Source organism: Podarcis tiliguerta (genome assembly GCF_965153285.1).
Source record: "Podarcis tiliguerta genome assembly, chromosome: 3".
Lineage (NCBI taxonomy): Eukaryota > Metazoa > Chordata > Lepidosauria > Squamata > Lacertidae > Podarcis > Podarcis tiliguerta.
In genome coordinates, this window is record NC_139536.1 from 100,515,190 (window position 1) to 100,659,368 (window position 144,179).

Here is a 144,179-nt window from a genome sequence, read left to right on the forward strand (position 1 = left end):
AAGCATCATTGAAAACAGTAGTATCTTACTCCTTAGTAGACATGCATGAGATTGTGTTGTTAGTCACTGCCGGGATGAGGGTGGTGCTGCGATCTAAACCACTGAGCCTCTTGGGCTTGCTGATTGGAAGGTCGGCAGTTCCAATCCCCACAATGGGGTGAGCTCCTGTTGCTCTGTCCCAGCTCCTGCCAACCTTGCAGTTCGAAAGCACACCAGTGCAAGTAGATAAATAGGTATTACTGTGGAGCTCTGGCACTTGTCATAGTCCTCCATGTGCCAGTAGTGGTTTAGTCATGCTGGCCACATGACCCAGAAAGCTGTCTGTGGACAAACGCCGGCTCCCTTAGCTTGAAGCAAAACGAGCGCCGCACCCTATAGTCTCCTTTGACTGCACTTAACCGTCTAGGGGTCCTTTACCTTTAGCCATTTCTTTAGTATTAGTTCAAGATGATGCACACAGCTTTTCCTATTTAATGAAACAGGATAAAATTGTTTCATAAGGACTAATAAACCATGATATATTGGAGGTGGAAAATAGTTGCTGCAGCAGTCATAAGTGAGCAAGATGTTTTCTTTGGTAGGGGGGAGGAGGGGGAATTGAAGAAAGGTCTTTACTGGCTTGTCAAAGGCACCTAAAGATCATGCAAGACAGGCATTTTTGGAGAGGCTATTCTGCAGAATGTGAACCACCAAAAAGAAGGCACCGCCCATGGATTAACTGATCCTAGATTTTAGATGACATTTGAAGCATGGGGACAATATGGGAGATTCTCTTTCAAAGGTCACAGAGCAGAAGAAAACAGATGGAATGCTCCAAGCCAGATGGTTAGATCTCTTGCTAATTTATGTGACTTATGAACACAGTCTCCTAGGGGCCTTCCATGGTTTTGCTTGATCTTTATTTTGATCGGTTTGCGCACTGAGTAATCTCCCTCACCCCACCCTTTTCATGCTGTTCCATGGCTGTGCCATAGGTTTCTTGTGACAATCCAGTCTGGCCAGATGTGTGGAAAATCCAAAGAGAGAACTGGCCCTCTTGATAAACCAGTTTTGGAAGGGATCGTGAACAGCTCTCTTTGAAGTTTCCAGAGATCTGCAGGGAAGAGTGGTCTCCTCCCACCTCGCTTTCTTTCCATAACCCTACTCCCCAGGGTCAGTTTTTCATTGGAGTTCCTGATTGCCAAACAGCACACTTCCAATTATTGCCTGGCTGGAATCCGGAACTCCCCTCTCATTTTCCAAATGACACTCTCAAAGAAAACCCAACAACCCCTCTTATGCCTGTCTTCTGATTGTGTCACATCTCTCTGCATAATCACAAAACCTGTTGTCTAAAAAATGAAAGGACCCAACATCTCCAGTAAATGGAGGAGGATAAGGAAGGACCAACAAGTCCAGAAGCCCAGAGTGCCCTTAGCAACCCCTTTTAAGAACAGGGAGGGAAGAGGGGGCAGCAAGTCCTGGAAGGCAGAAACTCACAGAAAAAACTGGACTAAGCGCAACCCAACCTGTGGGCAAACACAGGTTTTCTAGAGACAGTTCCTGGGCAAAGTAGAACGTTCACAGGCATGGACAATGTTAAGTCAGGATTTTGCTGACAGGTGTGGCTTGACCCATAAACAGTGAGTGAATACAGTGGTACCTCGGGTTACATACGCTTCAGGTTACAGACTCCGCTAACCCAGAAATAGTACCTCGGGTTAAGAACTTTGCTTCAGGATAAGAACAGAAATCGTGCTCCAGTGGCACGGCAGCCGTGGGAGGCCCCATTAGCTAAAGTGGTCTTCAGATTAGGAACGGTTTCAGGTTAAGAACAGACCTCTGGAACAAATTAAGTACTTAACCCGAGGTACCACTGTAGATGCAAAGTCCTGTTTCTTTTTCAATAATTCCACCACATGGCAACATGCATGACTATTATATTATTTCTTGCTTTGTTTCACTTGAAGGAAGAATAGTTAAAACATTGAACTGAATGCAATTTAAATTACTGTATTTTTTGCTGTATAAGACTCACTTTTTCCCTCCTAAAAAGTAAGGGGAAATGTGTGTGCATCTTATGGGGCAAATGCAGGCTGCACAGCTATCCCAGAAGCCAGAACAGCAAGAGGGATTGCTGCTTTCACTGCACAGCGATCCCTCTTGCTGTTCTGGCTTCTGAGATTCAGAATATTTATTTTTTTGTTTTCCTCTTCTGAAAACTAGGTGCGTCTTGTGGTCTGGTGTGTCTTATAGAGTGAAAAATACGGTACTTGTAAATCTTCTGATGTATATACTAAATGCAGGTCACAAATCATCATTAACACATAGTGAAAAATAAATTGCTATTCTTGAAAAGAGAGGTTATTTTTTTTTTTAGGTTGTTGATTCATAAGCAGGGTGCATGGATTTTTAGGGCAACTTTTATAGGAATATGTGTGATTTAAAATACAAATGTAGGTTTAATGAATTTCGTCAACAATACCAAGCTACTCTGCTCGCCCTCCCAGTTTGTGTGTGTGTGTTGAATTCACATAAACCGCTATTATTCTTGGAGTGCCAATCTAATAAAAGCCAGCCTGTCCGAATCTTGCAGCTTTCATATTTTTATTACAGAAATTATCCAAAAATATTTGGCTCGTCCAAGTACAACTTGACAATTTGCTATAAGTTGCCGAAAAATGTGTCATCGCATTATTCTCGTAAAAATAAACCTTCGTGGCTTCCCCCACCCCTTCGGATCTGCTGACATTTTGTTGGGTCAGAGAGCTGGGGAGGGAATAGGTTGGAACTCAACTCATAAAGAATCCAATGTGAGTTATGGATTCTGTTTGGTATGATTTAGCATTTATGTGTAGGCCTCAGCTTGGTCATATAGAAGATCCATCAGATAGCATTTGCTTTTAGAAGACATCTGAAGGCAGCCCTGTATATCAGGAAGTTTTTAATATTTGATGTTTTATTATGTTTTTATATGGGTTGCGGGCTGCACAGAGTGCCTTGGGCAGTCCAGCTGGATAGGCGGGGTATTATTATCATTATCATTATCATTATCATTATCATTATCATTATCATTATCATTATCATTATCATCATCAAGGAATCTTTTTGGCCCAGTTTGTGGCTTGAACCCACAACCATGAGATTAAGAATCTCATGCTGTACCAACTGAACTATCCAGCCACAGCCTCACCCCCCCATTTTTGCCCCCCAGAGAGGCCCCATCATCTGGACTAATACTCTAGCATGAAAGATAGGAGGGCTTTAACTCTTGGCTCAACACTATGGTTCTCACTTGTATTGAGCCTCATTAGTTTTGCAATTTGCAAAGGAATAAACCTCTTGTTCACTTCAGTGGTAGCTTTCTTACAATGCAATTTGTGAGCAGAGGGTCCCTGATGTAGACTGAGGCTGTATCAGGGCTCCCCCTCCTACACTAGCATCTTAATTCAGATTATGCCTCTTAGACTGGCTTTTTGTGCTGAGAAAAGAGTTTGCGCTCAATATGAAAGCTATGAAGTGGATGCAACAGCAGTTTGGCCCTCAGCTCCATCCTTCTGGGATGTAGTTAGATGGGTGGGTAAGGTAAAGGGACCCCTGACCATTAGGTCCAGTTGTGACCAACTCTGGGGTTGCGACGTTCATCTCACTTTATTGGCTGAGGGAGCTGGCATACAGCTTCTAGGTCATGTGGTCAGCATGACTAAGCCGCTTCTGGCAAACCAGAGCAGCGCACGGAAACGTTGTTTACCTTCCCCCCAGAGCGGTACCTATTTATCTACTTGCACTTTGAGGTGCTTTCGAACTGCTAGGTGGGCAGGAGCAGGGACTGAGCAACGGGAGCTCATCCCGTTGCGGGGATTCAAACCACCGACCTTCTGATCGGCAAGTCCTAGGCTCTGTGGTTTAACCCACAGTGCCACCCGCGTAGCATTAGGTAGTTGGAATTTTTAGACACTAACGCTTTCAATTTGGAAAATTGGCACCAACACACAGCCCACCTCAATGATGTCAATTTAGCTTTCCTCAGCACCAGCTCACCTTAGCCTTCCCTGCCTTCAGTTTGCCTCTTCCCCACACCCATACTAGGAAAAGGAAAACGGAGGATAATGGATGTCAGGGAATTTGACATCTTCAAATTCCCCATGTTTCCCACAACAGATCAAAGAGTCCTAGCATGTCAATGACACGCCATCCTCAGTGAGAACAGTTGGATCTTAATTCAGTCAATGCAGCTAGGCAGAATGAAAAATGGCAGGTCTTCTGCTGCCTTCATCCTGGTTACTGGTTTACTTTCCCGTTACGCAATGAAAATTTGTGAAAGTGTGAAGGAAAAAGTGACAAAGTTAGGAGTCTTTGTCTCTGACCAGTCTCCTTTCAAACTGACATGGTTCTGTGCCCACCCCCCCATTTATCTCCACTTAGATGCTTTATCTACAGACACTTGGCCACCATCTCCATCTTCTCTGTGTTAGCAAATATGTTGAGGGAAAGCCACTGACTTCTAACTCATATGGGGAAGACTTATTGTTGTTAAGCAGCAGCAGCAGCAGCAGCAACCACCCAGATACACACAGAGTCATGGGCAGAGGAACTGAAGAAGATGGAGAATGGGAAACTATACGCAGTGCAACTGTATCAAATGATGCAGCAAGTGTAGGGCCAGTATAGCCAATGTGCTACCCTCCAGTTATCGTTGGATTATAACCAGGATCCCTGAATTCTTCAGCAATGCTGACACAAAGCTGATGGCTGCCGAGGCACCAGCTAAGGAGCTGGAAAAAGCTCAGCACTCTGAGTTGGCTGCTGGAGATCAGAAGATGCCTGTGGCGGAAGGTGTCAGGCAGGAGCCCTCAGAAGAGATCCTTGTACTACCAGGGCCTATAGGGCCAGATCCAGGACCTTCACAGACCCCCAGGGTACCCCACTGGTCCAGCAGTGCAGGGTGTGCAGGAGGCTATGGAATGGAGTATGAGTGTCCATCTTCCAGCTAGAGGGTTGTCCCATTAAGATTTGAAGTTCTCCGTAAGGGTGTGGCAGCTAGAAGAGGTAGTCTGGAGGCTTAAAAGGCCTCAGTCTGCTCTCAACTTCTGGTGGAGCAAAGCCACACCACACATTGAAAGCATATGGCTTCACCCGAGAATCCTGGGAACTGTCATTTGTTAAGGGTGCTAGGAACTCTAGTTCTGTGAAAGGGAAGCTACGGTTCCCATGCTGGCTTGGGTGGGGAAATCCATGTGCTTTGAATGTCATCTAAATGCATGGCGTGGCTCTGCCCCAGTTGCTAACTGGGAGCTATCCATGGTCCTGCAATGCCTGACCTGCCTTCCCTTTGGGCTCTGGCACCAGAACACAATACAACATCCACCATCCCTGGCCAGTGGCCATGTTGGGTCTGACGGAGCCCACAACATCTGGAGTGTACCATGTGGACTACCTCTAGTATAGGGGGATATCTGGGTTCAAAATCTCGGTTAGCAATGAATCCCACTAGGTGGCTTTGGTCCAGGAGGGTTGTGGAGTTGGAAGGGACCATGAGGAGCTCCTACTCCAACCGCATTGCACTGCAGGAATATGCAGATGTGCCATATGAGGATTGAACCTGCAACACTGGCATTATCTGCACCATACTCTAACCAGCTGAGCTATCCAGTTGGGTTGCAGTCTTCCATATAGTTACAGATGGGTAAGTCTTTTTCTATAACATTTAAGAGCTGATTTCCCCAACCTTGTTCCCTTAAGATGTTATTGGACTCCACCTCCCATCAGCCCCAGCCAGCATGGCCAATTCTTCAGGGATGTTGCAGTCCAGCAATATTTGGTGCACACCAGATTGGGAAAAGCCATCTTAAAGCATGCTGTAATTTGGGATGGGAGTGACTACTTTATACAAGGACACTTGTTTCATATCCTTGAAACTTTACATGCAATTCTAACTCTAGCTCTCCCTGTACATATGTCTACCTTTTCAAGTACGTGTGAGGCCTTTTTGGGGGGTGGGGATGGCTTGTACTTCTTAACCAGAAGTATTATTTCCTTTCTAATAAGACCACAGCCCTCTCCCAATAATCAGAAAAGGAAGCATACAACGCTGGCAGGTTGGAAACCAGCTTGTTAGAACGTTGCTACAATTTCCTCTCACCTTGACTCATATATATTTCCATCCTAAGTGAAAACTCTGGTGGTGAGTGACCAAGTGTGTAATTTCCAGGGAGCGAGAAATTGGATTTTCGTGGCTAATAAATCCTTACCCCGTTCACTGAAGGTGCTACAAGAGTCAGTACATATCTGTGAACGTTAGGTGGAACCCTTTGACCATATGAGGAAATGGCCTCAGTGGCCGATCTCTGCAGCTTTTTCCATGACTTGAACACGACTAAAAACAGTTGAAAAAACATGTGATGTTACAGATAAGAGACTGAGAGCGCTTGTCCAGCAAGAAAATGTAAAGCTGTCCTCAGTGTCATAAAGAAAAAGTTGGACTTGTGAGGTAAACAGCAATAAATAATAGGTAAAATGTCCTCACTGGATCATCAGATGGAAACAGAGTAGTCCAGTTGATACTTAAGGACCAATTGCTTCTTCCCTCTGGAATTTGAACATCATTATATGTTGATTTGAAATTAGTTTGAAGAAAGATAACAGACAATAATTTTGGGACACATGTTTGCACACTCTGTGTCCCTAAGGAAATTTGTAGCTGTTCAGCCACAGTTGAATTCAGCCTCCAGTATGACACCCCTCCAATTTTAATTATCATTTCTTGCTTTAAGTCCCACGTCTTTCTATTAATGAGCTTTTTTGTTCCATGATGCAATAGCACTGCATCATTCTTTCCCGCCATCATTCAAAGACTGGGTCTTTATCAATAAATTATTAAATTCCTTCTATAGTTACAAACACACATTCCATTTAATAATCATGCCTAATACACACATTCACATATCTATTTCTATCTATAAGGTAAAGGTACCCCTGCCCGTACAGGCCAGTCTTGACAGACTCTAGGGTTGTGCGCCCATCTCACTTAAGAGGCCGGGGGCCAGCGCTGTCCGGAGACACTTCCGGGTCACGTGGCCAGCGTGACATCGCTGCTCTGGCGAGCCAGAGCCGCACACGGAAACGCCGTTTACCTTCCTGCTAGTAAGCGGTCCCTATTTATCTACTTGCACCCGGGAGTGCTTTCGAACTGCTAGGTTGGCAGGCGCTGGGACCGAACAACAGGAGCGCACCCCGCTGCGGGGATTCGAACCGCCGACCTTTTGATCGGCAAGCCCTAGGCGCTGAGGCTTTTACCCACAGCGCCACCCGCGTCCCTATTTCTATCTATATTGAACAATAAATACACATCACATTATGGAATAGTCACTAATTTCATGTTAATAAATACCAACCCCCTATATGGCAAAATGGAGCAGGCCAGCAGACTCTGCCTGCTTCCTCCTGTGTGCAGTACGGGGGGGGGGGGTTGTCTTATCCGCACTGCAGCTGAAAATCCACATTTTCCAAATCCATGTTATGCACCGTAGCCCTCCATGCTTCCTTACTTACCCGATTTGTTCACTGCTCTTGCATATCAAAAGGACCACACATTTGTTTACATTTGTTGTACATTTTGTGTAATGTTGCCTGCTTTGAATATTTCACCCACGGCTTTGCAAAAGCAACCCGTAACTCCTTCCCCTCGGAACCTCCCGCTGCATACTCCTTTTGGGGAAAAGAAGGGAAATTCATGCATTGTGCAGGGTGCTTTTTCTGTTTGATATTTCTGGGGTTTCATCCTATTGTTTCTTTGTTTTTTGCTTGACTGCATCACATAATGCTGCTTTAAATGGCTTAGAATGAGCACATACACATTAACAGGAGGCAACAAAGTCCAGTGGTACCTCGGGTTACAGATGCTTCAGGTTACAGACTCCGCTAACCCAGAAATAGTACCTAAGGTTAAGAACTTTGCTTGAGGATGAGAACAGAAATCGTGTGGCGGCGGCACAGCAGCGGCGGGAGGCCCCATTAGCTAAATTGGTACCTCAGGTTAAGAACAGTTTCAGGTTAAGAACTGACCTCCAGAATGAATTAAGTCCTTAACCCAAGGTACCACTGTGAAAGAAGTAAGAAAATTTGATTTCTGAAACAAATAGTGTTATATTTCACTTTAGCACTGCTGTCCTAAACAAAATTACTCTGAAGTGAGTCCTATTGATTTTGGTAGTGTTGTCTTTCTAGTATCCATGCTTAGGAGTGTAGCCTCAGGTTATTTTCCGGTTTATGATGACTATTTGTACGTGAAAAAGTGTCTTTCTATCAAGTAACTACAGGGATCTATTTATTGCAACCAGTGTATCTAAATGGGGCTCTGCCCCCCCTTTTGATTGCCACCCATGCTAGCACATTTCCTTACTGATTTTCCTACAATGACCCTTCACTAGTCCATCACTTATAATTTCTTAATATTCTTTCCATCTGGATGTCTGATGCACTCAGAGATTATGTATTTATGTCTCTTGATTTCTGACAGCAGACCCTGCTTCTCTCCAATAACATTTCTAACACAAGCATCTGTTGTCCTTTCTATCCAGGAGATGTGTACGAGTCATCACCAACACCACATCTTAAAGGCTTCAATTTCCTTTCTGTCAGCAAATTAATTTGCTGTGGCTTGCCTTCCAAAGTTTAGGGGAGGGCAGAGAGAGATGAAGTCTCTCGCTGACAATCACCCATTTTCCTTGATGCTATGTGGAGTTCCTTTTTCCAAATTTTCTTAAGGAAGGTTGTGCTTGATTTAAGCTGTTGCTGGATTTTTCATAATAGCTTCTTCCAAATGTCTCTACATCAGAATCAATACACAGGGGGCCCATTTCAGACATAGTCAAGATTACATATCAGAAGACAGTCGGGTATTTTTAAAGATGATTTGCTGTGACTACTTTTCACACATAATAACAATGGCAACGTTAGACAGGTCAAGCAGTTATCTACTTTTAAGCAATGGGATTTGCACCTTTCTGTTTGTACCTGTCAAGCCTGAGCAGGGCTCTGCTCTTGGCTGTCAGGTGTTGAGACAAAAAGCATCATTCAAACTGTCATGGTCAATGCCAAATTCCAGAGTAGACACCAAGAATGTACTATCCACAGCAACAAATTGTTCATACTCTGACATGCACTCCAATCTCCAAACCGTGTGAGAGACTTCAGGGGTGCCAGCACATGCCTTGGGTTTGGCTTCTTTGGAATCGAGGTCATGGGAGCCAGTGATGTCTTTGTAATATATGGTTTTGGACTCCACACAGAGAAAATCAGACCTCTGTGTCTTCCCAATTTCCAGTTCTAGATGAGAGCAGACCAGACTGGCCCCTGACCTATTGTTTCCCTACACCTAGGATGACATGGCTTTCAGCCAGGTGAGGGAAAAGGCTCCTCCCGCATTCTGGAAGCTTCTTTGGCCAGCTCTCTAGCCGTGTAAGAAGATATTGGCTAGGATCATTAACTTCACAAAGAGTCTGGTTCAACCAGCTCTACAGTTCCTCCTACTACAGAATCCAATCTTACAGATGTAAATCTCCAGGCTTTAGAGTGGACCAAAAAATGGCATTCAAACCAACCCCTCAGTCAGAAAATGCTATCCCTTCCTTGGATTGAGGCCTGTTCCAGATCCAGACCTGCAAGCAAACAACAGAAGGATGCAGCAACCATGAGTCCTTCGATCCCAGCCCCTTGGTGGCTGTGGCATCCTTCTCATGCTGCCCTCCCTGAGCTAGCCCTGCACCACTTTGTGATCAGATCCCAGCCTCGCAAAGTGGCACAGGGCTGGCTCGGGGATGGCAGTGTGAGCAGCTCACCCCCCCCCCCCTGAAAAATGCACCCAGGGCAATCACCCCAGCACCCCCCATGCTACGCTCCTGCTGAACCATGCCTAAATGTAAGGTAAAGGTAAAGGGACCCCTGTCCATTAGGTCCAGTCGTGGCCAACTCTGAGGTTGCGGCGCTCATCTCGCTTTATTGGCCGAGGAAGCCGGCGTACAGCTTCCAGGTCATGTGGTCAGCATGACTAAGCCGCTTCTGGCAAACCAGAGAGGTGCACGGAAACACCGTTTACCTTCCCGCCGGAGCGGTACCTATTTATCTACTTGCACTTTGAAGTGCTTTCGAACTGCTAGGTGAGCAGGAGCAGGAACCGAGCAACAGGAGCTCACCCCGTCGCGGGGATTCGAACTGCCAACCTTCTGATCAGAAGTCCTAGGCTCTGTGGTTTAACCCACAGTGCCACCCGCATCCCTTATGCCTAAATGTACCCCTGAGCTAAAGGTTCAACATAGCTGCTCCAAAGACTGCACCACACTGTCTGTACATGCCATCATCAAATGCATAAGTGATTGGGTTTTGTCCAATCTGAAGTGCTTTGGCTCTGCTGCCAAGCCTGGGCTAAGAGTCAATTTCCTATAAATATTTGGACAGCAGCCATTTGATTGGAAGGAGAACACACCAGCACCAAGGGTTGGAGATCTTCTCTCAGCTGTCTTTTGTGGGAATAGCTGGAGTGGATATGGGAATCGAAATGCAGAAATGGCCGGGGTCTGAGTATATTTTTCTAAGTCCGGGGTAGTCTCGTGTTCTGTTCTGTTTGACTTCTGAGAACGCTTGCCTCTGCTCCGTCAGATGAGGAGCGATCCGTTGCTCCCAAGCGAAGGTTGCATGGATGTCCAACTAAAACAGGCGCATGTTGCCCCCAATTAATACAGAAAATTGTTTCCATCAACAGTTCCACCAGACTCCACTCAGCAGAGCCTGGAATCCGCTGGAACTGGAATGTGCTCGGCAAGCACCTATGTTCAAATCACTTGTTTTTAGATTGTCTGTACAAAGAAATCCCAGGCAAAATTAACGTTTCTGTGAATGATGGCTGTTTGCTATTTCATTTCAGTTTTAGATGAAATATTTGGGTTGGCTTGAGAGGGGCCGCCAGGTGCCTAAACATGCCGAGCAAATGCAGTCAGCACTTACAAGTGGCACAGAAGGCATCCAGGACATTACTTTTGACTTTTATGCTGTCTGCCAATCACTGTAGCCTGTTTTTGCATCACACCTTCCACTGGCGTGGGGCGGGAGAGGGACAGATAGGGAACAAACTCCCTTAAGTCATCCAATCCGTGCCTGATTTGAAACAACAACAATGATAGGGGCTGCCAGCATTTCTCTGGGAGTTTGGTCTGCAGCTCAGTGGACTGTATGGAGGTCCCTGATGAACTGTGTGCATTTTTCCTTGCTTAGCTTCAAATTCTACTGCTTGAAAGCCCGAGATCAGTGCGATGGAAGACAACTCGGTGCCCTCAATGCCACCTTCTCAGAAGGGAGATTCTGGGGCAGCAATTACTGCAGTTACCACATGCTATATGGAAGTGATGTATGGAAGTGAGAGCTGGACCATAAAGAAGGCTGATCGCCGAAGAATTGATGCTTTTGAATTATGGTGCTGGAGGAGACTCTTGAGAGTCCCATGGACTGCAAGAAGATCAAACCTATCCATTCTGAAGGAAATCAGCCCTGAGTGCTCACTGGAAGGACAGATCCTGAAGTTGAGGCTCCAATACTTTGGCCACCTCATGAGAAGAGAAGACTCCCTGGAAAAGACCATGATGCTGGGAAAGATTGAGGGCACAAGGAGAAGGGGACGACAGAGGATGAGATGGTTGGACAGTGTTCTCGAAGCTACCAGCATGAGTTTGACCAAACTGCGGGAGGCAGTGGAAAACAGGAGGGCCTGGCGTGCTCTGGTCCATGGGGTCACAAAGAGTCGGACACGACTAAACGACTAAACAACAACAACCAAATGCTAGTGTGCTATTGTACAGTACTGTAGAGTAGATTGCATGAGCAAGTTGTGTATTTGTACACCAAAGCTTCTTCCACACACATCTATTTGAATACAGTGGTGCCCTGCAAGATGAATGCCTCGCAAGACGGAAAACCCGCTAGACGAAAGGGTTTTCCGTTTTGGAGGTGCTTCGCAAAACGAATTTGCTATGGGCTTGCTTCGCAAGACGAAAATGTATTGTGAGTTGCTGCGATTTTTTTCCACTCCCCACCCCCTTTTTCTAAGGCACTAAGCTGCTAATAGCCTTTTAGCAGCTAATCCGCTAATCCCTTAAGCCTTTAATAGCCACTAATAGCCGCTAAGCCGCTAATAGCGCTAATCCGCTAATCCGCTAATGGGCTTGCTTCGCAAGACGAAAAAACCGCTAGACGAAGAGACTCACGGAACGGATTCTTTTCATCTTGCGAGGCACCACTGTACATTGTTAGGAAGCTGGTTAATATTTTCTGTGGCTAGTGTCAAGAACCAGCACTAAGCATAATGCAAAATGCCCCTTATTTGTCTGTCTGTGTGTATGTGAACTTGTTTTGTTTCTGGTCTTTTCTGGGAGGAGCTCTGCTGAAATGATCTAGACCCCTCTCCAGGTGTCTTGTAGAGAGGCATGAGAAAAGCTTTATTCCAGTGACATTAAAAGAATGTCATTAAACATTACACATTTTTGCTTGGACTTGTCTATGTCTGTAATATGGGAAAGCAGGCAGGTCAGATACCTTCAGTGATATATCTATTTGTAATCATGAGAACTAATGTCTCTCCTGCAACCTAATATCTTCAAATGAGGATTCCCCATTTGTTGTTACTGGTATTTTTGTGTGAAACATTGTAAGATGTGCATAACTATGGAATTGTCCCTCCCATTCCCTACTTTTTGCAGCCCTCCATGGTTCCAGCATGGGTTTGCAGAATCCATCAAGACAGACGTCTAATACTCTTAATAAGAGGCTGCCTTTCCCACAACATTCCATAAATTTCTGGCTTCTTGTAGTATATAACTGAACCAGGAGCACCAGAAAGTCTCCGTGTAGACAAGCCCTCAGGGTTATACTTTGGGGAAGGATTGCAGTTGTGGAGCACACATGCCAAAGATGTTAGGTTCATTCCCTGACAATCTCCAGGTAGAACTCTGCTGAAACCCGGGGAAGCCAGAAGTAGCCAGTGCAGACCCAGGGGTTAGCCAACATGGCACCTTCCAGATGTTGGGGGACTACAATTCCTGTCAGCCCTGGCCCTTTGCCATGTTAGCTGGGGCTGATGGGAATTGTAGTCCAGCAACATCTGGAAGGTGCTATTACTGATGTAGGCAATATTGACCTAGATCAGTGTTTCGCAACCGTGGGCCTCCAGCTGTTTTTGGACTACAACTCCCATCATTCCCAACCACTGGTCTTGCCAGCTATGGATGATGGCAGTTGTAGTCCAAAAATACCTGGACTCCCAAGTTTGGGAAACACTGATCTAGATGAGCCAGTGATCTGATAGTTTGCTATCTTCTTATATTTTGGTCTACTGCTTTATGCTGAAGGATGGTGCTATAGAACATGCCTTTTCTTGTCTTTCTTGGATTTCCCCCCACCCTGCCCTAAGCCTCTTCAAACAGTACTTGCTTGTTGGCAGTTAATATTTCATTTGCTTAGCTTTTTGGGAACATTGTGCTGGACAAAGGGATTTTTCTCCCCCGTCATATTCATGGAGGCCAATGCATTCTTTCAAGGAAACAATATAGCAGTCCAAATCTGGTCCTGAGAACCATTTTGATCCATATGTTTTATAATCGAGCTTTGCTGCTGGCCTCCGTCTTAGCAGCTTGGTTCCAAACACCTTTAATCTCTGATAAACGATAAGTCTAGACTTAATGGCTTGACCCTGGATCTGGCGCAGTCCAGAGGTGTACTTTATCAAAAGAACTGAGCAAATGCTTATGCCTTTTCCCTTTGACGGCCTGAGATTAGATCTCTTAAGTTGGAGGTATTTGCGAAAGAACTTGCTTGGTTCAGATGTAACTCGCCGTGATTTCTATTCAGTTGTGATTTAAGCAAACATACCCGCTGGGAAGTCAATTCTACAAAACACTCAGGGTATTAGGATCAGGCATTTGGGCAGCCTGAGCTGGAAAAGAAGTAGAACATTAACTCATCTTAGCCATTCCCTTTTAAGCATGTTCCCAACAGCGTATTTTCCAGGGATTTGTCCAGAGTGCTGCTCCATTTTAGTGACTCACTGAACAGCTTTTGTCTTGTTCCGCTGCTGAATGGTGGCTTCTAAAAAGAAAAGAAAAGGAGGGGGGAGAGAAAAGGATTGAAAACGCCCCCTATCCCTTGTACCGACCCAGAATTTTTAGAGCAAACCGAGTTTGAATTTGAAGTAATAGGACATTGGCAGGAAATCCAGTGTCTTTAAAAGATTACATTCTGTGTTGGGCAAACCCTCTTAAATGTAAAATTAACGTGAGACATCTTGAGATGGGGTTCAATAAATGTGACTTAGCGTTTTGATAGTTAGAGTTATGTTCAGCTTTACAATGCAGCTGAGATTCTTGCCCTGGTTGAATTTACATTGTTTAGCGTACTTTTACATGTGTGTTGGGGTATGCATAAGTTGAACAAAATAGCAATTACTCAATCCACTAAGCAGTATCAAATGAGCTATGTTGTTTCAGTAAGGGATTGTGAGCTGTACCTCGAAATGTATCCAGTTGTTTATGGCTAAATGGTAAGTGACTGCTATTTCTAGCTATTCATTATATTCAAAAGCATTCCTCTTTGTCGAAAAACATGGCCACAGTTCATATTTCTGCTAATTTATTATGTATGAGCATGAATTTCTGTCTATAGAATAATAAGGGTGAAGAAAGACATATCATAGGAAAAAAGCTCAAGGCATCTCCCTGAGTTGCCGTGCTACTGAAATGACAGACATGCATACCAACAAATTGGATGTTGGCTCAGCCATCAGTCTTGCTCTATCCCTGCCCCATGTTTTATGTGGGTTGTTAGTCTTTATAGTTTTTTAAAAAGTTTGTTGTGAACACTGTTGTGCTTATCCATTCATTTAGTGCATCATCATCATTTTATTTTAAACTACAAAACTGCTCTGTGATTGGAGAGGATGATTTCTTGGTGACATTGTGGCAAATCAACCACCTAGAAACTTTGTATGGCTGAAAATTGGTGCCTCCCCTGTCTGTTCCAGTGCTTTATCCTGGGGAAGGATAGATAGATTTTTGGCTTGAACATATTGAGAACATCACTAGATTGACATCATGGCTGTTTGCTCCCGAATATGGAAAGTATTGCTTAGGCTTATGAAGTCTTCAGTGTTTCATGTCCATTCTCAGAGTTTTCCATCCATTTCCCCCATACTCCGTAAACCGATTTTCTTGCTATGTGATTTAGGAAAGCTCTGTGTACTTTAAACCTTCTCATACTACAAATATGCAATCCCCAGTATCTCCAAGAAGAGCTAGGAATGTCCCCTGGAGAATTCAGGCCAGTGTAGACAAGACTGAGTTAGACGGACCAATGGTCTCACTAAGGTAGCTTCCTATGTTATTACTGCTGCTAAACTTTGAGCTGCTTTCCTTCTAATAGATCATTCTCACCAATGATCACTTTAGATGCCACAGAAATAATTAAACTTTGACCCATTGCTAAAAGAAATTGACAGAAGCTCACATGCAACCTCACTATTGAAAGAAAGCTGCATGAATTGCTGGGACCCTTCTAAGTGAAGTGTTTATGATCAAAGCATCATGTTTGTAGTCTCTTTCAAGGTATGGTTCGAAGAGATGTCTGGATGAGTAAGACTGGGGAAAGTTTGTTGTTGTTTAGTCGTTTAGTCGTGTTCGACTCTTCGTGACCCCATGGACCAGAGCACACCAGGCACTTCTGTCCTGCACTGCCTCCCGCAGTTTGGGCAAACTCATGCTGGTAGCTTCGAGAACACTGTCCAACCATCTCGTCCTCTGTCGTCCCCGTCTCCTTGTGCCCTCCATCTTTCCCAACATCAGGGTCTTTTCCAGGGAGTCTTTTCTTCCCATGAGGTGGCCAAAGTATTGGAGCCTCAGCTTCAGGATCTGTCCTTCCAGTGAGCACTCAGGGCTGATTTCCTTAAGAATGGAGAGGTTTGATCTTCTTGCAGTCCATGGGACTCTCAAGTGTCTCCTCCAGCACCATAATTCAAAAGCATCAATTCTTTGGTGATCAGCCTTCTTTATGGTCCAGCTTTCATTTCCATACATCACTACTGGGAAAACCATAGCTTTTACTATATGGACCTTTATGGACCAGAGGTGATGTCTCTGGGGAAAGTTTAGCTCAAAATAAATCCAGCAACTGCGAAGGGGGATGGTCTTCAGAGATAACCTTTGTGTCGACCCCTTCAAATTCAGCTTCAGGATCACAGCTTCCACACTGTGCAGAACAGGTTGGATACAGGTTCTGCATGTGGGCAGAAATGGGAAACTGCCTATAATAGGCTTATTTTGGATGGTGGGCTTCACACATCATACAAGATAAATGGGATTCAAATTTGATTAAGAGCGTTTAGCTTTCATGGGTATTTTCTTTTAATTACACAAGCGGCATGTGCAAGTTGCTTTCACTGTCGGCCAAGTGCAACACAAACCTGTCTTTATCAGATGAGATCTGAGAGCACTTCCTCTTAACCGTATGCTTTCTTCCAAGTGTCACTGCATATGGTTCTCATTCATTTTCACACAGGCCAGCTGGGGGACTTGACTCATATATCTGCAGTTATTTATCTCTATATGGCCCCGATTATGGTAGTATCTGAGCATCTCATGATGCTTAATAGGCATTCATCAACAGTTCGCTTTGTTTGGATGTGATTTAAGTTTGAAAATATTTCATGGGCCTTTTAATCAGACGTCAACAAGAACAAATTGACCAGCAGCTTGCTTTCCAGCAATAGCCTCATTGTAAACTCAATTTCTCACATCTGTTTTTGACTACATTTTGTATGTAGAAATGGATGAGAACCACTTCCACAAATACAAAGGTGAAAAAGTGAACTTGCCTTTCTCTCTTTTCTTACTTAATTCTGCTTCTGCCCTTTGCACGTCATTAAGTTATCATGTCTGAAGAGGACCTTGCATGGAGAAGATTCTTTCTTGAAAGCTGTGGCTTGAACCCTGCGCACAGACATTTCTCAGCATTTTTGTTTATGTACAGGTTAAAAACTGTGTTGTAGCAGCAACTTCTTCTTGGGGGAGCCTGTTCCACAGCTGTGCTTCCACAAGTGTGTGACTTCACCCCCAGAGGCGAATTCCATTGTCTCTTGAGAGAGATGGATGCCAATGACTGGGGAAGAAAAGTTGGAGAGACCTCCTGCCTTCAAGTCCCTTTACTTTTGAATAGCCATTGTGGGAAATGGGAGGCCTTCAGCATTATCTTTCAAGACTGTTCTTAAGCTCTGCATATATATTAGTTAAGTTGTTGCTACATAAAGGTCTGGGACACTGAACTTCTTGGGCTTGCTGACTGGAAGGTCAGCGGTCCGAATCTGTGTGACGGTGGCGAGCTCCCATTGCTCTGTCCCAGCTCCTGCCAACCTAGCAGTTCGAAAGCATGCCAGCGCAAGTAGATAAATAGGTACCTCTGCGGCGGGAAGATAAATAGCGTTTCTGTGCTCTCTGGTTTCCGTCACGGTGTCCTGTTGCATCAGTCATGCTGGCCACATGACCCGGAAAGCTGTCTGTGGACAAACACCGGCTCCCTCGGCCTGAAAGCAAGATGAGCGCCACAACCCCATAGTCGCCTTTGACTGGACTTAACCATCCAGGGGTCCTTTACCTTTTAGCTTACAGGAAGGTCTAGAGCAGAGGTTCCCAAAATTATTTGGCCTACCCCCCTTTTCAGAAAAAAAACCCACTACTCAGTGCCCCCTAGAAATCTACCTTTTTAAGACCTGTCAGCTAACTTGACCACTGATCGGTTATAACTTGCATTTTGTGTTTATTTGGAAAATAATCTCTACGACTTTATGTTACATCAGTCAACGTAATTACACAACAAAAAATTGTCAACATTTTCATAATCTTATCTTCTTTCTTTATACTTCCACTGCTCCCTTACTTTTATTCAGTGCCCCACCAATTGCACCTGAAGCTACTACCTCCCCCTCTGGATTGGTTCCAGCACCCCAGGGGGTGGTATCATCCACTTTGGAAAACACCAGTCTAGAGCCCTTTTGTCTTGGCTCCAGGCCTGCTACCAACATTCTGAACAATTTCAATGTATGGGGGGGAAGTCCGAGAGTGGCTTTTATAAAGATTAGCAGAGTAATTTTAATTATGAATGCTGCTGTCTAGAAACATCACACATATTCACACAGAATAAAAGTTTTATTCATGATTATGGAGAACTGATTCCCCAATAATGAAGGCTCTTTGTCATATTAAAAAAAACAAACACCCTTAATTTAGCACAAGCTGTTAAATTAGCAACAGAAGGGTGAATACTGGTGTAAGAAAATACTTGATAACATTCTGAAGAGTAAGGCATCTTTATGCATTAGACTGGGTGCAGATCATGCATGACATTAAAAGCTGTAACCTACATTCAACTCAATGGCAGAACTCGCATCAACTTAACAGGGACACAATCAAGTTGTTTAATAAAGGGCAATTTTCTTGTCATTTCCAGTAGCTGCATACTTGACATGCTGGAAGGGAGACCTTTAAGCCTGGGAGTAACATGACTTCAGTGGGAGCTGCAATGACGAGGGCGTCCTGAACTTTCAATTCCAAAAAGGAGGGGTGCTAAAAAGTTGCAATATGGCTTGGGGAATTCAAATAACATTCTGCTTAAATTAACATAATTTAGCTTTGCTTGGTAAATAACTACATAAAAATATTGAAATTTTGCATCTTTGTGGAATTTCCAATCATTTTAAACTTGTCTTATTTAAAAATGTCTGTGAAAAAATGTGTGTAAAATTGCATAAAAATCATTAGAAATGATTGTCAGGTACTTGCAGTTATATATTGCATATCAATATCTTTATTTATTTATTTATTATTTATATACGGTATTATACAGATTTTATATTAAATTGTATATTACAATTACACACACAAAATTCACTAATGTTGGACTGAAGCACTTCTTTCACAGGTCGAAGAATTAGAAATGATTGTCAGGTACTTGCAGTTATATATTGCATATCAATATCTTTATTTATTGTTTATATAGTATACATATTTTATATTAAATTGTATATTACAAAATTCACTAATGTAGCTGTATTTCCTTTCACAGGTTGAAGAATCTTCATCAGCATGCTAAAACTTTATTGTCTGTTAGTGTTAATAGTACTACCATCCTAACCAATGGGAATTCACCTACAATGGCTTCTAAACAGGGAACAAGACTGGGGAACATTCACACAAATGAGCAACGTAATCGGAACTGGCAGAGAGTTGTTGTTCTATGGATTCCCAACTCTGCAAGATGCTTTGAGGTATGGACTATGGCTAAGTGAACAAAGTAGTGAGGATGTCAGAAACTATCCAGCAGCCGGTCTTGCAAAGGACATTTACCCCAAAGTGCGTGAAAATTGGGAACGAGCAAAAGGTTCATTTCTTGTCCCCACCGTAGATTCACAATCTTGAAGAAGATCCAAGAAAGCTGGGAGCCGACCAAAAACATATCTCTTGGTAGAGGCAAGCTAGATGTCAAATAGGCTTCCGCTTCAAAACTTGAGGAGCTTTTTGACGTCCTCAACTGCAAGTGTGAAATTTGCTCTGAATTTTGCTGTCCTGCAGATGCTGGTTGCAAAAAGAAGGTATGCATGCTCTAAACAGATGTGTAGGAAGTAGCCGCTGTGAAGGAACTTGTCAGAGAGAGAAGACTGGTTCTATTGGACCACATCAGATTGGCTTGCCAGATCTGCTTGAGCACAACAGACAAGCCAAAAAGTGGAGGTGGCAAGAAGATGAAAGAAGCAAAGAAGTAAATGGGATGCTTCAATACTATAAAGTGAAATAATTTTCTCTGCTGATGGAAATGAAGAACAAGTAGCTGATACACAAGTTGGAAATGTTGGAAGTTATGGATTAACATTAAAAAAACCAAGTGTGTCTTCCTCTTTTAATGAAAAGACAAAGTATAGCACATTAGAAATATAATGTTGCTATGAAGAACATCAGGTATGACATTGGCCTGTGGGTCATAGCTGCCATCACTGATGCCTTTATGAATTCTGGCTTGATCACTGAAGAAGGCAAGAAACTTGTAGTTGATCACCATAAAGTCAAGAGAGTTACAAAAAGTTAAGAAATCCCTGGATCAGGAATTTGATGATCTTTCTCAGAAGGGTGAAATGGACCGTGTCTTCTTTGATGGCCATGAAGATGCTGAAAGCAGACAATTCAGATCAGCAGTCCTACAGCACTACCACAGAAAAGCATTATTCTGTGTGCAGTGAGCCAGGTGGAAGATACCTCTTCACTCTGGAGAAAGGTTCAAAGAAAGAAAGAAACAGCTGTTGCTAATAATCGTGTAGATTCCATGAAGAAGAAAAGCATTGATAGAAGCCTGCAGACCATTGGAGGTGATTCTACAAATGTTAACACTGGCTGGGAGGGTGATTTCATGCATTGGGCAAAGGTCAAGCTTAGTCAGCTCCCAACAAAAAAATTGTATAAACACAATACAGCAGCAAACACTAAAAACTTCCCTGAACAGGACTGCCTTCAGATGTATTTTAAAAATCAGATAGTTGTTTATTTCCTTGACATCTGATGGGAGGGTGTTCCACAGAGTGGGTGCCACTACTGAGAAGGCCCTCTGCCTGGTTCCCTGTAGCTTCACTTTTTGCAGTGAGGGAACTGCCAGAAGGCCATCAGTGCTGGTTTTCAGTGTCTGGGCTGAACAACGGGGGTGGAGACTGTTGGGATGCTGCCAGGGAGACGGGGGCATTTGGCAGGCCCCCAGCTGGCTCCAGCCACCGGCCGGCAGCCGGACGAAGACCGGTTCCTGGTACAGCATCAGTGACACGAGCCTCAGATACGTTTAGAAGCTGTGCACGCTCTTATCAGCAGAGTGAGTAAATCCTCACAACGGAAGTAGCAGACAGAGACATGTGTAAACGTTATTTACAGCATTTTATTCAGCATAGTTCAGGAACAAAGGAAACCATGTCTGCTTCCCTTCGTCTCCAAGCAAACAGCAACGCAAAAGCAATATACAAATGGAAGTTCCCAGCAAGCCTGTGCTGGAAATGTAAACAGGCATGCGACACACAACAGTCATGCCTGTCCCTTTTAAAGTGGAACAGAACTATATCCTAACAGAGACTTGTCTTCATACACGGCCGAGGCCATTATTACAGTAGTCATGTTATATTATGCATTATTTCATGGCGTACTTTGGTTTGCAATCAATATTATAAGGGTCAATGCTAATACAAGAAGCTTATTACCACATGCTAAAAAGAACAAAACTATCTCAAGGTGGCTTTAGAGATGCCTATCCTTCCACTCTCCCTTTCTACATGCCTGTATGCTTATGCACCATGTTAGAAGTCCCCATGGCAACTGCCAGTAGCAACTGTTTCCAATGAAGTGATGTCCGGCTGAACTTACAACTCTACTGACTAAAACAGGAGAAAAATGGGAGTGAAAGCAGTTTGGAAGTGCAGCACACTGTGATTTAATTCAGGTCAGCACTGTTTGGTTACCAGCAGCCATGGCTTCCATTATCTCGGTTTCCATCGCGAAGGAGGGCAAAGGTTATTGCAAACCCCAGTGCTCCGTAATCACATTGATGGTGTTGGAGGAATGTCAACGTTGTCACCATACAAAACACTGCAGTCAATAAAGGTCCCCTCGTGGCAGAACAAGCTTTGTTCTGACAAATGTAAATAAAAGCTTTGTTTCCACTCTAGCAGTGAGTAGGGATGCTTACCTTGGAGCTCAGTTGAACATGTAATAGGCATTGTCTTAAAAATAAGGTGAATAGCCAACTGGACAGGCTCCATGCGAATGTGTCAGGGAGAATGGGAACATTCCATTATTTCATTTGTGCGGCGATGTCGTTTTTAATGACCGCTTGATTAAGCTGAACAAAAGGATATTTGCAACATATTATTTTCTCTCTTGGAAAAATCACATTGGGGTACTATTATCGTGGGGGCAGTGAGGGGGAGGAATCACTGATGTAATGGTAATTGATAACAGCTAGGAGCATGGATGGCTTTTAAGCAAATGGAGAACCAGCCCATACCCAAAGCAGACTTGGCACAAACACCCTATTATGGCATTAGCTATAGTGCAATTTTGTACAGAGCTTACAACTACGGCTTTTCAGCTCAAATAGTTCCACCCAGAGTAGTCCAATACATTTAAAGTGAGGGAAGTGGTTTGGAGAAACTAGTGACCTTTGGCTACAATCCTAGAACTGGTTATTATGGGGAATGGCTATATTTTTAAGACCATGCACATGAAGTGAATTAAATTCCCAAATGCAAAGAACAGCAACGTTCCTAAACAGTTTTTTTTTTTTAATTTTTAAAAGTCTTCAGGTTGTATCTATTTTATTTTGGATTTCTTAGGTTGTGTGGATTTTATCCGGCATGTCGCTTTGAGTGTACAGTGGTGCCCCACAAGACGAATGCCTCGGAAGACGAAAAACTCGCAAGACGAAAGAGTTTTCCGTTTTCTGAGGTGCTTCGCAAGACGGATTTCCCTATGGGCTTGCTTCGCAAGACGAAACGTCTTGCGCTTTTTTAAAAAAAACCGCCAATGCATTCCTACGGGAAACCGTCAATACGCATTGGTGCTTCGCAAGACGAAAAAACTCGTAGAACGAAAAAACTCGCAGAATGAATTAATTTCGTCTTGCGGGGCACCACTGTAATGTTTACAGGAAACAACAGCTAAGAAATTAGGGTAGCTAGAGGAAAACAATGCATACGTGCAGCCTTGTGAAAGGTTGTTTGCTACCATCGCCACCCCAAGCATCACATTCCCCTGTGATGGGTCTCCTTGCACTTCAATCCTGGCATCATTCAACTGTGTGACCCCTCTCCACACCATGCTGCAGCCAGCAAGGCTATGCTGGTTCCCTTGTGTGTGCTGCTGGGCCCAGGTTTGCCCACCAGAGTGGACTCCCTTGCAGCAGAACAGTCTGCACTGCAAAGTGCTGAGCTCTCCTTTGGTTGAAGAGGCTTGGCAGTCATCCGTCAGGGATGTTGTTGTTGCATCCTGCATTGCGGATCCTGCACTCAGCACAGAGCAGGACTAAAATGACTGTCCGGGTACTTTCCAACACGATAGTTCTATTAGTACAATGAAGATGTACAACACTTTGGATAAGGAGCATATAATAATAATAATAATAATAATAATAATAATAATAATAATAATAATTTATTTGTACCCCGCCCATCTGGCTGGGTTTCCCCAGCCACTCTGGGCGGCTTCCACAGAGACCAAAAATACACTAAAATGTCACACATTAAAAACTTCCCTGAACAGGGCTGCCTTAAGATGTCTTCTGAATGTCAGGTAGTTGTTTATCGCTTTGACATCTGATGGGAGGCCGCTCCACAGGGCGGGCACCACTACCGAGAAGGCCCTCTGCCTGGTTCCCTGTAGCTTTGCTTCTCGCAATGTGGGAACCACCAGAAGGCCCTCGGTGCTGGACCTCAGCGTCCGGGCAGAACGAGGGGGGTGGAGACGCTCCTTCAGGTATACTGGGCCAAGGCCGTTTAGGGCTTTAAAGGTCAACACCAGCACTTTGAATTGTGCTCGGAAACGTACTGGGAACCAATGTAGGTCTTTTAAGACTGGTGTTATGTGGTCTTGGCAGCCACTCCCAGTCACTAGTCTAGCTGCCGCATTCTGGATTAGTTGTAGTTTCCGGGTCACCTTCAAAGGTAGCCCCATGTAGAGCGCATTGCAGTAGTCCAAGCGGGAGATAGCTAGAGCATGCACCACTCTGGCAAGACAGTCTGCGGGCAGGTAGGGTCTCAGCCTTCGTACCAGGTGGAGTTCATAGACAGCTGCATTTAAGCTTCCCAAGCTTTTTCTGACCAATATTTTAAATTATTGTCCACTGATCATCTTTTGTTGTTGTACTGTTGTTTTAACTTTATTATTCTCAGTGTATATTATATACTTTAGTTTAGTTTTTTGCACCATGCTTCGATATTTCATAATGCCAGTGGATTATACATCTTTTAAAATAATAAATGGACATTTGTTTGGGTTCAATACATTTTTAAAACTTCTCTAGAATATTGGAAAGAGGTGTCAAGTTGCAGATTCCTCTCAGTGTGGGTCAGTTACCTTCTTTTTACTGCCTTCCCTATAGCTTCCCACATCCTTGTACAATGAAAACAGCTGGACAGCCATGCGGATCTTTAAATATTGAAATACATTGTGTACTAAAGAGCAGGGGGGAAAAAGATGCAAAGCCTAAGTTCTCAGGCACAGCTCAGCTCTTGAAAACACACTTTCTTTGTGTGAGTGCACCAGCCAGTTTTGAGGCATGAAATTTATCGCTTGACTATGAAGAATATGTTATGAGGGCTTTTTGCCAGTTGTGAGTAAGGCATGAGACAGCCATCTCTTGGGCAATGATTTCTACACTGGGAAATAATTGGAAGACTGTGTGATCAGTTTTATGGGTATCCTCTCCGCTGTGTACTGATGTTCTTGACAAGACGGCTGGTTCTTGGTTCAGGATATGTTAGTAATTTTACTTTACTTTATTGTTCTTGCATATGTATCCAGCCTTTCAGCCCACCAGATTTTACATTGTTCTTGCAAAATGGAAATGTGTCCAAAACAACTCCAAAGCCCTATTTGACTCCAGGAACATCTCTCTTTCTTTGTTACAATAAATTTAGGGATTTGGGAGGAATTGAGGTGATTTCAGTGGTGGATCATCCTGAGCACCAGAACACGATTCGTAGCTGGATAATGCCCTTCCTTGGATTTTGTGCTGCAGTTTCAGTGGGCATAAAAGTCGCTTACAAAATGCTGGGGTTTTTTTTTTTGGATGAATGCATTGAAATGTGGGCATTTTTGTTTGACATGAGGCTCCTTATGAGGCCGGAGGAACATCGCCTGGCTGTGAGTGTGAAGACAGCTCCCTGCTAGGCCCTTTCCATCTGGTTTAGGGGGTGAGGCCCACACTCACCAGCCCTACTGAAGAGGCTCCTCATGAGGCAGGAGGAACATCACCCGGCTATTGTTTTATTGATTTAATATGTTGCAAGCCACTTTGCAGATGCGGGTGGCGCTGTGGGTTAAACCACAGAGCCTAGGGCTTGCCGATCAGAAGGTTGGAGGTTCGAATCCCCACGACGGAGTGAGCTCCCGTTGCTCGGTCCCTGCTCTTGCCAACCTAGCATTTCAGAAGCACATCAAAGTGCAAGCAGATAAATAGGTACCACTCTGGCAGGAAGGTAAATGGTGTTTCCGTGTACTGCTCTGGTTCACCAGAAGCAGCTTAGTCATGCTGGCCACATGACCGCGGCCAATAAAGCAGATGAGCGCCGCAACCCCAGAGTCATCCACGACTGGACCTAATGTTCAGGGGTCCCTTTACCCTTTATCTTAAACTGCTGTGAGATTTTTATTAAAAATATAAAGCGATACAGAAATTTAAAAACTAAAAAATAAAATAAAAATATGTTCACAAGTCCTTACAGTTTAAATGCATTCTTTTTGTCTGCACAAAACAGATTGGAATGGTTCTGTGATTGAACACCAGTGAGACGGAAACAGGATGAGATTAGTTGCTCAGTCCATTCCCACACAAGCCCCGCCTTGCCACTTCCTTGTGACCAGGGGTACCATGGCGTTGTGGTCTAAACTTCTGAGCCATTCTTGGGCTTGCCAATCAGAAGGTTGGTGGTTCGAGAGGGTGAGCTCCCATTGCTCTGTCCCAGCTCCTGCCAACCTAGCAGTTCGAAAGCACATCAAAGTGCAAGTAGATAAATAGGTACCGCAGCAGTGGCAAGGTAAACGGCATTTCCATGTGCTCTGATTTCCATCACAGTGTCCTGTTGCACCAGAAGCGGTTTAGTCATGCTGGCCACATAACCCGGAATGCTGTCTGTGGACAAATGCCAGCTCCCTCAGCCTGAAAGCAAAATGAGCACCACAACCCCATAGTTGCCTTTGACTGGATTTAACCATCCAGGGGTGCTTTACCTTACCATTTCAGATGTAACCTGGGCCCTTCTACAGGAAAAAAATTGGAGTGTGAAACTCCACCCTATGTTGTGTCTGAGAGAGTCTTTTAAAGATGAGAGTTGAACGGATGGATTCCATCTGATAAAAGTGTTTCTTATTAAATTTTGTCTATTTGGAAGAAGCATCAAAAGTTTGCAAATAAGTTCTCATCTGCAGCCATTGGAGTTTCATCAGAAATGAAAAATCTCTTTCTTTTCTTCGCAGCTTCTATCCCCGTCAGACTCTAGCAAACACTGTTCCGTTCTGTTAGGTTCAAGCCCTGTCTTCTTTTCCATGTTCTGTTTCTAATACTCTGCTTGCTAAAAGCTGACAAATAGTTTTCTCTAAGTAAGACCGTTTTTGCTGTTGTTTTTAATTTCTAGAGCTTTTTATTTTATGAAGGGCAAAATCTCCAAAGCCTCCAAAGGATTTATTGACATACTTCTAGCAGGTTTTTGTGTTTAACTTCTGTCATGTTATCAGCATCAACTTTTGTAGTTAAATTGGCTCATGGAAAGCAATGATTAATGGGCCTTTGTTATAGCATTAATTCTCATCTACATCCCCTTTGGTATTATGTTAATTTCTGGAAGAGATTCATGAATTCACATGTTGCATAGAGTTACAGTATTGTATAGAAATAACTTTAGATTTTGGATACGTCCACTTGGAAGAATAAGTACTATTGAATAAACAAAGTCCAGATCCTGATTTATTTTGATTTAGGGCATGCTATCCATAAGTGTATTCTCAAGCCATGGGACTGTCTAGCCTAGTATTGTCTACCTCAGCCTTCCCCAACCTTGTGCTTTCCAGTTCTTTGGACTACACCTCCCATCAACCCCAAACAGTATGACCAATGATCAGGGATGATGGAAGTTATAGTCTATAACATCTGGAGTGCACCAGCCGGGGGAAGGCTGATCTATTCATATTGGCTGTGGCTTTGTCTGTTGTCCCCAGCCATGCTAATTGATATAGGGCTACCCTGCCTATTAGATCTCTTCTCTTTCCAGAAACTCTGTCTGAAGCCAGTTCTTAACCATCAGTAGTGAGTGCAACAGCACCTCTGTCAATGACCTAGATTATATCCCCCTTCAAAACAATTTCCATTGGTACGCAAACAACAATACTTATAGCACTGTTAATAAGACGTAGAAGCTTTCCCCATAACATCTAGATCAGGCATCCCCAAACTCAGCCCTCCAGATGTTTTGGGACTACAACTCCCATCATCCCTAGCTAACAGGACCAGTGGTCAGGGATGATGGGAGTCGTAGTCTCAAAACATCTGGAGGGCTGAATTTGCGGGTGCCTGGTCTAGATGTTGAAGAATTCCCTCCAGCTATAGAAGTCTTCTTTATTACATCTACACCTTCAACTCTACTTCCTATTGAGTACATATGTTTTAACTTCCATGGAATAGCAACTTATCAGGCATTTCGGTTTTACCAGTATAGTCGTACCTTGGAAGTCGAACATCTCAGTTCCTGAATGTTCTGGTTCCTGAATGTTGTAAATCTGGAAGTGACTGTTCTGGTTTGTGAACTGTTTTTGGAAGCCAAATGTTCGACAGGGCTCCTGAAGCTTCAGATTGGCTGCAGGAGCAGCCAATTAGAAACCGTGCTTTGGTTTTCAAACGTTTTGAAAGTTGAACGGACTTCTGGAACGGATTCCGCCCAACTTCCAAGGTATGACTGTAAATGGGGATGTCTGGCACATTGTGATATCTCAACACCAAACTCCCAAAGATAGTTTCCAACATAGTGCCCAGGTGTTTATCCTATCTCTCTCTCCCCCCCCCCCACCATATGGTTCCCATGCTTCTCTGAAGTAACTTCTAACAATAAAAAATACATTTGAAGATCTTAGCTGTTAAGCTTTTGGAACGACCAAGAAATAATTTTGCAAGATTAATAGACTTCCATGAGATGGTACACTGCTGTAAAAAATAATACATAACTTGGGCGGCGGGGGGGACGGACCCCAAACATTTGGATGCTTTCATTTTGTAGCAATTAGTCCATTAGGTGAACTTCTTTAATGATTGTACTTTTCTAACTGGAGACAAGTTGTGGTGTTCCCCACAAGACTAGAACCCTCAGATGGTTCTCAATCTGCTCTTAATTCCAGAAGACAAGACTTTAGTGCTGCTCTTGGATCCCAAACCGCCAACTCATGATTGACACACCTATTTCTCCTTACTATCACCTACAAAAGTACAAAATCAGAATCTTATAGCCTCTTTAAAATTAGTTTAGATAAACCATTTGCTCCAGCTTTCTGTGGAGGTCTCTGCAAGATCAAATTTGCTCCTCTTCTTAGATCTAATATTTGGGTTTTTGTTCTGCCAACCGATTCAACATTCCTGCTCATCAAAAATATTCTTAGGAGTGAATGTATATCTTATCTGATCACTACATACCACAATAGTCTTAATAGTTTTATTGCCCTTAGTCAGAATTCTGATTAACCTTCTGATGCCCCTGTTTTTTCCAGATCTAACTTTTAATAACAATAATTAAGTACATATGTCCCACTATGTGAATCTATTCTATTTGTGCTGAAAGCAGTTGTGGCAAAGCTGTGTCTGAAGAAGCCATGATTGGATGCCAACTGTCACCCAAATTGCAATGTACCACTTTGGGAGAAGTATTCAGAGATTTCTGAATGGCACCAATAATACAGATCTTTTTCAGCCTGGCTTTTTGATTCTGGTAATCACTATCTACTCCAGAGCTTTCCAAACTTTTCATGTTGGTGACACATCGACACACTGAAGCCAACACACTAACGTGTCATGACACACAGTTTGGAAAGCTCTGGTCTACTCCTACAAATCACATCTCCTTCACTGCATTCAAGGTCAGGCAATCACAATAGCCACTCTAGTTCTATTATTTTAGCAAATTTACGAAACCCAGGAGGAAGGAACAGCTTGCAGATAAATCAAAAAGCACCAGAAGCCTCGAACAAGAATGAGAGTGTTAAACCCTTAAAAGAGATATTTTTTCTTGGTTTTGGGTCTCTCTTGCCTCCTTGCTAGGAGAACAGAAGACGGAAAAATAAAGATCTGCCTGAATAAATATCACTGGAGAGCCAGTGTGGTGTAGTGGTTAAGAGCGGTAGTCTTGTAATCTGGGGAACCGGGTTTGCGTCTCCGCTCCTCCACATGCAGCTGCTGGATGACCTTGGGCCAATCACACTTCTCTGAAGTCTCTCAGCCCCACTCACCTCACAGAGTGTTTGTTGTGGGGGAGGAAGGGAAAGGAAGGGAAAGGAGAATGTTAGCCGCTTTGAGACTCCTTAAAGGGAGTGAAAGGCGGGATATCAAATCCGAACTCCTCCTCCTCCTCCTCCTCCTCCTCTTCTTCTTCTTCTTCTTCTTCTTCTTCTTCTTCTTCTTCTTCTTCTTCCACTGCATCCTGCCTCCATCCATTCATCTCTGACCCATCATGGGCTTAGGGGACTCAGTCCCTTGGGGAGTTGGGCAGCAAAAGCAACCCACCCTATTTTTCTATATCAAGAACAAGCTCTGTCTCTTCCTTTGTGGCCCCAGCAACTTTCTTTGGTGCCGCTCCCCACTGCCACCCCTCTGCTAAGATGCTGGGTACCATTGCTGCTCTCCCACATCTTTCCCTCATTCCAATCACACTTGAGAGGGTAATTCTCCAGAACCTACTTACTGTCTAGCAAAACTGGTGATAGGTGGCAGACTTTCCAGCAGAAATGGGTTTCCTCCCTTGCCAATAATTTCGTCTTTTTACTTGGTTTTTACTCAGTTCTTTGGCTGGAAACCGGGGTGTGTGTGGCGGAATCTACATAGCCACATGAAAGGGGGAATGTGCAAAGCCACAAGTCTGGTTCAGAGGCTGGTCATCCACTCCGGTGAGTATATTCTGCGTGCCCAGATCTTTTTACCCAAGAACATAAGGCACAGTCAGACTTCTGTAAAGAGTAATTGTACATGACAGTCAGTTCACATTAACATTCAGTAGTGAAAAGAGAGGAAAATAAATATGGAGAACCAAGAACCAGCCTAATGCAGAACAGTTTTATTGATGGTTGGTAGGGAAACACACTTCTGTATTTTTATATTCTCACCATTACACGCGGGCTCAGGTTGCGGGATTTGAGCATCTCCTTCACTGCAGTGAGAATAACCCAGCTGTAAAACCAAGTGATTTTTTAAACAGCTGAGTTCATGCTTTTGTGAAAGGATCTGCTTGTCGAAGAAGTGGTTTGTTTTCTTTAAGCCACCTGCTGGGGCACAGATACCTTTGCTTTATAGAGCTTATTGCCCTTTGAAAAAGGACCTGTCATTCTAACGAAAACTTCACAGGAGTTCGTGTGCTTATGATAGGCAAATAATAGTTCTGCACATGAATATGCATTAGAGGAGTGGTGGAGAACCCATAGCCCTCCAAACTGTCTTGGACTCCAATCCCATTAGGCCCAGCCAGCATGGCCAGCGGTCCATGATGATGGGAGCTGAGGTCCAACAAAATTTGGAGAACAGCAGTCCTAGGTATTCGCCAGCAGGAGGCCCCATTAGCTAAAGTGGTGCTTCAGGTTAAGAGCAGTTTCAGGTTAAGAATGGACGTCCAGAACGAATTAAGTACTTAACCTGAGGTACCACTGTATTCCTTTCCTTATCTCACTTCAGGCCAAAGGAGCCGGCGTTTGTCCACAGACAGCTTTCTGGGTCATGTGGCCAGGATGACTAAACCGCTTCTGGTGCAACGGGACACCATGATGGAAACCAGAGTGCACAGAAACTCCACTTACCTTTCCACCACCGCAGTACCTATTTATCTACTTGCACTGGTGTGCTTTCGAACTGCTAGGTTGGCAGAAGCCGGGACAGAGCAATGGGAGCTGACCCCATCCCTGGGATTCAAACTGCCGACCTTCTGATCGGCAAGCCCAAGAGACTCAGTGGTTTAGACCACAGCGCCACCCGCTCCCTGGTAGAAAATGGTACTGTCCAGGAGTAGCACTTAGATTCATTTTTGAATTTACAAGACACTTGAGGGTGTGTAGTTGGGGGAATCTTCTGTCATACAGTGAAACCAACAACGCCATTCAGGGGTTACCATGCTTCCATCCAATACCCAGAATATGATCTTGCCATTCATTTCATTAGTATATACCACCCACCTATGGTGACAAAAAAAGATCTTTCATCTTCATAGTACAGTGGTACCTCTGATTGTGAACGGGATCCGTTCCGAAGGCCCATTCGCAACATGAAAAGAACGCAACCGGCAGCAGCGCATCTGCACACGTGCAGGTTGCAATTCGCCACTTCAGCGCATGCGTGTGACGTCATTTTGTGCTTCTCCGCATGCGTGAGTGGCAAAACCTGGAAATAACCCTTTCCGGTACTTCCGGGTCACTGCGGGACGTAACCTGAAAGAATGTAACATGAAGCGGGTGTAACATGAGGTATGACTGTATTGGCCCGAATATAAGCCACACCTTTAAAATTGGAGGGGGGGGGGAGAGAGAGAAAAATACCTGAATATAAGCCGCTCCATTCCTTGCTGCTCCTGGCTGCATACTGGGCGAGGGAGGGGGGAGCCGCACTGTGTTGCTGTCAGTGGCATAGCGTGGGTTGTCAGCACCCGGGGCAAGGCAAGTAATTTGCGCCCCCCCCCCGCTGCACTGTCCCTCCCCCAGATAGTCCCTCTCTCTCTCTCTGCAGCACACGCCTGGCACCCTCCCCTCCACAGTGGGCGGCGACCCGGCGGCTCGGATCGGATTCGCACAGCCAGCACTGCAGTGAGAGAGAGTGAGTGAGCCAGGTAGGGGCAGAGAGCTGCGAGTGCGAGCGCACCCCCCCGATGTTGCGGCCGGTGCGGCCGGCCCCCCCTGCACCCCCCACGCTACGCCACTGGTTGCTGTGACCTTTCTCCTTCCTTGCTCTCTCTCTTCCTGGCCTTGGGGGAGAGGACGGGAAACTATGCACACGGCGGGCACTGTTTTGCCGTGCTCCTGGCTGCATACCATAAGGTCGCGAATTTAAGCCACACTTTAACTTTTCACAGTCAGAATTTGGGGCGAAAGTGAGGCTTCTATTCAGGCCAGTATGGTATTTGTTTCCATATTTATCAATACGAATCCCACAATGACCCCACAGCTGTTGCAGTGCCCTCTTCATCACCTATCCTGCCATATTTCTGGAGGCCCAGAGGCCTCGGGACATGACGATTAAACCAGGTTTAAAGTGTAGAGAATATGCAATTGCAACCTCAGTTCTTAACATTTGTTGTTGTTGTTGTTTAGTCATTTAGTCATGTCCGACTCTTCGTGATCCCATGGACCAGAGCACACCAGGCACTCCTGTCTTCCACTGCCTCCCACAGTTTGGTCAAACTCATGCTGGTAGCTTCGAGAACACTGTCCAACCATCTCGTCCTCTGTCGTCCCCTTCTCCTTGTGCCCTCCATCTTTCCCAACATCAGGGTCTTTTCCAGGGAGTCTTGTCTTCTCATGAGGTGGCCAAAGTACTGGAGCCTCAGCTTCAGGATCTGTCCTTCCAGTGAGCACTCAGGGCTGATTTCCTTCAGAATGGATAGGTTTGATGTTCTTGCAGTCCATGGGACTCTCAAGAGTCTCCTCCAGTACCATAATTCAAAAGCATCAATTCTTCGGTGATCAGCCTTCTTTATGGTCCAGCTCTCACTTCCATACATCACCACTGGGAAAACCATAGCTTTTACTATACGGACCTTTATTGGCAAGGTGATGTCTTAAATATGCAATTGCAACCTCAGTTCTTAACAATAAGGATAGGTTATTGCTGATAAATTATTTGATAGGAACTGTCTGATTCCAGGCCATCCCTCAGAGGCAGAGCATATGTTTTGCATGTGCAAAGTCTGCAGTTCAATCCCTAGTATCTCAACTTAAAAGGAGAAGATAGCTAGCAATCAGAAGGACCTTTCAGAACCCCTGGGGAGCTGCAGCCAGTCACGATAGATAACACTGGGCTATATCAATGAAGATTGACTCGGTGTGAGTCATCTTCCTATGTTCCTGAGGCTTTGCAAGCATTGGCTGTCCTTTGTGTAAGTCTAGCTGCTGCTGGGAGAAAATTAATGGTGAACTGGACAGACCTTGCTCAGATCTAGCAAGGCAAGACATTGCATTGTTAGGAGCAGAGTGCCATGTGATTGGTCTGCAAATAGAGTGGCTCTCCTGTTCTGAATGCCAGGGCAAAAATATGATTCATATGCCTAGTATGTCAAGTGCATGAACACCATTACGAAGTGATGATGTGTTTACATACCCCTTGTAAGAAGATTAAAGTTTTCCTAATTGTCCCTTTCTTGAACCCAACCTAATGTTTTTGGTGTGTCCCATAGAATAATATTGAAAGAATGAACAAATCAGTGGCGGAACCATCTGAGATTTGCCTAATTACAACTCAAATTGTTCCCATATTGGAAATTACATGCGTATAATGCCTTTTGGGGCAAAGAATAGAAGAAGTATCTAAAGGTCAGCCAACAGTGCATTGCAATGAGTTCTGTTTCCATGTTTCCTTTTTTCCCTTTTTCTTTTAAATATCTTTTCATGCAGTGAGACACATTTGATTTTACTAGAAACAGATTTCAAAATGGCCTTATCCAATTTGGAAAGGATTAATTCTTCTATCCGTCATAAATCCACATTAACAGAGGGAACTTGTGATTACAGTGAATCTAGTTATCTTTGCCCAGTCAAAATGCTGTTAGTTCTGGAGTCAGATCTGACTTTGTAGCAGTATTATGGTCTTTCGAATACAAGGCTTTGATTTAGCAAATTCAAGTGGGGAACTAAAGATGTTCCAGGTCACATCCTGTTAATTTGGCACGCCCTGTGTGCATGCAGGTAATATTGCATAATGAAAGTCCAGAATTGGGCCAGGCTTAGCAGACCTATTGCAGATGCTTTTTAACACCCTGACCACCTGTGGAGCAGCACCCCCTTTTCTTTACATTTTTCCATCGCTGTCTTCTTGTTGGTGCAAGGAAATAAATAAATATGTGGAAAGGAGAATTCCTAGTTGCCAAGAACCAGATTAGGGGCAAATACTCACTGGTAAAAGAACTCCGGCAGAGATTTAAAACCACAAAATACCCATCAAAGTAAAACATGAAAATATAGGCTATTAGACCTTTAAAATATGCCCTTGCTAGTTCCAAAAATTTCCCCAGGACAGGAAAAGACCGCATGTATGGTAGGTTAAAAAAATGGGTTTACTCACAAACACTTCAAAGGTTAGGTTCATGTGCTTTTCCATAAATCAATAAAAAAGGTTGCATAGGCAGTAAAACTTGGCTTAGTTATAGTGGAGAAAGTTCCTAAATTACTGGTTTAGGAACTATGGATAGCTGAGTCGGTAGAGCATGAGACTCCTAATCTCAGAGTCATGGCTTTGAGCCCCACGTTGGGCAAAAGATTCCTACATTGCAAAGTTTGGACTAGATGAACCTCGTGGGTCCATCCAGCACTATGATTCTATGACAAGAATGGCTTATAAAAGCCATGTGGCTAACCTGGAGCAAACGGCTTAGCTTCTTCACATGCTGAGCTTCTCAGGTAGAGGGGAACAAAGGCTTGATGACACAACATACACATGACATACACACAAGAAGCAGCAGGTAGGGAATAAGCAGAGGAGGAAGGCTGGGTAGCCAGGTAAAAGGTAAAGGTAAAGGGACCCCTGACCATTAGATCCAGTCGTGGCCGACTCTGGGGTTGCGGTGCTCATCTCACTTTATTGGCCTAGGAAGCCAGTGTACAGCTTCCGGGTCATGTGGCCAGCATGACTAAGCCACTTCTGGTGAACCAGAGCAGCACATGGAAATGCCGTTTACCTTCCCGCTGGAGTGGTACCTATTTATCTACTTGCACTTTGACGTGCTTTCGAACTGCTAGGTTGGCAGGAGCAGGGACTGAGCAACGGGAGGTATAAGACAGTGTGCCGTTCTGAAGGAAATAATTGCTCAGTATAGCACACCTAGCACACCACTGTTTCTCTTTGGCCTCGGTGTTGCAGACAAGGCCACAGTGAATTACAGCTGGTGGGAACTCAGTAGAAGATTGGATTAGGGAAAGACTAAAATCCTTCTCTACAACCAAGTCACACTAACGCTCAGAGGCAGGAAGATGTAACAGATGCAGAGGTGAAAAGACCTCCAGAAGATATGATCCGGAATGAAAGGAATCTAGGGTAAACTGTCCTCTTTTAATCCAGTTGGCCTGCCTGAACGTAAATGGACGAGGCAGACACTGAGTGATCACAGAAGTCCAAAGACTTAAATGGCTTTGCATTTTCTGGACAAAGTGCATTGTGGGATAAAATAGGGGGTAACATGTATGGATATATGAGTTTCTGCAGGACTGACAGGGCTGCCAAAAATTCACATTCACAGAACCCCCCGCTGTTGAGAATATCATAAAGTCTTAGCAAAAAAATATATATTAATAAGCTTGGGAGCATAGTTACTTCTGGAAACCATATAAGAACCAATAAGTGGCATTTTTCTCCTGCTAATGATGGCAGTTTGGCAGTATTATCTGCTGAGATAATCAGCTTTGGTAGCAAAAGCATTCCTCATCACTCCTTTTTTGGCCTCGTTCGCTGCAAGGGGACGTAGGCAATGTAAGTGGAGCCCCCGCAAGTTGGTTGTAAAGAGCCACCACATCTATATGCATGTTTCTGTGCACAACTGTAATTATGAAAATTACTCCCTGGTTTGTGAAATGGTGGAGACTTCCGTGCTTTTTAAATTAAGAGGCTGTCAAAAATCTAGGTAGTTCCCCTATACCTCCCTCCCCAGCTCCATCCTTGCCAAGTGAGCTTCTAAAACAACAAGTATTATGAATGCCAGAGTCTAATGACTGCTTCTTGTGTCTAACTATCTTGCTTGATGTGTACAGTTCTGTTTCCACTGCTTTCAGAGCCCAGTCATCATTGTGCCTGAAAGAACAACGATGTGCATTAAAAAGATAGGCTGGAAAGCACAAATGAGGAGAGTTTATAGATGCTAGGCACCCCCAAATTCCAAGCCTCAAGCATTTTGGTTTCCAAATAATAAGAAAAAGTCAGCTGTTCATGCTCAGGATTCCCATCTGCCCAGTATTTTAATGCCTAGGCTAGTTGCAACTCAAGGAATATAGCAAAGCGACTTGCAGTATGTCCTGCGTCACAGAGGTGAGGGAAGAAGGGACAGCCTGTATGGTACCCGGGAGCCTCTTCCCCTACTAATAATCAGAAATTTGGCACAGCGAGGGCAGCAGTATTTGTTGGTGGCATTGTGGTCTAAACCACTGAGCCTCCTGGGCTTGCTGATTAGATGGTCAGCAGTTCGAATTTCCGTGACAGGGTGAGCTCCCATTGCTCTGTCCCAGCTCCTGACAACCTAGCAGTTTGAAAGAAAACATGCCAGTGCAAGTAGATAAATAGGTACCTCTGCAGCGGGAAGGTAAACAGCATTTTAGCACTCATGACGGTGTCCCATTGTGCCAGAAGCGGTTTAGTCAGCCAGAAGGCGGAGAGCCAGTGTGGTGTAGTGGTTAAGAGCAGTAGACTCGTAATCTGGTGAACCAGGTTCGCATCCCCGCTCCTCCATATGCAGCTGCTGGGTGACCTTGGGCTAGTCACACTTCTCTGAAGTCTCTCAGTCCCACTCACCTCACAGAGTGTTTGTTGTGGGGGAGGAAGGGAAAGGAGAATGTTAGCCGCTTTGAGACTCCTTCGGGTAGTGATAAAGCGGGATATCAAATCCAAACTTCTCCTCCTCCTCCTTCTTGTCATTCTTCTAGTCTTCTAGTCATGACCTGGAAAGCTGTGTGGACAAACAATGTCTCCCTTGGCCTGAAAGCGAGATGAGTGCCATGCCCCATAGTCGCCTTTGACTGGACTTAACTGTCCAGGGGTCCTTTACCTTTACCTTTCTTATTTGTTGTGTTTGTGAAAGATCCCTGTGAACTGTAAATAGTATTTGTTTGGCCAAAGTTCTTATTTGTTAACACAAGCAAATACCTCCTGTGTTTGTTGCAGCAGAATCAAAACAGGAAGGGATTGCTTACTCTTTCCCCGAAAGCTAGTACTCATTATTGTGGCAACAGAAGCCCTGCTTATGCATTCTTTGAATGGGCGTGAACATAACACAGGTCATTCAACTACTTCTTACTCTGAGCAGGCCCATTAAAATGAATGAACATGGCTAAGCTAGGTGTGTTAATTTTGGTGCACCTTCTCTGAGCAAAAAGGGACGTGGGTGGCACTGTGGGTTATCTTGCCGATCAGAAGGTCAGTGGTTTGAATCCCCGCGACGGGGTGAGCTCCCATTGCTCGGTCCCTGCTCCTGCCAACCTAGCAGTTCGAAAGCACGTCAAAGTGCAAGTAGATAAATAGGTACCACTCCGGCGGGAAAGTAAACGGTGCTTCTATGTGCTGCTCTGGTTCACCAGAAGCGGCTTAGTCATGCTGGCCACATGACCCAGAAGCAACCCCAGAGTCATTTCAATAGCAATATAAGTGTTACTCTAACGGGAAAAAATGTGGGAGAATGCTTTTTCAGCTGCTTTTGTTCTAATAAACAAGATATAGGTCTTGAGATCCCACCCCCTTTTTAAAAGGAAATATTTGTATTGGATAATTGCTGAAACTATATCAGATTGTCAATTATGCTAGAAAGACGCAGAATTCATGACAATTCAGGCTTGCCAATTCCAAATACAGTGGTACCTCGCAAGACGAAAAACTCGCAAGACGAAAGAGTTTTTTGAGTTGCTTCCCAAGACGAATTTCCCTATGGGCTTGCTTCGCAAGACGAAAACGTCTTGCGCCTTTTTCTTAAAACCGTCAATGCATTCCTATGGGAAACCGTCAATGCATTTCCTATGGGAAACCGTGCTTTGCAAGACGAAAAAACTCGCAGAACAAATTAATTTCGTCTTGCGAGGCACCACTGTATGCAGAAACCAAATTTATCCTCTGCCATGCCAGTTGGTTTTTAAAATCTTCCTAAGTACCGTATTTTTCACCGTATAAGACGCACCAGGTCATAAGACGCACCTAGTTTTTGGAGGAGGAAAACAAGAAAAAAAATATATTCTGAATCCCAGAAGCCAGAACAGCAAGAGGGATCGCTGCGCAGTGAAAGCAGCAATCCCTCTTGCTGTTCTGGCTTCTGTGATAGCTGTGCAGCCTGCATTCGCTCCATAAGACGCACACACATTTCCCCTTACTTTTTAGGAGGGAAAAAGTGAGTCTTATAGAGCAAAACATACGGTATGTAAGATTTTGGATCAGACCAAGGTTCATGCAGGCCTGCGTTCTGTTTCCAGCTGTGATGAAATGCCTCTGAAAACTCACAAGCAGAGAATAAAGTCAACGCTGATCTGTGTTTTTTGTCTCCATCATCTTGTATGGCAAAGAATATACATCATACAGTTAAAGCACATTACTTCCCCCAAATAATCATGAAAACTGTAGTTTACCTCTCGATGAACTACAATTTCCAGCAACAAATATATAGTGTGTATGTAGCCATCCCCTTTGCATGCAAGTTCCATTATCCTGGCTAATAATCACAAGCACTATTACTAAACTGTGAACTTGTCTAATCCTTTTTTTCCAAAAAGCTCTAGCTTTGGGCCATTGCCATATTTTATGACAGGGGTTGCCAGTAGGAATGCCCCCCATATTGTGCTGGTCCCGTGGGCTAACCAAGAGGCAAGGTCTGAGTCCAGTCTGAGGTCAAAGGTGCAGTACGGAGGCAGTCCGAAGAAGCTGAAGCTAGATGCAGGGCAGGTAGTCAGGTGAGGTCAGGAGCTCCGGCAGGATAGCAGGACAGGGTTCAGGCAGGAACTGACAATCAACGAAGTTACTCCCACAACTTGGGACTGAGGCTGGCTGGCTTTTATCTGCCCCGAGGCACAGGGTGGCCCTGATCCTCAGGTGACTCGCCTCTCCTGGCCTGGAGGCGCACACTCCTCCTGCGGGAACTTAGTTCCCACCTCCTTTCCAGGTCACAGGAGACCATCCCATGCCTGCAATCACATTCACTGTCTTCCATATAGAGGAAAAGCAAAACCATGAGAAATGAGGGTTAGACTGGAGACATGCATATGGTCAGGACCTGCAGAAGTGAAGAAGTCTGAAGGTCACATATTTATTTGAAACAACCAGCCACATTTTTGGCGGCGGGCCTCTGGCTAGGATAAAATCAGTTTGTGTACAGTGTATGGCAGCTTAAATTAATTGTGTCTTATAGCTTTTGCTTTGTTCAATTTTGGGGTCTTTCCTCTTTCAAATCTACGGATAATGCCTAACAGGTTCTGGCTTATAGACCTCCTTACCATTGTACAAATAACACCAAATGCACAAGCCAGCCGCCATGTAATAAAAATGTTCCTTTTCATTTGAGTCTTGCATGTTTGGTGGGTTTGCTTTCAATTTTCTTTTGTTTCTCATTTCTTGAATCAGAAGTGGAAAGTAGCCAAGTATTTCCTTTTCTGCCCCATCTGTATCGCATACTGTGCAGACGAGTGAAAAGATTAAAGATGCTACAACGGTCCACCCCCCCCCACCCCCGCAAAATAACAAAAGCTCGGGGAGCAAAGAAAATTCTTTCCAGTTGAAATTTTGTAGTTTTGAAAGTGATTATCTTTTGTTGATTTCAATTGTCCGGGGAATGAGAGACAAATGATGACACAAATTGCTGATAGGATGTGTCAGAATTAATTCCTGCTTTCCGCAATCTTTTTTTTATTTAAAACTCATTCCAATTGAACTTCGGGCCATTTTCTCTTGGATGGATCTGATTTTATAAACTGGCTGAGATAAAGTTGGAAAATTGGGGGGGGGGGGGAGTAGCAGAGATGAACGGTACTAAAAATATGTGTAATAAAGCAATAAATGTAGAAAGGCCAGAAAAATAGTTCAGCCTTTCTCTTTTGTCCAAAAACAATATTCAGCTGTGCTCTGAACTTCATGGGTATAATAAACTGGAAAGGGGATGTCATATAAAACATGCATGTGTCTTCCTGTTGGTTTTTTTCTGGGTTTCCTACTGAGGGTTAAAGAAGATTTCTTTAGTGTGAATATAACCTTCAGAACAGAGAAATGTCATCTATTAGTACTGGGGGCTATTCTGTACTTTCGAGAGGTGTTGGGGGATGTTGTGATATGGAATGGAAATAGACTGATACATCCATTCCCAGCTGGAGGTAGACAGGTCCACTGGAGGCTGTTCCAACGGGAAACCCTTTTGTAGTTCCTTGAACTTGCAGAGGCAATTATGCCAATCTCCTGTTTGATGGCCAATCAGCTTTCTGCACCACTCACCCAATTCTAAATCCAAATAATCCCTCAGATGTGTGTTTAAGTGGGAAAGACCTCGGGAACCTTTCTGCCAAATTTGGAACCAATATGTCGAGAGTTGGCCAAATCTATGCCCCCAAATGGGAGAAGCCATGCCAAAGTGATGCTTTTGTCGACCATCTTGATTCAAGATGGTGCCCGGTATCCAAATGGTCTGCTGCCCTGTCTTGGGATCCCTTGTGCTGAATTCAGCAACAATATATTTATTGAGAGGCAGAATTGGAATCAGAAGAATCTTTATTTGCACCAGCCACTAGCCACAGCAATAAAATAAAATACAATGTACTGAAGATAGAGGTAAAAAACTTAACTACACAAAATACATTCTGGAGAGTTACATCAATAATCAAATAATAGTTCTTATTCTAATTGCCCCTGCTAAAAACTGTGTGCAGCTGGAAGCAAATCTCCCTCACATTTTAAATGTTTTTGTGTGTGTGTGTAGTTTTGGCAACAGATGTGCATGGATTCAGAAACTTGTGTCACGTAGTATAGCTTAATTTCTGTGTAAAGAGGTATGGAGTCAATCTTGTCTGAAAATTGGGCCCTCTGACACGAAATTGCTTTCAGTGTCCATATAAGTGCCCAGAAAATTATTGCTTTTCTTTAGAGAGGAGACAATGGCACTCTGCACATACGTAAAGTCACATCTTCCTAAATAAGTACTGTATGATTGTGATGAAAACAGCAAACATAAAAATTTCGGCCCTAGCAAGTGAAAATGTTACCAGATGCCATAAGGCAGGACCACAGTCTCAGCTGTTCAAAAGCCAGCAGTAAGTCTCTTTGAAGAAAGCAAGAATCATAAACTTAAATTAAAGGGTGAGGCTGCTCAATGGGAGGTAAATTGGTTGTTGCCTTAGAGATGTTGCGCTAGACTGACAGAAACCTTTTCAGTACATATTGAGCAATTCTGTTTAAAAACAAACTCACAGATAAAACAGAGACTTCTTTCTCAACTTCTCTCTGTCACCAGAGTCCACGGGGCTGTTTTGAACAATACCAATCTGGGCAACATATGGTGGGAGGTGTGAATGGGTTTCCATTTCTGCCTCTGCTGTTCATGTGAGGTTCAGCGCAACCAATTGATGACCAAAGGCTCATAAAATTCACTATGCACAAGCCAAAATTGTTCTGTCACCTCCCAGCTAAAATTCAGGAATTTACCACGCAGTTTTCAGTGCGTCTGATTTTATGCGCACAAGGCATCATTTGGACATGCTGTTCCGTGTGTGTACACATGCCCATAGGGATGACGTAGGGATATTGATTAAATAATGACAGCTGGGGCTATTGCCTGCTTTGACGTAGGACCACTTCCTTGTTTAGGAAAACAAAAAGGTTCAGAGAACTTGCTTTAACTAGGTCAGACAGCGTTCCATCAACTATTTAGAGGAGGATTCACAGCATCAAACGTCTGCTCTTGTGTTTTACTCCTTTATATAAGTTCATAGAACTTCAATAAATAAATGCTTTTGTGGTGTAGTGGTTAAGAGTGGTAGTCTTGTAATCTGGGGAACCGGGTTCGCGTCTCCGCTCCTCCACATGCAGCTGCTGGGTGACCTTGGGCCAGTCACACTTCTTTGAAGTCTCTCAGCCCCACTCACCTCACAGAGTGTTTGTTGTGGGGGAGGAAGGGAAAGGAGAATGTTAGCCGCTTTGAGGCTCCTTAAAGGGAGTGAAAGGCGGGATATCAAATCCAAACTCTTCTTCTTCTACTACTTTACTTATTTTTACTTTACTTACTTTTACTTACTTTACTTTACTTATATTTCTGTTTAATTAACTCTGTCAAAATCCTCAAGCTGAAACCATAAGTGGTATGGGGGCTGTAGCATACCCTACAAGATTTCTCTGATGAAAATAGGGATGTCCTATTTAATAATAATAATAATAATAATAATAATAATAATAATAATAATAATATCCCACCTGACTGGATTGCCCTAGTCACTCTGAGCAGCTTACAATATATATAAAAACATAATGAAACATTAAACATTTTAAAAAACTTCCCTATACAGGGCTGCCTTCAGATGTCTTCTAAATTTACTTATCTCATTGGCTTGGGAGTCACATAACTCCATACCCTCCAACATTTCTCCAGTGAAAATAGGTATGTTCTAAGGCAGGTATGGCCAAACTTGGTCCTTTTCGCTAGGGATGATGGGAGTTGTAGTCCCAAAACATCTGGAGGGCTGAGTTTGGCCATGCCTGTTCTAAGGAAAAACAGGACATTCCAAGATCAAATCAGAAACCGGGACATTTTATGTAAATCCAAGACTGTCCCTGGAAAACAGAGATACTTGGAGGGTGTGATGATGTTGGACCCTACAAGTCAGAATGTTTGCCCTCCAGTCCATTCAGGTTTGGGGGTGTCACTGTAGAGACAAGTCTCCTTCCCCTATTCTGTTCTCCCCATCTAAGCAAAGGGGGCTTTACATATAGGTGATGGCTAGTCCCACACTCCTTCATAAAGATGTCTTTCTGCTGAACAATTAACAGTGAGCTGCAAACAATTGTATCCTGCTCACAAATGTAACTGCATATTTTAGCAATATGTGTTTGAGGTATGACTGGGAGTGGACGCCGAGACCACATAACACTGGTCTTGAAAGACCTACATTGGCTCCCAGTACGTTTCCGAGCACAATTCAAAGTGTTGGTGCTGACCTTTAAAGCCCTAAACTGCCTCGGTCCAGTATATCTGAAGGAGCGTCTCCACCCCCACCGTTCTGCCCGGACACTTAGGTCCAGTGCCAAGGGGCTTCTGGCGGTTCCCTCACTGCGAGAAGCCAAGCTACAGGGAACCAGGCAGAGGGCCTTCTCCGTAGTGGCACCTGCCCCATGGAACACCCACCACCACCACCACCACCACCACCAGATGTCAAAGAGAAAGACAACTACCAGACTTTCAGAAGACATCTGAAGGCAGTCCTGTTTAGGGAAGCTTTTAATGTTTAATAGACTATTGTATTTTAATATTCTGTTGGAAGCCACCCATAGTGGCTGGGGAAATCCAGCCAGATGGGCGGGGTATAAATTATTATTATTATTATTATTATTATTATTATTATTATTATTCACAGTATGCCTGTTCAATACTTTACCTAAACACATGAAATGGCTCTTGCCTGCCAAAGCCCTAGTCATTTCCATTGGAGCTTTCACATTTGAGAGCTGTCAGATATGCAGATGACCCTGTGATTACAGAGGGTCAGTGGGGATTCCAGGCTCACTTGCAACACTGCAGAGCATTCTGGGTTGCACCTCTGCCATCACCATTATGTGAACCAAAACTAATGCTGCAGAATGCTCAATAACATTGCAAAGCAACTTGAATTGCGTGTCGAGGTCCCCAAGCACCCCCCAAATAACTCACAACGCACACTTAATTTTTGTTTAAGGTTTTTGGCATAATTTTGGCCACAACTTTATTCAAATACAAACCGTGAGTGGTTGCTTAGGCATTGGTTAAGACTATCTGTCCCCCCACCTGGGGACAGAACTGACTTCCGGGCACCACCGAAAGTGCGGGGGAAAGCAAGTCGGGGAGAAATGGAGCTGAGTCACAGACCCTCAATTCTCATCCGCATGCTCCCCGAAGGCTTGCCGGCCCTAGTCCCATTCCAGGGATTGGACGAAAAAATGGCAAGCCCCAGGATTCCTTTAACGGAATTCCCTTTCCGCAGCAACCATGGAGGGGCAGGCACAGCCTATCCTAACCCCTCCTCCACCAATTTATAACCAATGCCTAACCGCAACCTTACAAGTTGTGACAATTTGCTACGCAGTAGGCAAACACCAAATGGCCCAGGCAATCAGCCAGATGGACAAAATTCCTACCAGGCCCCTGCCCCAATGGCAGACGACCCCATGACAGGCATAGCAAGGTCAATGCAACAACCCCTTACTCAAGGGCGGTTGGGCGGGTGATCTGTTGCACACAGCAAAGAGAAAGCTCCAGGCTGTGTGCAGAGTATTTAAACATTTTACCCCTCCCACCAAAATTGCAACATAACTTTTACCCCAGCAACCCAGTGAACCAATCACTGCCCCAGGCCATCTTTAGAGACCCTGCCTGGTAACAGAGGGGTGGCTCAGCAGACCCCACCGCAACACGTGCTCTCCATGAAGGAGAACATGCTTTACGAGTTAGTTTCTTGGTGTGTCAAATTTCTGTGGTTTAGTCCTGGTCATACCTACGCCGGAATAAAGTATTCATACTAAGTAGTTACTGAGACATGCAGCAGAGTTGCTAGATGCAAATTTGAGCATAAGCAATATATGAGGAAATGATATTCTACTTTGCTTTTCCAGACCCTATCTGTTTAAGGTCTATTTGTACTTCCAAAGCAGATTTTCTTGCACGAGAAAGAACATAATTGTGGAGCTCTGAGTTTATTTGATCTCAGGTAGCCCCTTTTCTAGTGTTTATTGTAATAGCGCTAATCATGATGAACTCACTTGGCATTAATGAGACTGTCATCTCTGCTTGTATAAGAACATTCTCTGTAGTTAATCATTAATTAACTGGGCTATTATATTAAAGTGTTGCCAGACATGGTATGTAGAAATGGTTTACGTTATAATCTCCTAGCGTTGAAACCATGTAAGATCTTTTCAGCATGATTTCAGCACCAGAATATATATATATATATATATATATATATATATATATATATATATATATATATATATATCGCAACCTAGAAAGCAAAGGGCCCAGGACCAATTCACAACTGCGGCAAAACATCTCAGCCACTTAGCCCTTTCTAAGATACACAAATACTGTGTCATGTCGTTGGGAGTAGGTGGGATTGTATGTTCCGCTGGAATGTGAAAGAATATAAATAGGAAATTATGGAATAATTAATCTGAGAGGAAATTGCTTAACACTTGTCACCCCGACCTCAAACTAATAAACTCCTGGGAATTCAAGGTTGATTGAAAGCTCCCTTTAATCTATCCCAGCTTGGGTGAGAACTAGGACAATATCTCTTCTCCCTGCAAATACACATCTGATCTTGATATCCTTCAGAATTTAGCCAAAGCCACTTTGGGCTCTTAGTATTCTGCCTGTCCTCTTCCTGGTTCGACACGGAAAGAAAACAAAGTTTTCCGTCTGTGGTCTTGCATGATTTCCTAGGCTGAAAACCTAAGGCTGCAACTAGATAAGATAGCAAGAGATCTACATAAGTTTAAAAGTGAATACAGGGGCCCTCAAATCAGATCCGAGCCACAGCCCTGGGAGAGTCGGATATTAATCTCTTTTTCCTGCTCCATTTCCCAGATCAAAATTTCTCCTGCCCAAGGGAAAAAGCAACAAGTACCCATAGGAGACAGTATTTCTGATAACTTTTTTCCTGGTTTGCCAGAGCAAATGAGCATTAAAAATAAAATGAAATAAAATAGAGGTAGTTAGAGAAGATTGCTTCAAGATTCAATCTCTTTTGAAAATTTACAAACAGCCAGTCCACCAGGGTTGTTTGTTGAAAAGATGCACCTTTGGGGAAGTTGCGTGTGTTTTCAGAAGACGTCATTGGTTTGGGCTATTGCTCCATATAAAATCAATTGTGTCTCCTAGCACAGTGCAGACATGAAATGGGTAAAATCAGAAATGTAAAATAAAAAAGAAAATGCTAATGTGTTTGTCATTAAATCTTCTCGGAGCTATTATTCATCCTTGACTCTATCCTTTGTTATATTTTCGTTTTATGGATGTGAGCCAGAGAAAATAGTCTTGCTGGAAATATGGGAGGGAGAACCAACAGAGCCCAAATGCTCTTGGTCTGTGATGGATGAGCTATAGCTAGATGGAAGCCTTCTCTTCTCTTATTGAACACAATGTTGTTAATGATAATTTTATCAGAATTAGGCCCACAGTATGAAAGGCCCAAGTTCCTCTTGCAGATAATACTCCTGGGCTGTGGTGCTGACTTGGGCCCTGTATTGTGAGTGCCCAGCGGTGTGGTGAGTGACATGACATCACAACATCAATTGTGCCATTACTTGTATGTGACATGTCATGACGCCATATTGTCACCTTTTACCTTGCCTCTGCTGGCTCTCTGGCACCGTGGCAGTGGCAACTGGGCAGGGACTCCTGCCTCTTCTGCAGGGCATCTGTTGGGGCCTACTGTGGCTGCAGATGTGCTTGGGCCCTCAGGGCCCCCCAGAGTTGGTACCTATGCTCCTGGGCATCCCAAGTGACTCCTTTGTACACGGCGAGGTTGAGGTTGTCTTCCTCTCCCGCAATACAACCTCCCTCAGCCATCCTCTGGATCAAGGTGTGATTCGCTGCTTCAAGGTTGCACACCTGAAACTCACCTTCTCCCGGCTTATCAACACGATGGATGCCGATCCAGTTCTTGGCCTCACGGCACACTGGAAGTCTTTCAGCAATGCCCATTGCATCACCAACATCAAACAGGCACTGAGTGCAACCAATCATGGGTGAAACAGTGAACGTATGCTGGCAGAACGTTTGTAAGAAGGAATGTGTGCTTGATTTCATGGGATTTCTAAGCATTGTGCTGAGGTGGAGGACATTGTGCATTAATTTATTTATTTTACAATTTTCTGAGGGTTTTTTCTTTTCTTTTAGGAAGTCAGATTAGCCTCAACCAGAGCCAGAGCCAGGGCCTTCTCAGTGATGGCTCTGTCCTGGTGGAACGCTCTGCCTCATGAGACCAGGGCCCTGCAGATCTGATTTCTTTCCGCAGGGCCTGTAAGACAGAGTTGTTCCGCCTGACCTTTGGCTTGGAATCAACTTGATCCCCTCCCCCTCTTTCCTTTTTCTTTCTGTGATGGAATTCCTATTTGGGGACTTCCCTGGCTTTTTTCTGGCCCATGTAGGACCAGTCTGGATAGTTGGCCTTAGTGAAGACTTGATGTTTTCATCCCCCAAAAAGTTTTTGATTTGAGTTCCTACTGAAATGAGGCTGCATTTCAATGTTTTAATGTTGTATTTTAATCTTGTTTTTAAGTTGTAATTTAATCAATTATTTTACAGTTTTCTTGGTGAGTGTGTTCCGGCTTTTTGCAATTTTGCTTATATGTGTGATGGCCAGGAACATCACCCCTACAGAAGTTGCAAGTTACCTGTGTACAGAGATCAACTGCAATGAAAGAGGCCTGCTTTCCCCCCCTCCCTTAAGCCACGAATAACAGAATGTCGGCACATGGCTGCAGCACGAATTACTAAAACAGATACTAATCAGCCTCCAGAGTTTAGGTTTTGCTGGTAGACATTTCCTTTGACAAATGGAAAGGTCCAGAAGGAGTATTTCATCTTCACCTTGAACTCTTTATGTTTTACTTTCAACTCCTTCCCAATTAGTAATCAGTTAGAGTTGCAGAGTTCCAGATCAAGATAATTCACCTTGCATAAAATACATCAAGATTTCTTGCTTGCTTGCTTGCTCTCTCTCTTTTAAAAACATCACTATGTTATAGATTCCCCTGGCCTCTGTGTACAATTTCTAATATTTCTCGTATGGGAAGGGGGCCTGTTTCACAGTCTGGAGTGAGGAAAACGAAGAGGTACTTCATTGCTTTTATGAAAGAGCGTGGAGCACTTGTGAGGTTCAGTTTCATGAATGTAGCTGAAACTTACCAGTAGTAATTGGGAGTGCAGTACATGATCAGGAATAATGAATAGCGAGGGTTGTTTTCTGCACCATGCTTAGTGCAGAAAAACATATTATTTTGTCAAACAAGTATTTCCAAAATTATTCTGGTGTATGTAACAAATTAAAGAGCCTGGTGTTTTTTGCAGGTGTATTCTGCAACATGCTGTTGATACATGTTGCATTTATACTGGGCTGTCCACACATAATTCCACTTTGCTAGTTGTTCTGCAATGCTTCTTCAACATTACCACGTTATTGCACTCTGGAGGGGCACTCTTGCCCTGCAGGTGCTGACATTTAAAGCCCCAAACAGCCTTGGTCTGTATACCTGAAGGAGCATCTCCACCCCCATCGCTTAGCCCGGATACTGAGGTCATCCTCTGAGGGTCTTCTGCTGGTTGCTTCACTGCTAGAAGCAAAGTTACAGGGAACCAGGCAGAAAGACTTCTCAGTAGTGGCATCCACCCTGTGGATGTCAAGGAGATAAAGAACCATACAACTTTTAGAAGACATCTAAAGGCAGCCCTGTATCGGGAAGTTTTTAATGTTTGATGCTTTTTTATGTTTTAGATATTTTGTAAGCCTCCCAGAGAGGCAAGGGAAACCCAGCCAGATGGACGGGGTATAAATAATAAAATTATTGTTATTATTGTTATTATTTGTTGTTGTTGTTTAGTCGTTTAGTCGTGTCCGACTCTTGGTGACCCCATGGACCAGAGCATGCCAGGCACTCCAGTGTGGTGTAGTGGTTAAGAGCGGTAGTCACGTAATCTGGGTAACCGGGTTCGCGTCTCCGCTCCTCCACATGCAGCTGCTGGGTGACCTTGGGCCAGTCACAGTCTCTCAGCCCCACTCACCTCACAGAGTGTTTGTTGTGGGGGAGGAAGGGAAAGGAGAATGTTAGCCGCTTTGAGACTCCTTAAAGGGAGTGAAAGGCGGGATATCAAATCCAAACTCTTCTCTTCTTCTTCTTCTTCCTGTCTTCCACTGCCTTCCGTAGTTCGGTCAAACTCATGTTCGTAGCTTCGAGAACACTGTCCAACCATCTCGTCCTCTGCCATCCCCTTTCCCTTGTGCCCTCCATCTTTCCCAACATCAAGGTCTTTTCCAGGGAGTCTTCTCTTCTTATGCGGTGGCCAAAGTATTGGAGCCTCAGCTTCAGGATCTGTCCTTCCAGTGAGCACTCAGGGCTGATTTCCTTCAGAATGGATAGGTTTGATCTTCTTGCAGTCCATGGGGCTCTCAACAGTCTCCTCCAGCACCATAATTCAAAAGCATCAATTCTTCTGCGATCAGCCTTCTTTATGGTCCAGCTCTCACTTCCATACATCACTACTGGGAAAACCATAGCTTTAACTATACGGACCTTTGTTGGCAAGGTGATGTCTCTGCTTTTTAAGATGCTGTCTAGGTTTGTCATTGCTTTTCTCCCAAGAAGCAGGTGCCACCAGCACAACAAAAAAGGGATAAAAAGTTGCTTGATTTTAGCTGGAAGTTCACAGGCATTCACTGATGGGAAGCAAAGAGGAACATCTACCTCAAAGTTTTGGAGGCACAAACAGTGTTTAAAGTGTGGTTGTGTATAACTGCCCATCATGAGCAGAAATCACCAGGAAGGGTTGATAAAGAGAATGCTCGGAGGGGGCCCTGGGAAGGCATTTAACAATGAGTAGGCCTGCCAAATTTAACAAGTATCATGCTCAACGGCCAATTGCCGGCACAGGCGCTTAAATGGCCACAGAGGGTGAAGGGAGGGCCACAAGAATGACACAGGAGGCTGGTATTCGGTCAAATTAGGTCATAATGTAGGTCATCAGTGGGAGATCACATGCACATCTTCATTTTTAGAAATCCTGGGCAAGTGAGAAGCAGATGGGGTGGTACCTGCTAAGGATGGGCTATTGTAGGAGTGGGATTGTGGCATCTTTCCTTTATTCTTCTCCAGGGAAACCTGAAGAGGGTGATGGTCCACCCCTCTTGCCGCACTCCCTGTTTAGGATGAATTTATTATTTCAGTCACAGACCAGTTCCAGCTCACATACAAAATCAGGGAAGTCATGAAACACAATAGGGATACATTTAAATTAGCAGTTCGGTATAACAGGGACAGTACAGATATAGCAGCAGTTGAAATACAGTGGTGCCCCGCAAGACGAAATTAATTCGTTCTGTGAGTTTTTTCGTTCTACGAGTTTTTTCGTCTTGTGAAGCACCAATGTGTATTGACGGTTTCCCATAGGAATGCATTGGCGGTTTTAAAAAAAAGGCGCAAGACGTTTTCGTCTTGCGAAGCAAGCCCATAGGGAAATTCGTCTTGCGAAGCAACTCAAAAAATGAAAAACCCTTTCGTCTAGCGAGTTTTTCGTTTTGCGAGGCATTCGTCTTGCGAGGCATTCGTCTTGCGGGGTACCACTGTATATGAATTACATATACTACATATATGAATTACATAGATCTTTACTCACTAAAATATAACCTGAAGTGTCATTTAAAGCCTTAATCATGATGATATCACAGCTTGTTCCCTAGGTTTTATGGCAATCGCACAGAATTTGGCCACCTTTAGCGTGATCTCTGGATCTACCAGAGATTTTAAACATTGGAGTTCGGACTCATTTGAAGATTTTTGCATAGCAGGGGTGATAAATGCCGAGCGTCTGTCCCCGTTGAAATGACATCGTAACAAGGCATGAGAGACAGTTTCTACCTCCATTTCTACCTCCATCAAGCTGCAGGGACAGACTCGTTCCTTGTGTGGTTTCCCTTGAATCTGCCCTGAAATAAGGCAGATGGCAGCACGTTGAATCTAGCGAGGGTGAATGACCGTCTGTATTTGGGTATCTATAATTTTGACAAATATATTGCTGGGGTAAATCCTTTCCCATTGTCTTTTATTGCTGGGTGATTATTCATCTCGCTCATCTTCCCTTTATTCTCCTCCATGGAAGCCTGAAGAGGGTGATGGTCTTGCCTCACCCCCTGTTTAGGATGCTTGTGGATAGGAACTCTTAGAGCAGTGTTATGTACTGATCCAAACTGCAGCAGTCTGATTGGTCCTAGAACAATAGGCTCCAAAATGCAGCAGTCTGATTGGTCCTAGAACAATAGGATTCAGAATGCAGCAGTCTGATTGGTCCTAGAACAATGCAGCAGTATGATTGGTTGGCAGGAACCACCCAATCATGCTCCAGATAGAAGTGAATCCACAACCTGATTGGCTTACGGTAGAATTCCGGAATTAGCCAATCATGTGCAGCCCATTGTGTAAATAATGTATATAAAGCAGATACTTTGAGGGAACTTTCATTCACTCCTCCTCACCACTAGGAGCTGAATAAAGAGCATGAAATCACTTTGCGACTCTGAGTATATTTCAAGCAGGGGTCAGCAAACTTTTTCAGCAGGGGGCCGGTCCACCATTCCTCAGACCTTGTGGGGGACCGGACTATATTTTGAAAAAATAAATAAATGAATGAATTCCTATGCCCGACAACCCAGAGATGCATTTTAAATAAAAGGACACATTCTACTCATGTAAAAACACGCTGATTCCTGGACCGTCCACAGGCTGGTTTGAGACGGCGATTGGGCCGGATCCGGCCCCTGGGCCTTAGTTTGGCTGTCTTACAATATACTTTCTCACCCTGTGGGTCCCCAGATGTTGTTGAACTACAACTCCCATCACCCCTAGCTAGCAAGGCCAGAGCTCAGGGATGATGGGAGTTGTAGTCCAACAACATCTGGGGACCCACAGGTTGAGAACTGCTGTCTTAGAGGTTGATACAGTCAGAGGAGAACTCCTAAGCCTCTGGTTGAAGTAATGCATGAAGTGGGCACTTCCACTTCGTTTAAAGTATTGCTGGGCAAGGAAACCAAACCCTGAGTGGCAGCCGGAATGCCTGGAGTCTCTTTGCATTGTGGTGTGTACAACAGTATTGTGTAGGGTTGCCACACGTCTGGAATACTGCAGTCATAAGCAGGTTCTGCGAGGTAATCACAGAAATGTCTGGATTTAGTTAAAAATAGCTTGAAAAAAGGGGGGGAAAGCTCAACAACTTTTGTGTCCTGATTTTCACTTCTTGAAATACGGCAACCCTAGTATTGTGGCCAAGCTGCTGTGAAATTTCTCACCTGCCATATTTGATCTGCGATGGCACTCTTGTGCGTTCAAGTCATAATCATATTTCATCAGCGCTTTTTCAAGAACAGAGCCATAGAATAACAATAGAGTATAAGAATAGAAAGGATTCCCATATCTGTTTGAGCTTCCTTTCCTGAAGCAGGACAGCTCATATGAAATATATTCTTGCCTATCAAGGCTTTTAAAAAGGCAACAGCAGCACAACGCTCTTCCAAGAAAGGATTATACAATAAGTACTGCTTCTATTTTGGGGTTTGCTGTAGGAAGGACATGTCATCTTTCTGTGGATAAATCTCCACGTCATCCATTTGAAAAGTCAGGCAATTGGCTCCTTCTTTCTTCGAGATAATAAATATTCAAAAACTGCCAGACTATCTTTCTTCCCTAAACATTTTGCTCGCAATCGCTCCAGTATTCTGAAATTTGAAAGCTGATTGCTTCCAAAAACATATGACATTTTGGATATTATATTGGATGCAATTTTTTGAAAAAAGAAGTTCAAATGCGAGATGCATGCCACAGCACATAATTGTCTAAGGAAATTTACAACAATGTTCAGTTGAACACTTCCAACTTCAGGTTATCCTGTTCATTGGACTAACATGTGTGTCTTGTGTGTCTTGTGAATCCTCATTTTGTCTCTTGTACACGGGTCATAGAATTGTAGGGTTGGAAGGGACACCAAGGTTCATCTAGTCTAACCTCTGCAATGCAAAAATCACAGCTAATACAACAACAACAACATATTTATACCCTGCCCATCTGGCTGGGTTTCCCCAGCCACTCTAGGCGGCTCCCAACAGAATATTAAAAACACAATGAAACATCAAACACTAAAAACTTCCCTAAACAGGGCTGCCTTCAGATGTCAGATAGTTGTTTATCAGTGGCGTAGCGTGGGGGGTGCAGGGGGGGCCGGCCGCACCGGGTGCAACATCTGGGGGTTAGGGTTAGGGGGCGCAAATCCACGGGTTAGGGGGCGCAAATCCACGGGTTAGGGGGCGCAAATTACTTGCCTTGCCCCGGGTGCTGACAACCCACGCTACGCCACTGTTGTTTATTTCCTTGACATTTGATGGGAGGGTGTTCTACAGGGTGGGCGCCACTACTACTACTACTACTACTACTACTACTACTACTACTATATTATTTATACCTTTCCCATCTGGCTGGGATTCCCCAGCCACTCTGGGCGGCTTCCAACAAACGATTAAAAATACATTAAAACATCAGCCATTAAAACTTCCCTAAATAGAGGGAAGGCCTTCTGCCTGGTTATGGTTCTATGCAGATTGTAATCCAGACCTCCTTTGTGATCCTCATTTTAAGGCTGAGCTCAATGACTGACAGGCGGGCATGTATCTGAAAAGTTTAAGCACCTTCTTCTTACCCCTGCCTCTCCACCGCAAAATGCAGCCAGCGCTGCTGTTTACCAGTGTTCCCATGTTCCAATCTGCCACTGAAATCTCATTTGGCCCTTCCTAGTTGTAACTTTCGGGCAGTAGTGGCAGGGTGAGTACATTCTGTCGATGTGTTTGGTTATCTTTCAGTGATTGGTTGCCTGGATTGTGGGAGAAGTAGATTCAGAATCCTGTTTTTATTTTTTTAAGTTTCAAGCATCAAAGTATCATTTATGCTGATATTGTGGATTCTTATGTGGCCAAAACAGCACCATCTGTGGACAAGAGAGAGGTTATCAGCAGGGCCAGAGAAACTCCAAAATATAATATAAAGGTAAAGGTAAAGGTAAAGGGACCCCTGACCATTAGGTCCAGTCATGGCCGACTCTGGGGTTGTGGCGCTCATCTCGCTTTATTGGCCGAGGGAGCCTGCGTACAGCTTCCAGGTCATGTGGCTAGCATGACAAAGCCACTTCTGGCGAACCAGAGCAGTGCACGGAAACGCCATTTACCTTCCTGCTGGAGCAGTACCTATTTATCTACTTGCATTTTGACGTGCTTTCGAACTGCTAGGTGGGCAGGAGCTGGGACCGAGCAACGGGAGCTCACCCTATCATGGGGATTCGAACCACCAACATTCTGATCAGCAAGTCCTAGGCTCTGTGGTTTAACCCACAGCGCCACCCGCGTCCCTAATATAAAGGGAGCGGACCCCAAAATCCAATGTGAGGTCTGTGGATTAGGCATGCACAGTGGTCAGGGAATGTTTGCAGGGTTTCTTTTGGGTAGGAGGACGACTGGAAAGCTAGAGGGGATGGATGGACTAGAGTATCTTTCAAGGCATGGCTAGCTGATTAAGACTCTGAACAAGAGAAGAATGTCACATGGCAGTGTTATGTTGCAGGTCCAGCTTCACCTCTCTCAATGGCAAAACAAGGAGCTTCTGGCTGAGACACAGCATTACAGAGCATAACACAAACATGAACAACAAACAGTGGCATCTAGTGTCAAAAGTCAGCATTGCTCCACTAAGGCTCTGTTTTCTGCTTTCTCTTCAAACCAGACTTATTACCGAAGCACCACGGACAGGGTCTTTTCTGCAGTGGCACCATGGCTATGGAATCCCACCACCGGAGAAGTTTGGCGTGGCCTCTCTCTCCCATTGTGCTTTCAAGGGCATTTTGAAAGCCCCCGTCTCAGGAAAGCCTTTCATGATTAGTTTTCTAATCTGTATATGCCAATTGACTTTTTATAAATAACTATTCATGTGAACAAGCTGGAACGTATATTTGTTTGTGTGTGAACCGTATTTTTTAAAAAATAAAAATAAAAGACCACAGAATTTTTTATCCATTTGAACATTCAGAGTTTCTCATGGAATACAGACAAAAGAAAGAAGCTTGCTTGGTCTTCAGTATTTAAACAAAGCATAGCACAAATTCAAAAACAATTGAGTTCCTTGACTACAATTATCCAACAGAATGAACTTCTCATTCTAAAGACCTGCAGGGCTTGTCCTGTTATGTTCCAAACACATTCTTTGTTAGAAATGCTGGAATTGTATGAGAAACTTTTGAAAATGGGTTTCTTCCTTTCCCTCAAAGAATTCTGGGCACTTTAGCTTACCCCTCACAGAGTTACAATTCACAGCAACTTAGCAAACTACAGTGCCCAGAATTCTTTGAGGGAAAGAATGCGCTTTAAAGGTCTAGTGCAGGGGTAGGCAGCCTAAGGCCCACGGGCCGGATGCGGCCCAATTGCCTTCTCAATCTGGCCCATGGATGGTCCAGGAATCAGCATGTTTTTACATGAGTAGAATGTGTCCTTTTATTTAAAATGCATCTCTGGGTTATTTGTGGGGCCTGCCTGGTGTTTTTACATGAGTAGAATGTGTGCTTTTATTTAAAATGCATCTCTGGGTTATTTGTGGGATATAGGAATTCATTCATTTTTTCCTTCAAAATATAGTCCAGCCCACCACATGTTCTGAGGGACGGTGGACTGGCCCACGGCTGAAAAAGGTTGCTGACCCCTGGTCTAGTGTTTACACAGTCTAGGACTGCTGTCCTTTGGACTCAAACTCATGGGGAATTTCTAGCAAGAAAGAAGGCAAAGATTTGATTCATGATCAAAACAAAACCCCGAGCCTCCCACTTCACAGTATCTTCATTTGCTTTGAGCAAAGTAGACTTTGGCTGAGCAAACGTTCTCACCTGAAAATTACCAAGATGGAAGAACTCTAAGCTAATTTCCCCTTGTTAGTTTTTTCTGGCTACATTTCTCATAACCAAAATAAGTTCATCAACTAAAGTAGACTTTTCCTTTTCCTTTCTTTTTTTGTGTGTGCTGGCTGTATCCAGTTAATTTACATTCAGGATTTTGAGGTTACATATTTGGATTTGAAAAGTGAACATAAAAAAAAAAACATTCTTAAAAGTAGAACTTAAAAAACCCCCACTTATTAATGCAATGTTTTGCAGAGAATGAATTCTAGGAAACCTCGTTTTTGTGAGGTTACATTACAGCTATAAAAGATATTCAGACATGATGCCTAGACCATCCAGTCAGCTTTTTGGATAAAAGAAGAAAACAATTTTACGGACAATTTCCATTTACATTGGAAAGGCTGAAGACAATAGCTGTACAGCTTTTTTCATTATTATTTCAATATCCTCGTGTTCTCCTTCCAATGATGGGAAGAATTTGGGCTGAGAAGAAGCACTGCTGATTGTGATTGAAGGAGACAAGTGACCAATATATTGCATTTGACCTTTGACCATTCTTGCCCAACTTCTTATTATGGCTGATCACACTTCCCCTCTCATTTTCAGTGGTAGTTAAGGGGGGGGAAACACACCAATGAATTAAACAGAATGAAAATATCGAGGTCTTGAAGTGTTTTGGAGCTGGTTGGACAATGGCACCTGTACATTCCACCAGTTTCACTCTTGTGTTATACCAAAGTGGGGGGAAAGGTTTGCATAAGATTGACATCGTATTTCCTTTGTTCTGCTGTATCCTGGTACCAGTTGCTTAAGTACTATATACTGTGCTTAAACACTGGAGCTTTTCCAGCCTCGTGCCTTCTCATCTGCTGTCTCCATCGATAGGGAACCCTTGCCATAGCATTCCTTCCAAATTGATAGGGACAGAACATCAAATGCATTTTAGATCCGTGCTGCTAAATGCACTGTGACTTCTAGCAGAGCTTGATTTTGCTGCGAAAGTCCACAATCCTCTTTCTTGAGCAGCAGAGTGTTTTTCTGAGAGTGCCTTGGTATTTTCTTAGGTCATAGAATGGGAAAACATTCAAAAGCAACAGAACTGTTAATCTGCTAATTGCTGGCTTGTTAAGCGATATTCCATTTCTGAGATGTTTTAGCCATAGCCCTGATTAATGACTGTTTTAAGCAATCTTTTTAAATGTCCGTTAAAAATAATAATTGTGTGAAGCACCTTTAAAAACTTCTTAAAAGGTTTCTCATACAACCGCAATTCCAGAACGTAACAGGACAAGGCGTGCAGGTTGAAAAGGTTGGTTTTACAAAGGGAATTTTAATCTGCTGGATATTGTAGTGGGGGAAATCAGTTGTTTGAGAATTTGTGCTATCAGGAACTTTGTAATTGAGTCTCTATTTATAGAATGCTTGTGTCGTCCTTGCCTCCCCTTCACAAGTGGGCAACCTGTGGACTCATTTCTTAACTACAGCAGCTAAGAAATGATTTTATTTTTTTTTAGTGTTGAGGGTATTTTATTATGATGCTGTGGACACTTTTTCACACTGCATTTAATTATTTTATCAGTTGTTGATTTTGTGTTCTAAATATCTGGAAAAAAATTGTTGCATTTTAATGTTAACGCTGTTCTTTGTCACCAAGCAAATACTGCAGATATGATCACTGCAGATGGTGACGGCAGCCACGAAATTAAGAGACGCCTGCTTCTTGGGAGAAAAGCGATGACAAACCTAGACAGCATCTTAAAAAGCAGAGACATCACCTTGCCAACAAAGGTCCTTATAGTTAAAGCTATGGTTTTCTCAGTAGTGATGTATGGAAGTGAGAGCTGGACCATAAAGAAGGCTGATCGCCGAAGAATGGATGCTTTTGAATTATGGTGCTGGAGGAGACTCTCAAGAGTCCCATGGACTGCAAGAAGTTCAAACCTATCCATTCTTAAGGAAATCAGCCCTGAGTGCTCACTGGAAGGACAGATCCTGAAGCTGAGGCTCCAATACTTTGGCCACCTCATGAGAAGAGAAGACTCCCTGGAAAAGACCCTCATGTTGGGAAAGATGGAGGGCACAAGGAGAAGGGGACAACAGCGGAACTGTTGACACCAAATGCGCTTTTGTGTTGGGGGTGGGTTTATTGGGATGTTTTTGTTTTTATTATGTATTATGTATTTTTATAATGTGATCTTATCCTGTGAACTGCCCTGAAACCTGTGGGTATAGGGCGGTATACATATTTAATTAACAACAACAACAATTTTAGATGGCTGTAACTTGCCCTGGGACCAGCTAGTGATGGAGAGGAATAAAATGAATAAACATGCAAGGGGTGATTTCTGGTTTTCCACTGTTCAACAATATAGGACCAAAGAGGCAGAGAGGTAGATTAGATAGCTAATGCTCAGTAGCTGCAGGAACAACGGAAGCTTGACTATAAAGGAATAAATTTCATTTTACATACTTGTAAAAAGCTGAACATGGATTAAAAGCCATATAAGCAAATTTAGTAGTGTCAGTTGAGAGAAGTGTCAGTTGAGTGCTGGTGGTTGCTAGGTTGCGGAAGTCCTTGTGACACGCCCTTCATTGTGACACCTCCCTCTGCTGGCTCCTTGGTCCCCAGGGCTCTAGAGGCATAGCCATCTCCTTTGGTTTGATCATTCAGCGAGTGAGAGAGAAGTGGATGGAGATGTAAATAGACTTTCTCACCAGCATCTGCATTTTGTGCTGATAATGCTCTCTGACAGTCTTACGGAACATTTAAAATAGGGAGGTCCTCATGAGAAGAGAAGACTCCCTGGAAAAGACCCTGATGTTGGGAAAGATGGAGGGCACAAGGAGAAGGGGACGACAGAGGACGAGATGGTTGGCCAGTGTTCTCAAAGCTACCAGCATGAGTTTGACCAAACTGCGGGAAGCAGCGGAAGACAGGAGTGCCTGGCATGCTCTGGTCCATGGGGTCACGAAGTGTCGGACATGACTAAACGACTAAACAACAAAATGCCTGTATAGATTCTTTCCCAGCTCTTTTTTCTGGAGAGGCCAGTAAACTCTCTCCTCACTAACAGGATTCGTTCCTGAATCCTGACCTGGATAGAGTCACGATTCCGCTTCAGAATTCACCGTCCTGCACATCCCTTTATGAACCAGTCTGAGGGCTGCAGAACTGCCTCTGTACCCCTAATATAGATATTTAAACTTTTAAACATACAGTGGTACCTCGGGTTACAGACGCTTCAGGTTACATACGCTTCAGGTTACAGACTCCGCTAACCCAGAAATATTACCTCGGGTTAAGAACTTTGCTTCAGGATGAGAACAGAAATCGTGCTCCATCGGCGCAGCGGCAGCAGGAGGCCCCATTAGCTAAAGTGGTGCTTCAGGTTAAGAACAGTTTCAGGTTAAGAACAGACCTCCAGAACAAATTAAGTACTTAACCCGAGGTACCAGTGTAGGTTATTCGGCCACCCACATCTCGTGCATAGGGCTCCTTCCCTGCGTGTGCTTTGGGTGCAAATATAACTGCTCCCCCTGGGAGTGATGGGAATGTGATGGACATGTGTCACTCTTGGGGGGGATGATAAGGAAAATACTGGGGCAGAGCTGAGGAAGAAAAGGACGTCAAAGGAAATGAAATGGCACCTCAGAAGCTGCTTCCCAGAGAGCAAAGGATGACCCTCTGTTGCTTCTCACAAACACTCCTCTGTCCCTTAAAAAAGGAATACTTGGCAGGGAAGGAGGTGTGTTCATAGAACCATAGAGGTAGAAGGGACCCTGGAGGTCATCCAGTCCAACCCCCTGCAATGCAGGGATATGCAGCTGGGATTGAACCTGCAATCTTATCAGCACCATGCTCTAACCAATGGAGCTACCCAGCTGATGTGTTGGGATGTGCGCAAAGAGATAGAAATGGGAAGAGTTGGGAAAGATTTAGAGTAGAATACCCTCCCTTCCTTTCTCTCTCTCTCTCCCCCCTCCCCCTCTCTCTTTCTATGTTCTACTCTCTGCCCTGCTCTTAGGATCTCTTTCTTTCTCTTTCAGGATCACCACTCACACCCTAAACCACTGAGCCTCTTAGGCTTGCTGATCAAGAGGTCGGCGGTTCGAATCCCCGCAATGCGGTGAGCTCCCGTTGCTCTGTCGCAGCTCCTGCCAACCTAGCAGTTCAAAAGCACACCAGTGCAAGTAGATCAATAGGTATCACTGTGGCAGGAAGGTAAATGGTGTTTCTGTGCGCTCTAGTTTCCATCACAGTGTCCCGTTGCACCAGAAGCGGTTTAGTCATGGTGGACAGATGATCTGGAAAGTTGTCTGTGGACAAACGCCAGCTCCCTCGGCCTGAAAGCGAGATGTGTGCTGCAACCCCATAGTCTCCTTTGACTCGACTTAACCATCCAGCAGTCCTTTACCTTTCTACAGTGCTGCAGACTCCACCCACCTTGGGTTATGGCTCCACCCACCACTAGCTCCACCCACCACCAGCTCCCAAGTGACTTTGCGATTCTCCACACAGGTCTTTACTGCGTGTTTGCAGCTGTTTGCATTTCCATTAAATCTGCATAGTCCATATGACGTGACCTGCGAACTACACCAGCCTTGATGCTATGCCCCTGTAACTTCGAATTTACACAATATGGGGATAATCTAATAAACTGGATAAATTGGACTCGCAGGACTCCTGTAATTGTGCAGGTCAAGGTAGCAAGCCCTGCTATGGTTGATGGCTGTTGATGACATCTCAGCAGTCTCAATGGAAGTTTTATATATTCAATGCACATTTTATGAATTTTGCACGTAATTTCCCTTAAGACTCTAAGGTGGAACTGAAATCAAACACATAAAAACATTGGTACAATATCCATTTAGAATCATGAAATGCCACCATCTAAAGGTAACTAAACCCTAAAGTGTTTTCTCTCTCATCTTCTCATCATTCAGGGAAAGTCGAAAGAGTGTGACAACATAATAATTATTTTTTGCTTATCATCATTTTGGTGGTTGCCTTCATTTTTTTTTTTAAGTAAGGAAACATCCTTACTGCTCTGAAAATAGCTATTTATAAGGGAACAATCAAATGGGCCAGATCCTTATATTGGAGCGGGATAGATCACGAATATCTCCCTTGGTATTTGCGATAACTAGATTTGAGCTATTTTCCCAACTCCATCATTCTAATATACGTTCATTTTAAGTAGCTGGTTTTCTCTATATATCCCTGTCGCCATTCTATGGTCAGCTGACGTTTAATGTTCATTACTTCCCTTTGCCCCTCTAATTACTCATTTTAACTAGCTACTGCCTATTTTTTTAAAAAAAATTGCAATTCCCAGTCCTAGTTATATTTTAAAAGCTCTTTTTTCGGCTTATTGCATACACTATATATGAGGCTTTTACGTCCCTGTGTGACCACACCAGCCTCTGTTGCCGCCCCCAACCACCCCCCCCCCGGCTTGTTTATATTTAACCAGAATGAATTTCAGTTATGATCTCTCCATCTGGCTTTTAAGTAGCTCCCACTCCGCCCCCCCCCAACCCCGCAAAGTAGATTTCTTTTACGTTGTAGAATTCTAGTCCAAATTCCTCGGGGGCATTCGGCATTCCTTTCTCAGTCAGCTTTCCTAAGGCAAAGCCTTTGTGTGTGTTCACTTCCACAACTTCTACCCCTTTTATGAACCTTCCAAAAAAAAAAAAAAATCGAATGTTATAATTAAAATGTTGTGAGCTCAGCAGTTTCATTTCTCAGGAGTTCCTGCAAACATTTGCTTTGGTTTCAGGCCACGGTGGGGGTCATATCCCTAGCATTTTATTTTCGTTTGTTAAAGCTTTGATTTTTCTGATTTGAAGTTATTTAAAAAAAAGAAGTCGTCCCTGGAGTGAAATCCTGTAGAAAGAGCAGATTTTCAACACGTTCCGTTCTCAGCGTGGCCGAATGGACTGTGCAAAGCGACTCAATAGGTCACTTAGGATACCCACATGTTTATAGAGCGAGGATGAGACACCACAAATGTACCTGCAAGGATGCTGAGAGACACAACTGCTGCCTTGCGTGGTGCAGCTGAACGAGGCTGCAAAACATTTAATATACGTATTGATTGGTATGTTGCATTTCCCCCCCGCCCTTCCCCAAGGAGCCCAGGGCGACACGCATAGAATTCCAGCATAATAACAGAATAAAACGTTTATAACACTCGTATTAAATCTGCAATAAAACAACAAAACCGGTACATTCCAGTAAGCAGAAGTAATATAACAGTGGCCCCGGCCACCTCTTTCTAAAGGCTCAGATAAACAGGTAGGTTTTTAGCTGTACGTGGGAAAAAAGCTGAGAGCACGGGGGTCAAAAGGTTAGTGATAAAATAGGAAGTAACGCCTTTTTTGCAGGCTTACATCTCAACCCGTTCCGACTTCCTTTTGGGATGCAAATGTTCCTACTTTGGTCATTTTAATTGCTATATAATAAAATAAAGGTACCTAACAAATTCAGAATACAATTCAAGCTCACCTCAAGATAAGTAGACTAAAGTAGATCCTTGTGCTTCATGCCTGCTGAGAGAGATTTTGTATTAGGCACCAGTTTAGCCAGCTTCAGTCTCAAGTCTCCTCGTTTAGTGATATCCAGTTGATTTATTTTCTTCAGTAGCAAATCATTTACAGCACTAAAGCCACATTCAGCTAAATATGAAGATGGGACAGCAGCCAGTCATTGTGAGGTGGTGCCTTCACCCCCCCCATTAATATTTCTCCAGTGCTCTGCTGCTTCGCTGGCTGCTTGCACTTCATGGTCTGGAAATGCCATCACCTTTCCCCCCAGGGCTTTAACGGAAGCGCAAGAAGCTGGTGGCACCAGGGCACTGCATCCTTTTTTACTGCCCAGGGTTTGTGTGCATACTGGGCAGGGGGAAACAGAACTCACTATGTCCGCCTTTGCCATCAATGTTGCCAGCTGCACATAGTGTTGAGGGTTCATGGAGCTCAACACTGGCGCCAAGCTGTTGGAGGGCAAATCTCCCCGACGCTGCAGGCAGCCATTCAGTGAGGGGGCTGGGGACACAGGGGCAAAGCCAGGCCAGGCTCTGGGGTTCGGAGACCCCTGGCAGCAAGCAAGGCAGGATGGGGATCCCTGCATGGGGGCACCTGGCTCCCCCCCCATTTTTTGTGCCCAGGGCTCTGGCCCCCATGCTGCCCCACGCTATGGCCCTGGGTGATCCTGGCTCCCATACACCTGAGACTGGTGCGCTAGCTGATTTTGTTTTTAAGGGAAATTCCTCCTTTTCCTTAATAAACAAACACCTCATGGGGACAAACAATAAACTTCTGTCAGGAGAACTTCTCTAGGGGCGTGGATGGTGCTGTGGTCTAAACCACTGAGCCTCTTGGGCTTGCCAATTAGAAGGTCGGCGATTCGATTCCCCGTGACAGAGTGAGCTCCCATTGCTCTGTCCCAGTTCCTGCCCACCTAGCAGTTTGAAAGCATGCCAGTGCAAGTAGATAAAAAGGTATCACTGTGGCAGGAAGGTAAACGGCATTTCTGTGGGCCCTGGTTTCCATCACGGTGTTCTGTTGTGCCAGAAGCGGTTTAGTCATGCTGGCCACATGACCCGGAAAGCTGTCTGTGGACAAACGCCAGCTCCCTTGGCCTGAAAGCGAGATGAGCGCCGCAACCCCATAGTCACCTTTGACTGAACTTAACCGTCCAGGGGTCCTTTACCTTTTTTAAAAAAACTTAGATAACCTGCCCACTTCCCCTCACTCAGAGGAAAGCCCCGCTGGAGATGTCACGAGGCTTTCACGCATCTGAGAAGGCTGCAGAATGCAGACCACTGGAGAAACGATTTGTATAATAAAAGACAGGGCACTGGCACGATCCCTCAGTCACCTTGAAAGTAATGTACACACAGAAAAGAAACACACCCCATCATAAGAATTTCCCCAAAATGTTCTCTCTCTGGTTGTTAATTGATGAGAAAATGGGGAGGAGGGTTGATGCAGAGGAAATGCTCAGCCTGGTATTATCATGTGTACACATATGTGTGTGTAACACGAAGCAGCCTTCAGAGAATAATGCCTTTGTAGGAGACAGGCAGCCATCATTACAAATAGCCAATGATGCATCTAGCCCCCACAAAGTCTTTAAATGCCATCTAAGCCCGCCATTGCCTCATCTTGTGGCAGCGAACTCAATCCATTATTTGTGTGTTTTTGTAAAGACTGCAATGAGCCCAATAGCCACTTAAACCCCTTTGCCCTTTTTATTTCCTCTGACAGTGGCAAAACACTTGTAAAGACGAAACGAAAGAAGGATGGTGGCAGCTTAGAATTCTACTGTGTGTGTGTGTGTGTGTGTGTGGAGAGAGAGTATGTGTAACCTAGCTAAAGCTCCATGTTTGTGATGCCTACAGTTTACTCAGAGACACGGGACTGGCCTTGGGAGAGTGGCTTGTGTGTATAGTTACAGTCTATGACTCCGGACTGCAGGTCACTCAGTTCTAGTGCTTTGGTCGCCAAGCCATACCCCCTTGTTAGCACAAAGTTATATTTTTAATTGTTTACACATGAGTTACATTTTCCATATTTTAAACCTACACTGCTAGTTCTGAAGGATCAAGCGTTTCCCTTAGACAGCTGCACATTCTACAAGAATCAAATGAAGAAAGCTGGTGCATTAACCACTCAATAACATATTTCAACCTATTTTTGAGATTTCAGAAATTATGCAGTGGAACCGCCAACATTTGGAGACTTCGGTTCCAGACACATGGTGTTGTTGCCTGTTAGAGGTTCCAAATTGTGAAACGAATAGTCCTGAACCTAATAATTCCAGACAGTTTGGATTTCCATATTCCTTGACATTTCCCCCTCTTCCAGAATCTGGAGGTTAGACATGTTTAAATGCGAAAAGGAAAGGAATTTGCACTGAAAAAACCAGCATCAAAACAAGACTCTGAGTTCAAGGAATGCACACTGACCCAAAGGTGCTTTTAAAAATAGTTTTTAAAAGTTGTCCGTGTCTTTGCAATAGCAATAATGTGGCCACTATCTGTTGGAAGACTATAACAATGAAATAACTGAATAATATTATACTTTAAAAACTCTTCCAAAAGTCACCTCTTTAAATATTTTGCTGATTTGCACAGAGAACACCAATCTAATATTAAAAGAGAGGTGCTACTTAATTGATCTGACGTCTTTAGCATATTGCCATTGTGAACAATTCTCTCTACCCCCCTCTCTCTACAGCTGTCGGAGTAGTTTAGCTTCACAACTGTTTTGCATTGATCACTAGTTATATAGACAGTCATTGCCCACTGGAGGGCAATGTAGCACTGCTCATATGACCTCCACCTGCTCTTATGAATGACCTTTCTTTGGATTCTCCATCTGAACTCTTTTAAGAGTTTACATTTCCATGTTCCTGTTAGATCTCTCATGGGCAGCTTTAAGGAGAAGCCAGTTCTGCAGCGCTTTCTCGACTATTACATCGTCTATTTATATTATGTGTGCTTTTGTAGCCCATGATGTCATAGTACAAGATTTCAGCCATGTGCATCACATGTGCAAGACCGAGTGCAGCTGGGCTTTGCGGGTTTGGCTGATGTAATGTCAAGAAATTTCATATTCTATTTAAAATGGCACCTGTAAAAATAATCTACAATTTTGTAACTTAAATACTGTAATACTTAATTAGGCAAACTGACAGGAAGTATCCCAGTGGCTTTGGAAAATAACTCCCTCCCCCCCACCCAGGCCATTGACCTTTCTTTGGTACATTTCTATCAGTCACAACAGAGCAAAAGGCTTCAGTCTGAGTGGACAAAACTACATGATTGCACACTTTCCATACATAATGTTTGTATACCTTTACACTTCTGTAGACCCTCCAAATGCCCCTATTTCCAAATGCTTCTAGGTGTCCCTATTTCTCAGGGACAGTCCCAGATTTACAGAAGCTGTCCCAGTTTCGGATTTGATCCTGGAATGTCCTGCTTTTCATTAGGACCTCCCTATTTTAAATGTTCCCTAAGACTCTCATGGAGCATTACCAGCCCAGAATGCAGATGCTGATGAGAAAGTCTTCTTATACCTCCATCCACTTTCTCTCACTAGCTGAATGGTCAAACCAAAGGAGATCGCTATGCCTCTAGAGGTCCAATGAGCCAGCAGAGGGAGGTGTCACAATGAAGGGCGTGTCACAAGGACGTCCGCAACCTAGCAACCACCAGCACTCAACTGACACTACTTAACTGACACTACTAAGTTTCCTTATATGGCTTTTAATCCATGTTCAGCTTCTTACAAGTATGTAAAATGAAATTTATTCCTTTATATTCAAGCTTCTGTTGTTCCTGCAGCTACTGAGCATTAGCTATCTAATCTACCTCTCTGCCTCTTTGGTCCTATATTGCTGAACAGTGGAAAACCAGAAATCACCCCTGGCGTGTTTATTCATTTTATTACTCACCTTCACCAGCAAGTCCCAGGGCAGGTTACAACCACATAAAATTATTGTTGTTGTTATTAATTAAATTTGTATACCCACTGGTTTCAGGGCAGTTCACAGGATAAGATCAAAATATCAAAATACATAATAAAAACAAAAACATCCCAATAACCCCCCCCCCAACAAAAAAAAGGGCATTGGGTGTCAACAGGGCGAGTCTTGAAAATACAACTCTCTGGTATCAAAGGCCAGGTAACAGGTCCCCCAAGTGCCCCTATCTCCCAGGGACAGACCCAAATTACAGAAGCTGTCCCAGATTCTGATATGTCCTGCTTTTTAAATGTTCCCCAAGACTGATAATCATGGAGCATTACCAACACAGAATGCAGATGCTGATGAGAAAGTCTACTTAAATCTCCATCTACTTTCTCTCTTGCTGAATGATCAAACCAAAGGAGATGGCTATGCCTCTAGAGCCCTAGCGACCAAAGAGCCAGCAGAGGGAGGTGTCACAATGAAGGGCGTGTCACAAGGACCTCCGCAACCTAGCAACCACCAGCACTCAACTGACACTCCTCTCAACTGACACTATGAAGTTTGCCTAAGCATCCCGAGATGAACAAGACAGGCCTCAGGATGAAGTGTTATACGACACACTGCTGGCTTTCAACATAAAGAGGTAGAAGAAATGGTGGGGTGTTGTTTTGAGGGGGATAGGGGGCAGGTGAGCCCCGAGAAAGAGAGATCGATTTCAGGGGGCATTTTGGCTCTGGACCCCACAAGAGGAGCCATTGGCTATGGGCCCAAACAGATTTTAAAAGGGAGGATCTCCCTGGCCAGAGTTTACTAGGACTAAGCATCAGAGCAGACCCTCCAAGCGTCCCTGTTTTCCAGGGACAGCCCTGGATTTACAGAAGCTGTCCCAGTTTTTGATTTGATCCCGGAATGTCCTGCTTTTCCTTAGGACTTCCTTATTTCCATCAGAGAAATATCGGAGGGTATGGAGTTATGTGACCTCCGAGCCAAGGAGATAAGTCACTGTACAACCTTTAGAAGACATCTGAAGGCAGCCCTCTATAGGGAAGTTTTTAAATGTTTAACGTTTCATATGCAAGCACATATAAGACTCCCTGTGAGCCAAGCTAACCTTTAAGCAGCAAATGCTTTGCATATGTTATGGAGCAATAGACACAAGGAGTATGAAGTAATTATAAACTAATTATGGGGTGGCCCGTAGTGTTTCACTGAAGCTTAGGTGATGACCTTGTATATATCCAGAGATAATGGAAAACCTGCCAATTCAACCTCAGTTAATTGAGCGCTTTGCCTAGGAGCTGCAGCAAACCCACGTCTTTTTGGAACTGCAAGTGGGGAAACAAAGAAGATGTTCACAAATTTCCCCCCTCAACTTCACTTCAGTAGCAATCTGATTCTATTGATGTGGGAGTGAGGTTTGTGACTTGGCCAGCAAGCTAGCTCAGAACCCTTCCAGTTGTGCCCAGACACTTTTGGAAAGCTGTGGCCCACTTTGTGAGATGTAGGGATGTCCTGTGGTTGTTGTTGTTGTTGTTGTTGTTGTGTTTTTTGGTTTGTTTGTTTTTGCAAGAAGTGGGATGTAGGGTGCATTTCTGCAATCTTCAGATGGGATAAAGACCAGCATTCCTCTCATTGTGAATCACACAGATTCCATGGTGTTTCCTTGCACCGGAGTATTAAAAACAGCTTTTAGAAAGGTGGCAGAACTCTTCTTAAAAGTGATACAGTTTAGCAAGGTTATACTACCTTTCTAGCTATCCAGAAGATTTTTGCAGAAGGTATTCTCAGCAGATATCCCTAGCCTAACTTCTGTAGTGCTCTGACATACACCACTCATATAAATCCTATTCTTTCAAAGCAGCCACTTGTAACCCGAAACCATGCAATAAATGCTAATAAGTTTCCTGCCGTGTAGTGCTCTTTAGACAGCTTATTTTTCATCCCTCCTTTCATGTGTGCTCTTATTGATGGCTTTGTCAGTTCCACAAGTGTTCTTAAAGAAGACAAAAAGTAAATATGAGTGAAAGATGCAGGTCTGATAAGACTCTCGAAGGTACACAGGAAATACTTTCTGAGGACTGTTTTTTCCTTTCCCAGCTTTGTCCTTTTGAAAGTTTTAAGTTACCGGCAGGCTGCTGTTTATAGTTAGCTAAATGTGAAATGCCATATTTCTTCATTAAATGGTCATTTACAGCAAAACAAATAGCTGGTACTTACATGAGGCATAGATTCGGTCCTGTGCCATATAATGGAAACTAATACTCCCTTCCACACCACCACTGGGAACGTTGACAGTGTTCAAATATTTAAGAGGATGTCAAACAGAAAAGGGGGAACGAATAGTTCACGGTGCCTGCTACAGATTGGACAAGATTGAAACTACATGGGGAGAGGTGGAAGGTGTAGAAACATACAGAGCAGTGTAGACTACTGATTCATACCATGAATCCGTTTAACCCAAACTTCTCCAACATGGCGTCCATCAGATACTTCAGACTGCAACTCCTATCATCTATTGGCCATGGTAGCCAGATGGAAGTTGGGAATTCAACAGCAGCTGGAAGGCACCAGATTGGAGAGAAAACCAATTTAGCCCAAAACTATCTATGCATGAGATCCTGAAGCTGAGACTCCAATATTTTGGCCACCTCATGAGAAGAGAAGACTCCCTGGAAAAGACCCTGATGTTGGGAAAGATGGAGGGCACAAGGAAAAGGGGATGACAGAGGACAAGATGGACAGTGTTCTCGAAGCTACCAGCTTGAGTTTTACCAAACTGCAGGAGGCAGTGGAAAACAGGAGTGCCTGGCGTGCTCTGGTCCATGGGGTCACGAAGAGTCGGACACGACTAAACGACTAAACAACAACAACAATCTATGCACACAGCCTGGTATGCAGAGTCCACTTCTGAACTGTTATAAAGCGTCATGATGGGGTGCAATTCAAAGTTCAGAGATGGCAAGGGAGATGAACTCTCCTCCACCCATGTTTTCCCACCAGATAAATAAGAGATTTTGTTGTTGATGATGATGTGGCAGGAGTTGTCTTCTCTTACCTGTGTCCACCTGGGTTCTCAGAGAAGCATCAACATGAGCTTGATGCTTGGGAATGAGAGTTGCAGAAGCCCATAAGAATTCCATCTTCTTCTCCAGGATCCTTGTGCAGCTGAGTCACAGTTTTGAGTGTTTCTAGTTCAGCTACAGTTTTCAGCGTTTTTAGCTAGAGCCAGCCAGGCAGTTGGAATAGATCTGGGGTACTTGATCTTTGTGTACTGATCATTTTGTTGTCCAACAAAGCCTGAGCTCATGTACGTGAACTTGGGCTTGGTGCTGAGGAACCACAGGCTAGTGGTTTGGAGAGACCTCAACAACCACACTGAAGCTGTCTGATCTGGGAGACTTAGAATAGGAACGGACAAATCTGTCAATTTCATTTTCATCTCACTTTCTTATTTTTCCAGTCTTACGTTCAGTTCTCCACATTCCTAACATCACTTTGCATGCCTGTTTTTAATCCTCACGAAAATTCTTCAGCAGTTTAGGGCACGTTTCTCCAAGTTTGCACTTTTCCGCATGCAGTTTTGCCTTATTTACAGATCTCCCCCCCCCCCCGAAGTTTCCTGTAATCTATTTTTAAAATAAAGTTTCGATGGTTTCAGGAAAAGGAACATCACCTGAAAGTTACAACAAAGTGTGGAGTATAAACAGTACTGTTGCAGCACTGTCATAAAGAGTTCCCAAATAAAAGCCATCCAAATGAGTGTGCCTCTATATATTCCCCCTCCATAAAGACACCCAGGGACATAGAGAGGGAGAAAGAGCAGCATATCTATCCACATATATAGCTGAGAAAGGGAAACAATGTTAAATCTAATTTCTCATGCTTCTCTGTATCCTGACCACTCTTCTATATTGGGTTAGTTTTTCAGGCAAACAATTCCCAAAATTTTGTCACCTGCACCTGCAAGGACCCTCCTCGCTTTTGCAGGATCCGGCCAATTCAATTCCAGATGCAGCAAAGAGGAATACTGGTTCTTTATAGATTAGGGGTAAGATTTTGTGAATTGCCAATGGATAATAAAGCTTTCTCTTAATATATGCAGTTTTGCACACATTCTCTGGTTTGGGAACACAATCACAGAACTTGGAGAAAAGTGAATTTCAAAGGATAGTGTATTGTGCATTGCTTTGGGAACTTGGAGTTAAGCAGATTCACATTAAAATCTGAACTGAATTTCTCCTTCACCTCTAACTCCTATTTCATAAGGTAAAGGTAAAGGGACCCCTGACCATTAGCTCCAGTCGTGACCGACTCTGGGGTTGCGGCGCTCATCTTGCTTTATTGGCCAAGGGAGCCGGCATACAGCTTCCGGGTCATATGGCCAGCATGACTAAGCCACTTCTGGTGAACCAGAGCAGCACACGGAAACACCGTTTACCTTCCCGCTGGAGTGGTACCTATTTATCTACTTGCACTTTGACGTGCTTTTGAACTGCTAGGTTGGCAGGAGCAGGGACCGAGCAACGGGAGCTCACCCTGTCACAAGGATTCGAACCGCCAACCTTCTGATCAGCAAGTCCTAGGCTCTGTGGTTTAGCCCACAGTGCCACCCGCATCCCTTAACTCCTATTTCATAGCCACATGATAATGTTAGGGTTGACCCAACATGTCACCAGCCTTTGTTCCCAGAAGTTCTTCTGTCCAGGTGATGAAAAAACACAGACCCACTTAGCTCTGGAGAAGCGATGGCCTCATATTCTACAGTTTCCTTGTTTCAATTATCCACTTTCTGGCCCTCATCTCATGACCCATGAAAATGGTTATCTAATGATGGCCCATAACACAACACAACACAACACAACAGGAGTCATGTTTCTGGAGGATGGAATGGGGTGGGGTTGGGAGGAGCACATAGAGCAGATAGACAGGATCCGTGGACAAAAACAAATTAGGGCTGAAGAATGTGATGTGGGGGAGGAAGGTCGGCGAATTGGGAAAGGACTGTTATGGAATCTACCACTTACACAAGTGTACCTCTTACATTATGTACTGAGAGAACTCCACATCCTATGGAATGGATCTAGCTTGCCCTTCTGCAAATGGAAGGAAATGACAGCTTCTCATTCTTCTTATGCCCCCCCCTCTTGCCTGCACCTTTTGAGCAGCTTTTCAGGGCAAACGTAGTCTCCCAGAGGTACTGCACCTGTACGATATCCAGAGTTTGCCGTCATTCAGGAGGGTCAATAGCGGACCCATTGCTTGATTATGCATGTTTGTTTAACATTTCATAATGATGCCCTGATGCTGTTCTGTGAATACCTGTTCATTTTTGGCCTTTCTTCAAATCTTGCTTTCCCTTGCAGACATTAAAGTCACAGGTTCCTTGTTAGCATTTGGTATTGAGAGCAGATGTGTCCATTACCTATCATGTTCTGCTAAAGAATGGATGGGTTATGAAAGGTCAACTTCAGCATGCCTTTCAATCTCCATTATTATTTCCTCTACTTAGTTGCCACAGGCTCAGCAGAAAGACCATAGTCATTAGCATAGGACTGCCTGAGCTTTAAAACAGACTTTGCTCAGAAACATCCTTTCCCCCTTCTCCCCTCACCATTGTAAATGTCTGTCTGAGCTGGCATTCTGTGGGTGACCAAATGAACCTCAGTTCAGAAATATCGGCATGTGTCTAAAAATATACTTGCCTTGTATCTTTAGGGTTTGAAGAGTGCATCACTGCTGCTGTTTAACATCAGTTCATTCTGGCAACGTGCAAGGCACTGGTGAAGGACATAGGAGTCTTTGTGGCTTCCACACAGGGAACTGATAAAATACAGCTGCTGAAAAAGACAATGACAAGGGGGTGAAGGCCTAGTCCAGTGGCGGTGAACCTATGGCACAGGTGCCAGAGTGGGCACGCAGAGCCCTCTCTGTTGGCATGTGCCATCACACCAGCAGTGCCGTTGTTTGGGGTTTTCAAATTGGGCAGCTTCCCCCATGCCTCCTCGTGAGTAAACCACTCCCACCCCTCTGGAAGCAGCTTAGAGGCAGTTTGTCTCCACAAAGCAGCTGTATTCTTGCCTCCCCGCGCCCCCGGCAATTGGTGGGATTTTTTTTTTTTTTTGCAGCCAGTAGCCTGTAGTTCGTGACATTGGTGGCTTTGTCAAGGGTTTTTTTTTATTGGTAGCTACCTGCGATCCTTGAGACTATGTGTTGTTTCTATGTGTTGCCAGTGTGGTGTAGTGGTTAAGAGCGGTAGACTCGTAATCTGGTGAACTGGGTTCGATTCCCTGCTCCTCCATATGCAGCTGCTGGGTGACCTTGGGCTAGTCACACTTCTCTGAAGTCTCTCAGCCCCACTCACCTCACAGAGTGTTTGTTGTGCGGGAGGAAGGGAAAGGGGAATGTTAGCCACTTTAAGACTCCTTAGGGTAGTGATAAAGTGGGATATCAAATCCAAACTCCTCCTCCTCCTCCTCCTCCTCCTCCTCCTCCTCCTCCTCCTCCTCCTCCTCCTCTTCTTCTTCTTCTCCACGTGCCATAGGAAGAGTTTATAATGTGTGTGAGTGTTTTTCTCCCCCCAAAAAACAACTGTGTTCCAAGCCCCCCCCCCCAAAGCTCTGCAAGTCTTGGGAACTCCCCCCAAAAAACTCAGGACAATGCCCCCCCCCCCCAACTCAACAACTCAGGGCAGTCCCCCCCCCCCAGCTCATTTTATTATGGTATATTATTATCCCACATTAAATTGCTGTGTTGGTACTTTGTGATAAATTAGTAGGTTTTGGGTTGCAGTTTCGGTACTCGGCCTCCAAATGTTTGCCACCACAGGCCTGGTCAGTTGTTGTGGACCAGCTGGATTCATAGGAGTAGTGGGAGGCACCAGCTGGGGAACCCCCAAGGGAACCCCCAAGGGAAGAGGGCTCACAGCATTGATGAGTTCAGCACGTGGAGAGGCTACGTTTGGCCTGTACAACCGGCACACGTGAAGTCTCTCTCTCTCTCTCTCTCTTTTTTTAAAAAAATATTTATTAGAAGTTTAGAAATTACAGAAAAAAGAAAAAAGAAGAAGAAACAATAAAAAGTACATTACAATTACAATAAAAAGGCAATACAACAATACAGCAAAAACAACAACAACAACAACACACTAAACACACACATCCAATATTCCATATCTTTACCTTTCATTAACTTGTTTCATTGACCTCCTCACACCTCCCTTTTTTGTATTCTGTTTCAATTAACTATTTCAGCAAATTCTTTCCATCTTACTCAATTTTTGTTCTATAATTTATCTTAATGGTCTAACCTTAAATTTTTCATTTTGTCCCGTTATCAATCCACTTTTACTTAATTCTTTATTACATTTCTGCTAAGACCATATAACTTCATTCCAGCATCCTTCTAACATTCATTAATGTGAAGTCTCTCTTTGCACAATATGATACCCTGCAGACCGTGCATACAGCCTCCCAAGAGATGGAATCTGAGGTTAGGTTTGCTGCCATGATCCTAATTCCTCTCTGTGCTCTGGTGCAAAGTTTTGGGACTTCTGAACATATGCTGAACTATACCATAAGCCAGTTCACATCTTCGTCACCAGGAGACAATGACTCGGCCATGCACCTTCATGTGTGACTCAGTCCTGGTTTAAAACTACCGTATTTTTTGCTTTATAAGATGCACCAGACCATAAGATGCACCTAGTTTTTGAAGGAGGAAAACAAGAAAAAAAATATTCTGTATCCCAGAAGCCAGAACAAGAGGGAGTGAAAGCAGCAATCCCTCTTGCTGTTCTGGCTTCTGGGATAGCTGCGCAGCCTGCATTCGCTCCATAAGACGCACACACATTTCCCCTTACTTTTTAGGAAGGAAAAAGTGAGTCTTATACAGTGGTACCTCGGGTTAAGTACTTAATTCGTTCTGGAGGTCCATTCTTAACCTGAAACTGTTCTTAACCTGAAGCACCAGTTTAGCTAATGGGGTCTCCTGCTGCCGCCGCGCTGGAGCACAATTTCTGTTCTCATCCCGAAGCAAAGTTCTTAAGCCGAGGTACTATTTCTGGGTTAGCGGAGTCTGTAACCTGAAGCGTATGTAACCCGAGGTACCACTGTAGAGCAAAAAAATATGGTAAATCATGTTTGGTGTGATGAGTTTTGCAACCCCCTGCGCTGGACACCCTTTGTCTAAACTCATCAGATTCAACTGCTACATGCAATGCATCACATGCATGCCCAGACGTGCCCTCACCCACTGGTCTTCTCACAAAGCAAAAGGATAGGTAAATGCTACTGCAGGCTTTGGTGAGGTGAAAGGTCCTTGTTCCCCTAGAGGATTGACACATTGCAACAGCTTCATCTGATTAAAAGGGGATGTTGATCATTAGTTGACCCACGTTTCTTTCTTTCTTCCCTCCTCCTCCCTGACTTTTGGCAATCATTCAAAGTGTTCCCAGATGCCCATGAGCTTGTTGGTTACCTGCAAATAAAACATATCTTTATACCAGGACATTAATGTTAATGAGTAATATCAAAAAGTGCCATTCCCAGACCTTTTCTTTCTTTTCTTTTCTTTTCTTTCCCCCCTCTTTTGGATGGGGAGGGGGGCCGGCAGCCAGAGCTGGTTGGCATTTTGATGGATTGAATGATGGAAGGGAAACATATGCTTTCCAGATTGAACGCCAAGCGTTTGCTAATTCAGAGTCCAGGTCCCTTCGAGCTGCAGCCAAATAAGAATAAATTGCGTAGTATTTGTTACCCACTGGGGATTAATTATTGTGGTTTAGGAGGTAAGTAGCTGCATCACTGAAGGTTACCAGTTTTCTTCTTTAATGCATGGTTAAGAGCTCTGAGGGAGGAGGGGAAGTGGCCGAGAGCAAGGAACACAAATATTTCTATCAAAGGAAGGCCGGACAACGGCGAATGAGGTCAAAATGCTCATCTGCAAAAATAATACGCAGTTTTCCTAATTTGCGGTATTGCTTGTGTGCTCCCTTTGGATGAAAATGAAGGAGCCCAGACAAGGCAACAGGAACATGGCTGTTTTCTTTGTTTGTTTTCAGTTAGTATGACAATTGACCTGTAGCTGGTACTGCCTTAGAAAGAAATAGTATTGTTCCCCAAAGGTCTCTTGTCAGCCTTGAGCTTACAAGCTGTAAGGAAGGAATCTTCCATCTGTCAGAAAGGGCTGCGTTCAAGACAGTATCCCCCTGAGCACTGTGATTTTGTGATGATGGTTTAAGGAAATTAGCTCAAGCCTGTGATAAAAGTAAGTACTTAATCTGAGTTTGAAAACCGGCCACGGTTGTTGTTGATGTTGTGTGTTTCCCTGACTCGTGTAAAGTTTTGACGGGAAACAGAAAAGCCGAGGTTACGAGAGCAGGGTAGGCAGTGGTGTAGCAGAGGGGAATCTTGGAAGGTGCATGAACTGAAGATGATATCCATGACTGTGACACACCTCACTTTATCCTCGTAAATATAACCAGGTGAGGAAGGAAGGCAGGGTTCAGACAGTGAAGGACCCTTGAACTTCTCGGTTGAACAGGGATGTGAATCCAGGTCTCCGCAGCAGAAACCCAGCATGCTAACAGAGGCAGTGGCGTAGCGTGGGTTGTTAGCACCCGGGGCAAGGCAAGTAATTTGCGCCCCCTAACCCGGGGCAAGGCAAGTAATTTGCGCCCCCCCCCCCGCTGCACTGTCCCTCCCCCAGATAGTCCCTCGCTCTCTCTCCGCACCGCACACCTGGCACCCTCCCCTCCACAGTGGGCGGCGACCCGGCGGCTCGGATCGGATTCGCACAGCCAGCACTGCAGTGAGAGAGAGTGAGTGAGCCAGGTAGGGGCAGAGAGCTGCGAGTGCGCCCCCCCCCCAGATGTTGCGCCCGGTGCGGCCGGCCCCCCTGCACCCCCCACGCTACGCCACTGAACAGAGGCACTAGCTTTTGCCAGTTTAGGGCACAATCTTAGCTTCTCTGCCTTACCCCATCTGCAGCCCTGCCATGGTAAAAACGGGGCAGGATTTTAGGGATCAATCCAGGCCAATAATTGCACCAACCCTGGGCTGTTACATTGACTTAAACCAATGTTGTTTCACGAAAGCAGTGAGACCCAGCTCAGGATCTAGTGGATCACCAGCCAGCTCAGCCCAACCCTCCCTGCTCTTGAAATGTCCTGTATTATGCTGGTATGGTGTGTGTGTGTGTGTGTGTGTGTGTGTGTGTAGGTTTCTGCTAGAACTGATGCTGAGTGGGAGCTTATCTGCTTTGCATTTGACTCCATGCTGCAGAGCTTGAAAACTGAGGAAAATGTGCTGAAATAAATCCTTTTCCACTCAAGAAGAAGAAGAAGAAGAAGAAGAAGAAGAAGAAGAAGAGTTTGGATTTGATATCCCGCCTTTCACTCCCTTTAAGGAGTCTCAAAGCGGCTAACATTCTCCTTTCCCTTCCTCCCCCACAACAAACACTCTGTGAGGTGAGTGGGGCTGAGAGACTTCACAGAAGTGTGACTGGCCCAAGGTCACCCAGCAGCTGCATGTGGAGGAGCGGAGACGCGAACCCGGTTACCCAGATTACGTGACTACCGCTCTTAACCACTACACCACACTGCCACTGGTCAGGATGATGAATAGCAAGGCAATAGCCACATGAAAACAACAACATTAATTGCTTGCTTTTCATACAAAGTGGATGGAATTGTAAGTTTGCGTGCTCTGGAGAGTAAAAGTGAGCCACTTGATTTCCCACTGAATTTAGTACATTTACATCCTTTCTCTCAACACTGAACCCAACAACCTCCCATCCAGGCACTGACCAGCCCAGCCCCCAGCCTGCTGCCTTTCAGCAAGATGGAACTGTATTAAATGATTAGACCAATGGTATTTAACACCGTATAACACATTGGATGCTGGTGGCGCTGTGGGTTAAACCACAGAGCCTAGTACTGTGAGTCCCATTTCTCACCTTTTGATGGGCCTTCTCTGCAGTGACTCCCCATCTGTGGAATGCTCTTCCCAGGACAGTTTGCCTGGCGCCTTCATTATACACTTTTAGGCACCAGGCAAAAGCATTCCTTTTTAACCAGGCCTTTGGGTGATCTGATTTACATCCTATTCCCTTTTAAAATGTGTTGGGGCTGAACATGGATTAAAAGCCAGATAAGGAAATTTAGCAGTGTCAGTTGAGAGTAGTGTCAGTTGAGTGCTGGTGGTTGCTAGGTTGCGGAGGTCCTTGTGACACGCCCTTCATTGTGACACCTCCCTATGCTGACTCATTGGTCTAGGGCTCTAGAAGCATAACAATCTCATTTGGTTTGATCATTCAGAGAGTGAGAGAGAAGTGGATGGAGATGTAAGTAGACTTTCTCATCGGCATCTGCATTCTGTGCTGATAATGCTCCATGACAGTCTTAGTGAACATTTAAAATAGGGAGGTCCTAAAGAACAGCAAGGGATGTGGGTGGCGCTGTGGGTTAAACCACAGAGCCTAGGGCTTGCTGATCAGAAGGTTGGCGGTTCAAATCCCTGCAATGGGGTGAGCTCCCGTTGCTCAGTCCCTGCTCCTGCCAACCAAGCAGTTTGAAAGCACATCAAAGTGTAAGTAGATAAACAGGTACCGCTCCGGCGGGAAGGTAAAAGGCGTTTCCGTGCGCTGCTCTGGTTCACCAGAAGTGGCTTAGTCATGCTGGCCACATGACCCGGAAGCTGTACGCCAGCTCCCTCGGCCAATAAAGCAAGATGAGCGCCGCAACCCCAGAGTCGGTCACGACTGGACCTAATGGTCAGGGGTCCCTTTACCTTTCACACATTGGACAAGTGGGGCCTGCAACAAAATGTGGCAGTGTGGAGTAGCACCCAGTCAGGATTCCAGTTGTTGCATTCCATCTGTCAGCAAACATCCCACAGAACCACTGAGCAGATTCCAGAGGTATGTTTTGGGTCCCCCCCGCAGCCTTAGGGTATTTTACCTAAATATATATTTTTTGTACTTCTACCAACTTTGGGGTCTGTGCAAGTCTACTGTCTTCTTGTGTGTTGATGGTGCCATTTTGGGTAAATGCAAAATACTGACTGACTGGAGGCACACTTATGTTGTCAATATGCCACTTTAATGGTCAAGGATAGTAAAAAATTATTAATAGGCTAGTAGAGGTTACTTCTTGCTCTTCATCTTAAAATATATTTCCAAGTTACACAAAGAATTAAAGGTAGCTGTGCTGACTCCTTAAAAAGTCCAAAATCCAAAGTAGGGTAATATTTTACTAGGCCAACTGAAGTGTCACAAATAAAAGCCAGCCAAAATTTCACAAAAATAAGGGTTTTCAAGGCATGTCTATGCGCCTACATGAAATGTGTTTATAAGCAGAGACGACAACAATTTTTATTTCATACAATAAATGATGATGATGATGAATAAATGAACAAGTTACATGTGAGTCAGGGAGGCACAACGAAAGATGAATATGCTTGAAAGAAGATAGAAAAAGTTTAAAGACAAAGAGGTGCATAAGATGAACCATTTTTTTCATTGTAATAACTGTTCAGGATTTGAAATGTTCTTATAATTAAACATAGAACCTCTGTATGTTGAATTATTATTGTTGTTATTATTATTATTATTATTATTATTATTATTATTATTATTATATACAAAATGCTGCACAATATATGTGGGGCTACCACTGAAAAGACCAACAGAGAGGGTAAGTATTTGTGTCCAAGCATTTTTACGTTTTCTTGGGTATATGGAACACAATTTTAGTGTCTATTCTTCAATAAAGGAAGATGTATTGCAATAAATCCGTAAATTTTCTTTCCTTTTTCCTGTGTTGGAAGCCACCCAAAGAAACCGGGGCAACCCAGCCAGATGGGCAGGGTATAGATAAAATTATTACTACAGTACCAATAAGAAAATGACAGTTGGTTCTGCAAGCTGGTTGCTATGCAACGTAGCCAGCATTCTTCAAAAAGTGAACTATCACACATAGTAGTTTTGCATCCAGTTTTTTGCTCTCCACAGAAATGAGGTTGAGTGGTGTGTGTGTGTGTGTGTGTGTGTGTGTGTGTGTGTGTGATGGGATCTGTAGTCCAACAATATCTGGAAAGCCATAGGCTTCCTATCTCTGGGACAGAACATTATTGGTGCTCAATGAGAGTGTGTAGGACCAGAGCTTTTTTCAGCCAGAACTCACTGAAACTCAGTTATGGCAAGCAAGCGTGTGCTATTGCCATTTTAAGAGAACAAGGGAGGTGTTCAGGGTGAGTTCTGAAACCTCTTTTTCTAGAAAAATAGCACTGTGTAGGACCATCCCATACAGACTGAAATGCTCTTGAAGTGCACTTTTAACAGATAGCTGAATAATACTCAATTTCTTTGTGGATATTTAAATCTTCCCTTGAACTCCCTAAAGGCTGATTATATTAAGGATGCAAATTCATCAGCACTCACTGAAAGTCATCTTCAGGAAATGTTTTTTTTTTTTTTAAAAAGGACACAAATGTACTGGTCTCACAAAACAATCTTTCCAGACTGTAGACGGGATTTAAATTTAGGCATTGACTTTTTTTCTTTCCATTTTTAAAAATCAAATTGCAGGTGAACAGAGTTCATTGTTTCCACCAAAATAGCTTGGCCTATTATAAGAGCTATTGAAGCCCATTAACTCTTTCAGATCTTTATATTTTATAGGTAGGGCTGCAAATGGAATAGCAGGGCTTTATTTTTAATTATATAATGCTAGTCTTATTATCCGGCTGATTTATACCAGCTTAGAATACATCCGCTTTTGTTGTTATTATTAGTTTCTTGATCAATGGCTGTTAATAACTGGGATTCAAATTTCCATAAAAACCATAGCTTTTAAGTATAAATTATTTAGTTTTGCTAGGAGCCTGGTTTAAACATATTACACGGGACATAAATTTATATGCAATGGATTAATTACTGCTGTAAATTGTGTCCTAGAAAATAATATTCTAATTTCAGTTGGTTTGGCTGAATTGAGGAGAAACAAGAACTGGATATACTGTATTTAAAGATACAATTGTGCAGCTTTCATAGCAAAGAAATGCAGTGTGGTTCAACGCAGTATATATTCTTTGCCTTCTATCCTGTTGTTCCACCAAAGCGTTTAAGTTCCTCCATATGGTCCGAGTTACGGAAAAATCTAGGCGCAAGGCTGCTCAGTCACCCAGCTCGTCAGGCAGAGCCCACGGGTCCCTGTGGAATAAAGGAAGGAGTCCAGCTACCAACCAGAGCAAATTGCTGTAGACCAAAGTTTATTGAGCAACAGGTTCAAAGAGGAATTTTGAACCCCGAGGAAGGGATGACAATGACTTTTAAAACTTCCCTACCATATCCCAGAATACAGTTCATACAGCATCATTTATACATCATTGCTACATCTACCTTCCCGCTGGAACGGTACCTATTTATCTACTTGCACTTTGACGTGCTTTAGAACTGCCAGGTTGGCAGGAGCAGGGACTGAGCAACGGGAGCTCACTCCGTTGCAGGGATTAGAACCACCAACCTTCTGATCGGCAAGTCCTAGGCTCTGTGGTTTAACCCACAGCGCCACCCGCAGTAGCCTACAGCAATAAGAAAAACCTAGAGCAGTGGGGGACCTTGGGGTTTCAAATTTCAGCAGCACCCCCTGCAACGCCACCGCCTCTGACCTAAGTCATTGTCGAAGCTCCTCCTGCAGCAAACCAGCCACGCTCCCCTAAATCTGTCTCTTATTAGAGTGTAAATACTGGAAAGTATGTTGGGACGCGGGTGGCGCTGTGGGTAAAACCTCAGTGCCTAGGACCTGCCGATTGTATGGTCGGCGGTTTGAATCCCCGCGGCGGGGTGAGCTCCCGTCTTTCGGTCCCAGCTCCTGCCCACTTAGCAGTTCGAAAGCACAATTAAGTGCAAGTAGATAAATAGGTACCGCTTTATAGCGGGAAGGTAAACGGTGTTTCTGTGTGCTGCGCTGGTGCCGGCTCACCAGAGCAGCTTCGTCACGCTGGCCACGTGACCCGGAAGTGTCCCCAGACAGCGCTGGAGCCCGGCCTCTTAAGTGAGATGGGTGCACAACCCTAGAGTCGGACACGACTGGCCCGTACGGGCAGGGGTACCTTTACCTTACTGGAAAGTATGGGATAAAAGTTGGAAGCCATTTCTGTACCTAGTGGTTGTGCAGAGGCAAAAGACTTGGCTGCAGATTAAGAACATGCTGGGTAAAAATTCAGAAGTACAAATAGGTATACAAACACACACCAAATGCCTCCCAACAAAAATAACAAGCCTCATGTACGACTGTGTTTGTGAGAATATGCGATGTGAAATATTGGGGAAAGACTCAAAACCCAGCAGCAACAGAATGGGAGGGGAAATAAATGGAAATTTGGCAAAAAAACAACCCTGAGCTTTCAAGTTCTTTAATAATTAAAGGAGAAAAGGTAGAATAACTGGAAGGAAATAGCATGGAAATTAGCACTAATCTAATAATTTGCCTAAACATTGCAGCATCCTTTATCTTTCTTCTTCAAACATAGTGTAAGCTTTCACTGAATGATTGTTGAATCTAAACAGAATTCTCAGCGTAGGTCTTTACCTATTACCAAAGGAATTATTTCCGTGTGACAGTTCCCTTCACCACACCAAAAAGCACAGATAGGACTTTCTCAGTGGTGGCACCCTGGCTATATAACTCCCTCTCAAGAGAAATCAGACCGTTCTCCACTTTACATGCATGAATAAACATGTGAAGACTTCCTTTCTTATCCAGCTTTTGGGCCAATTGTTTTATGAAATTTTTACACTGCTGGTTTCATCTGCTACCTACAGTATGTTATAGAACAGCTTGTTTTAAATTGATGATCATGATGATGATGATGAATAGCCCACCCTTCAGCTGAAGGTCCCAGGGCAGGCTCCAACATTAAAACACAATTTTAAAAAACAATCACCGATTGTTGGGTGTGTCATTGTACAAATGTCATTGTACTATTGTGAGTCAGCCTGGGCTCTCTCTGGAGAGGAAGATAGGGTCTGAAATAATAATAATAATAATAATAATAATATAACTCTGGAAGGTTTACAATTTAAAATCCATATATTTCCAGGAATTCAGTTAAATATATCAGGCTAGCAAGCACAGGATGAGGGGAAGGGGGAGAAGATATGAGGTATTTTTGGCTGATGTGATCTGCAAACCTATTACTCCTCCAGGCATGTCCTGGTCAGTTTACAAATTTTGTATAGGACAATGAGCATGCTCGTTTTTCACTCCGTCCCCAGAAAATTGTTGCTCAAACCAAAAGGGGCTGTAGCATCACACAGGGGAATAAACCTTGCTCTACATTGCTTCTGAACTAGAAATGATGGCTTTTAAAGTCAGACGTGCCAAACGTCGCTAATGTAAAATGAAAGTAGAAGTGAAAAGAAATGAGCCACAAAACTGTTGGAATATGGTTAATTTACTGTGGCAATGCCTTGGTTTTGGCTTTAATCCCCTGCTTGAAAATCGGAACCAGACTGCCAAACCCCACCTGCCACAGTCAATCGGCCTCATATTTCTGTGTGCATTTCTATTTTTGTTTACCTCTCTTGGCACGGGGAGTGCTGCTCTCGCCTTTGCCGATGGCCTAGTGAGAAGGTGTGACTGCAAAAACAAAAGCTCTGGTTTAGGGAGAAAATTGGCAGCCAGCTGCCCGTTTTCTTCTTCTTTTGAAACAGTAGCTTGTGATTAATCCTCTAGCATCGGTGAACCATAGTATGCAGCCAAGGTGGACTCGGGGAGTTTTCCTGCAGTGTGTTTTAATGGTTTCTATGAGAGGTGGTAAAAGGAGCGTGTGAGAGATTGAGTCATATAACCCCCTCAGGTGGCTCTTTGAGTCTTGCTGCAACGTAGAGTAAACCAATCTATTTGCCCACTCTGTGTGTGTGTGCCACTGGCAGCCAGACAACTACCACAGCGGCTGCCACACCAGAAGTGGTTATTCTAGTTGGCTTAAGTTTCACATGCAATGCTTACTTTATTGCAATGAGTCTTGGAATCGGACCCTTTAAAACATTTAGGGATCAAATACTAAGGGTCCTCACACCATTATATCCCTCCCAGATGTTGAAACGGAAGGCTCTCGCGATCCCAAAATTAGAGATGCGTCTATCGAAGCGAGCAAGAACTTGGGCAACAAGTAAAACACAGCTTCTGGTTCTCACTAACTGGAATAGCTACTACCGCTTAACATTGACAGAAAGACATGCGCTCAGATACAGTTTGATTTAGGGTCTGTCATTCCGTGAACAGCGTGGCTCCAGCATTTTAAATGTCATGTCTCTAAGCAGGTATAAGTTGATGAGTGCGAGAAAATGTAAGAAGAGATACTATTATCCACCACTGATATATTCGTACATGGGAAATGAAGAGAAGAGAGCAGATGGGCTCACAGGGCCCAATCATGCTTCATATTACTTCACCTCTGGCTGCTTTTCTTAGGCTGGGAAGCTACAGCATCGGGGAATATTCCCTTTTGGAGGGTGGTGATAAATCTGAAATCAACAACTATGATTGGTAAGCTGCTATTTTTCGCGGGGTATCTTGTCCAAGATTCAATCAGGCTACAAACCAAAACATTCCAAGAAGACGGTTCTCATAGGGTCGTCCCCCTCAGTTAAGAATAAGCACGTTGGGAATGGGCTGGATGAGGAAATATTTCTCCAACATCTCTACAGCTCTTGACATCTGCACTTCTTTGCTGCATGAATGTTGGTTGATGTGGGATTCTGCTTTGTTCTTGGATTCTCTCTCTGTACTGCTTGCGCACTATGATTTTTCACGTAAAATCACAATCCTAGATGGAAGTAGAACTCAGCGATTGTCCGGAGTGATATCTTCAGCTAGTGTGCATTGATAAGTCTTGATTGCGGTCAGATTCCTCCATTTGGTGTCTGGACAATGGAATGAATGCTCTCACCTTAGGGGATCACATTCCCTTCGAGTTTGACTTACTAATGTTAGTTTCACGCAAAACATTACTTGTTTTATGTTTCATCTCTTAGGAGATGAGTCAATGGGTGAAGGGTGATTTTGAGCAGGAGAAATCGCTAGCTTAAATAGCTGTTTCTTACTTTTTCCACTATATTCTGAGCAATACGAAGCCACATGTAGCTGCTTTCCATAATAGTGTTTTAATGGTAAAGGGTCATAGAACTACAGTGGTACCTCAGGTTAAGAACTTAATTTGTTCCGGAGGTCCGTTCTTAACCTGAAACTATTCTTAACCTGAAGCACCACTTTAGCTAATGGGGCCTCCCGCTGCCACCGCACCACCGGAGCACAATTTCTGTTCTCATCCTGAAGCAAAGTTCTTAACCCGAGGTACTATTTCTGGGTTAGCGGAGTCTGTAACCCAGTGGCGTAGCGTGGGCGGTGCAGGGGGGGCGGCCGCATAGGGCACAACATCTGGGGGGGCGTGCTCGCACTCGTAGCTCTCTGCCCCTACCTGGTTCACTCACTCTCACTGCAGTGCTGGCTGTGCAAATCCGATCCAAGCCGCCGGGTCGCCGCCCACTGTGGAGGGGGGGGGTGCCAGGCATGCGGTGCGGTGCAGAGAGAGAGCGAGGGACTATCTGGGGGAGGGACAGTGCAGAGGGGGGCGCAAATTACTTGCCTTGCCCCGGGTTAGGGGGCGCAAATTACTTGCCTTGCCCCGGGTGCTGACAACCCACACAACGCCACTGCTGTAACCTGAAGCATATGTAACCTGAGGTACCACTGTACTCTTAACATGTGCTTCACCGCAGTATATAAATATTGTTACAAAATTCTAATGTTTCCCCCTCTCTCTACTGAGCAGTGGCAAGAGCCCATGGAGTCTGTGGTCCTTTGAAGAACTAAGACGTGGCAGAGATTGTCGTAGCTTTACGAAATATGGTTTATTCACCTATTTACACCTTCAGTTTGGAGAGAGTTCAGCTGTTGCAGCATGGTCATTTCAAGAATGGCTCATTTCCCACAGTAGTGCAGTTCTGGAGACCAAGGCATCTCTCCCAGCCAGCCTTCAGCCAGCCAGCCCAAGATGGATCCAAGTCTTTCTTCTTCCCCCTTCTTCCCTCCAGAAAGCCTTGCTAAAAACTCTCTTTTCTTGTAACCTCACATCCAATTACCCTGGCAACCTTCCAAACCCCCAGTCCCTGCTAATACCTCAAGGTAAGCAAGGAGGATAGTTCTCTTGCATCAAAAATGGTTCTCAGTGGCTCCTGTATTGTTTCATAATGGCCTTAGCTTGCCCAGGTCGTTTTGCATAGGCTAGCCCAGGAATTCTTCTTCAGCTTGCATTTCTGCCTTCACATCCCAAATAATAAAAATCCTATCATTTATTAATTTCTAGGCTTGGGGCTTCCCCCCAATCTATAACAATACACTATACAAGGAATTCTGAAAAGCTTATTAAAACTTCCGTTGGTTGGGCCTCTACAAATACTTTCTTAAAAATGAAGTGCATACAAAGCGTTTGACCTGAATGTCAAGAAGAACAAGCTTTATGATGTGTCTATAAATGGTTTTGATTTGTATGTCATCTTATGTCAGGATGAAATCCAAAGGGAGCTTGATTTCAAGTTTGCTCTCATCCAAGCTATTATTTAACAACCCTTCTTGTAGTTGTCTATGACTTAACAAATGGAGTATGTGGTTGCATTCAGTAAGCGACTCTAGTAGAGGCAGCACCAATTAAGTATTTAAACATCCAAATGTCTGTAGGCTTTGGAGGTCATGAAAAAAAATGTATGTAATATAATATTTCAGCCAAGTATGATAGTGGAAGGTTTTTCTGTCATGCAGAGGATGGAAAATGTACCAAACATGACTGCAGAACACTTGTAAAGCAAGTTTGTGTTTATGTACATTTTTGGCTGGAATAAATCCGTCACCAAGAGAGCTATTCTTCTAGAGACCGGATGGTGGGGGTTGAGTAATGAGGCTTGGGGTTGAGGAGAAAATGACCCACGACAGCATTTATACAACCAGAAACAACAATCATCTGCCCCAACATGAAATAAACGCTTCCTATTTCTTGCTTTGAGCCTTCACAAATAATGTCCGACCTTCTACAAAACCTGTATTTTAATGGGAACTTTAGAACAACTTTGTTCCCTTCTTCGTCCTTTCCATGACAATAAAGTAGGTTTTCTACACCAAGGTTTACTATACATCTGCAAGCCGACTCATGCGAAAATGTCTGCAAATGAGCAGTTAAGGGATCCAGCCAATTCCCCGCTGCTGCATAATCCTTCAACACTTGTTTTTACCCCACCCGACTTGCACTCAAATGCCATAATTAACTATGGGATTGTGGGAGCCACCGTTGCAGCTTAAAACAGTTTTTCTTCCTCCTTCGTAGCCAACTCCCATGAAACTTGCTTGCGAAGAAATAAACAAGCAAGAACCCCACCTAGGTTATGACCCGTGACGTGTAAACCTATTTCTGCTACCTCTGGGGCTGGGGGAGAACGTCCAACCAAGCCAGAAGAAAAGCGGGGGTGGGAAGGTTCAACAGACAAGCTTTGGTGTGCTTTTATTTAGGACTACTGGGTAATGCACTTCCCAAGTTATTTGTAAATAACATGATGAATGAGATTTGTATCATTAATTGTTATAAAATTCAATAAATATTCAAAAAAGAAAAAAGATAATGCACTTCCCAAAATTCTCACAACCAGAAACAGGGTCAAGGAAAAATAAAGTATGAAAAAATAGCAGATTTAAAAAAAAATTACAGTGAAGCCATTATTGTATCTGCAAGTACCCCAATAGTAAATCCTCACTAGGTCAAATTCCAACATGGTGCATATTCCAGCATAATCCAAATGCGTTTCAATACAAAGGTTGCCTTAATATAGCACTAAATTTTTACTCAGCGTAAACTACCTGAAATTAATGGACCCAACATAATCATGCTCATTAATTTTAATGGAACTTCTTTGTATAAAACCCAGTTGAATGCCAAGCTATAGTTGGTGACATTGGCCAGACCGTTTTGCCAAATCTTCCCTGGGGGAAGAATGAAAATCTCCAACAGTTCAGGCAGAGGCAGGGGGGAAAAAAGATATGAAGAATATAAAAAATTGTCAGGGAATTGTTTTCTGAGCAATTTTGTATCAGCCCAACTGGTCTTTATTCACTTTCTTCTCTTCCTCCCAGGCCAGGGGTGATGGGTAGGTGAAATCCTTCTGTATGCCAATGCTTTTATTGGAGCGGGGAAGCTTTCTTGCTTTTATTCTGTTTGCTCTGTTTTGTGCGTATGATTAATGTGATATGGCACATGAAATCTAATATTTTAATTTGTTCAGTAGCCCGTGGATGTGTGGCTATTTAATTTGAATGACTGAATGTCTGTCAATTCGTCTCTTCCTGCAGAAAGATACAGGGACTGTGGTTGCTCTTTTCCCCTGTGGCTCTTGCTCAATTGTGTTCACAGTCTACAGGCGATCGAAGTCCAGGCTGAGGACGTTGGGACCGGGGGCAAGATGGTGAGGTGGGAGCAGGAATGAGAGTCCAGAAGTCAGGGGCCTGAGAGTCAGGAAGTCAAGGGTCCAAGGGGCGAGAAGTAAGGAGTCACAAAGTCAAGGGTCCGAGGATCAAGAAGCAGGGAGTCAAGAAGCCGAGGTCCGAGGATCAGGAAGCAAGAAGACAAACACAGCAAGGCAGGAAACATGTTGCTGTGGCAAAGAACCGAAGCGAAATGCTGACCTTATATCCTCTCCCGGCTCTTGCCACCAGGTGCTGTTACCAAGCGGCCTCACCTGTGCGGCCGTGCCTTGCCTCTCCAGAACAAACTGAGGAAGGCTCCAGTCCTGTGAAGCCCTACTGGTCACAGGGCCTGGCTCTTGCACGCACTCCTGACACCATGGAACACCATAGACCAGATCCATCTGATCAGTTGCAGGAGCCAGCACAATTAGTCCCACTGACACAGACCCACCAAGTCTCCCTATTTTCCAGGGACAGTCCTGGATTTACAGAAGTTGTCCCAGTTTCTGATTTGATCCCGGACTGTCCTGCTTTCCCTTAGGGCATCCCTATTTTCATCTGGAAGACAGGAGTACCTGGTGTGCTCTGGTCCATGGGGTCACGAAGAGTCGGACATGACTAAACGACTAAACAACAACAACAATTTTCATCGGAGAAATGATAGAGGGTATGGTAAAGGTTAAGGTAAAAGGACCCCTGACCATTAGTGGCCGACTCTGGGGTTGCAGCGCTCATCTCACTTTATTGGCCGAGGGAGCTGGCGTACAGCTTCCGGGTCATGTGGCAAGCATGACTAAGCCGCTTCTGGCGAACCAGATCAGTGCATGGAAATGCCGTTTACCTTCCCGTCAGAGCGGTACCTATTTATCTACTTGCACTTTGATGTGCTTTCGAACTGCTAGGTTGGCAGGAGCAGGGACCGAGCAACGGGAGCTCACCCCGTCACGGGGATTTGAACCGCCAACCTTCTGATCGGCAAGTCCTAGGCTCTGTGGTTTAACCCACAGCATCACCTGCGTCCCTCAGAGGGTATGGTAGGATGTCCCTATTTTCATCGGAGAAAAGTTTGGTGGTATGCTAACACAATGGGTCTTTCCCATGCTTTGCCTCCATGGCACCCCCCCCCCCAATTATCTCAGGAGGGTCCAGGAGAACACCCAGAACAGGAACAGAACACCAGCAGGAAGAAAGAGGAGATCAGAAATTCTTGCTGTAATAGAATGATCATAAAAACACAATATCAAATTCCTCCCTATGAGTCCAAGTACCTTAGTCTTGGAAGTATTCCTATTGTACCTACCACATGTTTTGCATAGTTGAATTGTTAATAAACTGCCATAAGATGGAGGTTGGGAAGAGGGAGCAGCCCTAAGAACAACCCCTAAGTCTGAAGGATAAATAGAATTGGTCACTAGTTAATATGCATATTACTTTTGCCATAGAGAAACATTTTACTGTGCCTTTCTCACCGGGAGGGTATAGCTCGCCCTGCAGCCAATTTCACAGAGGGGAACAGAGAAGTATACTTTACAATAATGTTTGGGTCAAAATGTTTCTTCCAGTTACCATGTGCTCACGTAAGATCTCCTCACTGTGTTGTGCTTTTCTTCTCCTCTGGTGTGTCATTCTGAAAGGCTATAATTTAAGCAACAGCTGTAATAAAATTATTTTTTATTTGCTGGTTGCAAAACTTTTAAAACAAACTGGAGCCTGTGCCATTTCTAAAATGGTTTAAATATCCCAAAGAGGTCCTGGATGTTACTTTTCTTAAACAAATATATTGTTTTCTTGCCAAACTGCACAAAACAGCTGCAGTCACTGAAGCCTCCTTTAAATATGTTGGCTGGCTACATACGATTAAATACAAAATTTCACCCATGTAGAAGACAGAGCCATGGGGCTCCTCTTGCAATGGCTGCAGGTAGCAAGGTGGGATACATTTTTCAGCACTGAATCCAGTCCTGTACAGTGGTACCTCGGGTTAAGTACTTAATTCGTTCTGGAGGTCCATTCTTAACCTGAAACTGTTCCTAACCTGAAGCACCACTTTAGCTAATGGGGCCTCCCGCTGCCGCCGTGCCGCCAGAGCACAATTTCTGTTCTCATCCTGAAGCAAAGTTCTTAACCCGAGGTACTATTTCTGGGTTAGCGGAGTCTGCAACCTGAAGCGTATGTAACCTGAAGCTTATGAAACCTGAAGCATATGTAACCCAAGGTATCACTGTATTGGGTGAACATGGAGGATTTAAAAATAAATAAATCTATAGCAAGGCTGTGCAACCTACAACCCCCCAGGTGATGTTGAATTTCAGTTCCCATTAGCCCCTGCATATCTGGCGGGTGGTGGTGGTCAGAGTTTGATAACTTGCCCAAGAAGGCAACACCATCATTGTCTTAGCTCCCGTCTCCTCCCTAAGTACATTGTTAGGAAAAGAAAACATGGTTAGTTCCAGTTCTTAAAAAAATCCCACTGGACTCTGTTGTGTGCCAGGATTGTAAGAGATAAGACAGCGAAAACTTGGAGCCAAGAGCAAATAAGCCAGCAGCTTAGGGAGGTTGTGTGAAAGAAAGAAGAAAAAAGCATGCTTTTTAAGACTCTTGAGTTATGCCTGTTTATTACAATATATAATAGTTAAAATATTGCTTCCTCCTGGAAGCAGTTTCTAATAGAGATTAGGGACCAGGTGAAAAGTACAATCAACTTCCAACAATTTTTGCAAAGCAGCATTTTTTGGTGATTCATCTTCCTTTGGTTAGTGGATAAAAAACGGTCTCCTATAATCACAGGAGTGTCTGTCGCTTATTTCTGTGTGGACAAGATTTCAGCACCAAATAGTTCACAAATTAATACAGTGGTACCTCGGGTTAGTCGGGACAAGGGTGACGCTGTGGGTTAAACCACAGAGTCTGGGACTTGCCAATCAGAAGGTCAGCGGTTCGAATCCCCGCAACGGGGTGAGCTCCTGTTGCTCTGTCCCAGCTCCTGCCAACCTAGCAGTTCAAAAGCATGTCAAGGTGCAAGTAGATAAATAGATACCACTCTGGCGGGAAGGTAAAGGGCGTTTCTGTGCACTGCTCTGGTTCGCCAGAAGTGGCTTAGTCATTCTGACCACATGACCCAGAAGCTGTATGCCAGCTCCCTCGGCCAATAAAGCGAGATGAGCGCCACAACCCCAGAGTCGAACACGACTGGACCTAATGGTTTAGTTTCCTGTCTAGTTTAGCTCTACATTAAGTTCTGGGCTCATGTAGAAAGAGGCAGTGGGGAACCAAGGCATTTTTACTCAGAACTAAATCCCACTGAATTCAATAGGAATTACTCTCTGGTATGTTCCTGGTCATTCTCATAATTTCTGTTGTCGTTGTTGTAGTAGTAGTAATAATCATAATCATAATCATCATAACAACAACAACAACAATAATTTATCATTTATACCCTGCCCATCTGGCTGGGCTTCCTCAGCCACTCTGGGCGGCTTCCAACCAAATATTAAAATACAGTAATACATGTTGTTGTTGTTGTTGTTGTTGTTGTTGTTGTTGTTGTTGTTGTATCCCAGCTTTTTCCCTGTCAATGACTCAAGGCAGCTTATTTCATTCCATTTAAATGTTGAAGGTGTTGCACATGATCCCTTCCCTCACACTTTTTTCTTCTTTACAACAATCCTGTGAGGTACGTGAGTGTCAGGCTACCGAGGATCCAACCTCCCCCCCAATGGCAGGATGCCAGGATTGGATAAGACAAGGAAAAGTTCTTATCAACTTCTTTTTATTCAGTATTCACAGACAGCGGCTTGGAAATTCAGCCTCTGGGATTAATGGCGTTGCTCCGAGCCAATCTCCACCCCCTCCCTCTCTCCCATTATGCGTCATCACCACGGGTTCTGAGAAGTGCCCTCTGCCTCTGAGCTCTTTGCTCTACTACTTTCAAGGCTCGCTGGGTTCTGGGAGATGGTGTCTGAAATGCTTTCTAAGGACAGTGACCATCAGCCGTCACCCTTCTTCTTCTTCTTCTTCTTCTTCTTCTTCTTCTTCTTCTTCCTCCTCCTCCTCCTCCTCCTCCTCTCCCATTATTTCCCAGCTTTCCCCCTCATCTGCCTCTGAGCTGTGACCTCCCTCAAACCCCTGTTGTAATTCTGAACTGTCTTCTTCTTCTCTGGAAGGGTCATGCTGGGGAGGCAGTCTCCACCGTTCCTCCTCTGCCCACATTTTCCTTACACCGACTGAAAAGCCGCTTGAAAATCTGAGGCAAGCAGGCTGTTCCTTTGACTCGTGGGCAAAGAGGAATATAAATGTGCCTGTGGTGGGCATGCCAAAGGTGCGGTTCTCCTACAAGACACAAAATGGTGACTCACCAGCAGTTTACTGCAATGTGTTTCTCTTCAGGTCTGGTGCTAAACAGAGCGACATAGGCTACCACTCTCCAATCACAGCTGTGTGGAGGGACCTGTTGATATCCGAACAGTCCCGTTGAAGTTCAGGGGGGTTGATCTTTAGCGGTTAGTGAAATATTACACTGTTCACTGGAATGGCTGCTGAAAGGCTGGAGTGCAGAATCCTTGAGGAGCGCCTCTTGACTAGATGGACGGCTGGAGCGAGGGCATGCACTCCGGAGTGGAGATATGTATCAGAAACTGGAACAAGCTAACACCACAGTGCTCCTCCCAAAGGGGGAACGAGACTGACAAAATAAATATACTGTAAAACTGTAGATCAGCTAAAGAGTACATAGTAATCTACTTTATAAATAATTGCTGTTCTCAGAGGTTCCAAGGCTCTCTTTTCAGCAAGGGCTGCTGCCTGGGATTCCTCTCGGGAGCCATCTCTACTACTGCCGAGTCTTCATGGCTGGGTCACATCTGCTGCTGTTGTACTGGCTGCCATCTCCTCGCCTTTCCAATGGTTCCGACGTGTGCTCTGTGCAGCAAGACGGGCTTTGGCAGAAGGAGACATGACATGACTTCATAGGTCTCGTTACATCCCTAACCTTCTGTGTTTTCTCCTCGTTGCTTTGTTTTCAGGGACTCTCCCCAATGAAAGAACCCCAAAACATGTCATAACAATGGTGATGACTAACAATGATATGTCTTTCTCTCTCTCTTTTTTAAGCTTCACATTTTTATGGCCCCTGCCCTGAAAAGAACTCTCTAGGCAGATGCCTATGGACCCTATTAAAAACAAAGATGGAAAAGAAATGTCTGTTGAGTCCACTGATTATTGAAGCACTTACTTAATCGCACCGGTTAACGGTTGCTTTCCTGGTTTGTCATGTTGGACTGTGGGCATCCCAGGCAGTGCCTTCCAGATGTTGATGGACTCCAACTCCCATCAGGCCCAGCCAGCATGGACATGGATCAGGGATCATAGCATCACTGAACTGTAGAGCAGAAAGGGACCTAGTCCAACTTCCTTCAATGCCGGAATCTCAATTAAGGATCCATGACAGATGGCCAGATAATAGGAGTTATACAGGAATAACTGAAGAGCACCAAGGTTTAAAGTGTTGAATCATCATCATCATCATCAACGACAACATAATTTATTATTTATATGCTGCCCATCTGACTGAGTTGCCCCAGCCACCCTGGGTACAAACACAATACAGCAGCAAACACTAAAAACCTCCCTGAACAGGGCTGCCTTCAGATGTATTTTTAAAATCACAAAGCTGTTTATCTGTTTGACATCTGATGGGAGGGCTGTCCACAGGGTTGATGCGACTACCAAAAAGGCCCTCTGCTTAGTTCCCTTGTAGTCTCAGTTCTCACAATGAGGGAACCACCAGAAGGTTCTCGGAGCTGAATCCCAGTGTCTGGGCTGGACAATGAAGGTGGAGGTGCTCCTTCAGGTATACATGGCTGAAGCTGTTTAGGGCTTTAAAGGTCAGCACCAACACTTTGAATTGTGCTCAGAAACGTACCGGGAGCCAATGTAGTTATTTAGGAACAGCGTTATATGGTCCTGGTGGCTGCTCCCAGTCACCAGTCTAACTGCTGCATTCTGAGTTAGTTGCAGTTTCTGAGTCACCTTGTAGTTTCTGAGTCACATAGAGTGCATTGCAGTAGTCCAAGTGGGACACAAGAGGAGACTTGGTTTAGAAAGCTGCCCCGCGTAGCCACAGAATTCATTGGGTAATGTGGGGAAGATCATTACTTTATCTCCTGCCCTAACCTTCCTGTGCTGTGAAGAAATAAAGGTGAGAAAATGGGTAAAGGTAAAGGAACCCTGGACAGTTAAGTCCAGTCAAACTTGGCTATGGGGTGTGGCGCTCATCGCACTTTCAGGCTGAGGGAGCTGGCATTTGTCTGCAGACAGCTTTCCAGGTCATTTGGCCAGCAAGACTAAACCACTTCTCGCACAACAGAACACCATGATGGAAACTAGAGCGCACAGAAATGCCATTTACCTTCCCACCACAGCAGTATCTATTTATCTACTCACACTGGTATGCTTTTGAACTGCTAGGTTGGCAGGAGCTGGGACAGAGTGAGGGAACTCACACCTTCATGCGGATTCGATCTGCTGACCTTGTGATTGGCAAGCCCAAGAGGCTTGGTGGCTTAGATCACAATGCCACCTGCATCACTTGGGGAAATGGGTATGTCCCCTTTAGCTCCTTGTAGGAAAGATGGAAAATACTAAACAAACAAATATTTTTCCTGGAGGGCTGGGGTCTGTGAGCAAGTTCTGTTGTCACAGCTGCTATTTCCCCTCACATCTCATTTGCCATTCAGCTGCCAACTAGAAGGCCAGTGGGATGTCTCTGCTTGGATCAGATTTGGCCACTGGGTCTCCACTTACTGACATTTGATAGTAATGTCCAATATTTCACTTCTCTCGGTTTCAATATTTTCTAGAAGAATGACCTGGTAAAGCATTGTCTACCCTTTTGTTTCAACCTTTTTTCAAAAGAGCAAAAACTAAGCAGGTTTGAAAAACTACACGAAAGGATAAAGAATAGCCTTCTCTTCCCCTACTTTGAAAGGCATGGTTGAGCATTTTGATAAGTCCCCACACAGTCAAGGGGTGAGGAGCAACTTTTTAATGGAGATGGTGTGGAGATGGTCAAACACACTTTCATGAATTGAACTGAATATGAAAGGAAGTTAGTGTCTGTTGATTTAACCTGCCTCCCAGTGACCCTAATCCAGATGTAATGTCCCCTCCTTCTGTGCCCCGCAGCTGCAAAGGAAGTTCTCATGGGCATTCACTGGGCAAAAAGAGCTCATTTGGCATGTAGTAAAGTCCCCACCCCCTGCAGAAGGAGAACTTCTCAAAGGAGAACTTGGCAAACAAAAATGTGCTAATCAATGCACATTTTGATTTGTTGATATTATGAACATAGATGGCTGTTGTTGCAGGATACAAATCTGGGGAAGTGATACAATGTGAATCCGAAGGACCAAACGCAAACCTGATACGTTGCCAGCAGATCTGAGGAGGGGAACCCTCCAAGCTGAAATTTCAAAATGAACTTTTCGAGCCAAGCCATTAATAATCGGCGCTAATCTTCAATGAATATTTCTCCCCCTCCTCACTTTGAAACCTGGCCCTTTGCAATAACTTATGTAAAGGAATATGTGGGATGGGGACAGGAGAGAAGGCAGAGAAGCAGCAGCCCAGCTGATGTTGGAGAGGAACCAAGACCAGATGGAAGGTTGTTTTCATCTCTCACTCTCCCCATAGATTTATGGCAAACTAAAATATTGTGGAGTGCAGGGTGGACTGTCCACAACACAGGCGAGGTAATCAGATTAACATTGCAGGATACTGTGTCACACTCACAAGGATGATGTCATCCATTAATTCCCTCCAAAATGGATTTGTTTGGGGCACTTCTCCCAATGTGGCATGTTGCTTTCCCTAATAATTACTCGACAGCATTGGGTGCTGACGTCCAACCCGATCTCTGGTAATTTAGCAGGTAGGTCTCTGCCGGTGTGTAAATAAATTCCACCCACAGCTACTTTCATTAGTATCTTATGTTTCAGTGTGTCTCTTGTCCTGAGCGAACCTGGTGTGTGTGTGTGTGTGTGTGTTGCATCCTGCAGACAAAGCCACGAGACGAAATTCAGAGTGTTAAAATAGCAGAGACCTTCTGTACCTTATATTCCCGCATGTAGTTAGACATCATAAACCAGTTTCCTAAAGCTTGCCTATAAAACTGCTGGCCTTAGTATCTCATGACAAAGGGGGCAATTTCTTGGTGCAAAGAAAGCCTTGCCTTTGATTAATGTTAAGTGCTGTGCCTTTTGGGCGGTCTCGTATTATTATATATTATATAGAGAGTAAATATATGCTATATACCTTCTTTAAATTATTGTCCTCCTGGGTTTACATTGTTTCCCTAGGCCAACTGGCAATCAATCAGGTTTGTAGGGCCTCACACCGCTCCTTTTGTGTGTTTTCCAGCTGACTCTGGTTCTGTGTGGTTTTGGTTTAGCCTCCTCTCCCTACCTATAAATACAAAATAGCTTTACTTGGAAATCTTCCAAGGAGCAATGACCTTCTGTTCTGGGAGTTCATAGACTATTTGAATTTGAAAGGTACTAGTAGATTATCTAGTCCAATTGCCGACCCTAAGGCAAGATGTCTCATGCCTAAAACATCCCAGGTATTGCCTGTTCTACTTCTTCCCTTAAACTCTCTAAGAATGGATATTCTGGAGCCACCTTGGCATCCTGCCTAACAACAACAACAACAACAACAACAACAACAACAACAACAACGTGTTCCATCACTTCTTCTGGAACCCTCAGTTTCTAGGGTACCCCACCATTTTCTTCTTTTTTTATAATATTAATTTATCACATTTATTTCCTGCTCTTCTATGTGATTTGTGGCCAAGATTGTGTCCTCCAGCTATTGCCATACTACAGTTTCCATCTTCTCTGATTGGATGGTTGAGAGTACCACTTTAGAGCTTCTGTGAGACCAGGTTGCTGGACTAGATAGGTCTTTGGCCCTGATCTAGTATGGCTCTTTTGTTCTAAGAACCATGTTTCATTAGTCTTTTTAGAAAAAGTCATGTGGGGATTAGATAAAGACTCATGGAGAAGCCTGAGCAGTTGGCCTGAGATGGTTTACTCCTAATAAAGACACGTTGGCGGCCAGAAATCATTTCCCTCAAGATCATTCGCTGGTCTATTATAATTGTTCTGCTATCTATTATTTGCTCAGCTATCTGCCCTGATACAGAGGCCAGTGTGCAATTCCCTGGCTCATCCTTCCACTTTTTACATTACCAACCCAGCCTGTGAGCCAATTCAAGTATTAGTCACCCCACATGGAGTCTATTAAAAATGCTTGTGTATTTGTTTTGGGTATGCCATATGAGTCAGCCCAATTGTGTGGGAACATTTTCACGCCAGCACTAGCTGTCACCAGGGACATGTGCTGTGGCGCCACTGATACGGAGATTTTCCATGGTGCTCGATAGACTTGTATGTGGCAAAGACCAATCCAACCATGTCCAGTAATGGGGAAGCTTGAGCAGGGTTGCATTTGTGACAACCAGTCCATGGAGTGATTCAAATTTTAATTGGTCCAGCCTTTGCATCCCCAGCTTGAATTGTCTTGGAAAAAATGTCAAGTCGGTGGATGGAGCCAGCACTAGGGATGGGCAAATCATTCTATTTTCAACCTGTGTCACTTTTGCACATGTTCAGCCATAAATCCTTTCTGCCCTGTTTCCACATCAATCTGCATAAGAAAGTTCCACATGGCAATTGACATTTAAATAGATTCAATATTGTTTCCCCCTTTTAGTTCTTTTAATGGATGTTGAGCCATCATTCTGCCGAAATGTTCAAGAAGTGCATGTTGTGTTCTGGTCTGATGCCGGAACCCACAGGGAAAGTGGCAAGGCTGTGGGACCATGGACAGTTCTGACCTGAAGATGGGCACTCCTTCATTCTATAGCCTCCCACCTGGGGAGTTCCTAGCACTCCCAGACTGGTGATGTGGAATGAGAGGCATCTAGTTCTTAAGGCTCAGGGAAAGGTGTCTCTGGTAGCTCAGGCTCTGCCGCTATGGGCACTGTTGGTCTGGGAGATTGCTCTGGTTCTTGTTGAATCCCCTCAGGCAAAATGGTCTCCCTATCTTCTGCAGTCAGCTCTGACACCTGGTCCTCTGGATCCCTTGACTCTTTTGTCCCAATCACAGGGGTTCATAACACCATAAATCCCAGTGGGTAACTGAATTTCAGTTGGTGTATTGTCCTGGAAGATGAAAATCAAGTCAGTTTGTCCTGGAAGTGTGCTAAGATCAAATTCCTGAAGCATCCCTAAGGATCTATGAACCTTTGACAGTTTGGGAGCAGAACAAGCTTGGTCATATGGAGGAAACTCGTACGTCAGAATGACGACTTAGAATGGAATCTGGAAGGGTGAGGGTGAGACAACCCTTCTTGGAACATGGAATGTCTTCAAGGAAGAGCCTGATAGAGTTCTCCATGAATTTGTCTAATCCTCTGTCAGAGCCACCCAACAATAATATATCACTTCTGAGCTGATATATGAGAACCTTGTATTGCAAAAATGGGGTTGGGTCTGAGGTCTCATTCCTGGCTTATTAGTTAGGAGACATATTGTCACATCAGCATCAGCATTTGTGAGAAGAGAGAAGAAGAAGAAGAAGAAGACGACAAAATTGCATATGAATATGTTATAAAAATATACTGCCTCTTTAAAAAAAATGTTCAATATAAGCAATGAGCAGAAAACCATCTCTTATAAATGGTCTGCAATCACCTCAGAGCTTTATGAAACTGAACAGGAATCTTTCCAACAAGGCCAGTAAACTTTGTATTTTTTGCTCTTACTTTGGTTTCTCTGCCCTCCCTTAGTAGTCCTAATGTTAAAAGAATGTTCAACTGTAGCTAGTATTTTTTAACCAAACATCATGATTTTGTCAGTGTGCTCTGTATTCTTAAAAGTCTTTGGTTATTTCCTGGGGTACGTAATTTTAGAACGGTCTCGGCTCTGCATTGACCTCAAGTTTTATCTATCAAGTAGTCCTACAATTGTTCCTCTTTTGAATAATAGCATGCCATTGGTTTGTAGCTGTTCTGCTTTTCTTGGTTTCTTACTTTGAATTTCTACTGACCACCGTACAGAAGGGTCTGGAAAATTGAGAGCAGACCATATCAAAAATTGTGGTGAAACCTTCTACTATGTTTAGGCAGGCAGGAGTCATGAAAAGAAAGCAAATGTAATTTATAATTTAACTTCATTTATTTACTTCTGTTCCATGCCAGTTTCACATTTACTCATTCACCATGAGTCCATTCTGTCCCATTTTTAGGATTTTTTAAAAAAGGGGAAACTTAAAAAAAGTTTGTGACCCTAAAATATGCATTTTTGTACATGTTATTTCTGTACATATTTCCCCAACAAAATATGGATTTCTCTGCAATTTTTTTGAACTGAAATGGCATTGAAAATTTTGAGGAAATTTATATTCCACTTGATAGCTGTGTTTCCATCTGCATATAAGTTTGAGGATGGCAGACTTGGCCAGCTTCCTTTAAAATGCAGACTGAATGAATTCATTATCCATCCCTACTCCCAGGTAGGTATGGAGACAATTTTGGGATTTCCTGCCTCAGGCATTCAAAATAACTTGGTCTTGTGAGTTGTCAGGGGGAGGAGAAGCATCATTTTTGCTCTACCTCGGGTAGTAAAATGTTCTGGGCTGGTCCTGATACTTATGCCCATGGAGTTTTTAGTGCACTTACTCTGGCTACCAATTGGACAGCGTCTGAAGGACTTACAGCAATAGAACAATCTGGCCATTATAAAGAAACTCTGTCCTTGGTATGCCTTTTTTCCGCCTTCTCAGTTTGATTCCCTGGCACCATATTTGTATGCAGACGTGCCTTCACACTGGCCAGATTGGATGTGATGCCCTCTGCCATACTTGAGAGCAGATACCAAAAGATTCCAACTGAGAAACAACTCTGCCCATGTGGAGATGGCAATCTGGAAACAGTGGCTCATGTTCTCCTGTCCTGTCCCCTTTATAAAGATCTGAGGAATGAGATCATCACCCCACTCTTCCTTACCATCCCAGGCCGCCCATCTGTGGCCACATTGTTCTTTCTTTTATCAGATCAAAATGACAGCAAAGGTTGTCCGGTTTATCAAGGGTGCAGTGAGATTAAAGACCACTATCTGAATGATTATCATCTGATTGTCCTTTTTACCCATTGTTGTCTTTTTAATTGTATATATTGCTTGTTTTATGTTGCTATGGCCGTTGGCTAATGCAAATAAAGTTTATCTATCTATCTACTCTGGCTACCAGGAATAATGGATTGCAGTGATTCAAGATGGCAGCAACAATAGCCAAGGCATTCAAGGAAGCTTTGTTATGCCATGTTCCTTGGGAATTTTTCCTATATGTATCGTTCATAAGAGGTTCTGTGATATCTCTTTGGACCTCTTATCTGAAATTAGCGTTATGCGGCCGCAGGGTGTATGTAATGTCTGAAATCAGGCCAAGGTGCTTAATCATGAAGGCCAACATAGTTAATTATTCTCAAATATGATCACCAATTGTCCTAAAGAAAGGAAGCCAGGGAAGAGGAGACCAGAATAACCTGCTATTGATGTAATCTTAAATATCAGGAAAGATCCCAGAGTGATTAAGGAGCAATTTCCGGCTCCATGTTGAAATATAGCCTGCTTTCAGGTCAAGTGCAAGTCAAATGGATGAGCAGGATTGGCAGCTAGCAAACAGAGAACATATTCTGTTTCTTATAAAAGACCCCAGGGGGATACTTCATTTAATGTATGCATCTCTCATGTAATTGGTCCTACATTTTCTACTGCATTCATTATAAGCTATATTAATGGTCAATCTTCACAAAAATAGCTGAAAATGCCTCCTCTCCACCAATGCCTTTTTATAAATATCTTAAGAGTTTCCAAAAGAAAGGTCACTAGAAGCCACAATGACAAACCTGCATAGGCGTATTACTCTGATATTTCCTGTGAAACTCTTAAGATCACTTTGGGGCAAAAACATGAAAAATCCTTCCGGAATGCCCACTGGTGATACATAATGGGGCTTTCCTCTATTTCCTCCCTCCATGTGCCCACCACACCTCACCTAAATTTGCTCTGGATGACCAGGAGAAGCCCAAGAAGGGGGGGGGGGGCTGGATTGTTCCCTCCAACAAGCTGAAGAGTGAGACACTGGATTGTGAATTTCAGTGTGATGAAATGTTAGGGTGAAAAACTTTACAAGAAATTTAAAAATATAGAACTATGATAAAACAACTCGATTGTCACGAGAAACCAGGAAATCTCATAAAAAGCAGTAAATTCAATCTCCCCACCTGCTTTTCTCAAAAAGGCTCTGTAACTGGCTAAGCAAATTGTAACCTAAAAGATATCAGGGCTTGCAAGAAATATGCAGATTTCCATTTACCAAATGTTCGTAGATCTTCAAACCTAAGGCGGAAATGGTCATGGACAATAGGAATCATAATCCAAAACATTTGGAGGGTACAAGAAGAAGAAGAAGAGTTTGAATTTGATATCCCGCTTTATCACTACCCAAAGGAGTCTCAAAGCGGCTAACAACCTTCTTTCCCTTCCTCCCCCACAGCAAACACTCTGTGAGGTGAGTGAGGCTGAGAGACTTCAGAGAAGTCTGACTAGCTCAGGGTCACCCAGCAGCTGCATGTGGAGGAGCGGAGACGCGAACCCGGTTCCCCAGATTACGAGTCTATCGCTCTTAACCACTACATCACACGTTCTAAGGTATCTCTGGTCTCTTTCAGCATTCATCTGCCTTGCGTCCCCTGCATAGGCCCTCGGTGACATCAGAACAACTAAAATAATCACTATTCTTCCATTGGTCCATGGTGATCATATAGCTGTTGCTGTTGGAAAAAAATACACTCTTAACTCCTCCACTGTGATAATTGTAGAATCGCTATAAAATAGAGGTGTGTTTTGGCAGTCATGTTGATAGAATAATTTGGGGAGGGAGGTGTTGAAGGAGATATGTATTTTAAATCATGGTTTCACACACACACACACACACACGTAGGTGTTCAGCAACACATGATTTATGAGATTGGCTTGAGAGCCTCCTTGTTAATATTGTAGCCTCAAATGTGCTTTCAAAGCGGTGTTAGAAAAATCAACCAATAAAAGGCATCTATAGCTCTCATCAGGGAGAAGGAAAATAACAAAGGTTAGTGCAGCTAATCATCACTTTTTATTGCTGAACTGATTTCAGAGGAGGGATAAGGCTCTAACCTTAACAATGCAGAAGATTCCATAAAAGAAGTCTCTCCAGCGAATATCCTAGTACCATTCCAAAAAAGATATGCCTTTTGGTTATTTTTATTTTATAACCAACAGCTAGTCCAACAATATCAAAGCAAATGTTTCGCTCAGATCAAAAATCATGTTATCAGAACAGGAGAGAAAAGATAGTCAATTTATTGCAAGCCCAGAAAAACAGAACTTTGCCAGTAAGAGTTAAGAGCATGTGATGAAGCAAAGACAATAGCGCTTCAGAGCAGGATCTCATCAGTCTTTGTTCTGCTGAAAATATGAAAAATATTGTGTTGCCTATCAGTTCCTGAAAACTGATGTTCTGCATTAAGATTGCTAGATTTAAAGGCTCTAAGCTTTTAAAAACTCTGCGTTGAAGAGAAACCAATCTGGTTAACTATAAATTATAAATCTATTTACTATTTAATTATAGTTTTTATATGTGACATTAAAACTATTTGCAATAGACACTCTGTATATTTAGCTGCTTTAGCTGCTACAATTTACCGTAAATAGCCAGAACTAATTCATTTTAAAAGTGGCTTGCATTTGCAGAACTGCTCTCAGAAAAGGACATCACATACAGGCTTCTCTGGAATGATGTGTCTCAGGGCTGGGTCATAGGCAGGTCAGAACAGAGACTCAGAAACTCAAAGTAAAGTCAACTTTTTTATTCAAGAAAATAGCATACAAGCATTTCAGTGTGAATTTCTCATAATATACACATTTTTTGTATGCCATTTGCCTATTATATGCATTTTTTTTGCAAAGGAAAGGCTGTCCTGTCACCTTCATTGCAGGTCTTTAGATGCAGGCGAAGACTTTCCTCTTCTTCCAGATATTTGACAAAACAATCTATGGCCTTTTAAACTTTGTGGGGTGTATTGTTTTGTTTGTTATTATGTTGTTTTGTGCTTTTATGCTGCAAACTAACTAAATAAATAAATAATAAATAAAATTTAATAAACTATACACACACAAAATAAAAAAAAAAAAAATTCCCTGTGTCATTTTCACTAATAGATGCATCTTTATGTACCCTTTGCCCAGGTATATGTATTTCTGTATATGTTACTTGTCTAGAGAACTGATGTACAAATAGCAAAATTCAGAAATGTGTGAATTTTGCAGGATTGGTTTTGGTTTGCATATTTCCCCCCCCAGAAAGTGTGAATTGCCTTTAAATGTGCAAATGGAATCAAATCTCTCCTCTGCCCTGGTCCTAACTAAGGATAGACCATGCTTCTGATGCAGTGGACTGTGGCCCACCAAAACGTATGGCACATTCAAATTCTTAGCCTTTAATATGCCACAAGACTCGCTGCTCTTTTTGTGGCAGCCAACTAATATGACTAGCCTCTTGGTACTGGAAGCATTTTTTTTTTTTTAAATCAACAGTATCACCCAATCTCCACTACTCCTTCCTTCAATCTGAAGCAATGTATGTCATAATACCACAGGACTGTGCTGTTACACACTTAGGCCAGGCCTCACTTCTCACTAATGTAAGGTGCAGAATAACATAAAGGTAAAGGTAAAGGGACCCCTGACCATTAGGTCCAGTCATGGCCGACTCTGGGGTTGTGGTGCTCATCTAGTTTTATTGGCCGAGGGAGCCGGCGTACAGCTTCCGGGTCATGTGGCCAGCATGACTAAGCCGCTTCTGTCAAACCAGAGCAGCGCACGGAAACGCTGTTTACCTTCCCGCCGGAGCGGTACCTATTTATCTACTTGCACTCTGACGTGCTTTCGAACTGCTAGGTTGGCAGGAGCAGGGACCGAGGAAGAGGAGCTCACCCCATCACGGGGATTCGAACCGCCGACCTTCTGATCGGCAAGTCCTAGGCTCTCTCTGTGGTTTAAGCCACAGTGCCACCCGTGTCCCTGCAAAATAACATAGAGTGGAAATAAATTTAAAAAGATGCTTATAACAACCATACGTTTGACTAAACCATAAGCAAAGCTCACTCACTAATAATGAGGAACCTAGATATTCTTAACTGGGTTACTGGGTAGGAACAGCTCATCCCAGTTTGTTGCAGATAATGTTAGAGGATTTTTTTTAAAGAAAATTCATTTATGTCCCTCCATTCACCTCTGTTATTGAACCGTGTCCACGCAGCAATGATGACTGGATCTCAAATGAAACAATTAGGCCAGTGCTGACTCAGATTGTTAGTCTGGCAACATTGCTCTACAATCTGTCTGCCAGAAAGCGATCTCTTGATGCAATGCCCTTATCAAAGGTTTTCTGTTTGTGCACTTAAGACTAAAGGCATGAGCTTCCATACCTGGAATGTATGGCTCCATGCCCTATTCTGAATGTGCTGAGGGTGACAGTTTCTGTCCTATAGATGGTACTAGCAGAATTGACACGGGACCTTTAACGCTCAATTATATTTCTAGGGTCACACATTTGACAGGCCAACAAGCCTGAGGGACTATCGAGTGAAAGCGAACATTTGGCATAAATCTTTGTAAGAAGATTTATTTTGCTGACATTAATCTAGAGGACCTTGTATGGATTTGGATTACAATGTTGAAACATGCACTCCATTAAAACCAGTGAGTCATAGGGTTCTACAGCTTCGACCCATTAGAAGAGGCAGGAGGGTGCCTGATGCGTTGATAGTTGCTGAAATTTGTTCTCAGAAATGGAAAAGAAGAAGTGTGTTTGGGGCTTTTCTAAGCAATAAACACAAAATATAAACATACAATCAGTCAGGGGATTCTGACAGAAATAAGACCAAATGACTCAGAGATGAATCAGTGTGAAATCTTCCTATACACAGGGCACATATCTTTAATATTGAATCGAGGGCCTACTGGGACTCTTTCACAAAAATGCTTACAAATTTGCAATTTATAAAGATTGCCACAATGATAACCCCCAGCAGAGAAGTCATAAGTGAGTGACTCAAAGTTTGCCCAGTACAGGACTGTGGGGCGGCAGTTCTTGGCTGACCTCCCAGCAGTGAGCGGGAGGTGTAAGGAGGCAGGAAAGTTGGCGCAGTGTAAACACACTGGCAGGAACATCATATTAGCTCCACTGGTGCGTTTGCACAATGCTGAACTTCCTGCTTCCCTGCCTCCCTCCCTCTCCCTCTCAATAAGCAGCAGTGACTCACCTGCCAGGAGATTAGCAAACTGCCACCATCCACTATTGACTGTCCTAAGGACAGTCCTAATATTGCTATCTGTACTGGGCTTTTTCTTTTTTTCTTTTAGGGAAATGCAATTTAGAGAGCTGTTGCCCATGGCAATATCGTGGGGAAAGGGGTCAATTGATTGCTTTTGTACCCATGAGGAAAAAATAGCAGGTCTCTTGTGGGTGGCTTAAATGGGTATAACCATGCCAAAGGCTCAAATCTTTTGCACACACCCCCAAAAGGTGAGTGGGGAAGAATAGCTGTTTGACCTGTTTGGTAATATTGCTAAAGTTATTATGAGATATAAACGACACAGGCTTTACATAAGCACTGAATACAGTGCTTGCTTTCAACAATTTAATTCTGAATTTATCTAAGCATGGGCCTTGGTGATTGTAAATCTTAGATTTTTTCCCATGCACCCTTCCTAAGGATCACTGCCGGCCTTTTCCTGAATGTCCTATTGCCAGCTTAAATACAATTCATGAAAGGCAGCAACAAAACTGGTTTACAGTTAATGAAATGTGAGTTTGTTGCACGATTCTGATCTTCTTCAGCTTCTTAGGCTGTTTTTCTGCTGTCTCTGCTAACCACCAGACCATACTGACAATGCTATGACTGCCGTTATACGCAGTTTCTCAGAACCCTTCGGACCAATGACTTTCAATTATCTCCATACCTACCAGCCTATAGCCATGGACTAATAAAAGTCACTAGAATTGGCCTATCGAAACTTGACCTTTTGAATTTTCCTGCCTGGAACATAAACTGACCTGTCTAACTGTGAACCACTAAGACTCAACTGACAATGAGCAAACTTCATGTGAATTAATAATTAGGATTCATCTAGAGCTGAAACTTTCACCTTTCCCTTTTACACACTGATAAAAAATATTACGTTCATAACTATTCTTACTTTGCATTAATTATAATTACAACATTTTTGTTAATAAATACTATAAGCCTTTTAAGATTCCCCACAGGGTAATTGGCCTAGAAATTACTTACAAATTTGTACCCACAAATTTCACATGTGTAGATTTTATGCAAAATTGTTTCCTCTATTGTGGATGGGGCACAGTGCCCGATATACATGTAGTGTACTGGAGCCAGAAACTCCTTTTGCACCCCTGCTCACCGTAACAGCTTAATTTCACATGGCAGTTATAAGAAAATATGAAGAGAGCTACCGCTCTGTCGAAATGAATTTTTCCTTCCTCTGAACTGACTCGTCGCAGGCTATTCAGGAAGGCAAGTTCACTGCTGCTGATGGACTTGATATTGCTTGTGCTACATTGTTCCTATGGCAAGAATGTTTTAGTGGAACATTTATCTTGCTGCCGCTCCTATCAGAGCAGCCAACCCAAAGAAAGCCTAAGAATGAAGATTGATTCTATGCCGTGGGATTTCTTCCAGCAGCCATTTATCTATGTGAGAACTCCAAAACGTACTGTGAAAATGAGAGGGGAAATTACATTGGTTCCATTTCTAAGCAAATATTTAATATGCCATTAATTTTGTTCCTCTCTCTCGTATGTGTAAGGAACCTCAAGTGCTATAATTCTCTTCAGATTGCTTCAGTAAGTGATAAGGAACGTTCCAGAAGGTGCATTTTTCATGTGGGGAATTGAAGTGGGTACAAAGTATTGTTGTGTGTTAACAACACTCCCCATATTTATATATTTTTGCTGGGATGTGTGGGTAGCCACATTTTCTAAGAGAAGGGTGCCAAAACCCTCACAGCTCACTCAACTGCAGTTTGTATTTCTGTATTATTATGTTGTTGTTGTTGTTGTTGACCCAGTGTGGGTTGCAGCAATTTAAAATACAACATTAAAGACAGTTTTAAAAACAAACAGTCATGAAAATGCAATCACAAAACATAGGCTTGGTCTTGAACATTTTCTTACATTCATATTCCACCTTTCTTTCCAAGGCACCATACATATGATTCCCAAGTGGTCACCCATCCGAGGACTAACCAGACCCAGACCTGCTTAGCAGTGGTGTAGCGTGGGGGGTGCAGGGGGGGCCGGCCGCAACATCTGGCGGGGGGCGCGCTCGCACTCGCAGCTCTCTGCCCCTACCTGGCTCACTCACTCTCTCTCACTGCAGTGCTGGCTGTGCAAATCCGATCCGAGCCGCCGGGTCGCCGCCCACTGTGGAGGGGAGGGTGCCAGGCGTGCGGTGCGGTGCGGAGAGAGAGCGAGGGACTATCTGGGGGAGGGACAGTGCAGCGGGGGGGCGCAAATTACTTGCCTTGCCCCGGGTTAGGGGGCGCAAATTACTTGCCTTGCCCCGGGTGCTAACAACCCGCGCAACGCCACTGCTGCTTAGCTTCAGCAAGGTAGTCACCTCATGTGCCTTCACTCCACACTATGGGGCCATTCCCCAGAAACATTTCACTAATGGTGACAACTGATAAATGCTTCCCAACATTATGAAACCTGTCTTTCAAATTACCTTTTTATTTTACATTTTTTATGGCTGAGAAAGGACTCATTCATCTATCTATATCATCTATCTATCTATCTATCATCTATCTATCTATCTGTCTATCTATCTATCTCTATCATCTATCTATCTAATTTGGAATAAAGGCCACCCGTAAGTTCCCCTCTGCTGCAGCAACTACCTATAATTTCACAACCCCCCCTTCACCTTTAGGAAAGAAACATGGCAAACAGCTATGCTACCTTGAGATGACCTGAGTCCATCCCCTGTAGCAAAGCTACCTTCATACCCATCCAACAATAATGGGTCATTTGAGTGGTAAGAGAACTAGAGCTTGGCTAGCTTGATTTTAGTGATCACACGGAAGCGTTATTTATTTAAGCCAGAGGGCCTTCTCGGTAGTGGTGCTTGCCCTGTGGAACGCCCTCCCATGAGATGTCAAGGCAATAAACAACTATCTGACTTTTGGAAGACATCTGAATGCAGCCTTGTTTAGGGAAGTTTTTAATGTTTGATGTTTTGTCGTGTTTTTAATATTCTGTTGGGAGCTGCCCAGAGTGGCTGGGGAAACCCAGCCAGCTGGGCGGGGTATAAATAATAAACTATTGTTATATTATTTTTATTATTTCTCCCCTGTATAAGAGCATCAATGAAGGTGAGATGAAACTAAATTAACAAACCTGTCATCCGGTTAGCAGCTAATCCCTTTATTTAGCCCAACACACGAAAAAAACTTGACATTGTCTCATCTTATGATTCTGGCCAGGAATAAAAGGAGCAAGCCAGAATACTGAGGGTGTGATCCACCTTCCATTAAACTCAGTGACGAAATGCTCATTGACCTTACTGTAGGCGGATTGCACCCTGAGAGGCGAGCCTGCCCCTCGTAACAATGTCGTACATACGCTTTTGTTTAGACAACTAATTAAGACCATATGGCGCGATAGCTTGCATTGTTGTCTGTCAGGATCCAGACGGAGGGCATCAACTGGTCTCCCCAAAGCCACCGAACAGCTAGATAACAGCTTTCGAAGGATCCAGGACTCGGGGTTTAGATCTTAATTGATAAGCAACAGTTCAGATTACGTTTCCTTGGCTGCGCACGCTAACTGTTGTCACTGGCTTTCTTGGAATGCGACAAAAAAAATCGCATAGAAGCCAGATTCTCTGCTCCACCCTGCTCCCTCCTTCAACAGAGAGCTGTTTTTACTCAGGCTTTTGGGTGTTTTGGCTGACACTGTACAGCACACTGGGAGACGTTGGAGGGGTGAGGGTGGAGGCAAGCATATCTGAGACCTGAGTTCCAGAGGTTAAGAAAACAGCTTTGACAATGCACCCAGCCTTCACCCGTCTCTTGTCTTGTGCACACACGTGTGCTTCAAGGACAGCTTGATGCTGCCCTGTCCTTCTCCGAATATTTTCAGCGGACTTTTCTGCGTGCGCCCTACAGTACTTTTGCAGTTTCAAAATGAAGCAGCAGTCCATGTGGAGGATATATTCTTCACACGAGTGAACACAGTGAAACTCCTCTCTGAAGTTTCTATTGCTTTGTCAATCAGGGAGGTGTTACTGTTTTAGGTTTGTTTGTTTTTGCGGTACTGAAGCTATCTGAGGATACTGTGTGTGTAAAACGATCCTAAATGTAGGCCCTGAATGTGTTATTTGGTTATTTTATGTATGGCATATTTTATAGACCACTCCTGCAGCCAAAATTGGCCTTCCTCATTTATTTACTGATTTTTTGTGTGGCATTTTTATTGTCATTTTGTATGTTACTATATTTTTATGAAACTACTGTCTGTAAATATTTAGAAACAATTAGCTGAATAAAGACCCAGACCCTGAACCTTGACTAACAACAGTTCAGCAGCAGCAGCTTTTAAAAACCAAACAACTTCTTGCTGAGGTGCAAGAAAATCCAGAAGTGAAACATTTCCACGGACAGATTTTTTTCCTGATTCAGGGTGTAGAGCAGGGGTAGGCAACCTAAGGCCCGTGGGCTGAATGCTGTCTCAATCCGGCTCATGGACGGTCCGGGAATCAGTGTGTTTTTACATGAGTAGACTGTGCCCTTGTATTTAAAATGTATCTCTGGGTTATTTGTGGGGTCTGCCTGGTGTTTTTTCATGAGTAGAATGTGTGCTTTTATTTAAAATGCATCTCTGGGTTATTTGTGGGGCATAGGAATTTGTTCATTCCCCCTCCCTGGGAAAAAATATAGCCCGGCCCACCACATGGTCTGAAGGACGGTGGACTGGCCCACGGCTGAAAAAGGTTGCTGACCCCTGGTGCAGAGTCTCACTGCCCCCTTCATTTCTTTCTCTCATGTCCAACCACAATCCTAGTGTGTATGTATGCATCCTTGTGTGTGTTTGTTTAAATCACTATTTCAAAAACTTCCTGGGGCCCTTTTGGCTTTCCAAATCACTAATTGGCTCAGAAACATATAAGAATTTACGCTGGCCATTGAAAATACTTTGCAGATGTTCACTTGGAGATACATGGCTTCAATATTTAGTATTATATGACTGAACACTAACCATTTTGAGATGCATCCTTTTGTGCAAGTTAGTCATTTGGAAAATCACCAAGATCTACACAGTCAGGACTTCTGTGTGCTGGTAGTGGTGTCATCGTCACTCGGGTGGATGAAGAAGGGCTAAGAATGAGTCAAGAGTTCAAGTTCAAATATAGAATAGACTCACAGGAGTCAGCAGCTTTCATAACTTCATAGCTTGTAACTTCAAGTAGATGCATTTTTGCCTTAGTTACGGCAGGACTTTAAGTTCTGCATAGTTTTAACAACTGCAGAATATAGAGAATATAGTGTATTGTGTTATAAAAAAATCCAGTATAATTTTTGAATTCCAAGCTGAAGAAGGGAATTTTTGTATCATTGGTTTTCAGGAAAGCATTCGTAAGGCTATAATGTCACAAACAGGCCAGTAACAGAACTGCAAATGCTATGAATTTCAGCTTCATTTGACCTCTTCTTAGAGTGAAGAGAATAAAGGGGGGTTGTATGCCTTAAGGATGTAGATTTAAACCAGTTTTAACAGTCACACACACACACACACCCGCCCCAGGAACCTTGGGGACTGAAACATTTTGAAGGGAACCAATAATTTCTCATTGTCAGCATCCTCACTCATCTACAGTTCCCAAGATTCTTTGAGAGAAGCCTGGTGTACAGGAATTCATATGAGATCCTCTCTGTACACATTTGGCTCTAGATTTTCAGGTTCCCAATGACCGGAGTTTGTGAATTGCCAGTCTCCCACTTTTGATTTCCATTTTTCATTCAAAATGCTGAACAAATACATTTTGTTTCAGTTTTTGGTTTGCATGTCTCTTTTTAAAATCTGGCCACCTAGGTGCATCAACATTATTTTGTGTGGAATTTTAATTAGGAATGATGGATTCCTAAACTTCTATTCTAGTGATTTGGGTTTTCTGCTATGGCTGTCCTCTATCAAGAAAAGAGAATTGTGAAATTCAAAATGGAATTTGCTCTTTATCCCTCACTCATCATTGCTGCCTACATTATTCCATTGATCCCCTACTTTTGCTGTTGAGTACCAACATACAATTTTCGAATGAAACCGTTTATGAAAGTAACATCCTCTCTCTAGATGGCAAAAAATTCTTTCCTTTATTGTAATTTTTAAAATTGTGATCCAGCTCCAACACAGTGTAAATAAATAAACTGCCTCCTGTACAGTTCTAGAGGGTGAAGAACAAATGGAATCAGGAGAAACTGTCTTCGCCTTTCCTCTAGGAACATTCTGGGGATCTGCACTGGGGATCCAACACATTTTCTCAGTTTCTCCATTTCTTTCTCTTCTTCTTTGACCCCCAAACTTAGCTGAATTTCCTGGTTCGTGTGTTGCATTAAACAACAGTTAAAAACAAACCATGGAACCTGCGATCATGGTTTGTTTCCTCCAATCAATCCAAGAACAAACCTTGTATTTTGTTTGGAAAGAAGCAAATGATGAACCTGGCTTCACACACCACGAGTTGGACTCTAGCTTGTCTGATTGAGGTGCAGAAGAAGAAGGAGAAGTCTACAGCGAGAACTGTCAGCACCATACACCAGTACACTGTTCATTCTTCTTCTTCTTCTTCTTCTTCTTCTTCTTCTTCTTCTTCTTCTTCTTCTTCCCTATACTTGGGGGTCTCAGGGTGGTTCACAAAATAAAATCAAGATATAAAACCACACAATACACAATAAAAATAACAACAACAACCCAACAGCTCCTTGTTAGTTTGTTTCTAGCAAACCAGGCCGATGAGTCCATTCATCCTCACTTGCAGTGGAAATTCTGTAAACATAAAACTGGAAAAATCACAAACGTTGCCATTATTAATGCCGTTCTGATCAGTAGCATTTGTTACCTGTCACATTCTTAAACTGAATTTGTGCTTATTTCTTGCTGTTTTGCAAACGTAAGATGGGCCAAGCATGATATCTTTATGACCAAGAGCTACCAATCTCACTTTAGGGTTCTCTAATTTCATTTTGGAGAGAACGTGGTGGTGCGATGCTGAATTGGTAAGACTTGTTCTGAAACGGAATTTCAGCTCACTTTCACTCCCTCAATGCGACTAGTGCGTCAAAATGTGACTTAAGCATTCAGTAGAACATTTTTCTGTTTCATATGCGCTACCTCTTCTATATATATACGTTTGCTAAACAGAGCATTATGTTACTAAGTAAAGGCAAAAAAAGTGTGATCAAGGAGAATTAGAGTTGCCATTCGGCCAATTTCTAAACAAGGTGGTCTGCTCTCTCTTGCTCTCTCTGGTTTTGTTTTTAAAAAATCTTTAATGTAAATTGGGCACATGCTGCCAACCTTCTTGATGTTTGTCTGGCTTTTCAGCCAAATGGCATCTCATTACTTCAGCTAGACTTCCTGCTGTAGCATACTGCAAAGGAACACAACAGATCCTTCTTGGATGGGGTCAACATAAGTGGTGTGCAAACAAGATAGGCAGCTTTGCCAATCCATTATGGCTTATTATCTCTTGGCATGGTGCTCTTCCCACCATATGCAAGTATTGGAGAAGATGAAGAGTCTTCCAAGCCAGGGCTGCAAGACCACACTCAACTGTAGTTTACAATCTTACTCTGGAGGGCTTATTCAAACCATAGCTTGCCAGTATGGATGTAACAGGATATTATGGTTTGATCAAACCACGAACTTCTCCATGTACACGAAGAAAGGAGAAAATGGGTTGAAGGATCATGGGTAGGAGGATCAGAAATATGATGTCTGAATGCAGTTCATGTCTTATGTTGAAGCTGACTTGACATTAGTCCTGTTCTGATGTTTTGCCAAATGTGCAGAGAGGGCAGGTACAGTATACCTGAAGGAGTGTCTCCACCCCTATCGATCTGCCCAGACACTGAGGTCCAGCTCTGAGGGCCTTCTGGCGGTTCCCTCACTGCGAGAAGTGAGGTTACAGGAAACCAGGCAGAGGGCCTCCTTGGTAGTGGCGCCCGCTCTGTGGAATGCCCTCCTATCAGATGTCAAGGAACAAAACAACTATCTGATTCCAAGCTAAACCCCTAGCACAGTTATTATATGGGGCTCAGATTTGGACAGGCACTCACCTTGGATCGATGGAAGCTGTCCAATCAAAGTTCTTAAGGCAAAATTTCTCTGTACCACCCTGTGTCTCAAATGCATCATTGCGCCTAGAGGATAATCCTCCATCAGTAGAATTATAGATCTGGCGTAGGACACTTAACTATTGGCTTCGTCTAAACTCAAATCCCCCCGGGTCTAATATCTCTAGTGCTGCAAGATTGTCACAAGAGCGCCTGGACTAAAATTGTCTATCAAAAACTTCACTCTTGTGGTTTATCACAACAGCTACTCACTTTGGGTTTTGGTAAAGCAAACAGTTTAATTTGTCAGCGCCTCAATGATATCGAGCAACAGAACAATTTGGCCACAATAAGGAAATTTTGCCCATGGTATGACTATTTTCCACCTTCCCATTTTGACTCTCTGGCACCCTATCTGTGTAACCTAGCAATTCTAAAACATAGGCACACTTTTACTCTCGTAAGATTGAATGTACTGCCCTCAGCTGTACTTAAGGGATGATTCCAACAGATTCCACACGAAAAATGCTTATGCAATTAGGATTCTAATTGTACTTACCTGAAAGGGTTTAGAATTCAAATCTTACCTCTCAAGATCTGAAGCAGAGCTAGCATGTGCCAGGAAATTCAGTGTAGGGCTTGTCTGTGTGCTCCTCCCCCCTCTACACTTTTAGCTCACCTGCATTCAGGTGAATAGGGCTATTGTTACTCCTTAAAATAGGGCGTGTATGCATTTTAAGTTTATTCAAATTAAAATTAGCACCTTGTGGGAAAGGAGATGAATAGAACATCCTTTAAAAAAAATGTTAAAAGGGATGGCAAATCGTATTTTAGAACTCACAACTGGAATGTCATCAAAGGATTCTGGAAGAGCAAACTCTTCCCTGTATTCTATTTACATAGAATTATTTTTAGCCTGAATTGCTACCAGTTAAGGTTGTAAGGTCTGGTTCTCATTAATAGCAGACAGAGTGGTAAACCCATGTCTGGGCTACATGAGTGAATGTTCCACCATACCAAAAGATTCCTTGCAAACAGAAAGGTAGTGTGTCAAGAAGGAAGAGTTCTAGACTAAACGTCTCCTTGAAGTTCTAGGTTTCTATGTGCATAATTTTTCCCCTTAATGGGGGAAGCATTGAATCATGTGAACCCTTGCAAAATTATTGTGCGTCTAAGCCATAAGTATATGGAAAACAAAAGCATATAATGGGCTCTAGTTTCATAGATTACCTTTCTCACACTAATTGAGCCACCTTTCTTATACAGTATTGTTATTCAAACATTCCAGTTATCCTTGCTTAGGAAATAGGTGTACATTTTTTTTTAATCAAATGTATACAATACATGGCTTTGTTTGCTATTGGGATTTAGTTAATATCAACAGCCATTGCTGAAGGAAATAAACTTTTGATTTAAAAAAAAACAGTCTTGCGTTTTAATTTCAAGCTTATTCCTTTCATAATAGGTTCATTTTTGAATTCTTTATACTTATCACTATTACATGCCGTTGTTGGGAATGCCCTCTAAATGAGCTGGCAGCTCTTACCTGACCAGTCCCAACACTAGGAGTTAATTAGCAGAAAATGTGGATGCAAAGGGATTCCATCCAATTGCATTAGGCTGGGTTGCTGAAACAAAGAAATTTATCATTTTGAAAGTTGCTAATTGTGCCTGCTTTTCTGTTTGGAGAAGGGAGTCTGTAGGTCTGGGCCAGTCGCCCTTGGGGACCTATCTGTTAACTTACTGTCACCTTCTCTTGAGATACCATCATCTTGTAACACTGAGCTATAAAATTGTAATTGCAGGTCTTTTGAAGCATACAGCAAAAGGACACAAAGTTTGTTTACACGAAGGAATTCGCAAGAAAACCAAAGTAAGTGGAACATGTGGCTACCTTAGGTATGAAGAATAAGACCTGTCAGTTGCTCAGAGTATTTTATCCAATTTATCCACCCCCTCAATTAATAGCTAGCACAACATTGCATGGAAGTCTTCATGAAACAATGGGGTTCTGTTAAGATAGCTATGTGTCCTCTTTATCAAAACTGTCATGTATTTGAGAGGCTACTAAAGAGAAAGAACTTACAAGAAAGGAGAGCAGGGGCCTTGAAGTTACCCATCAACAGTTGCTACCTCAAATGAGCAAACACATAGGTCACCTGGTCTTCCCCCTACAGTGAAATGTATTTGTATTTAAATGATAATAATTAATTCTAAATTTGCACCTGTACATATAAATTAGCATATGCAATTTTTGTGCAAATCTTGCCCTCTTCTGTGGTGATGCATTTCTTTGGTTCTGGTAATAGGCAACTGGACCCCACCGATTCTGTTCATTAAGTGAAGACAAAGGCCATTTCTGTAGCCTGCAGCACACACCAATTAACCTTTAAATTAACTCAAATCCTCTTGATATTTTGCAAAGACTGTTGCTACAGTCCTATAAATACTTGATTCCAAGTATGTTCTATTGATATTAGTGACTCCATGCCTTTTGGAATTGCATACATGCAATTTTGGGGGGGATTCAATTGCATTTTGAAATTTGAGGTTTTGAATGACTTGTTGGACAGTTGACATTCTTTGTATTCTGCTTTTTGCTCAGTCAGGAAAGATACAGTAGTGCTGGAGAGTAGAAGAAGAAGTCTATAGAGAAAATGGAAGGTGAAACTTGAGTGGAACTTCTAAGAATTAAATATATGCTTCTGAGCACATGGTAAATACACATTTGATTGTGTATACTATACATGAGTATGATTCTATGTAGGTCTGGCCCCACCCACTTTTGAATCTGTCTTTTCCTGCTACTGAAATGTGCCCCCCCCAATGGTTTTCCATCAGGGATTCCCCACTTCTGGTTTATAAAATTCTGATAAGAGCAGAATTCAGAAATATTTATAGACAGGAGTAGCTTTGGTTGGATCAACCTTCACATCATAAGACTGAAGATCCAATTGTTGTATAAGATACTATATGTTGTATAGGGGTGATATGATAGCCATGTTCAAATATATAAAAGGATGTCACATAGAGAAGGGAGAAAGGTTGTTTTCTGCTGCTCCAGAGAAGCGGACACAGAGCAATGGATCCAAACTACAAGAAAGAAGATTCCACCTAAACATTAGGAAGAACTTCCTGACAGTAAGAGCTGTTTGACAGTGGAATTTGCTGCCAAGGAGTGTGGTGGAGTCTCCTTCTTTGGAGGTCTTTAAGCAGAGGCTTGACAACCATATGTCAGGAGTGCTCTGATGGTGTTTCCTGCTTGGCAGGGGGTTGGACTCGATGGCCCTTGTGGTCTCTTCCAACTCTATGATTCTATGATTCTATGATTCTATGATTCTATTTCATGGACAAAACGCTAGGTTATGGATTTGGTAACCCAACAGTGCTTTGGATAGGAAAAGAGACACATATTTTGAATGCAATTGCCCTATATGTGGTCTAGTTTGGGTTGTGTTTTTTTTTTTAAAAAAGGTCATGATGCAATGAAGTTTTTTTAAACTATAGTTACATTTTTGTGTGACATTTCTGTTCTTCCTAGTTTTGCCATTTGAAAAAGAAAAAAATCTTTGATCCTACATTAGCTGATTGCTTTCATCCATATGGCTTTCTCCTCCTCATTTTTCACACTTCCCACTGTGTGTGATAGCAATTTAGTTTGCAGTGGGACGTCCCTCCTGCTGCTTTTGATATTTTAAGATGCTATGGCCCAGGCAAGGGGAACTACATTTTTCTATGCAAAGCTAATAATTCTCCAGAACGCACGAAAGAATCGGAAATGCCACTCAGATCACTCCACAAGGAATTGCCAGATTTTTCAAAATGAGTGACAACAACAAAACAATACTATGCGAAAGTTCATTAGAGTTACCACTTATAGATGTATAGTTATTCAGACATGCATCCTGTTTTATTTTAGTCAATGAAACTTATTCCCATAGGACTGCATTCTTAGAAACTATCTTGCTCAACAAGTCTATTTTTTGCAGAACAAAAATTTCCAGTGTATCTTCGTTTACGACTGTGGCAGTTTGTGTTAAAAATACATGTTATGCTGGGTTTTCCATGCAATTCTCTACATTTTCTAAATGAAAGGCAGCTTTGGTAGACTACAGTTAGGAAAGGAGTGGAGGTGGATAGAGAGGGGATGCTTAATTCTTTCCCTATCACTTGTTTTTTCCTCTCAAAATCATTTCCCCCAAGCTGCTTTTCCCCTGCAGGAGAAAAAAGTAGCAAAATGTGGTTCATTTTGAAAGGAAGGAATGATCAGCAGGGAAGGTTTGAAGGAGCACATGCCATTCAGTCTTCCAACTCACCCAACGAAAAAGCTGTAAACTTATAGACGAGAAGGAGAGAGTCTTAAAATTAGCGACAAGCGTCCTCTTCACACATTCGCTGGGGACAGGGGGTCTTTTGCGGCCTCTCCACACAATTAGGAACCCTATATGTCATGTGGACAATTCTGCATAGATAGGCTTTATACTAACCTTCAGCTGGGCACATGGAGGTCAGAAAGAGGTCTCCTCCAACCAACCTCTGCATTCAGTGAATGCATGATTTGAATCAGGACAGAGTTAATGAAATTGACATTGACAAGGAGCCAGTATAAGAATGTTAGAACTGAAGGTAATTTTAAGTGAGGGGGGGGGGAGCATGTACAAGATCCTAATTACACTTAATAAAAAATACTTGAAAACTATAACACATGTACCATCTCACAGCAGCATTGGCAGTCATCAGAAGCCTACATGTGAATCCCTTGTTTTATTTGCTTTTATATACTATTATGGGTTTTATATACTATTATAGGATGCAGGTGGCGCTGTGGTCTAAAACACTGAGCCTAGGGCTTGCTGATCAGAAAGTCGGTGGTTCGAATCCCCACAACGGGGTGAGCTGCTGTTGCTTGGTCCCTGCTCCTGCCAACCTAGCAGTTCGAAAGCACATCAAAGTGCAAGTAGATAAATAGGTACCACTCCGGCGGGAAGGTAAATGGCGTTTCCATGCACTGCTCTGGTTTCACCAGAAGCGGCTTAGTCATGCTGGCCACATGACCCAGAAAAACTGTCTGCGGACAAACGTTGGGTCCCTCGGCCAGTAAAGCGAGATGAGCGTTCACAACTGGACATAACTGTCATGGGTCCTTTACCCTTTTTTAATGGGTTTTCAATATTGTTATATATATTAGTTTTAGCGTATATTTCAGTTTTAATGGGTACCGTTTTTATATTGTCGATAGGGTACACCATGTAGAGATTTAAGGGGGGAAATATTAAGCAGTTTAGAAATGCTCTAAAATAAATAATAAATGATAAATAAATGTTTTTTTTAAAAAAATGTGAATCAACTTGGTGCCTAAATGTCGGCACCAGCCAATTCCATGGGGCAAGGAGTTTGAAAGCTGCGAACAGGAACATTGACCTGAGGCTCAATGACATGTGTTTATGTGTAATGTGTAGCTACACCCTTACAGGGCAATCCTATGCATATTTACTTCTAAACAAATCCTGCTATGTTGAAAGGTGCTTGTTCCCCAATAAGGGTGCAGATAGGATTGCAACCTTAGATTCATTCTGATGTAACTGAAGAGGGGGGAAATAGCAGGAAGGGAGACTGGCTAGGAGGAATTGCTGTAGTCTGGATGAGAAATGACCAGAGAATGGGCAAGAGCCTCTTTCAAAATACTGTAGTTAGAATAATACTGCATTTGTAAATGTATTTAGGAAATGATTTCATTCCTGAGATCTTTACAAGTGTGTACAGGGGGGTGAGGAGAGGTATATACAAAGCTTTGTAAAGCATTATTTGCATAGATGCTGCTTTATAAACAAATGGCAGTCTATTAGAGAAAGCGAAACTGAGAGGCCTATGTTAATTTGGGGGTTTTCTGCTCCAATTTAGGGCTTGTCGTTTTAGGGGTTTTGCAAATTTCTTCAGCGAGGGGTCTTAAAAATACGTATTTGGGTGTGAGGAACTGAATTCTGTGATTATTTTTTCATTGGCCAACATTTAGCTTGGTAAGTCTACATTTGATGAAAAAGCACATAAACTCCTTTCAGAAAACGAAAGAATTTTTATTTTGCCCTCTGAAAATGTCAGTAAATAATAGTAATAGTAACAACAATAATATCGACATCCGTATATAATATAATTTCAAGTACTTGACAATCATTTTTAATGATTTTTCTGTAATTTTACACACATTTTACTTACCAAGAAATGCTAAATTATATTAATTTGAGTAAAAAAAAAAATTTTTTTTTTAATTCCAAAGTCATGTTACAACTTTTAGCACCGCTCATTTTTTTTTGGAATTTGAAAGTTGACAAATTCAACACGCTCTGCCAGTGCTCCATTATGTTAACATGCATTGCATCCCTGGCGGGCTCCTTTTGTGGAGCAGTTGTTTTGCTCATTCTACTAAGGCCCAGGTGAGTGTAGTTTTGCGAAAAAGGAACAATTATGTACTCCCAAACACACAGAAGCATCCGAACTCACACAGCTTGCCTTTTACAAGGGCAATAAAGTTTTATATCCATTTACGGGAGAAGCGGTGTGAAGCTAAATAGCGAAAGCCACCAAAATAAACGGATGGGAAGGAAATTGGCTATATTTGGCTACGCCTTAATCATTCTGTGTTTTAACTTCATATGTTGGTAATAAACTCCCACTCTGCCACCCGGCCTCTGATTCTGCAACCTAATCCTGAAACCAAGCGCCTTCAGTTCTAGATGTTGCCCAGTGCCAGTGTTAAGAATACGCAAAAGGCTTGACATCAATTACAACATTACACACAACATAAAATTTAACAGCTCGAATCAGCCTTTCATTGCTGTTTAAAGCAACCCTGCAGGACTTTCTAAGACCTTAAAAACCAACCAGCTCCTAAAAAGGCTTAGATTTTCCAAAGAGTGCAGGAGCTGATGCTGTAACTAAAGGGATTTTGCTGTTGAGATGCAGACTACCATGCAATAGGCATTAAATCAAAGGCAACCTTAAATATATACATTGAGCCCATCTAGACCACCATACTACGGTAGGAGTAAAAAAACAACCCCTCACCCTTGGTCACCTGTGTAATCCTGCCCAGGTGGATTTCATCACATAATCCAGAATGCGGCAGCTAGACTGGTGACTGGGAGTGGCTCCCAACACCATATAACACCGGTCCTGAAAGACCTACATTGGCTCCCAGTACGTTTCCGAGCACAATTCAAAGTGTTGGTGCTGACCTTTAAAGCCCCAAACGGCCTCAGCCCAGTATACCTGAAGGAGCGTCTCCACCCCCATTTTCAGCCCGGACACTGAGGTCCAGCTCCAAGGGCCTTCTGGCAGTTCCCTCCCTGCAAGAAGTGAGGGGCCTTCTCAGTAGTGGCGCCCGCCCTATGGAACGCCCTCCCATCAGATGTCAAAGAAATAAACAACTATCAGACTTTTAGAAGACATCTGAAGGCAACCCTGTTTAGGGAAGCTTTTAATGTTTGATGTCTTAGTGTGATTTTAATATTCTGTAGGGAACCACCCAGAGTGGGCGGGGTATAAATAAATTACTACTAGTAGTAGGTAGGTACAGATAGGGTGGCCTATTTTACAAAGGACAGCCCTCTGTTTGAAGGGTCATAAGAAACATGAGCAAGGAACATTGACATTGTCCATTGGCAACTAACCGAGTAAGCACATGAGCCAACTGGTCACAGCCTTCCACACTACGCAATTTTATTTAAATTTTAGCATTTCCCCCCCTCTAAATATGCAGCTGTACATATACATATTTGCATATTTGCGAATTTGCAAATTGCATGTGCAGCCAGGGTGATGCATAAGCGACCACGCTTAGTGGAGGCATGTGGTTAAAAGTGTGATAAGATGGCTGCCAGGATGGGCACGCTGGTAAATTTTGTGAAAGCAAAATTGTTGTGGTAAATTTACAGAAACTAGGGCTGCCATACGTCTGGGATTTCCAGGACATTACCGAGATTCGTCCGTCAGAAATAGCGTCTGGGTGGAATTTCCGAAAGTTGGTAAAAATGTCCGGGCATATGGCAACCTTTGTTGGACGTGCTGATTTTTTGGTGAATTTCCTTAAAAATAGCTCCAAAACTTCTTCTTTTTTGGAGATTTTGCCAAAAAGGCTCAACAACTTTGCCCCCTCCAAAACAGAAAGAAAGAAAAGAAAAGGCTCAACAACTTCTGAAATACGGCAACCCTACAGAAACGTTTCCTTCTTTCTTCACTTGTTTTCCCAACTCCAGGTGAAAGTGAAGAGAGGTTGTGGTAGTTTCCCCCTCTATAAAAGGGCATGGAACAGAGGGCTTGGGTGGCATAGGAGAAAATCCAGGCCTTCTATCTTTGTGTCAAAATTCATGTGGAGGCCACTGGTCTGTGCTTCCCTGACATGCGATCCCCCTCATAAAACGCCAACGGTTTCTGCTGAGGGGAGGCCCAGACAAAGCGAGGGTCGAGGCTGAATTACCTCTCACCTCTAATAAGGGTGGTCCTTGCAGGTCAGCGCTGAGGTCGTAGGAAGGGCAGCACGAGGAAGCTTCCTTGTCTCGCAGCTGTGACTTTTCTGGGACTCTGGAAAAGTAAACGGTTCGGTTTCTAATCCTTTAACCAAATAATCAGATAAAATAGACTTGTACTGAAACTGTTTTTCTTTTCAGCCTCTCGGTGACATGCTGGCTCGCCCTGCTCGGTGCAGCGGAGTATAGTTAAAGGGCTTTGTTTACACCAGTGCCAAAGACTTAACACACCAATCTTTTAATGAATAACAACAAACTTTGTGGTTATTCCTTTCTCAATAGGGTTTGTGTTGGGAGAGATGGACGTATCTCTGCGCAAATAGGGGTGATGTACTGATTTCGCAGTTGAAAGTACACACAGCGGTCATCCTTTGAGCCCTTACCTGCTTGCCAGCAGTGACTTTGCATTTGAACAGCAAAGCTTCTTTTATTCATATTGCATGAAAAGTGGTATTCAGTCTTCTAACCCCCCCCCCCCCGGCTTTGTAGAACTAGCATTGAAAGCTGGGTCAAAGGGCCAGCTGGGTAACGTCTCCCCTGTAAAATAAGTGGAGTGTTCTGTCTATATTGGTTGTGAAGAAAATGCCTAAAGATCATAGAATCATAGGGACATTGGAGGTTGAATCGTTCAACCCCCTTGTGAATAAAGCATCTACAGTGCAGGAGGACACGAGAGCAACGCCAACGTGTGGTAATCTTCATTCTACTTGAATAGCTCCAGCGAAAGACCACCCACTGTTCCACTGTCTGATAGCTCTGAGCATCAGAAAGTTTCTCCTGTTATTTAACCGACATCTGCTCCTCTGCCATTTCCACCTGTAATAAAAAAATTAAGGTCTTCTATATATAATAAATGTTCATAAATGTACCAACCAAGCACGTACATAGATATGTGGACCAAATGTCTGGAGCAGCACAGGAAGACTGTCCTGAAACCATTTTGACTCACAAACTGACCAAATGTTTTCTCTGCAAGGAGGGGGGGGGGGTGAGGGAACCTTCCCATTGTCTCAGGAATTGGGTAATCACCATCTCAAAGGAATGGCCAGACTACCAGGAAAGGCAATCAGATAAGGCATTATCAGATAACCTGGCAGACAGGAAATACAACAACATTCAAATTTCTGTTGTAGACCTCCTTTTCTGTGATGTAGGTATGATGTATGGAGGGGTGGTCTTGGACTCCAGGGTGGGCGATTAAAAATGTCTATATAAGGGTGGGCACACCTTTGTTCTGGGTCCTCCTCCATCTTCCTGCGTGTGAGGGGAGCACCCTATTGCAACAGCTTTAATAAAGATCAGGCTTACTAGCTGCTTTGCTTCTCAATATTATCTTGTTGGCCTCTGTTATTTTCTCCTACCAATAGGGAACCCACTTAAGGACTGTTTCCGGGCTCTTGGATACCCCATAAGGGAAGAAGGGCAGATTTTGTTTAGAACACACCCATTACTTATAGTCATGCCCTCTAGAGCAGCAGAGAACAAGTCTTCATCTCCATCTTCTGCAAGATGGGCTTTCAGCTATTTTAAGATAGCTGAAGCTGGGGCAGCGTGTCAAAGGACTGCTGAAGAATCCATAGTCTTCCTCTCCTGCTGCAACAAGCTCCCCTGGTCTCCAAGAGCTCACAGAGCAACGAGAAGAGCAGAACAGAGGTCAGAGGTAGATGGATGCAGGAGGAGACTGCTTGGGAAATACCCAAGAGAGGAGGTTTGGAAGGCAGAGACCTTCAGTCCTAGAAACTGCTCCATGTGTGCAAGATCTACTGGGAAGTGTTGCTGAGACTACTAGGGCGAGGTATGTTTGGTTCCTTGAATACAGAGTCAACTTCATTGACAATGGAAATCTGCTTCTGCCTTCAGCCCTGCTGACCAGCTGATTGGCGATGGCACTTGGGGATCCACTGCACAATGAAGTTCCCCATTGGGATCTCTGCCATGCAACCAACCACTGCTGAAAGCACCACTGTCTCAGCACTGACTTCAAGCGTCATTTGAATCTGTTTGGATCTTCCTTTGAAGCATGCCTTCTAGCCATGCTACAAAGGACAGGTGTCTCACCTGACATCATGATGATGTCAGGTGACTGACTGGTGGCAATGGGAGAACCAGGATGTGACTTGCTGTCTGGAATCAGTTCCTCACATCCTATACCTCGGGTTGAATATGCTTCATGTTGAGCGTGTTCGAGTTGCACTCCGCGGCAACCCGGAAGTAATGGAGCGCGATACTTCCGGGTTTCACTGCTCGCGCATGTGCAGATGCTCAAAATGACATCATGCGCATGCGCAGAAGCGGTGAAAAGCAATGCGTGCGTGCGCAGACGTGCCATCGCTAGTTATGTTTGCTTCTGGATGGGAAGGGGCTCCGGAACGGATCCCGTTCGCATCCCAAGGTACCACTGTATAACACTTGCCAAGTGTACAGATATTTCAGATGTATTTCCAGTCATTCCTACATTTGTAAAGTGGCCCAGTATTATGTCCCCCTTCTGGTGGAAACTAGGGGTGGGGTGGAGAGGTGTGGCTGAAAGATTTGTGAATATTATTATTATTATTATTATTATTATTATTAATTTTATTTACATAAATCCACCCAAACTCAAATAAACGAATCCACCGCCATTAGACATGAACATAACATAATATAAGCATAACATAAAATAAAACAAATTACAAAACTAAAAGACTTCCTTTATTCTGTACATGGTCTCCTTATTTACTTCTTATAAACTGTTTCCTTTATGACTTATTATTACGATTTTTTTTTTCAAATTATGACTTTAAAAAAATACAAAGATTTGTGACTTGCTTAAAACGGTGACTTTATGGCTAAAGTAGGGTGACCATTTATATATTCTCAAAAAACAGGAAATACATCACCTTTCCCAGCCCCTCCAAAAAAAAAAGAAAAAAAGAAAACCTAAACAAGAGAGGGCATATATTTACATACACTATATATTATTTACCTTGCCAACAAAGGTCCGTATAGTAAAAGCCATGGTTTTCCCAGTAGTGATGTATGGAAGTGAGAGCTGGACCATAAAGAAGGCTGATCGCCGAAGAATTGACGCTTTTGAATTATGGTGCTGGAGGAGACTCTTGAGAGTCCCATGGACTGCAAGAAGATCAAACGCATCCATTCTTAAGGAAATCAGCCCTGAGTGCTCACTGGAAGGACAGATCGTGAAGCTGAGGCTCCAATACTTTGGCCACCTCATGAGAAGAGAAGACTCACTGGAAAAGACCCTGATGTTGGGAAAGATGGAGGGCACAAGGAGAAGAGGACGACAGAGGACGAGATGGTTAGACAGTGTTCTCGAAGCTACAAACATGAATCTGACCAAACTGCGGGTGGCAGTGGAAGACAGAAGTGCCTGGCGTGCTCTGGTCCATGGGGTCACGAAGAGTCGGACACGACTGAACGACTAAACAACAACAACAAATATATTATTTTATGTATAGACACATTTTAACAAAAATACTAAAATTTAAACAGAAACATGACACATCTCACTTTAAAGAGCAAGACTGTGACCGGTACTGTCCAGTGGCTTCTAACTATTGGTGGGCATCTTCAGAGTCCCTTGTGCTTTCTCTTCTTATGGCTCTCTATCTTTAAGCTGGGCATGGACTTACAACAGCCTTTTGAACAGAGGACTGTCCTCAGTAAAGTAGGGCACATGGCCACCTGAGGCTGAAGTGAAACTTTAACCAGGAACTTCCAGATTCACAACTCATGCCTGTACACAAGCCAGGAAGGAGCCACAGAAACCAGAAAGAATGCAAGAAGGGGAAACTTGTTCTCAGAAGTGTCAGGAGATTTACTGCAGTTCACTGCAATTTTGGAACACGAGTTCCTTCTTTAGCAGCCATCTACAATCATAAAAAAGAAGCCAATTATTGATACGCAAACAAAATTGAATACAACATTATTATTTTTTAAAAACTTGAAACATAACAATTATTTTAAAAGGGTAAAAATGTAACTACAGTGGTACCTCGGGTTACAGACGCTTCAGGTTACAAACTCTGCTAACCAGAAAGTAGTACCTCAGGTTAAAAACTTTGCTTCAGGATGAGAACAGAAATGGCGTGGTGGCAGTGGGAGGCCCCATTAGCTCAAGTGGTACCTCAGGTTAAGAGCAGTTTCAGGTTAAGAACGGGCCTCCAGAACAAAGTAAGTTCTTAACCCAAGGTACCACTGTAGCTGATACAATGGTTTTAGAATGATGGCTACTGAAAAGTAGTAAATGTGGTTGGGAGAACAGTGTTTGTGTGTGTGTGTGTGTGTGTGTGTGTGTGTGTGTGTGTGTGTTTTGAACACAGCCTGAGCATGTTCTTGCAAAATCAGGTGTTTAAGAGGAATTTATATTCTGCTCTACGCAGTACAGCTGAACATTTTATCATTTCTTAACCCCTGATATTGTTCCACCAGACTAGAGAGACGAGTAGATTTTAAGCGTAGGAAACTTCTTGGGAGAAATGGAGGATTAGTTCTGAACTGCATAGGAAATGTGGAATGAAAAGTGCTCAGGGAAGAAAAAAAAAAATCAGTTCATTGGCAAATCCAACCCCTAATAAAGACTTTTCATGCACACTTTGTTTCCTTCTTCAACTTTCTCTCAATTAGAACTATGTTAATACAGTGATCGGTCTGAGGCTTAAACTCACAAGAGCCAGGAAATTCAAAATTAAGGCTCCCTTGGTAAACTTAATTCTACCCCCACTGTGCATATTACATTTTATGATGGAGCGGGAGGGAGGCTGTCTTTTATTATGGGATCATATAACAGAGTGACATATTGTGAGTGATAAGAAATAGGTGTGAGACTTGCTGTGGAGGTTAAAGAAATGTCACCGTGGCTAAGTAGTCTTCACTCTGTCTTGCAAAAATGGAATTTTAATTGCTGGTTGTAGAACATTGTTAATATATGATGTCAGGCTAACTAAAGCTTGACAACTTATCACATTGTTGGCATGAAATGAGTTCTACATTAATTGTGTCATATCTGGGGTTTCTTTTTAATGTGATATTTTGAATTCTTCTTAGGTCCCTTTGGTGCTTACCCCTAAAGCTGTGATTTGTAAGTAGTGTTTGTAGAACCCTGTGGTTCTTTGGGAGCTTACCAGAGGTTCCTCATTGAGAAGGTAAGAGAATGATGAACAGGGCTGTCTAAAAGGTAGCTTGCAGCTCACCACTGATCTATCCTCCCAATGCACAGTCACAGAGGAATATTGAATGCATTCTCTTGTAGGGTTGTGGGGTGAAATCTAATGAGCCTGACCATTCCATATGACCTGAGTGTACAGCTTAGGACTTCTCCTACCCAGAATTCTCTGTAGTGTGCACAAGTTTCCTGACAGACACTCATAACCCTCCAACATTTCTCCAATGAAAATTAGGGATGTCCTATTTAACAACAACAACAATTTTATTACTGCTACCCCGCCCATCTGACTGGGTTGCCCCAGACACTCTGGGAGACTTCCAACACATAATAAGAATAATAAAACATTAAAAAACCTTCCCTATACAAGGCTGCCTTCAGAGGTCTTCTCAGGGGTCACATAACTCCATACCCTCCAGCATTTCTCCAATGAAAATAGGGACGTCCTAAGGAAAAGGCAGGGCATTCCAGGATCAAAACAGAGACCAGGGCAGTTTCTGTGAATCTGGGACTGTCCCTAGAAAATAGGGACATTTGGAGTGTCTGACTGCAACGAAAGGAAGGTTCCTTGAATGTCGACATTTTGAACACCAATGCTTTCAAGACTTCACGAATCAAAACTTGTTTATATGTGTATCCATATAGCTAGTTTATTAGACAATGCATAAATACCGGTAATAGCTGGCACCAAGAGACGGAAGGGAGGCACATAAACCAGCAAACTAGCCTCTTCTTGTTGACATCACTACTGCCACCAAGTGGATATTTCTTATTTTTCTCTGCCTCCACTAAAGAGCCCTTCAACCTCCTGAGCTTTAACTAGCCCAACTTATTCCCAATACTGGTTAGAGCAGTGTGGCAACTAGGCATGGGGTAAACAACAAGGCCTCTGACAATCTCTCTCTCTCCCCCCCCCAAGATATTATATTTAAAGGTTTTGTAAGGCAGCAAATTAAACAATTTTTAAGAAAAACGATTTTAGAAAAAAATGCCAGTTGTGCAATTTGAGTAGCTAACCTATGAGAGACAACAACAACAACATCAGATGTTAAACGCATTCAGCTACAGTGGTACCTCGGGTTAAGAACTTAATTTGTTCTGGAGGTCCATTCTTAACCTGAAACTGTTCTTAACCTGAAGTACCACTTTAGCTAATGGGGCCTCCTACTGCCGCTACATGGCCCCCACGTGATTTCTGTTCTCATCCTGAGGTAAAGTTCTTAACCCGAGGTACTATTTCTGGGTTAGCGGAGTCTGTAATCTGAAGTGTCTGTAACCTGAGGTACCACTGTATATCTATTCTGGAGTCTTTCCCTAACCAAATCAATACTTATCACTTTGCATTGCTCATTTCAACTTCTGGAACGTTTTGTGGACTTTTTCAGGTTCCTTCTTACTGCCATGCCCAACTGTGCTCTTGAACTCTTCCCAGTGTTTCATCTCTTTCTCTCTCATTCAGCTCTTCAACTTCATCTCCTGAACTTCAGCTGCTCAAGATTCTGACTCTACAACCTCCTGACTAACTACTCTATTTTCTAACTTGATTTATATACAAGATTCTCACCACCACCCCTTTCAACCTTTTAACTAGTCTGAAGGACAGTGGAGGCTTGGTTAGGTTTCTCTCGCCCCTTTCGTCTCCAAGTTCCTCGGATGAACCATAAGCCCACTTATGCAAAATGTCCTGAGATAACAAAAAAACCCCACCCTTTTATACTTTCTTGTGAATCTTTTGCCTTCCTTTGCACAAAAGCCTTTTAAGCTTTAAAAAGCAATAATTGTGCAACACAAGTGTGTGTTTTTTAACCAACACAAAATGGTTGACAGAACAATAAAGATATGACTTTATTCCTATTGCAAGTTAACTCTATGGCACCTCTTTAGTGCTTTTCCATCCTTGTACAGTGGTACCTCGGGTTACAGACGCTTCAGGTTACAGACTCCACTAACCCAGAAATAGTACCTCGGGTTGAGAACTTTGCTTCAGGATGAGAACAGAAATCGTGCGGTGGCAGCGCGGCAGCAGCTTGAGGCCCCATTAGCTAAAGTGGTGCTTCAGGTTAAGAACAGTTTCAGGTTAAGAACAGATCTCCGGAACAAATTAAGTTCTTAACCCAAGGTACCACTGTATTCTTTGACCTTGCCTAAAAAAGCAACCCTGCAAAGCAAGTTATTTTGCAAATTGGGGGAATTAAGATTGATGAACAAATGGATGAAGGCACCCTAAAGAATTCATAGTTGAAATGCAATTTAGGCCCTGGTATCTTAAATCTAGGTCCAACACACTGGCCACTGGGCCATAGTTATGTATCTGTGAATGAACTCAACATCAAATCCTCTGAACTTCCTGAATAGGTTTCTGGTATACCAGCCGCTGTATGAATGACATCATATGAGCCACAATTTACATGATGTGCCCATCCCCTAAGAGAGAAGTACATTTGTACCTGTGGATACCTGGCTCATGACATTTTCATCAGGGTGGTAAATGTGTGCATTCCTGAGGTCCATACCGCTCCCTAAACAGGAGCTTATCATTGCACAAAATATCTGAACCTGTTCTGATGCTGTGAACAATATAACTTTAAATTCAGGGTGGGTTTGTAATACTGCTGTATTTGTACTTGTCTTTTAAGTGAGTTCCCTGCAGGTGAATTACTTCCTTCCTCAAATGTGCCATCATTGGAAACTGCATGGAGGCCACATAATATTCTCAAATCTCTCACTGATCCCAACATCTTCTCTTTTTGTTCTTTTAAGTATCTGTCACCTAAATCAGTTTTAATCTTGAATAAGCAACTTGCGTGATTTGTAGCTAACGTTCCACTTCACATCATGGCTTCGTAGACCTCCTGCCTTTACTGCTGTGTTATCCGAGAAGTCTCGTGTAAATGGGAGTTTGGGGACAAGATGTAACCAGCAACATTTGTCATACTCTTCTGGTGTTAAAAAGTCAGTTCTGGTTTCAGGCAAAAATATTAAGAGGGAAGCTTCCCCAGATAAATGAAAGGGAGGATTTAACATCACGGGCATGAAAGCTTTATATTTCTCTCTCACTGGCCCCATTCCACTGGACTACAAACTCTGGAACTCTTCAACCAGAATTATAAACTGAAATGTTTGCAGTTTTAATCTGGTTCCTTTTGATTCACCTTAAATTAGAAGGCAGTGAAAACAGACAACCCACTTACTGCACAAGGTCCACTTTAAAAAGTCCCATAATGGCTGATCACCATGTGGGGAGTCACTCATCTGTCGGCTATGCCCCCATAATGACCTGTGCTTTGCCAAATTCCCAGAATGGGGTGGGGGGGGGTATTGGCAACATGGCAATGCTTCGCTCATGGATGCAGAGAGTTGGGGGCAAACTTCCCTGGGTCCTCACAATCCCCCCTCCCTGCTTATGGGTCCATATTGCCTAAGCTTAGCATTACAAACAATGTTGCACCTGTAAATGTTCCCCATAGCTCTCTGCCCCACCCACTGCCTCACTGAAATCTTGTTGGTCTCTCTTAATCCCCAAAGTAAATAGGTGAGTGAACAAAGTCGGAATCATTCCCAGCATGGTTATGTAAGTGACATTAGCATGCATGTGTAGTTGTTGTTCCATTCAGGGCAAAAATCAGGTGCTGGGCTGACCCAAGATTTCTCAATCATTCAATACCTACTGAATTTGTACTCCTATATGATCACTCTAATACAGCCACATTTGCTACATCCATTGCGTTAAGGCTTGTTCTGTAGGAGGAGATGCATATTGCAAAAGATTGATTATTCACTGCTAATGCTGCTTGTTGTATTATTCTCCCAACCTGTATCCCTAGCCTATCCCCTAAGGGAGTGTCAACTGGAGGGCTAGCCTTTATGTTTCAGTGTTCCTACTTTAAAGTTACTCCTTGAAAGGAAGCAGGCAGAGTTTTCATATGCTACATATGATGGGTAGATGTTAAATTCTTCTCCTTCCCATGGGAAGATCCATAGGATCAACTGTGGACACTCATAACGAGCAGGGGCCACCATGTCTCCTGATTTCATGACCTGTGCAAAAATCCAAGAATGTGATTTCTGTTTCCATTCTTTAATGCAAGAAGATGGATTTTCTGGAGATTTGTTACAGTCTGGATTAAGTTTCAGATTGGATTGGGTCTGATCCGGTTTTACAAATTGGATTGGGGGTCCATGTACAGCCCTAGTAGTAAGTCCAATTTATGTCACTGAGACATTTCTGAGTAAATAAGAACAAAAATATGGTGCCTTTTTAAAGACTAGGGTAAGCACCTTCAACATATTAGTTTGGATGAATGTTCCTCTGTTATGATATTTTTCTGCCTTCCTGACACTCCAGTTGAAACCAGCTGTGCTTGTTATGCTAGGATTCCCGTAGAAAAACCTTACCCAATTTGGTTCCCTCCATATATTTTGTAGAATGGCTTCCCCTAATCTGACATCCTCCTCTATTTTGAATTCCTGTCAGCCCCCACCAGCCTGACCATTGGGCAGGGATGATATATATTGATATTGTGCATGTCTGTAGCAACAAAACAAAAAACGTAACTTGGAACAACTTCATCTGAAATGGCAATCCTCGATTTTTGCCTCAGCTGCTAGGCAGAAGTTCTTGGCCTTCTTGTAGAGAAGCTAAATAAATTTTCAACTGTGGAGGAAACATGATTCTTGGAGGAAAGAATGAACATAATAGAATGAAGGGAACAGTTGGCAAAACTACTGTGACTAGAGCAGAAGAGATGTAGATTTGGGCCATGTTCACAACTCAGTCTTTTAACCAGTAGCAGAGCCAGGAAACTGTGGCTTTGAGCTGTGGTGTGTTCATGCAGAGTACTTCGCTGTCTGCCATGAGTTCAGATCTTCTGTTCCCACAGGCTGAAGGCCAGTTAGGGAGAAAATACCTTGAGATACTATTTTAGGACAGGAGTGAGGAATCTGTGGCTCTTCAGCTTTTGTTAGACTCCCAACAGCCCCAGCTCAGCATGGCCCATGATCAGAGATGATGGGAGCAGTAATCCAGCAACAACTGGAAGGCCACAAATTCACCCCTCTGAGTTAGGAAGGCGGTGTTGAACACTGAATAAGAGATACAGTTGGATGTAGGAAAGTCAAGTTCAGATCTCTACTCGGTTATAGCCACTGGGCTGTAAGTTACTTTTTGACTAACCTACTTAAGAGAGTTGTTGTAAGGACAAATGCCAGCAGCCTAAGCTCAAGGTTCTTACATTAATTTACAACACACTTCACAACTAGGGTTCAGGATGCCTTAAGGACTGCTTGATTCTTCATATCACTGCTCCATCTTTGAAGTCTTTAGATGAGTAGCTGTTAGTGGTCACCTGTAGCTCAGGTGTGTGGCTTGTATCCACAGAGAGCTGTGTGTTTAGTATTGTGGGTCCAGCTCTGTGGAACTCTCTCTTTCTGCTGAGATCAAATAGTCCTATCCCTGTCAAACTGCCAATGGCTTATTAAGACTGTTCTATTTCAGCAGGCATTTTAAGTAAATGTTCTGATTTTTATGGATAGTTTGAACTGGTTTTAGTTTTGCCGTGTCTTCTTAATCTTACGGCACGCCACTTAGGCGTGAAGTGGTATATAAATTGTTTGAAATAAATAAAAATATGCTGAGCTCTCTGGAGGAAGAACAAGATACAGATGTGTGCTGTTGTCATTGTGTGTGGCTTGTAGTGGGTCATGCCTTGTCTATGAAAATTCATTATATATATATTCAGATGAGAGAGAGAGAGAGAGAGAGAGAGAGAGGGGGGGGGGGGGACATGGTGGTCCTTTGCTATTCACAACAGAAGAATGCATCTCTCTCTCTTTCTCTCATTCTTCTGTTGTGAATAGCAAAGGACCGCCATCTCATTCATATATGATTGTGTGTGTGTTTTATTCTTCTTTTATGAATAGCAAAGGATCACCATGTCCTCTTTCCACAGTTGTATTATTTCATGGGGAATTAGATAAGTTTGGGACCAGTGGCAGAGCTTCATGTGCGCCAGCCATGCCACACCAGCTCTCCGCCCCCAGTCATAGGGCTCCCCCTATTGGTGGTTTACCCTTAGTTGGACTCCCTGTAGACGGGCAGGAGTCGAGATGTAGCCTGGCTTCATCGAATGCCTAAGCCAAACCACTCACATCTGTAACCAATAAAGTCGTGGCCTATTTGAACTCATAAACCAAAATACTTGTGTACGTGTGTTTATTTTCTACTGAGGAACTGAGGGTCGTGGGGCCTTGGCACACACCGCTCTAGTCATTGTTCCACCTAAAGAGGCTGTTTCACCGTAGTGAAGGGAATGAAAAGTGGAGCAACGTGAAGCTGTGTTGCATGTCTGCAGGCTGCAAAAGGAATGTGGGCTTTTAAATATAGTTTGGCGTGGTCTTTAATGTGAATAAGCTCTTGATCCAAGGAGAGCTTAAAGGGGTTCACACACACATGCATTGAAGGCAGGTGTGGAAGGGAGAATTGGATGGCTGCCCTCGTTGGACACCATGGTCAGGCTCCTGAAGTTCAGGTATGAGGGTAGGAGTTCCACAAACCTACAAATGTATACACATAGATGTTCTTCCTATGTGCTCAGAACATGTGGGTGTTCTGCCAGCAGCAAAGGGCAGCTCCAATGCAGAAGAGGTTGTGTGAACTCTATTCCATTATTAGGTGTTGGGACTAGGGAAGATCCAGCCCATGGTTGGGACTAGGGAAGATCCAGCCCATGCAAAACTGCAGGTGCTGAATCTGACAGAGTAGCACTTTCAGGATATGTGCTACCTTGTGGTAGCAATCCTGGCCACAAAAGGCTCCATGGTAAACAGTGTCTGTTTCCTCAGTTGTTGAGCCCAAAATAAACTGATTGCAGTGAATCAGCTGATCATCCTCAGGCATCCATCAGGTCATCTATATCACAGGGTTTGGGGGAAGATGGAACTATGATTTGGAAAGTACTCTGATCCATCAAAATGGCTTTAGATCCATCACCCCATAAATTATAATGAAGGGCAGCTGATAACCCCATATTGAAGAACCCACCCATTGCATTTTTCAGTGCCCATGTCAAAACAGAAGCAACATATATCATTGCTGTCAGAGCTGGCTCCTGGTCCCAGCTCACCAAGGACCAACGCTAGCCGGTAGTACAGTATCAAAGTCTTTATTGAAGAATAGTCTCCATTTACAAATCTCAGCGTCCCAGCTCTACGTCTGAGCTTTAGACCGGCGAAGCTCTATCTGGATCTCCGCCCCCTGTGCACCAGCTTAAAACTCTAATCTTACTCCACCTCCTCCTTCTCTCTCTCTTCCTCTGGGTCTTACTACCCCCCGGGGTCTCTTCCCTCCTGGACTCTTCTGACGCAGAGCTGGACCCCTCTGACTCCTCCCCCTCTCTTCGGCGTGCTTTAGGACCTGGCTCCCTACCCGGGCTGCCCACCTTGCCGCCCTCCTGTACATTTGAACTTGGCGCGCGCGCGCGTTTAACTTTCCTGATGACCGTTTCCTCGCTCCCTGACGAGGGTGTGGCCACTCCTGCTTCACGCTCTCCCTCTGCCTGCGCGCTCCCTGATCCCGATGCCTTGGACTCCTCCCCCCTACTGCACTCTGGGGGGGAAGCTGGTCCGGATTTCCAGCTGTTACTCTCTGAGTCCCCTCTGGCCCCTTCTTCCCGAGGTGTCCCCCTTGCCCTGACCATGGGGGCCCCTTTCTGTGAATCCTCCGAGTCACTGGAGAGACTCAGAGACCTCGGACTACTGTCGCCGCTGACATTTCCTTCCGACTCCTCCCCCTCGCTCTCCGTTTCTTCCCTCTCCTGTGACTCTGCTCCTGAACCCCTGACATCCATCCCCCCCTCGAAGCCCCCCCTTCCCCCCTCCCCTTCCTCCGGCGGGGGTGCTGGGTGCTCCGTCGTTGTGGGGGTGAATGGTGGATACAGTTCGTCCCCCGTGGCGTGCATCCAGTTAGAGAAATCCGGCTCGTCCTCCATGTCTTCGCCGACCTCGTTCTCCTCTGCTTCCATCTCCGTGCCGCCATGCTCGAACCCAACGTCCTCCCCCATCACGTCCATGTCCCTCTCACCCTCGTTCCCCTCTGGGTCCGTTCCCTGCCAAGGGCCCCTCAGCCACCTCTCCTCTCCTCGATTGTCCCACCAAAACGAGCGGTCTGAGGCAAACCCCGAGGGCGAGCCCTCCGGTGAACGTGTTTCTAATGCTGGTTCTTCGTCCGATGTGAATCCCTGGAACGTGCTGGTAGAAAGCGTGGGTGTGAAAAGCCAGTCGTCGAAATACTCGGCTGGCATGGGCCTGTGTGGGAACAAGGCATGAAACTCCTCTTTGAGGAGAGGCTCGTCCAGGGCATAGTCCGGCACCCAACTGTTGGCGCTGGCCGGGGTACCTTCCCTTGCGAGAAAATATTCTACTCCCTCTTCCCCCCATCTCGAGTCCAAAATCTCTGTGACCTGGTTGATGGGTTCTCTTCTTGGCGACTCCCTCCTTGGGGGGGCCTCCCTATACGGGTCTGGTGCCGTGCCCTGCGCCTGAAATCGGTGAGGTGCTTTGTAGGGCGTGAGCACCGACCTATGGAATACTGGGTGCATTCTGGATCCTTCCGGAAGTGTCAACCGGAAGGCCACCGGATTGATCTGTGCTTCAACTCGGTAAGGTCCTAGTTGCTTATGTCCAAGTTTCTTCTTAGCTAAAGATCTGGTCGGCACTGCGTGGGCCGCTAACCACACCCAGTCTCCCACCTGTATGTCTTCACCAACCCTCCTGTGCTTGTCAGCCTGCAGTTTGTATGCGTGCTTTGCAAGCTCTAATTGCCTCCTAAGCTGATCGTGGACTTCCTGCAATTCCGCCGCCAAGACTTCCGCTGCCTGTGGCTCCCCCTCCCCCAGTTTCTCTAATCCCGGGAAGGTTCTGGGATGCCTCCCGTTGTTGGCGAAGAACGGCGTCACCCCTGTGGACACGTGCTTCGTGTTGTTGTAAGCGAACTCAGCGAGTGGCAGGTAGTCCACCCATGTCGTCGGCTGTTGATTTGCATAGCATCTCAGGTACTGCTGCATGATGGCGTTGACGCGCTCCGCTTGTCCGTTGGTCTGCGGGTGTCTCGCCGACGCTAGGTTGATCTTGACGTTCAGGAAACCCATCAGCTTCTGCCAGAAGCTCGAAATGAACTGGCGCCCCCTGTCGGACAAGATAGACCGTGGCAGTCCGTGCACCCTGAAGACGTGGTCTATGAACAGTTTGGCGGTCTGTTCTGCCGTGGCCACCTTCGCGCACGGAATGAAGTGGGCCATTTTAGTGAACATGTCCACCACCACTAGCACTGCCGTTTTACCCCTCGAGCTGGGTAAATCCGTGACAAAGTCCAGTGCCACCCTCTCCCACGGTTCGCTCGGGGTCTGCAGCGGTTCGAGCAGTCCTGCCGGAGGTTTGTGCACTGACTTGGCCCTTTGGCAAGTGTCGCACCTCGAGACGTACTCCGCGACTTCCCCCCTCATCTTGGGCCACCAGAAATCTCTGGCAACGAGTTCCGCCGTCTTCTCCTTGCCGAAGTGCCCGGCGGTTGGCGCGTCGTGCAACTGCTGCAGTACTTTCGCGCGGAGCTCATCTCCCGGTACATAGAGTGCTCCTCTGCGGATGAGCAATCCGTCCCTTATTTGGAACTCGTCGTTTTTCACCGTGCCCTTGCGCACCTCCTCCATCTTGGCTAGAGCGAAGGAGTCCTCCTGCAGTGCTCGACGGACCGCTTCCAGGTCCACGGTTGCGGAAGCGCACGCCCACGCTTTCTGGGCGAAAATGTGCTTGGCCGCTGCTGGCGCCGCTTCTTCGAGGTATTGCGGCTTTCTGGACAGTGCATCTGCCATGATGTTGTTGTCGCCTGGGATGTATTCTATCCTGAAGTCGAAATCCGCAAAGAACTCCGCCCATCTGATGTGCCGCTGGTTCAGGAACCTTGCCGTGCGCCAGTACTCCAAGTTCTTATGATCCGTGCGAACCTGCACAGTGTGTTTGGCCCCGATGAGGAAGTGCCGCCACGCCTTGAATGCTGCATGAATGGCCAGCAACTCCCTGTCCCAGATGGTGTAGTTCTGCTCTGACTTGCTGAGCTTCCTAGAGTAGAAGGCACACGGTCTCCAGTCCCCATGCGGGTCCTCCTGCAACAGTACGGCGCCCACGGCTCTGTCTGAGGCGTCCGTCTCAACCCTCAGCGGTTTGCTGGGATTCACATGCAGTAGCTGCCCTTCGGACGAGAAGAGACGCTTGAGGTTCTGGAAGGACTGCTCCGCTTGCTCCGTCCAGATGAACTTCTTCTTCTTGGAGCTGAGCGTGTCGGTAATGGCCGCTGTCTGCATCGCGAACCCCTTGATGAATTTGCGGTAAAAGTTGGCGAACCCCACAAACCGCTGGACCTCCTTCCGATTGCGCGGGCTCTTCCAATCCAACACCGCGCGAACCTTGGCGCTGTCCATGGCGAGCCCCTTGTCCGACAGCTTGTAGCCCAGGAAATCCACCTCCTTCCTGTCGAACTGGCACTTCTCCAGCTTTGCGTACAGCCGATGCTCCTGCAGTCGCTGCAGAACCTCCTTGACGTCCCCCTCGTGGGTCTCCTCAGATTCTGAGAATATCAGGATGTCGTCCAAGAAGCAGACGCATTTCTTGTAGAGAAGACCCGCCAGGACGTGATGCATGAACGCTTGAAAACAGTGGGCGCCATTTTGTAAACCGAAGGGCATAACTCTATATTCATATGTGCCCAGGGGCGTGAACATGGCAGTCTTCCACTCGTCCCCCTCCCGTATGCGGATCAGGTTGTACGCCCCTCTCAGATCCAACTTTGTAAAAACGCGTCCTTTCCTCACCGTTGCAAGCAGGTCATCTATTTTGGGCATTGGAAAGGCTGTGGGCTTGGTCTTTGAATTTAAGAGCCTGAAATCCACTACAAGTCTTTTTTGGGGCGTGTCCTTTTTCTTCACAAAGAATACAGGACTGCCCCCCGCTGCTTTCGACTCCCGGATGAAACCGCGCTTTAAGTTGAGGTCTATGAACTCCTTGAGCTCCTGCAGCTCGTCTTCAGACATGGAATACAGTTTCCCGGCTGGCAGCGTCGCCCCTGGCAGGAGGTCAATCTGGCAGTCATAGGGCCTGTGGGGAGGCAGCTTGTCTGCTTCCTTCTCGCAGAAAACCTCCAAAAACGCTGCGTACTTGCGTGGCACTGCTTGCAGCGTGCTCAATTGTAGCTGCGTGTCTTCCCCTCCTTCTTCTTGGCTACGAAGACTGCAATGTTCCGCGCAATAGGAGGAACCGAAGGTCAATTGGCGTTGGTACCACGCCAATGCTGGACTGTGCCTGTGCAGCCAACTCATGCCCAAGACTACCGGCGTGCCTGACAGTTTGGTGACGTTGAAGCTGATGACCTCTTGGTGATTTCCAATCCGCATCACCATTGGTTGCGTTTGTTGCACCACTTGCCCCCCTAGCAAGTCCCTGCCATCCACTGTGACAACCTTCAGGGGCAGTGTGGCTGGCAGCAGTGGTATATTGTGCTGCTGAATAAAATCCAGTCCTATAAAGTCGGCGTTGCTGCCGGAGTCAATGGTGATCGGCACTTCCAGAGTGCTTCCGTTGGGCAGTTGGAGAGACGCTGTAAGCTGCACCACTGGTTTGGGTGGGAGGGGGTCTGTGGGCTGCAAAATCCCTGGGGATTGTTTCATTGATTTGTCTGGCTGGACCCCAGTACCTCTTCCTCCAGCCAGACTCTGTCGTTTCCCTGCTGCGTTGCTTCTGTCACTGTTGCTGATGCTGCAGTGTGCTTGTGGAGCCTCTGGGGACACTCTTTCGCCATGTGTTGAGCACTGTCGCAGATGTAGCACTTCCTGTTCCCTCTAGGAGGCTTCGTCTTGACTGCTCCCGGCGTCAGGGCTCTGGTAGCTGACTGAGCCCTGGCACCTCCGAGCTCCATCGGTTCCTCTCCCCCTCCCTGCGAGGGCGTGGACTGCGCACGCGCTGCTTCTTTGGGATAGAAGGGAGGTGCTCTGGCTGGTGCCCTTCCCCAACGTCCTTCTTCTCTGTTGCAAGGACGTTCCTCCAGATGCACCCCGATCTCCAGAGCCCTCTGGACCACTTCCTGGGTGCTCCTTGGCCTCTCCCCCCTTCCAATCTCGGCTTTTACTTCTGTATTCAAGCCCTCCCAAAAGAGATCTCTCACTGGCGCAGAAGCTTTGTCCCATCCCAGTGCATGAACCAGTGCGAAGAAACGCGTATGGTACTGACGCACGCTGGCTTTGCCTTGCTTAAGTCCATGTATGTCTCTCCTGGCAATATCAACGTCTATCTTTGATAAAAAACACGAGTCCATAGCTTTAATGAAAGCCTTCGCGTCTTGGAGCGCCGGATCATTGTCCCTCCATAAATTTCTCAGCCACGTTTTGGCTTCACCATGCAAATGGGATAGGATAAACCCCACTTTCTCTCTTTCATCTCTAAAGTCTTTGTCAAGCAGATCCAGCGCAAACAACAGGTCTGCTCTAAAGTTGGGGTACTGCTGTAAACTCCCGTCAAAATGGGATACAAGGCTGCCTCCCCTCTTTCCCAATCCAATGCCCTCTGCTTTGGATCCAGGTGGCCCCTGTTTGGAAATCACGTCCAATCTTACTTGGAGATCCCGGTAGGCGCTACTCATTTCCTCCTCTCTTTTTCTGGATGCAATTACCTCCGTGCTGAGTCGTGTCACAGCTTCTTGCAGGGCGGATATCTGCTCTTCCGTCGTCATCTTGCCTGAGTTCTGTGAGCTCTTGAAGCACCCCTCCTCTGCCCTCGCTGCGTCAACTCACGTGGCGAGGTTCTTGGTGCCAAAACTTTAAGAATGGAGATAGAGCTTACTGTCAGAGCTGGCTCCTGGTCCCAGCTCACCAAGGACCAACGCTAGCCGGTAGTACAGTATCAAAGTCTTTATTGAAGAATAGTCTCCATTTACAAATCTCAGCGTCCCAGCTCTACGTCTGAGCTTTAGACCGGCGAAGCTCTATCTGGATCTCCGCCCCCTGTGCACCAGCTTAAAACTCTAATCTTACTCCACCTCCTCCTTCTCTCTCTCTTCCTCTGGGTCTTACTACCCCCCGGGGTCTCTTCCCTCCTGGACTCTTCTGACGCAGAGCTGGACCCCTCTGACTCCTCCCCCTCTCTTCGGCGTGCTTTAGGACCTGGCTCCCTACCCGGGCTGCCCACCTTGCCGCCCTCCTGTACATTTGAACTTGGCGCGCGCGCGCGTTTAACTTTCCTGATGACCGTTTCCTCGCTCCCTGACGAGGGTGTGGCCACTCCTGCTTCACGCTCTCCCTCTGCCTGCGCGCTCCCTGATCCCGATGCCTTGGACTCCTCCCCCCTACTGCACTCTGGGGGGGAAGCTGGTCCGGATTTCCAGCTGTTACTCTCTGAGTCCCCTCTGGCCCCTTCTTCCCGAGGTGTCCCCCTTGCCCTGACCATGGGGGCCCCTTTCTGTGAATCCTCCGAGTCACTGGAGAGACTCAGAGACCTCGGACTACTGTCGCCGCTGACATTTCCTTCCGACTCCTCCCCCTCGCTCTCCGTTTCTTCCCTCTCCTGTGACTCTGCTCCTGAACCCCTGACAATTGCATATACATTTTATCATGCAGGTACATTTGCCAGGGAGCTAATATTGACTGCCTTGACAGATAACCAGGGTTTCCCCTGTTTAATAGGTGAAATGATCATTAATGTTTTGTTCTTGAAGACAAGCAACACAGGAAGAAATGGTGTTGCACATCTCCCTGTGCCTGTTGACATTTCCATTCCACCTTAAGGAACAGGCATGAGATTGTTGCATGTCACTTGTCTGTTTACATTCCAGCACAGCTTGCTGGGAACTTCCGTTTGTGTATAGCTTTTGCTTTTTCTCTTCTCTCCGTGATGACATGAGAGAGAGACGATATGTTTCTTTGTTCTGATTTATATTTAATAAATCTGTAGCTGTAGCATGACTTCACACGTCTCACGCTTACTTCTGTGTTTGCAGTACACTCTGCTAATTGCGTGCCTTGGCTTCGGACATCCGGGTCACTCATTTATGTCAGAGCATGGGCCGATGAATGGAGACGTCCGAGCTGGGCTTGCCAGCTGGCCTCCCAGTGCTCTTCATGTTGACAGTGCCTACCTTAGCTAACCTGTGCCCTTCGGATGTTGTTGGACTATAACTCCCATCATCCCTGACCCACCGGCTATCCTGGCTGGAGTTTATGGGCTCTGGAGTCCAACAGCGTCCGGAGGGCACCAGGTTGGGAAAGGCTGCCCTGTGCTGTGCTGTTCTTTGATAAGCAACGAGTCCCATAGCAAGATTACCTGCCTCCCCACCCCTTTCAGTTCTGCATATGCTCGTCTAATTTAATATGGATCGAGATGATTTTAGCTAGTTTGTTTACACAGCTATCAAAACTTTCAAAAGGATCCCAGGTTGCTTGAGTAAAAACTCAGAGAAGGAAAAGAAATGGCAGTTTTCCCCAGTGTAGGATTCATCATATTTTTCTTTCTTTCTCCATCAGCCCAAACATTAAGTAATTACACTTTTTAGACTTCTGCAATGAACATAATGAACACGGTGGAACTGAAAAATAAGCATTAGGGGTTGGCGCTTGCCAATTTCCTTCCATTCCCATCCCTCTCATAATTTGTTCCTTTGCACTGGTTCCAATAGCCACTTTCCCTGGTAGCAGAAATACTGTAGCATTGATGTCTGTGTCGGCTACTCTATTTCTCTCCCCGCGTGCCCCCCCCCTTTCTTCTTTTTCTTCTCTTCAAGTATATTGCTTGCTCCTCTCCTCCAAATGGCAAACACACTGAGGAGCAGTCTCTTGCTTAACATGTCAAAATGTGAGTTCTGGCTGTTGATTGCTTCAGTTTCCGTCCCTCGAGGGCTGCTGTTGCCAGAAATCAAAGTGTAATTTTGCAGATGTTGAGATCCTGCGAGCCCCCTAGGTTGCAACGCAAAGCCATCCTAGCCAGCTGGCAGCCTCCACTAGTGTGAAGAATGTAAAAGTATACATTTTTAGTTTTCAACCAACAACGACCGACGACCGCTGGTAACTCCAGCAAAGGCAGGAATTAAGAGCTCTGTTGTTGTTGTTGTTGTTGTTGCTTTTGCTGCAGAAGAGTAAATGGCTCTCCTGATTCCCATGAGTGTTGCAGCCTTGCTCCTGCTTTGAAAGACGCTGTTCGCCAGAACTATATAATGTTCCCTTGGTGCCCTTCCAGCATATCTGCTACTCTTTAAAGGGATAGTGTTTTTTGACAGCAACATCAACCCATGGCAGAAAACTTAGAGGTTATTTCAGCAAACCTTAACCTTGTCAGATATATATATATTGCATACAGACTCTTATGAAAGGTACCTTCCAAGGGAAATTCGTTTGAAGAAGAGTGGAAAGGGCTAAGGATAAGAAGGTTTTGACAATAAAAAGGTATGCAAATTTTAAAGAACAGATTCTTAAAAAATAAGATTGACAGGCATTTTAATAGGCCATTTTCCTTTTAATGTATAGTTTTAACTGCTGGTTTTATGTACACCTGAGGTTTGTTTGTTTTTAGGTCAACTTGCTTTTAATTCCTGACTTTTATTGAAAAGAAGGCTACATTGGAAAAATGGGCCCTGAACTTACTACTCTCTTCACTAGTGCTGCAGATGGACAACAGTTTTAGCTAAATGGGGCCTGAAAGTGGTGTCACTTTCCTTTTTCAACATGCTTATTTCTTTTATCCCATTGTTTCTTCTGACCATACAAGTTTTACAGGTATTTGGAATACTGCCCATCCTGTTGAACAGAGATGTAATTCATAGAATCACAGAACTGTGTGAAGTACAGTGGTACCTCGGGTTAAGAACTTAATTCGTTCTGGAGGTCCGTTCTTAACCTGAAACTGTTCTTAACCTGAGGTACCACTTTAGCTAATGGGGCCTTCCGCTGCTGCTGCGCCGCCAGAGCACGATTTTTGTTCTCATCCTGAGGTAAAGTTCTTAACCTGGGGTACTATTTCTGGGTTAGCGGAGTCTGTAACCTGAAGCGTCTGTAACCCGAGGTACCACTGCAATTCTGTGATTTGGACACCTCTGAAGATAATATCACCCAATCTGGCACAATGGCTCCTGGAACTGAGATGCTTTGGTCTGTATTTGGATACATTTGGACACCATTTTGAATCACGATAGTGGGCTGAACCATTCAAAACTGCAGTGACCTCAATCAAATTTGTCATGCAGCTAACAGAGGTATGCACTGGATTTTGCCAAAGCCCAAACCAAATCAAGCTGATTCGGGCAGGTCTGGGCTTTGATCAACTTCATCCTGGGTCTAGCTGCCTGGAGGAATCCAGAGTTGTCAGAGGATGGAGTGCTTAGCAGGAAGAAGGAGAGACAGGCAGCCCCAAGCTGTTAGCAAGAGGGCTTTTAAACAGCTCTGCACCACACTTTGACCATGTGTGCTTGTTCCCAGCCGGAGAACATACACAAGCATGCAGGCAAACTGAGCAGAACCAAACCCTCCACTCACCAGATGGTGAATAGGGAGTGCAGTCCTGTTCGCTGCCGGAATCTATTTCTCCGGCGTGTTTCCCTTAGGGAACACACTGATGAAGCAGCGCCCAGTGTGACGTTAACATATGAGAGTGCTGGAGGTGAAATAGTTAAACAGGTTACCCAATAAGGACCCAGGGGGTGGAGTCAGAGGGACTATAAAACCAGCTCTGGGAGGGGCAAAGGAAGGAGTTTGTTGGGAGTTGGGTGGTTGGTTGGAGTGGGAGTGAATTGGGATAGAGTCTGTGGGTAGGTTGAGTTAGTGTAGCGAAATAAGCTGAGTCAGGAATAGTTAGGGGCTAGGACTACAAGTACATATCTGAGAGGTGGTTTAGTGAGTGAGAGCAGGTAGCGGAAGTTATAGGTCTGGATAGGCAACCCATGATTGTAATGGACTGATACCGTTTATGAAACCACATGCTTGTTAAACTGCAATAAATAAACAGAAGTTTATGTTCCAATTTAACCCTAACTGGACTCAGTATTGTACCAGGTAGGGCCTGGGTGGTGGCAGCGAGAAATAAAGCACAGGGATCAATGGACGGTGAAACGTCCGTGGACCCTGT

General features: G+C 44.1%; 2 long non-coding RNA genes across 2 annotated transcripts; one reads left to right on the top strand and one right to left on the bottom strand.

Moving 5' to 3' along the window:
* Nucleotides 1-53,435: 53,435 nt before the first annotated feature.
* LOC310673475 lies at nucleotides 53,436-62,515 on the bottom strand. The gene is made up of 3 exons (XR_014509056.1): nucleotides 62,352-62,515; nucleotides 61,860-61,914; nucleotides 53,436-53,893 (listed from the first exon to the last, which is right to left on the bottom strand). It is a non-coding gene; the product is annotated as an uncharacterized lncRNA (long non-coding RNA).
* A 4,335-nt stretch (nucleotides 62,516-66,850) lies between these two features.
* On the top strand, nucleotides 66,851-115,979 carry LOC310673449. The gene is made up of 3 exons (XR_014509022.1): nucleotides 66,851-66,966; nucleotides 115,151-115,218; nucleotides 115,951-115,979. It is a non-coding gene; the product is annotated as an uncharacterized lncRNA (long non-coding RNA).
* Nucleotides 115,980-144,179: the final 28,200 nt, after the last annotated feature.